The 137,096-nt window shown below is 47.6% G+C and overlaps 5 protein-coding genes across 8 annotated transcripts in view; 3 read left to right on the top strand and 2 right to left on the bottom strand.

Annotated features, from left to right (window-relative positions):
- The window catches only part of LOC116360595 (F-box only protein 7), a 20,046-nt gene extending 7,412 nt beyond the window's left edge, over positions 1-12,634 (top strand). The window contains exons 6-10 of one of the 2 annotated variants that reach the window (XM_031815492.1): positions 4,115-4,198; positions 6,542-6,637; positions 8,456-8,632; positions 9,159-9,202; positions 11,779-12,634. In XM_031815492.1, coding sequence (XP_031671352.1) covers positions 4,115-4,198; positions 6,542-6,637; positions 8,456-8,632; positions 9,159-9,202; positions 11,779-12,096 — 719 coding nt within the window. In that variant the 3' untranslated portion in view covers positions 12,097-12,634. The remainder of the gene's footprint in view (positions 1-4,114; positions 4,199-6,541; positions 6,638-8,455; positions 8,633-9,158; positions 9,203-11,778) is intronic. The other variant, XM_031815493.1, reaches the window with a different exon arrangement.
- A 6,342-nt stretch (positions 12,635-18,976) lies between these two features.
- Positions 18,977-74,493, top strand: LOC109884915 (uncharacterized protein KIAA0930 homolog). 2 transcript variants are annotated; one of them, XM_031815540.1, is made up of 10 exons: positions 18,979-19,561; positions 46,363-46,514; positions 56,835-56,939; positions 58,886-58,963; positions 59,284-59,385; positions 61,300-61,440; positions 62,523-62,711; positions 68,629-68,788; positions 70,796-70,951; positions 72,152-74,493. In XM_031815540.1, the coding sequence occupies exons 1-10, from the start codon at positions 19,417-19,419 to the stop codon at positions 72,190-72,192; spliced, it is 1,269 nt and encodes a 422-aa protein (XP_031671400.1). In that variant the 5' UTR covers positions 18,979-19,416; the 3' UTR covers positions 72,193-74,493. The 2 variants fall into 2 exon arrangements, with proteins under 2 accessions (XP_031671401.1, XP_031671400.1); XM_031815541.1 differs by lacking the exon at positions 62,523-62,711 and having other exon boundaries at positions 18,977-19,561; positions 72,152-72,973.
- On the bottom strand, positions 48,902-53,383 carry LOC109884914 (microfibril-associated glycoprotein 4-like). Its single transcript, XM_031815542.1, has 5 exons — positions 53,275-53,383; positions 52,921-53,115; positions 52,204-52,300; positions 50,380-50,562; positions 48,902-49,299 (listed from the first exon to the last, which is right to left on the bottom strand). Exons 1-5 carry the CDS (start codon positions 53,278-53,280, stop codon positions 49,064-49,066), a joined length of 717 nt encoding a protein of 238 aa, XP_031671402.1. The 5' UTR covers positions 53,281-53,383; the 3' UTR covers positions 48,902-49,063.
- Positions 74,494-81,377: 6,884 nt separating the features above from the next.
- On the top strand, positions 81,378-83,852 carry LOC116360534 (loricrin-like). Its single transcript, XM_031815240.1, has 8 exons — positions 81,378-81,807; positions 81,874-82,326; positions 82,390-82,422; positions 82,563-82,610; positions 82,644-82,769; positions 82,980-82,994; positions 83,481-83,666; positions 83,782-83,852. The coding sequence occupies exons 1-8, from the start codon at positions 81,672-81,674 to the stop codon at positions 83,850-83,852; spliced, it is 1,068 nt and encodes a 355-aa protein (XP_031671100.1). The 5' UTR covers positions 81,378-81,671.
- An 825-nt stretch (positions 83,853-84,677) lies between these two features.
- On the bottom strand, positions 84,678-115,905 carry LOC116360606 (nuclear pore complex protein Nup50-like). Of its 2 annotated transcripts, none has more exons than XM_031815538.1 (8): positions 115,652-115,905; positions 114,684-114,766; positions 101,009-101,113; positions 98,763-98,982; positions 94,071-94,793; positions 90,733-90,814; positions 89,864-89,982; positions 84,678-84,943 (listed from the first exon to the last, which is right to left on the bottom strand). In XM_031815538.1, the coding sequence occupies exons 2-8, from the start codon at positions 114,750-114,752 to the stop codon at positions 84,744-84,746; spliced, it is 1,518 nt and encodes a 505-aa protein (XP_031671398.1). In that variant the 5' UTR covers positions 114,753-114,766; positions 115,652-115,905; the 3' UTR covers positions 84,678-84,743. The 2 variants fall into 2 exon arrangements, with proteins under 2 accessions (XP_031671398.1, XP_031671399.1); XM_031815539.1 differs by having other exon boundaries at positions 101,009-101,092; positions 115,652-115,902.
- Positions 115,906-137,096: the final 21,191 nt, after the last annotated feature.

Genomic DNA, 137,096 nt, shown 5'->3' with positions numbered 1-137,096 from the left:
TCTATAGGGGCCATCTGGAAGGGCTCTATAGGGGCCATCTGGAAGGGCTCTATAGGGGCCATCTGGAAGGGCTCTATAGGGGCCATCTGGAAGGGCTCTATAGTGGCCATCTGGAAGGGCTCTATAGGGGCCATCTGGAAGGGCTCTATAGGGGCCATCTGGAAGGGCTCTATAGGGGCCATCTGGAAGGGCTCTATAGGGGCCATCTGGAAGGGCTCTATAGGGGCCATCTGGAAGGGCTCTATAGGGGCCATCTGGAAGGGCTCTATAGGGGCCATCTGGAAGGGCTCTATAGGGGCCATCTGGAAGGGCTCTATAGGGGCCATCTGGAAGGGCTCTATAGGGGGCCATCTGGAAGGGCTCTATAGGGGCCATCTGGAAGGGCTCTATAGGGGCCATCTGGAAGGGCTCTATAGGGGCCATCTGGAAGGGCTCTATAGGGGCCATCTGGAAGGGCTCTATAGGGGCCATCTGGAAGGGCTCTATAGGGGCCATCTGGAAGGGCTCTATAGGGGCCATCTGGAAGGGCTCTATAGTGGCCATCTGGAAGGGCTCTATAGGGGCCATCTGGAAGGGCTCTATAGGGGCCATCTGGAAGGGCTCTATAGGGGCCATCTGGAAGGGCTCTATAGGGGCCATCTGGAAGGGCTCTATAGTGGCCATCTGGAAGGGCTCTATAGGGGCCATCTGGAAGGGCTCTATAGTGGCCATCTGGAAGGGCTCTATAGTGGCCATCTGGAAGGGCTCTATAGTGGCCATCTGGAAGGGCTCTATAGGGGCCATCTGGAAGGGCTCTATAGGGGCCATCTGGAAGGGCTCTATAGGGGCCATCTGGAAGGACCATAGGGCTCTATAGGGGGCCATCTGGAAGGGCTCTATAGGGGCCATCTGGAAGGGCTCTATAGTGGCCATCTGGAAGGGCTCTATAGTGGCCATCTGGAAGGGCTCTATAGGGGCCATCTGGAAGGGCTCTATAGGGGGCCATCTGGAAGGGCTCTATAGGGGCCATCTGGAAGGGCTCTATAGGGGCCATCTGGAAGGGCTCTATAGGGGGCCATCTGGAAGGGCTCTATAGGGGCCATCTGGAAGGGCTCTATAGTGGCCATCTGGAAGGGCTCTATAGTGGCCATCTGGAAGGGCTCTATAGGGGCCATCTGGAAGGGCTCTATAGGGGCCATCTGGAAGGGCTCTATAGGGGCCATCTGGAAGGGCTCTATAGGGGCCATCTGGAAGGGCTCTATAGGGGCCATCTGGAAGGGCTCTATAGGGGGCCATCTGGAAGGGCTCTATAGGGGCCATCTGGAAGGGCTCTATAGGGGCCATCTGGAAGGGCTCTATAGGGGCCATCTGGAAGGGCTCTATAGGGGCCATCTGGAAGGGCTCTATAGGGGCCATCTGGAAGGGCTCTATAGGGGCCATCTGGAAGGGCTCTATAGGGGGCCATCTGGAAGGGCTCTATAGGGGCCATCTGGAAGGGCTCTATAGGGGCCATCTGGAAGGGCTCTATAGGGGGCCATCTGGAAGGGCTCTATAGGGGGCCATCTGGAAGGGCTCTATAGGGGCCATCTGGAAGGGCTCTATAGTGGCCATCTGGAAGGGCTCTATAGTGGCCATCTGGAAGGACCATAGGGCTCTATAGGGGCCATCTGGAAGGGCTCTATAGGGGCCATCTGGAAGGGCTCTATAGGGGGCCATCTGGAAGGGCTCTATAGGGGCCATCTGGAAGGGCTCTATAGGGGCCATCTGGAAGGGCTCTATAGTGGCCATCTGGAAGGGCTCTATAGGGGGCCATCTGGAAGGGCTCTATAGGGGCCATCTGGAAGGGCTCTATAGGGGCCATCTGGTAGGGCTCTATAGGGGCCATCTGGAAGGACTCTATAGGGGCCATCTGGAAGGGCTCTATAGGGGCCATCTGGAAGGGCTCTATAGGGGCCATCTGGAAGGGCTCTATAGGTGCCATCTGGAAGGGCTCTATAGGGGCCATCTGGAAGGGCTCTATAGGGGCCATCTGGAAGGGCTCTATAGGGGCCATCTGGAAGGGCTCTATAGGGGCCATCTGGAAGGGCTCTATAGGGGCCATCTGGAAGGGCTCTATAGTGGCCATCTGGAAGGGCTCTATAGGGGCCATCTGGAAGGGCTCTATAGTGGCCATCTGGAAGGGCTCTATAGGGGCCATCTGGAAGGGCTCTATAGTGGCCATCTGGAAGGGCTCTATAGGGGGCCATCTGGAAGGGCTCTATAGGGGCCATCTGGAAGGGCTCTATAGGGGCCATCTGGTAGGGCTCTATAGGGGCCATCTGGAAGGACTCTATAGGGGCCATCTGGAAGGGCTCTATAGGGGCCATCTGGAAGGGCTCTATAGGGGCCATCTGGAAGGGCTCTATAGGTGCCATCTGGAAGGGCTCTATAGGGGCCATCTGGAAGGGCTCTATAGGGGCCATCTGGAAGGGCTCTATAGGGGCCATCTGGAAGGGCTCTATAGGGGCCATCTGGAAGGGCTCTATAGGGGCCATCTGGAAGGGCTCTATAGGGGCCATCTGGAAGGGCTCTATAGGGGCCATCTGGAAGGGCTCTATAGGGGCCATCTGGAAGGGCTCTATAGGGGCCATCTGGAAGGGCTCTATAGGGGCCATCTGGAAGGGCTCTATAGTGGCCATCTGGAAGGGCTCTATAGTGGCCATCTGGAAGGGCTCTATAGGGGCCATCTGGAAGGGCTCTATAGGGGCCATCTGGAAGGGCTCTATAGTGGCCATCTGGAAGGGCTCTATAGTGGCCATCTGGAAGGGCTCTATAGGGGGCCATCTGGAAGGGCTCTATAGTGGCCATCTGGAAGGGCTCTATAGTGGCCATCTGGAAGGGCTCTATAGGGGCCATCTGGAAGGGCTCTATAGGGGCCATCTGGAAGGGCTCTATAGGGGGCCATCTGGAAGGGCTCTATAGTGGCCATCTGGAAGGGCTCTATAGTGGCCATCTGGAAGGGCTCTATAGGGGCCATCTGGAAGGGCTCTATAGGGGCCATCTGGAAGGGCTCTATAGGGGCCATCTGGAAGGGCTCTATAGGGGGCCATCTGGAAGGGCTCTATAGGGGCCATCTGGAAGGGCTCTATAGTGGCCATCTGGAAGGGCTCTATAGGGGGCCATCTGGAAGGGCTCTATAGGGGCCATCTGGAAGGGCTCTATAGGGGCCATCTGGAAGGGCTCTATAGTGGCCATCTGGAAGGGCTCTATAGGGGCCATCTGGAAGGGCTCTATAGTGGCCATCTGGAAGGGCTCTATAGGGGGCCATCTGGAAGGGCTCTATAGGGGCCATCTGGAAGGGCTCTATAGGGGCCATCTGGAAGGGCTCTATAGGGGCCATCTGGAAGGGCTCTATAGGGGCCATCTGGAAGGGCTCTATAGGGGGCCATCTGGAAGGGCTCTATAGGGGCCATCTGGAAGGGCTCTATAGTGGCCATCTGGAAGGGCTCTATAGGGGCCATCTGGAAGGGCTCTATAGGGGCCATCTGGAAGGGCTCTATAGGGGCCATCTGGAAGGGCTCTATAGTGGCCATCTGGAAGGGCTCTATAGGGGCCATCTGGAAGGGCTCTATAGTGGCCATCTGGAAGGGCTCTATAGGGGGCCATCTGGAAGGGCTCTATAGGGGCCATCTGGAAGGGCTCTATAGGGGGCCATCTGGAAGGGCTCTATAGGGGCCATCTGGAAGGGCTCTATAGGGGCCATCTGGAAGGGCTCTATAGTGGCCATCTGGAAGGGCTCTATAGGGGCCATCTGGAAGGGCTCTATAGGGGCCATCTGGAAGGGCTCTATAGGGGGCCATCTGGAAGGGCTCTATAGTGGCCATCTGGAAGGGCTCTATAGGGGCCATCTGGAAGGGCTCTATAGGGGCCATCTGGAAGGGCTCTATAGGGGCCATCTGGAAGGGCTCTATAGGGGCCATCTGGAAGGGCTCTATAGGGGCCATCTGGAAGGGCTCTATAGGGGGCCATCTGGAAGGGCTCTATAGGGGCCATCTGGAAGGCAGTCTTTGCCATAGCTATATGTTTGATCCATCTCTGCTTATCATTATTGATTGGTCTCCCCCCTGATTGATCGGTATATTGCTCCCCTCTGCAGCCACCCTGAAGATGAACCAGCAGGTGGACACAGTGAGGAAACTGTCGCTGAAACCCTCCACATATGTGACTGACCAGTGGACAGGTTAGTGTGACTGACCAGTGGACAGGTTAGTGTGACTGACCAGTGGACAGGTTAGTGTGTGTCTGGTGACTGACCAGTGTACAGGTTAGTGTGACTGACCAGTGGACAGGTTAGTGTGTCTGGTGACTGACCAGTGGACAGGTTAGTGTGACTGACCAGTGGACAGGTTAGTGTGACTGACTAGTGGACAGGTTGGTGTGACTGACCAGTGGACAGGTTAGTGTGTGTCTGGTGACTGATGAGTAGACAGGTTAGTGTGTGTCTGGTGACTGACCAGTGGACAGGTTAGTGTGACTGACCAGTGGACAGGTTAGTGTGACTGACCAGTGGACAGGTTGGTGACTGACCAGTGGACAGGTTAGTGTGACTGACCAGTGGACAGGTTAGTGTGACTGACCAGTGGACAGGTTAGTGTGACTGACCAGTGGACAGGTTGGTGACTGACCAGTGGACAGGTTAGTGTGACTGACCAGTGGACAGGTTAGTGTGTCTGGTGACTGACCATTGGACAGGTTAATGTGTCTGGTGACTGACCAGTGGACAGGTTAGTGTGACTGACCAGTGGACAGGTTAGTGTGACTGACCAGTGGACAGGTTAGTGTGACTGACCAGTGGACAGGTTAGTGTGACTGACCAGTGGACAGGTTAGTGTGACTGACCAGTGGACAGGTTAGTGTGACTGACCAGTGGACAGGTTAGTGTGTGTCTGGTGACTGAGCAGTGGACAGGTTAGTGTGACTGACCAGTGGACAGGTTAGTGTGTGTTAATCTACAGTTGGTAGTGTCTGTTCTGTCTGTTCTGTTCCAGGTGATAGTGTCTGTTCTGTCTGTCCTGTTCCAGGTGACAGTGTCTGTTCTGTCTGTCCTGTTCCAGGTGATAGTGTCTGTTCTGTCTGTCCTGTTCCAGGTGATAGTGTCTGTTCTGTCTGTCCTGTTCCAGGTGATAGTGTCTGTTCTGTTCCAGGTGATAGTGTCTGTTCTGTTCCAGGTGATAGTGTCTGTTCTGTTAAAGGTGATAGTGTCTGTCCTGTTCCAGGTGATAGTGTCTGTCCTGTTCCAGGTGATAGTGTCTGTCCTGTTCCAGGTGATAGTGTCTGTCCTGTTCCAGGTGATAGTGTCTGTCCTGTTCCAGGTGATAGTGTCTGTTCTGTTCCAGGTGATAGTGTCTGTTCTGTTCCAGGTGACAGTGTCTGTTCTGTTCCAGGTGATAGTGTCTGTTCTGTTCCAGGTGATAGTGTCTGTTCTGTTCCAGGTGATAGTGTCTGTTCTGTCTGCCCTGTTCCAGGTGACAGTGTCTGTTCTGTCTGTCCTGTTCCAGGTGACAGTGTCTGTTCTGTCTGTCCTGTTCCAGGTGATAGTGTCTGTTCTGTCTGTCCTGTTCCAGGTGATAGTGTCTGTTCTGTCTGTCCTGTTCCAGGTGATAATGTCTGTTCTGTCTGTTCTGTTCCAGGTGATAGTGTCTGTTCTGTTCCAGGTGATAGTGTCTGTTCTGTCTGTCCTGTTCCAGGTGATAGTGTCTGTTCTGTCTGTCCTGTTCCAGGTGATAGTGTCGGTTCTGTTCCAGGTGTGTCTGTTCTGTTCCAGGGGGTAGTGTCTGTTCTGTCTGCCCTGTTCCAGGTGACAGTGTCTGTCCTATTCCAGGTGATAGTGTCTGTCCTGTTCCAGGTGATAGTGTCGGTTCTGTTCCAGGTGATAGTGTCTGTTCTGTCTGCCCTGTTCCAGGTGATAGTGTCTGTTCTGTCTGTCCTGTTCCAGGTGACAGTGTCTGTTCTGTGTGTTGATCCACAGGTGATAGTGTCTGTTCTGTCTGCCCTGTTCCAGGTGATAGTGTCGGTTCTGTTCCAGGTGATAGTGTCTGTTCTGTCTGCCCTGTTCCAGGGGACAGTGTCTGTCCTGTTCCAGGTGATAGTGTCTGTCCTGTTCCAGGTGATAGTGTCGGTTCTGTTCCAGGTGATAGTGTCTGTTCTGTCTGCCCTGTTCCAGGTGATAGTGTCTGTTCTGTCTGTCCTGTTCCAGGTGACAGTGTCTGTTCTGTGTGTTGATCCACAGGTGATAGTGTCTGTTCTGTCTGCCCTGTTCCAGGTGATAGTGTCTGTCCTGTTCCAGGTGATAGTGTCTGTTCTGTCTGTCCTGTTCCAGGTGATAGTGTCTGTTCTGTCTGTCCTGTTCCAGGTGATAGTGTCTGTCCTGTTCCAGGTGATAGTGTCTGTCCTGTTCCAGGTGATAGTGTCTGTTCTGTCCCAGCTGATAGTGTCTGTTCTGTCTGTCCTGTTCCAGGTGATAGTGTCTGTTCTGTCTGTCCTGTTCCAGGTGACAGTGTCTGTTCTGTGTGTTGATCCACAGGTGACAGTGCAGCGGCAGTCTACACAGAGCTGAGGAAGTTGTCCCGGGTCTTCAAAGACCAGCTGGTGTATCCTCTGATAGCTTCAGCCAGAGAAGGTACTGGGATGTAGATATATAGTACTGGGATGTAGATATATAGTACTGGGATGTAGATATATAATACTGTTATTAAATAAATAGTACTGGGATGTAGATATATAGTACTGGGATGTAGAGATATAGTACTGTTATTAAATATATAGTACTAGGATGTAGATATATAATACTGTTATTAAATAAATAGTACTGGGATGTAGATATATAGTACTGGGATGTAGAGATATAGTACTGTTATTAAATATATAGTACTAGGATGTAGATATATAATACTGTTATTAAATATATAGTACTGGGATGTAGATATATATAGTACTGGGATGTAGAGATATAGTACTGTTATTAAATAAATAGTACTGGGATGTAGATATATAGTACTGGGATGTAGAGATATAGTACTGTTATTAAATATATAGTACTAGGATGTAGATATATAATACTGTTATTAAATATATAGTACTAGGATGTAGATATATAATACTGTTATTAAATAAATAGTACTAGGATGTAGATATATAGTACTGTTATTAAATATATAGTACTGGGATGTAGATATATAATACTGTTATTAAATAAATAGTACTGGGATGTAGATATATAGTACTGGGATGTAGAGATATAGTACTAGGATGTAGATATATAGTACTGTTATTAAATATATAGTACTGGGATGTAGATATATAGTACTGGGATGTAGATATATAGTACTGGGATGTAGATATATAGTACTGTTATTAAATATATAGTACTGGGATGTAGATATATAATACTGTTATTAAATAAATAGTACTGGGATGTAGATATATAGTACTGGGATGTAGAGATATAGTACTGGGATGTAGGTATATAGTACTGTTATTAAATATATAGTACTGGGATGTAGATATATAGTACTGGGATGTAGATATATAGTACTGGGATGTAGCTATATAGTACTGTTATTAAATAAATAGTACTGGGATGTAGATATATAGTACTGGGATGTAGAAATATAGTACTGGGATGTAGATATATATATATAGTACTGGCGATGTAGATATATAGTACTGTTATTAAATATATAGTACTGTTATTAAATAAATAGTACTGGGAGGTAGATACAGTGGGGATAACTAGTATTTGATACACTGCTGATTTTGCAGGTTTTCCTACTTACAAAGCATGTAGAGGTCTGTAATTTTTATCATAGGTACACTTCAACTGTGAGAGACGGAATCTAAAACAAAAATCCAGAAAATCACAGTGTATGATTTTTAAGTAATTCATTTGCATTTTATTGCATAACATAAGGATTTCTGTTTTAGATTCCATCTCTCACAGTTGAAGTGTACCTATGATAAAAATTACAGACCTCTACATACTTTGTAAGTAGGAAACACTGCCGGTTTTGCAGGTTATCAAATACTTGTTCTCCCCACTGTATGTAGGACTGTTATTAAGTAATAAATGGTACTGTGAAGTAGATATGTAGTACTGTTATTAAGAAGGAAATATCTGGAACTATGACATTGGTCTCAGATCTCACTGAAATAATTTAAAATCATTGAATAGCAAATGTTAATGACCAATGTGTCAAATCCATTACTCCCTGTCTCCCCCTGTTGTCTGGTGATGGTATAACAGCCATGATCCTGCCAGCAGTGTTGTAACTCTCTGTCTCCCCCTGTTGTCTGGTGGTGGTATAACAGCCATGGCCCTGCCAGCAGTGTTGTAACTCTCTGTCTCCCCCTGTTGTCTGGTGGTGGTATAACAGCCATGGCCCTGCCAGCAGTGTTGTAACTCTCTGTCTCCCCCTGTTGTCTGGTGGTGGTATAACAGCCATGGCCCTGCCAGCAGTGTTTGGCCTGCCAGTCCTTCCTCCAGAGCTGTTACTGAGGGTGCTGAGACTGCTGGATGTCTCCTCTCTCCTGGCCCTCTCCTCGGTCAACAGACACCTCCACCAGACCACCACAGACCCGGCCCTCTGGAGACACCTCTACCGCAGAGACTTCCGAGGTAGGACAAACGCACACACACACAAACACACACACACACACACACGGATATATTTATAAACACACATAAAAGACAGGCGGTTTCTGGTCTGTCTGGAGGGTCTCTGGTCTGTCTGGTCTCTGGTCTGTCTGGAGGGTCTCTGGTCTGTCTGGAGGGTCTCCGGTCTGTCTGGAGGGTCTCCGGTCTGTCTGGAGGGTCTCCGGTCTGTCTGGAAGGTCTCTGGTCTGTCTGGAGGGTCTCTGGTCTGTCTGGAGGGTCTCCGGCCTGTCTGGAGGTCTATCTGGAGGGTCTCTCTCCAGAGTGTCTGTTAAATGACGTGTCGGTGTCTGTATTAAAGATATGTTAGATTCTACATGTCAGAGCAGAACTAGGTCTGTTCTCCTGAGACGTGTCGGTATTAAAGATATGTTAGATTCTACATGTCAGAGCAGAACTAGGTCTGTTCTCCTGAGACGTGTCTGTATTAAATAAATGTTAGTTATTGAGTGCATATTGTGTGATGGAGATTGTTATTTGACTGTTGCAGACGGCCAAGACCACAGCAGAGCCAGAGACACTCAGTGGAGAGAGGTGAGTCAGGTCCCAGTATTCTATATATTGACTGTGTAGACGGACAAGACCACAGCAGAGACACTCAGTGGAGAGAGGTGAGTCAGGTCCCAGTATTCTATATATTGACTGTGTAGACGGACAAGACCACAGCAGAGACACTCAGTGGAGAGAGGTGAGTCAGGTCCCAGTATTCTATATATTGACTGTGTAGACGGCCAAGACCACAGCAGAGACACTCAGTGGAGAGAGGTGAGTCAGGTCCCAGTATTCTATATATTGACTGTGTAGACGGACAAGACCACAGCAGAGACACTCAGTGGAGAGAGGTGAGTCAGGTCCCAGTATTCTATATATTGACTGTGCACTTTGAACACATACAATCTGACGTCCCTGAAACCCCGGCTGACATCAGAGTAACATGCTGTCTCATCAGTATCTGTTCCTGTTTACAACAGATGGATATAGTAGTGCACTATGTAGGGAATAGGGCTCTGGTCTATAGTAGTGCACTATATAGGGAATAGGGCTCTAGTCTATAGTAGTGTACTATATAGGGAATAGGGCTCTGGTCTATAGTAGTGCACTATGTAGGGAATAGGGCTCTGGTCTAAAGTAGTGTACTATATAGGGAATAGGGCTCTGGTCTATAGTAGTGCACTATGTAGGGAATAGGGCTCTGGTCTAAAGCAGTGTACTATATAGGGAATAGGGCTCTGGTCTATAGTAGTGCACTATGTAGGGAATGGGGCTCTGGTCTAAAGTAGTGCACTACATAGGGTTCTGGTCTAAAGTAGTGCACTACATAGGGTTCTGGTCTAAAGTAGTGCACTACATAGGGTTCTGGTCTAAAGTAGTGCACTATGTAGTGTTCTGGTCTAAAGTAGTGCACTACATAGGGTTCTGGTCTAAAGTAGTGTACTATATAGGGTTCTGGTCTAAAGTAGTGTGCTATATAGGGAATAGGGCTCTGGTCTAAAGTAGTGTACTATATAGGAAATAGGGTTCTAGTCTAAAGTAGTGTACTATATAGGGAATAGGGCTCTGGTCTAAAGTAGTGGACTATATAGGAAATAGGGTTCTAGTCTAAAGTAGTGTACTATATAGGGAATAGGGCTCTGGTCTAAAGTAGTGCACTATATAGGGAATAGGGCTCTGGTCTAAAGTAGTGCACTATATAGGGAATAGAGCTCTGGTCTAAAGTAGTGCACTATATAGGGAATATGGTTCTGGTCTAAAGCAGTGTAGTATATAGGGAATAGGGCTCTGGTCTAAAGTAGTGCACTATATAGGGAATAGGGCTCTGGTCTAAAGCAGTGTACTATATTGGGAATAGGGTTCCCTTTGGGACTTAGCCACTGTCTAACTCTCTGGTATCGTTTAGGACTCAGACACTGTCTAACTCTCTGGTATCGTTTAGGACTCAGGCACTGTCTAACTCTCTGGTATCGTTTAGGACTCAGACACTGTCTAACTCTCTGGTATCGTTTAGGACTCAGACACTGTCTAACTCTGGTATCGTTTAGGACTCAGACACTGTCTAACTCTCTGGTATCGTTTAGGACTCAGGCACTGTCTAACTCTCTGGTATCGTTTAGGACTCAGACACTGTCTAACTCTCTGGTATCGTTTAGGACTCAGACACTGTCTAACTCTGGTATCGTTTAGGACTCAGACACTGTCTAACTCTCTGGTATCGTTTAGGACTCAGGCACTGTCTAACTCTCTGGTATCGTTTAGGACTCAGACACTGTCTAACTCTCTGGTATCGTTTAGGACTCAGACACTGTCTAACTCTGGTATCGTTTAGGACTCAGACACTGTCTAACTCTCTGGTATCGTTTAGGACTCAGACACTGTCTAACTCTCTGGTATCGTTTAGGACTCAGACACTGTCTAACTCTCTGGTATCGTTTAGGACTCAGACACTGTCTAACTCTCTGGTATCGTTTAGGACTCAGACACTGTCTAACTCTCTGGTATCGTTTAGGACTCAGACACTGTCTAACTCTCTGGTATCGTTTAGGACTCAGACACTGTCTAACTCTCTGGTATCGTTTAGGACTCAGACACTGTCTAACTCTCTGGTATCGTTTAGGACTCAGACACTGTCTAACTCTCTGGTATCGTTTAGGACTCAGACACTGTCTAACTCTCTGGTATCGTTTAGGACTCAGACACTGTCTAACTCTCTGGTATCGTTTAGGACTCAGACACTGTCTAACTCTGGTATCGTTTAGGACTCAGACACTGTCTAACTCTCTGGTATCGTTTAGGACTCAGACACTGTCTAACTCTGGTATCGTTTAGGACTCAGACATTGTCTAACTCTCTGGTATCGTTTAGGACTCAGACACTGTCTAACTCTGGTATCGTTTAGGACTCAGACACTGTCTAACTCTGGTATCGTTTAGGACTCAGACACTGTCTAACTCTCTGGTATCGTTTAGGACTCAGACACTGTCTAACTCAGGTATCGTTTAGGACTCAGACACTGTCTAACTCTCTGGTATCGTTTAGGACTCAGACACTGTCTAACTCTGGTATCGTTTAGGACTCAGACACTGTCTAACTCTCTGGTATCGTTTTAATTTCAGCTCTACAAGAAGAAGTACAAGTGGAGGAGAGAAGCAGCCAGTTACCGGCACCACATGCCCCGTTACCACCCTGTCCCCCCACCGCTCTACCCCCTCCACCCCCTCCCCAACAACCCCTTCCCCTTCTACCCGCCTGGCATCATCGGTGGGGAGTACGACCAGAGACCTGGCATCCCCGGTGGTATTCTGCCCCGCCCCCGCTACGACCCTATTGGTCCGCTCCCAGGTCACGATCCCACAGCAGGAGGGCTGATTGGACGAAGGGGGCTGAGACCTGCTGGGAACCGGCCGGCTGACATCAGAAGAGGGTTCATATGACCTCCCTGACCAGTGACCTCTAGTGGTGGTGTAGGAGTATGACCACCACACAGAGAAGCTTAAATAAAACAGAGATGTTGAAGACTGACTGATTAGCCTACCTTAAATAAGCCACCTGAGTGCTATAGTCACAGATAAATGGCGTTGTTCGGTCTATAAACACTAACCCTCATCCAGCCTGCTTATTATCCCCTAAACCTCATCCAGGTGTTTTTTTATAAACCCTATCCTTGACCCAGAATCAGCTTTTAATAGCTCATGTTCTCCTGTGTGTGTTTAGTAAGTGATGAGGTCAGATCATACCGATCTGCTATCTTCATTTGATCTCTCTGTTGTTGCAGAAAATGTTGCTGCACAGCAGGAAATGTAAACTTCTAAAAGTTTTCCCGTGAGAAACCGGTCAAATTTAAGATAGTAGATCTGTAAGGGGTGCCTGGGGGGTTGAGGTGGCCGTTTCGATCTTCCACCATTCACTATGAAGACATTTTGTACTTGTTTCCTCGCAGACGAAAAGCTTTAAATAAAATGAGAAAATGGCTATCGACTGTTTTTTTTAGCTGTGGTCATATTTGAGCCCTCAGTCTCTCTCTGAAAACCAGACTGTTCAGGGACGATCCAATAGTCATGTCCACTGAACTAAAATATAAACACAACATGTAAAGTGTCTCTGTTTTATGAGCTGAAATAAAAGATCCCAGAAATGTTTTTTACACACAAAAAAACATATTTCTCAAAAATGTTGTGCACAACTTTGTTTACATCACTGCTGGTGAGCATTTCCCCTTTGCCAAGATAATCCATCCACCTGACAGGTGTGGCATATCAAGAAGCTGATTAAACAGCATGATCTTTACACAGGTGCACCTTGTGCTGTGGGCAATAAAAAGGCCGCTCCAAGGGGCCTCCCGGGTGGCGCAGTGGTTAAGGGCGTTCGCGCCCAGGCTCTGTCGTAACCGGCCGCGACCGGGAGGTCCGTGGGGCGACGCACAATTGGCCTAGCGTCGCCCGGGTTAGGGGAGGGCTTGGTCGGTAGGGGTGTCCTTGTCTCATCGCGCACCAGCGACTCCTGTGGCGGGCCGGGTGCAGTGCGCGCTAACCAAGGTGGCCAGGTGCACAGTGTTTCCTCCGACACATTGGTGCGGCTGGCTTCCGGGTTGGATGCGCGCTGTGTTAAGAAGCAGTGCGGCTTGGTTGGGTTGTGTATCGGAGGACGCATGACTTTCAACCTTCGTCTCTCCCGAGCCCGTACGGGAGTTGTAGCGATGAGACAAGATAGTAGCTACTACAACAATTGGATACCACGAAATTGGGGAGAAAAAGGGGTAAGATTTAAAAAATAAAAAAAGGCCGCTCCAAAATGTGCAGTTTTGTTGCCATGACACAGATGTCTCAAGTTTTGAGGGAGAATGCAATTGACATGCTGACTGCAGGAATGTCCACCAGAGCTGTTGAATGTTAATTTCTCTACCATAAGCCGCCTCAAGTCATTTTTGAGAATTTGTACACAATTCCTGGAAGCTGAAAATGTCCCAGTTCTTCTATAACCTGCATACTCACCAGACATGTCACCCGTTGAGCATGTTTGGGATACTCTAGATCGACGTGTACAACTGCATGTTCCAGTTTCCGCCAATATCCAGTAATTTCACACAGCCATTGAAGAGGAGTGGGACAACATTCCACAGGCTACAATCAACAGCCTGATCAACATTTGTTTAAGCAAGTCAGCCATATCAGCTATGTTCTTTTATAAAAGGCAGTAAATGAAGCTGAATAAACTGTTTCGCTGCTCCGCTGATAGCCAGGTGTAGCAGTGGTAAGATGTTGGGACTCTGCTTTTGGTACTCTGCTGTTGGGACTCTGCTGTGGTACTCTGCTGTTGGGGCTCTGCTGTGGTACTCTGCTGTTGGGACTCTGCTGTTGGGGCTCTGCTGCTGGGACTCTGCTGGGACTCTGCTGTTGGTACTGTGTTGGGACTCTGCTGTTGGGACTCTGCTGTTGGGGCTCTGCTGTTGGGGCTCTGCTGTTGGTACTCTGCTGTTGGTACTCTGTTGGTACTCTGCTGTTGGGGCTCTGCTGTTGGGACTCTGCTGTTGGTACTCTGCTGTTGGTACTCTGTTGGGGCTCTGCTGTTGGTACTCTGTTGGTACTCTGCTGTTGGTACTCTGCTGTTGGGACTCTGCTGTTGGTACTCTGCTGTTGGTACTCTGTTGGGGCTCTGCTGTTGGTACTCTGTTGGTACTCTGCTGTTGGTACTCTGCTGTTGGTACTCTGCTGTTGGGACTCTGCTGTTGGGACTCTGCTGTTGGGACTCTGCTGTTGGGACTCTGCTGTTGGGACTCTGCTGTTGGGACTCTGCTGTTGGGACTCTGCTGTTGGGACTCTGCTGTTGGGGCTCTGCTGCTGGGGCTCTGCTGTTGGGGCTCTGCTGTTGGGGCTCTGCTGTTGGGGCTCTGCTGCTGGGGCTCTGCTGCTGGGGCTCTGCTGTTGGGGCTCTGCTGCTGGGACTCTGCTGGGGCTCTGCTGTTGGGACTCTGCTGTTGGGACTCTGCTGTTGGGACTCTGCTGTTGGGACTCTGCTGTTGGGACTCTGCTGTTGGGACTCTGCTGTTGGGGCTCTGCTGCTGGGGCTCTGCTGTTGGGGCTCTGCTGTTGGGGCTCTGCTGTTGGGGCTCTGCTGTTGGGGCTCTGCTGCTGGGGCTCTGCTGCTGGGGCTCTGCTGTTGGGGCTCTGCTGCTGGGACTCTGCTGGGGCTCTGCTGTTGGGACTCTGCTGTTGGGACTCTGCTGTTGGGACTCTGTTGGGGCTCTGCTGCTGGGGCTCTGCTGTTGGGGCTCTGTTGGGGCTCTGCTGTTGGTACTCTGTTGGTACTCTGCTGTTGGTACTCTGCTGTTGGTACTCTGCTGTTGGTACTCTGTTGGTACTCTGCTGTTGGGACTCTGCTGTTGGGACTCTGCTGTTGGGACTCTGCTGTTGGGACTCTGCTGTTGGGGCTCTGCAGGCCCAGACGGCATCCCTAGCCGCGTCCTCAGAGCATGCGCAGACCAGCTGGCTGGTGTGTTTACGGACATATTCAATCAATCCCTATCCAAGTCTGCTGTTCCCACATGCTTCAAGAGGGCCACCATTGTTCCTGTTCCCAAGAAAGCTAAGGTAACTGAGCTAAACGACTACCGCCCCGTAGCACTCACTTCCGTCATCATGAAGTGCTTTGAGAGACTAGTCAAGGACCATATCACCTCCACCCTACCTGACACCCTAGACCCACTCCAATTTGCTTACCGCCCAAATAGGTCCACAGACGATGCAATCTCAACCACACTGCACACTGCCCTAACCCATCTGGACAAGAGGAATACCTATGTGAGAATGCTGTTCATCGACTACAGCTCGGCATTTAACACCATAGTACCCTCCAAGCTCGTTACCAAGCTCGAGACCCTGGGTCTCGACCCCGCCCTGTGCAACTGGGTACTGGACTTCCTGACGGGCCGCCCCCAGGTGGTGAGGGTAGGCAACAACATCTCCTCCCCGCTGATCCTCAACACTGGGGCCCCACAAGGGTGCGTTCTGAGCCCTCTCATGTACTCCCTGTTCACCCACGACTGCGTGGCCACGCACACCATCCAACTCAATCATCAAGTTTGAGGACGACACTACAGTGGTAGGCTTGATTACCAACAACGACGAGACGGCCTACAGGGAGGAGGTGAGGGCCCTCGGAGTGTGGTGTCAGGAAAATAACCTCACACTCAATGTCAACAAAACTAAGGAGATGATTGTGGACTTCAGGAAACAGCAGAGGGAACACCCCCCTATCCACATCGATGGAACAGTAGTGGAGAGGGTAACAAGTTTTAAGTTCCTCGGCATACACATCACAGACAAACTGAATTGATCCACCCACACAGACAGCATCGTGAAGAAGGCGCAGCAGCGCCTATTCAACCTCAGGAGGCTGAAGAAATCGGCTTGTCACCAAAAGCACTCACAAACTTCTACAGATGCACAATCGAGAGCATCCTGTCGGGCTGTATCACCGCCTGGTACGGCAACTGCTCCGCCCACAACCGTAAGGCTCTCCAGAGGGGAGTGAGGTCTGCACAACGCATCACCGGAGGCAAACTACCTGCCCTCCAGGACACCTACACCACCCGATGTTAGAGGAAGGCCATAAAGATCATCAAGGACAACAACCACCCGAGCCACTGCCTGTTCACCCTGCTATCATCCAGAAGGCGAGGTCAGTACAGGTGCATCAAAGCTGGGACCGAGAGACTGAAAAACAGCTTCTATCTCAAGGCCATCAGATTGTTAAACAGCCACCACTAACATTGAGTGGCTGCTGCCAACACACGGACTCAACTCCAGCCACCTTAATAATGGGAATTGATGGGAAATGATGTAAAATATATCACTAGCCACTTGAAACAATGCTACCTAATATAATGTTTACATACCCTACATTATTCATCTCATATGTATATGTATATACTGTACTCTATATCATCTACTGCATCTTTATGTAATACATGTATCACTAGCCACTTTAACTATGCCACTTTGTTTACATACTCATCTCATATGTATATACTGTACTCGATATCATCTACTGTATCTTGCCTATGCCGCTCTGTACCATCACTCATTCATATATCTTTATGTACATATTCTTTATCCCCCTACACTTGTGTGTGTATAAGACAGTAGTTTTGGAATTGTTAGTTAGATTACTTGTTGGTTATTACTGCATTGTCGGAACTAGAAGCACAAGCATTTCGCTACACTCGCATTAACATCTGCTAACCATGTGTATGTGACAAATAAAATTTGATTTGATTTGCAAGTAGAGATACTGAGGTGCAAAAGAGAGAGGATAAATATTGTTATTGTGGCAGTCTGTATCCTGGTTTATTGAGCAGTCTGTATCCTGGTTTATTGAGCAGTCTGTATCCTGGTTTATTGAGCAGTCTGTATCCTGTTTATTGTGGCAGTCTGTATCCTGGTTTATTGAGCAGTCTGTATCCTGGTTTATTGAGCAGTCTGTATCCTGGTTTATTGAGCAGTCTGTATCCTGTTTATTGAGCAGTCTGGTTTATTGAGCAGTCTGTATTCTGTTTATTGAGCAGTCTGTAGTCTGGTTTATTGAGCAGTCTGTATCCTGGTTTATTGAGCAGTCTGTATCCTGTTTATTGTGGCAGTCTGTAGTCTGGTTTATTGAGCAGTCTGTATCCTGGTTTATTGAGCAGTCTGTATCCTGTTTATTGAGCAGTCTGTATCCTGTTTATTGAGCAGTCTGTATCCTGTTTATTGAGCAGTCTGTATCCTGGTTTATTGAGCAGTCTGTAGTCTGGTTTATTGAGCAGTCTGTATTCTGTTTATTGAGCAGTCTGTATCCTGTTTATTGAGCAGTCTGTATCCTGGTTTATTGAGCAGTCTGTATCCTGTTTATTGAGCAGTCTGTATCCTGGTTTATTGAGCAGTCTGGTTTATTGAGCAGTCTGTATCCTGGTTTATTGAGCAGTCTGTATCCTGTTTATTGAGCAGTCTGTATCCTGTTTATTGAGCAGTCTGTATCCTGGTTTATTGAGCAGTCTGTATCCTGGTTTATTGAGCAGTCTGTATCCTGGTTTATTGAGCAGTCTGTATCCTGGTTTATTGAGCAGTCTGTATCCTGGTTTATTGAGCAGTCTGTATCCTGGTTTATTGAGCAGTCTGTATCCTGGTTTGTTGAGCAGTCTGTAGTCTGGTTTATTGAGCAGTCTGTATCCTGTTTATTGAGCAGTCTGTATCCTGGTTTATTGAGCAGTCTGTATCCTGGTTTATTGAGCAGTCTGTATCCTGGTTTATTGAGCAGTCTGTAGTCTGGTTTATTGAGCAGTCTGTATCCTGTTTATTGAGCAGTCTGTATTCTGTTTATTGAGCAGTCTGTATTCTGTTTATTGAGCAGTCTGTATCCTGGTTTATTGAGCAGTCTGTATCCTGGTTTATTGAGCAGTCTGTATCCGGGTTTATTGTGGCCTAGGATAGAAATGACAATCTTTTTCCTTTGCAACAATGACATCAGAGGGGGCTCACATGATTGGCTGTTCGATGCCAGCGACTCGGAGACACTTTTACAGCCACTGCGAGCCATGGGCCAATGACAAGCTGGAAACGGCAGAGCCTACAGAACATGAGATGAGCTGGGAGCGATGGTCGCTCCGTCTCTCACATAGAGATAGATAGAGGACTCATCTTTATATCGGTGTCATTATAGCGTCTGTGACAACATGGGAAGCTCCATTGAGGCTACAACCCATAGGAATCCTCAACCAATTGACTACTTTCAACTGTCAGAAGCATGGTGAAAACCTTCAATGTCGCTGCCCATGCCTAAAACTGCCTTTTGGACACTAGAGGCCTCTAGCATTCTCTATGGTCTCACATTAATAATTGAGTCAATCTACAACATGATTTTTATCGGCCATTCTTCATCATATCGAGCGATAAACGCGGAACCAGGCTATTTATAGAAGATTGGCATGATTGACATGAACTATTGACATGATTAGGCTGTGTGTGATGATGCCTTGGCGTGTGCAGTAGTAGGCCTAGATATAAATGATGACATTAGAAAACAGACAGATGGGTTTGTAGCCTACTGTACTGGCCGTGCTGTAATTGACAGTGGTTGATTGTCTGGAAAAAAAATACTAATAAACACACTTGTAAATAAGTGCATCTAGAACTTGGAGGAATCCTGAAAACTGAAAAAAAACGTCTCGCACCAATTCCGTCATCTTCGGAGATCACCGGGAGCTCGCACCGAATATCCGCTGCCCCCCCCTCCCCTCCCCTCCCCTCCCCTCAGCTCGAGACCAACGGAAACATCATAGGCCTGTCCCGCTGATCCACACGCGAGAAACGTATCTAGGAGACATACATACATTTGATTTGTTACAACGTGTCTGGTATTTGACTGTTTGCTAGAATGGAAATGTTCATCCAAAATATCAATTTATGAGAAATCGACGTAAATGGTCACTTTTCCTTTAAATGTTCTCTGTTGTTCTGCATAATATCCAGGAAGTGGGAGAGCGTTCTTCCCCAGCTGATCCAGAGAGCCAGACGGAAGTCTCCTACTCAGAGGCTTTAACATTCAGCGGTGACCAGACAAGGGGACAGTGTTATTGGTAAATATCGTCTGGAATTAATCCCGTGGATTATCCGTGGGTGGTTTTAGTGGAGACACGGCCCGGTATCCCCACCGCCTCTGTCTTTCTCCCGGTCGGTCGGGTGGATCTGCCGTGGTAGGACTGTCATGAGCCCGGGCTGGGAATGGCATCCTCTCCCAGTGTTTGTAAGAAGGTCGGGCCGGTGGAGGAGGAGAACGGAGAACCGGATCATTCTCTACAAGAGATGTTGAAGGCGATAGCCGACGAACGGAACCGTCTTACTGTCAGACAAGAAACGAGTGGACTTGGTGAGTAGAGGTTTACAATTTGCACTGTTGAATTGATTATATTGGTGGCCTATCGCGTCTTGCAATATCACCAACAAATAGCTTGTTTGGTTACACGCTTCATGCTCATCCGGTTATGTGACTTTGTGACTGTAATTTGTAAGGGACAAACTCTCAAACCCTTGTTATTATCTGTAGAGTTTAAAGCAGTTAAACCTATATTTCCCGGCGGTTGGTTGCTTGTGAACCAGCATACAAATTCCGACTGTTTTAACGTTTTAGAAACGTCAATCGTCGCTTGCGAAACGGTTGCTGGTATATCAACGCGAGAGAATCTTTCTATTGTAAAGACACTTACCGGAGCAGTTTAGCACAGATCCGGTCGAGGAACTACACTTCTTCCCCAGTGATGCTTACCCACAGGTGTTCTGGGGATGCGACATGTAAAGTGTTGGTCCCTTGTTTTAATGAGCTGAAATAACAGATCCCAGAAATGTTCCAGACAGCACAAAAAGTTATTCAAATGTTGTGCACCACTTTGTTTACATCCCTGTTAGTGAGCATTTCTCCGTTATCAAGATAATCCATCCACCTGACAGGCGTGGCCTATCAAGAAGCTGATTAAACAGCATGATCATTACACAGGTGCACCTTGTGCTGGGGGACAATAAAAAGCCACTCAAATGTGCAGTTTTGTCAAACAACACAATGCCACAGATATCTACATTTTTGAGGGAGAGTGAAATTGGCATGCTGAGGAATATTTCTGTCTGTAATAAAGCCCTTTTGTGGGGGGAAGAACTCATTCTGATTGGCTGGGCCTGGCTCCCCAATGGGTGGGCCTATCCCCTCCCCTGCCTGGTCATGTGAAATCCATAGACTAGGGCCTCATTTATTTATTTCAATGGACTGATTTTCCTTATATGAACTGTAACTCAGTAAAATCGTTCACTGTAGCTACCTCTATCCAGTCTCTGAAACTAGCTACCTCTATCCAGTCTCTGAAACTAGCTACCTCTATCCAGTCTCTGAAACTAGCTACCTCTATCCAGTCTCTGAAACTAGCTACCTCTATCCAGTCTCTGAAACTAGCTACCTCTATCCAGTCTCTGAAACTAGCTACCTCTATCCAGTCTCTGAAACTAGCTACCTCTATCCAGTCTCTGAAACTAGCTACCTCTATCCTGTCTCTGAAACTAGCTACCTCTATCCTGTCTCTGAAACTAGCTACCTCTATCCTGTCTCTGAAACTAGCTACCTCTATCCTGTCTCTGAAACTAGCTACCTCTATCCTGTCTCTGAAACTAGCTACCTCTATCCAGTCTCTGAAACTAGCTACCTCTATCCAGTCTCTGAAACTAGCTACCTCTATCCAGTCTCTGAAACTAGCTACCTCTATCCAGTCTCTGAAACTAGCTACCTCTATCCAGTCTCTGAAACTAGCTACCTCTATCCAGTCTCTGAAACTAGCTACATCATAACACTGTAGCTACCTCTATCAGTCTCTGAAACTAGCTACATCATAACACTGTAGCTACCTCTATCCAGTCTCTGAAACTAGCTACCTCTATCCAGTCTCTGAAACTAGCTACCTCTATCCAGTCTCTGAAACTAGCTACATCAACACTGTAGCTACCTCTATCCAGTCTCTGAAACTAGCTACCTCTATCCAGTCTCTGAAACTAGCTACATCAACACTGTAACTACCTCTATCCAGTCTCTGAAACTAGCTACATCATAACACTGTAGCTACCTCTATCCAGTCTCTGAAACTAGCTACCTCTATCCAGTCTCTGAAACTAGCTACATCATAACACTGTAGCTACCTCTATCCAGTCTCTGAAACTAGCTACATCATAACACTGTAGCTACCTCTATCCAGTCTCTGAAACTAGCTACATCATAACACTGTAGCTACCTCTATCCAGTCTCTGAAACTAGCTACAGCATAACACTGTAGCTACCTCTATCCAGTCTCTGAAACTAGCTACATCATAACACTGTAGCTACCTCTATCCAGTCTCTGAAACTAGCTACATCATAACACTGTAGCTACCTCTATCCAGTCTCTGAAACGAGCTACAGCATAACACTGTAGCTACCTCTATCCAGTCTCTGAAACTAGCTACATCATAACACTGTAGCTACCTCTATCCAGTCTCTGAAACTAGCTACAGCATAACACTGTAGCTACCTCTATCCAGTCTCTGGATAGAGGTAGCACTGTAGCTACCTCTATCCAGTCTCTGAAACTAGCTACCTCTATCCAGTCTCTGAAACTAGCTACAGCATAACACTGTAGCTACCTCTATCCAGTCTCTGAAACTAGCTACAGCATAACACTGTAGCTACCTCTATCCAGTCTCTGAAACTAGCTACAGCATAACACTGTAGCTACCTCTATCCAGTCTCTGAAACTAGCTACAGCATAACACTGTAGCTACCTCTATCCAGTCTCTGAAACTAGCTACCTCATAACACTGTAGCTACCTCTATCCAGTCTCTGAAACTAGCTACATCAACACTGTAGCTACCTCTATCCAGTCTCTGAAACTAGCTACAGCATAACACTGTAGCTACCTCTATCCAGTCTCTGAAACTAGCTACATCATAACACTGTAGCTACCTCTATCCAGTCTCTGAAACGAGCTACAGCATAACACTGTAGCTACCTCTATCAGTCTCTGAAACTAGCTACATCATAACACTGTAGCTACCTCTATCCAGTCTCTGAAACTAGCTACATCATAACACTGTAGCTACCTCTATCCAGTCTCTGAAACTAGCTACATAACACTGTAGCTACCTCTATCCAGTCTCTGAAACTAGCTACATCATAACACTGTAGCTACCTCTATCCTGTCTCTGAAACTAGCTACATCATAACACTGTAGCTACCTCTATCCAGTCTCTGAAACTAGCTACAGCATAACACTGTAGCTACCTCTATCCAGTCTCTGAAACTAGCTACATCATAACACTGTAGCTACCTCTATCCAGTCTCTGAAACTAGCTACAGCATAACACTGTAGCTACGTCTATCCAGTCTCTGAAACTAGCTACAGCATACCACTGTAGCTACCTCTATCAGTCTCTGAAACTAGCTACATCATAACACTGTAGCTACCTCTATCCAGTCTCTGAAACTAGCTACATCAACACTGTAGCTACCTCTATCCAGTCTCTGAAACTAGCTACATCAACACTGTAGCTACCTCTATCCAGTCTCTGAAACTAGCTACATCATAACACTGTAGCTACCTCTATCCAGTCTCTGAAACTAGCTACAGCATAACACTGTAGCTACCTCTATCCAGTCTCTGAAACTAGCTATACAGCATAACACTGTAGCTACCTCTATCCAGTCTCTGAAACTAGCTACATCATCACACTGTAGCTACCTCTATCCTGTCTCTGAAACTAGCTACCTCTATCCAGTCTCTGAAACTAGTTACCTCTATCCAGTCTCTGAAACTAGCTACCTCTATCCAGTCTCTGAAACTAGCTACAGCATAACACTGTAGCTACCTCTATCCAGTCTCTGAAACTAGCTACATCATAACACTGTAGCTACCTCTATCCAGTCTCTGAAACTAGCTACAGCATAACACTGTAGCTACCTCTATCCAGTCTCTGAAACTAGCTACATCATAACACTGTAGCTACCTCTATCCAGTCTCTGAAACTAGCTACAGCATAACACTGTAGCTACCTCTATCCAGTCTCTGAAACTAGCTACAGCATAACACTGTAGCTACCTCTATCCAGTCTCTGAAACTAGCTACATCAACACTGTAGCTACCTCTATCCAGTCTCTGAAATTAGCTACCTCTATCCAGTCTCTGAAACTAGCTACCTCTATCCAGTCTCTGAAACTAGCTACATCAACACTGTAGCTACCTCTATCCAGTCTCTGAAACTAGCTACATCATAACACTGTAGCTACCTCTATCCAGTCTCTGAAACTAGCTACCTCTATCCAGTCTCTGAAACTAGCTACATCATAACACTGTAGCTACCTCTATCCAGTCTCTGAAACTAGCTACATCATAACACTGTAGCTACCTCTATCCAGTCTCTGAAACTAGCTACATCATAACACTGTAGCTACCTCTATCCAGTCTCTGAAACTAGCTACAGCATAACACTGTAGCTACCTCTATCCAGTCTCTGAAACTAGCTACATCATAACACTGTAGCTACCTCTATCCAGTCTCTGAAACTAGCTACATCATAACACTGTAGCTACCTCTATCCAGTCTCTGAAACGAGCTACAGCATAACACTGTAGCTACCTCTATCCAGTCTCTGAAACTAGCTACATCATAACACTGTAGCTACCTCTATCCAGTCTCTGAAACTAGCTACAGCATAACACTGTAGCTACCTCTATCCAGTCTCTGAAACTAGCTACAGCATAACACTGTAGCTACCTCTATCCAGTCTCTGAAACTAGCTACAGCATAACACTGTAGCTACCTCTATCCAGTCTCTGAAACTAGCTACAGCATAACACTGTAGCTACCTCTATCCAGTCTCTGAAACTAGCTACAGCATAACACTGTAGCTACCTCTATCCAGTCTCTGAAACTAGCTACCTCATAACACTGTAGCTACCTCTATCCAGTCTCTGAAACTAGCTACATCAACACTGTAGCTACCTCTATCCAGTCTCTGAAACTAGCTACATCATAACACTGTAGCTACCTCTATCCAGTCTCTGAAACTAGCTACAGCATAACACTGTAGCTACCTCTATCCAGTCTCTGAAACTAGCTACATCATAACACTGTAGCTACCTCTATCCAGTCTCTGAAACTAGCTACAGCATAACACTGTAGCTACCTCTATCCAGTCTCTGAAACTAGCTACAGCATAACACTGTAGCTACCTCTATCCAGTCTCTGAAACTAGCTACAGCATAACACTGTAGCTACCTCTATCCAGTCTCTGAAACTAGCTACAGCATAACACTGTAGCTACCTCTATCCAGTCTCTGAAACTAGCTACAGCATAACACTGTAGCTACCTCTATCCAGTCTCTGAAACTAGCTACAGCATAACACTGTAGCTACCTCTATCCAGTCTCTGAAACTAGCTACAGCATAACACTGTAGCTACCTCTATCCAGTCTCTGAAACTAGCTACAGCATAACACTGTAGCTACCTCTATCCAGTCTCTGAAACTAGCTACAGCATAACACTGTAGCTACCTCTATCCAGTCTCTGAAACTAGCTACAGCATAACACTGTAGCTACCTCTATCCAGTCTCTGAAACTAATGCCGATGCTTCATGGATTTAGACAAGGCGGTCTGTGTATCATAGTGCACTGACCAGTGGACTGATGAGGAATGAGGTGGCCTCAATGGTCCTAAACAGTCGGCTATAGTGTTGTACAACTTGTGATATCCATGTGAATATTATTGCATCCCCAGGCCACCAGACTTGTTCCCAGCCAGGAAAAGGGGGGGGGGGGATTCTATATTTTGATATATTATTGGATCCGCAGGCCACCAGACTTGTCCCCAGCCAGGAGAAGGGGGATGCTATATTTTGATATATTATTGCATCCCCAGGCCACCAGACTTGATATCTGGGTATTCAACTTTAGCATCGGGAAGTTATTTTTGGACCTTTTTTGAAAACCACATGCTATAAACATTTTAAATATTGATGTTTCAGGCGATACCACAGCAACCGTAGGGAACTTGGCTCATGGATAGAAACAACATCAGTAACTGTGTTTTCTTTCTTCTCAATGTTTCTGTACCATCGCTGCCTCCTGAAAGAGTCCATTCTCATTGTAATGTCACCCACAGCTGCACACCTGCCTGAAGGCTCATTCTCATTGTAATGTCACCCACAGCTGCACACCTGCCTGAAGGCTCATTCTCATTGTAATGTCACCCACAGCTGCACACCTGCCTGAAGGCTCATTATCATACAAAAAACCATAGAGATGAGCTCCGGCCAGGTTATTCATGAATAAAAATGAACCCAAATCGTTAATTTTTTTTAAAAGCAGCCAGAAAGCAGCTGGTGTGGAAACAAAACGGGTGTGTTCATTAGTGCACATTGAAGAAAAACAGAAACGTTGCACAATTTCAGGTCGGTCCCTCGACGTTTCAGCACCTCTGTTTCTGTTTGCCTCCTAGTGGTTACACGCCACGCTCGTCAACGGGCCTTTAGTTGGCCATGAGGCACGAGGGGGTGTGGTATATGGGCGCTATACCATGGCTAAGGGGCTGTTCTCAGGAACATCCATGTAGTGCTGGTCAAGATAACACATTCCTGTAGAAAGGAGCCTTTTGTAATGAGCAGCAGGTGTGTTCTACCGGCAGTACTGTGAATACTGAGGTGTGTTCTACCGGCAGTACTGTGAATACTGAGGTGTGTTCTACCGGCAGTACTGTGAATACTGAGGTGTGTTCTACCGGCAGTACTGTGAATACTGAGGTGTGTTCTACCGGCAGTACTGTGAATACTGAGGGTACAGTACTTTTTAATTTAACATTTTTATTTAACTAGTCAGTTAAGAACAAATTCTTATTTACAATGACTGCCTACCGGGGAACAGTGGGTTAACTGGTCTAGGAACGGTGGGTTAACTGGTCTAGGAACGGTGGGTTAACTGGTCTAGGAACGGTGGGTTAACTGGTCTAGGAACGGTGGGTTAACTGGTCTAGGAACGGTGGGTTAACTGGTCTAGGAACGGTGGGTTAACTGGTCTAGGAACGGTGGGTTAACTGGTCTAGGAACGGTGGGTTAACTGGTCTAGGAACGGTGGGTTAACTGGTCTAGGAACGGTGGGTTAACTGGTCTAGGAACGGTGGGTTAACTGGTCTAGGAACGGTGGGTTAACTGGTCTAGGAACGGTGGGTTAACTGGTCTAGGAACGGTGGGTTAACTGGTCTAGGAACGGTGGATTAACTGGTCTAGGAACAGTGGGTTAACTGCCTTGTTCAGGGGGCAGAATGACAGATTTTTACCTTGTCAACTCGGGGATTCGATCGATTCAGCAACCTTTCGGGTTACTGGCCCAACTCTCTAACCACTAGGCGACCTGCCACCCCATAATAACCACTAGGCGACCTGCCACCCCATAATAACCACTAGGTTACCTGCCACCCCATAATAACCACTAGGGGACCTGCCACCCCATAATAACCACTAGGTTACCTGCCTCCCCTTGTATGACCATCTAAATATAGTCTCTCTGGGAGCCCAATGTGGACTGAAGACCGGATTATCTCTCTCTGAGTGTCAAGGTGAACGCAACATCTAGGCTCGTCTACAAAAAGTCCTTGGTTCAACAGCGTAATCTGAGGGATAACCTCCGAACACTAATCTGCATTCTATACTAGAAACGTGGTGATTTGCCAAGCGTTTGTTTGTCTCTCAGTAGTGGTATTGTTCTGTCAGGGACGTGTCCTCTGTATTCCGGTCTCAGTATGACGTCGCCGCAGAGCGCCGGGTCTCGTGTCAATATGATGTCACCACGGAGCGCTGGGTCTCGTGTCAATATGATGTCACCACAGAGCGCTGGGTCTCATGTTAAGATGATGTCACCACAGAGCGCTGGGTCTCATGTTAAGATGATGTCACCGCAGAGCGCTGGGTCTCATGTTAAGATGATGTCACCACAGAGCACTGGGTCTCATGTTAAGATGATGTCACCACAGAGCACTGGGTCTCCTGTTAAGATGATGTCACCACAGAGCGCTGGGTCTCATGTTAAGATGATGTCACCACAGAGCGCTGGGTCTCATGTTAAGATGATGTCACCACAGAGCGCTGGGTCTTGTGTCAATATGATGTCACCACAGAGCGCTGGGTCTCATGTTCAGATGTCACCACAGAGCGCTGGGTCTCATGTTCAGATGTCACCACAGAGCGCTGGGTCTCATGTTAAGATGTCACCACAGAGCGCTGGGTCTCATGTTAAGATGTCACCACAGAGCGCTGGGTCTCATGTTAAGATGTCACCACAGAGCGCTGGGTCTAATGTAAAGATGTCACCACAGAGCGCTGGGTCTCATGTTCAGATGTCACCACAGAGCGCTGGGTCTCATGTTAAGATGTCACCACAGAGCGCTGGGTCTCATGTTAAGATGTCACCACAGAGCGCTGGGTCTCCTCGTGTCAATGTCTTTCTCTCGTTCTCAATCTGTCTTTCTCTGAGGCATTTTACACATCTAATCAATAGCTCTGTTACTGTTATCACTGAAGGATTAGGATGGATGGACATTTTTAAAACATAATGACTAGTTGAACGGCAGTATGAATAGCCGGTGTCCGGGACAATGTAGCACGTCTGGTGAACTGGTCAAGGCTCCGTAGCCGCAGGCAGAACAGCAGAGACTGGATCAGCAGCACGACCAGGTGGACTGGAGACAGGGGACAGCCAGGAGTCATCAGACCAGGTAGTTACGAGGGATGGTCTTAGGGCTCAGGTCCTTCTGAAGGGGAGAGGGAGAGAGATGGGAGAATTAGAGGGAGCATATCTAAGATCACACAGGACACCAGATAAGACAGACTGACGCTCGCCCCCCAGCACATAGACTGTTGCAGCATACAGTGGGGCAAAAAAGTATTTAGTCAGCCACCAATTGTGCAAGTTCTCCCACTTAAAAAGATGAGAGGCCTGTAATTTTCATCATAGGTACACTTCAACGATGACAGACAAAATTAGAAAAGAAATCCAGAAAATCACATTGTAGGATTTTTTAAATTTATTTGCAAATTCTGGTGGAAAATAAGTATTTGGTCACCTACAAACAAGCAAGATTTTTGGCTCTCACAGACCTGTAACTTCTTCTTTAAGAGGCTCTTCTGTCCTCCACTCGTTACCTGTATTAATGGCACCTGTTTGAACTTGTTATCAGTATAAAAGACACCTGTCCACAACCTCAAACAGTCACACTCCAAACTCCACTATGGCCAAGACTAAATACTTTTTTGCCCCACTGTATATACTGGAGACTGAGAAGGGGGAGCGGACGCTGTGGCCCTGCCTGGTGATGGGCACTAGGAGTAGTGCAGAACCCTTTTCTATGTGGGATTTAAAAACATGAACAGCAGCATCCGCTGTGAAAGCTTTCCCTCTGACCATGGCTTTCTGAAGGTTATTAAAGGTTAAAAACAACACTAAAGGTTAGAGACGACCAAGGTGTTGACACCATTTTGTTGTTGATTGGCTTCTACATGTTGTTCTGTGGGGACCTGCTCGGCTGGGATGTGGAGTCTGTACCAGTCAGATGCAGGTTGGTTTGAGGACTCTACTGTCTCTGTCTCTATAGGATCCTGGTTCCCCTGTATCAGAATGCTGTATCAAATCAAATCAAATTTATTTATATAGCCCTTCGTACATCAGCTGATATCTCAAAGTGCTGTACAGAAACCCAGCCTAAAACCCCAAACAGCAAGCAATGCAGGTGTAGAAGCACGGTGGCTAGGAAAAACTCCCTAGAAAGGCTGAAACCTAGGAAGAAACCTAGAGAGGAACCAGGCTATGTGGGGTGGCCAGTCCTCTTCTGGCTGTGCCGGTTGGAGATTATAACAGAACATGGCCAAGATGTTCAAATGTTCATAAATGACCAGCATGGTCGAATAATAATAAGGCAGAACAGTTGAAACTGGAGCAGCAGCACGGCCAGGTGGACTGTGGACAGCAAGGAGTCATCATGTCAGGTAGTCCTGGGGCATGGTCCTAGGGCTCAGGTCCTCCGAGAGAGAGAAAGAAAGAGAGGAGAGAATTAGAGAACGCACACTTAGATTCACACAGGACACCGAATAGGACAGAAGTACTCCAGATATAACAAACTGACCCCAGCCCCCCGACACATAAACTACTGCAGCATAAATACTGGAGGCTGAGACAGGAGGGGTCAGGAGACTGTGGCCCCATCTGAGGACACCCCCAGACAGGGCCAAACAGGAATGATATAACCCCACCCACTTTGCCAAAGCACAGCCCCCACACCAGTAGAGGGATATCTTCAACCACCAACTTACCATCCTGAGACAAGGCTGAGTATAGCCCACAATGATCTCCGCCACGGCACAACCCAAGGGGGGGTGCCAACCCAGACAGGATGACCACATCAGTGAATCAACCCACTCAGGTGACGCACCCCTTCCAGGGACGGCATGAGCGAGCCCCAGTAAGCCAGTGACTCAGCCCCTGTAATAGGGTTAGAGGCAGAGAATCCCAGTGGAAAGAGGGGAACCGGCCAGGCAGAGACAGCAAGGGCGGTTCGTTGCTCCAGCGCCTTTCCGTTCACCTTCCCACTCCTGGGCCAGACTACACTCAATCATATGACCCACTGAAGAGAAGTCTTCAGTAAAGACTTAAAGGTTGAGACCGAGTTTGTATGTCTCTATAGGACCCTGGTCCCCTGTATCAGAATGCTGTATGTCTCTATAGGACTCTGGTCCCCTGTATCAGAATGCTGTATGTCTCTGTCTCTATAGGACCCTGGTCCCCTGTATCAGAATGCTGTATGTCTCTATAGGACCCTGGTCCCCTGTATCAGAATGCTGTATGTCTCTGTCTCTATAGGACCCTGGTCCCCTGTATCAGAATGCTGTATGTCTCTGTCTCTATAGGACCCTGGTCCCCTGTATCAGAATGCTGTATGTCTCTATAGGACCCTGGTCCCCTGTATCAGAATGCTGTATGTCTCTGTCTCTATAGGACCCTGGTCCCCTGTATCAGAATGCTGTATGTCTCTGTCTCTATAGGACCCTGGTCCCCTGTATCAGAATGCTGTATGTCTCTATAGGACCCTGGTCCCCTGTATCAGAATGCTGTATGTCTCTATAGGACCCTGGTCCCCTGTATCAGAATGCTGTATGTCTCTGTCTCTATAGGACCCTGGTCCCCTGTATCAGAATGCTGTATGTCTCTGTCTCTATAGGACCCTGGTCCCCTGTATCAGAATGCTGTATGTCTCTATAGGACCCTGGTCCCCTGTATCAGAATGCTGTATGTCTCTATAGGACCCTGGTCCCCTGTATCAGAATGCTGTATGTCTCTATAGGACCCTGGTCCCCTGTATCAGAATGCTGTATGTCTCTATAGGACCCTGGTCCCCTGTATCAGAATGCTGTATGTCTCTATAGGACCCTGGTCCCCTGTATCAGAATGCTGACTCTAGTTACTGATGGCCCTCTGACTCCCTGCCCCACTACCCAGTCCTCTACTCTAGTTACTGATGGCCCTCTGACTCCCTGCCCCACTACCCAGTCCTCTACTCTAGTTACTGATGGCCCTCTGACTCCCTGCCCCACTACCCAGTCCTCTACTCTAGTTACTGATGGCCCTCTGACTCCCTGCCCCACTACCCAGTCCTCTACTCTAGTTACTGATGGCCCTATGACTCCCTGCCCCACTACCCAGTCCTCTACTCTAGTTACTGATGGCCATGGCCCTATGACTCCCTGCCTCACTACCCAGTCCTCTACTCTAGTTACTGATGGCCCTATGACTCCCTGCCCCACTACCCAGTCCTCTACTCTAGTTACTGATGGCCATGGCCCTATGACTCCCTGCCTCACTACCCAGTCCTCTACTCTAGTTACTGATGGCCCTCTGACTCCCTGTCCCACTACCCAGTCTTCTACTCTAGTTACTGATGCTCTATGAGCATCTTGAGGAGGACTGCAGGTTATAGGACAATGAGGTCCTGTATCATGAATTATCTCCCACATCTGGCTGTGTGTGTTCCTCTGTGACAACAGTATGTGTTTTATGTTGTAGTTCCCTGTTTGACAGACCACATCAGAGCGCTGGTCTTGTAGTATAAAGTCAACTGAAATAGTTGAAATAGAAACAGTCACATTACAGCCTGACATTTTGACTTAGGAAACACAAGAATGGATCTTGGTGATTCTCCTGTTGTCATGAGGTGTTCTAGAGCCGAGCAGTGTTCTAGAGCCGAGCAGTGTTCTAGAGCAGAGCTGATGTAAAGTTCCACTCTCTGGGAGAGGAGCTGTACTCTATATATAGACCAGGACTTTATCAATGTCTGTCTGGGAGAGGAGCTGTACTCTATATATAGACCAACACTTTATCAATGTCTCTCTGGGAGAGGAGCTGTACTCTATATATAGACCAACACTTTATCAATGTCTCTCTGGGAGAGGAGCTGTACTTCATATATAGACCAACACTTTATCAATGTCTCTCTGGGAGAGGAGCTGTACTTCATATATAGACCAACACTTTATCAATGTCTCTCTGGGAGAGGAGCTGTACTCTATATATAGACCAGGACTTTATCAATGTCTCTCTGGGAGAGGAGCTGTACTCTATATATAGACCAGGACTTTATCAATGTCTCTCTGGGAGAGGAGCTGTACTCTATATATAGACCAGGACTTTATCAATGTCTCTCCGGGAGAGGAGCTGTACTCCATATATAGACCAGGACTTTATCAATGTCTCTCTGGGAGAGGAGCTGTACTCCATATATACACCATGTCTGTCTGGGAGAGGAGCTGTACTCCATATATACACCATGTCTGTCTGGGAGAGGAGCTGTACTCTATATATACACCATGTCTCTCTGGGAGAGGAGCTGTACTCCATATATACACCATGTCTCTCTGGGAGAGGAGCTGTACTCCATATATAGACCAACACTTTATCAATGACTCTCTGGTACTGCTGCTGTTCACCTATCAGGCTGATGGTGGTAGTACTGCTGTTCACTAGTAGTAGTCCTACCAGGCTGATGGTAGTAGTGCTGCTGTTCACTAGTAGTAGACCTACCAGGCTGATGGTGGTAGTGCTGCTGTTCACTAGTAGTAGACCTACCAGGCTGGTGGTGGTAGTACTGCTGTTCACTAGTAGTAGTCCTACCAGGCTGATGGTAGTAGTGCTGCTGTTCACTAGTAGTAGACCTACCAGGCTGATGGTGGTAGTGCTGCTGTTCACTAGTAGTAGACCTACCAGTCTGATGGTGGTAGTGCTGCTGTTCACTAGTAGTAGACCTACCAGTCTGATGGTGGTAGTATTGCTGTTCACTAGTAGTAGACCTACCAGGCTGATGGTGGTAGTACTGCTGTTCACTAGTAGTAGACCTACCAGGCTGATGGTGGTAGTATTGCTGTTCACTAGTAGTAGACCTACCAGGCTGATGGTGGTAGTACTGCTGTTCACTAGTAGTAGACCTACCAGGCTGATGGTGCATAACAGGAGAGGGCTGAGCACGCACCCTTGTGGGGTACCTGTGTTGATGGTCAGTGTAGCAGAGGTGTTGTCAACCTTCACCACTTGGGGTCGTCCCGTCAGGATCCAGTTGCACAGGGTTCAGACCCAGGGCCCTGAGCTTAACGGTGAGTCTGTGGATCTGTTAGGGCGGTGTGTAAATTGAGGTGGGTTTAGGGTGTCAAAGTGGAAATGGTGCTTAACTAGCCTCTCATAACAAAATGAGTGCTAGTAATTTAATAGTTACCTTCGCATTCTTGGGCACAGGAACAATGGTGGACATCTTGAAGCAAGTAGGGACAACAGATTTGGTATATGGAGAGATTGAATATGTCCGTGAACACTTCAGCCAGCTGGTCTGCACATGCTCTGAGAATGCAGCTTGGGATGCCGTCTGGGCCGGCAGCCTTGTGAGGGTTAACACACTTAAATGACCATGACCATGACCAGCCATGGAGAAGAACAGTCCTCGAGAGCGTTAGGGGCCCGCGTCAACGGCTCGATGTTGTATTCTTCGACGCGGGTGAAGGTGTTTTAGCTTGTCTTGGAGCGAGATGTCAGTGTCTTCGACGTGATTTGTCTGGAGTCCCTGCCACATACGTCTCGAGTCTGAGCAGTTGAATTGCAACTCCACTTTGTCTCTGTACTGTCATTTTGACTCTTTTTAATTTTCTTACGGAGGTCATAGCTGGTCTGTTTGTACACGTCCCTGTTCCCAGTCACCGTGGTTGAATGCAGTGTTTCCATCTATCCACGGTTTCTGGTTGGGATACCTTCTACTCATCAGAGTGGGAACTACATCCTGTATGTACTTCCTGATGAACCCAGTCAGTGTTTATGTCGATGCTATTCTGAGGCGACCCAAAACCATCTTGATGCGTAGATTCCGATTGGTCAGACCTTACCACGGGTACTTCCTGTTTTAAGTTTCTGCCTAATAGGCGGGGAGGAGCAAAATGGAGGCGTGATTTGATTTGCTGAAGGGAAGGATGGGGAGGGCCTTGCAGCCGTCCCAGAAGAGAGAGTAGCAGTGATCCAGGGTCCGTGATGCGCGTGTAGCAATTTCCTCAGATTTCCTTTATTGAAGTCTCCAGCTACGATAAATGCGGCATCGGGATATGCGGTTTCCAGTTTGCACATAGTCCAATGTAGTTCCTTGAGAGCCGTCATGGTGTCAGCTTTGGGAGGGGGATATACTCAGCAGTGACAATGACTGAAGAAAATGATCTCCGGAGGCAACGCGATCGGCATTTGATAAGGAATTCCAGATCGGGAGAACAAAAGGACTTGTGTTCCTGTACGTTAACACAATCACACCATGACTAGTTAATCATGAAACAAACTTCTCCGCCTTTCTTTTACCCGGAGAGTTCTTGCTTCCTGTCTGCGCGATGGACGGAGGACCCCGCTGGCTGAATGGAATGGGACAATTATATCCGGAGAGAGCCATGATTCCGTAAAACAGAGTATGTTACAGTCCATGACATCTCTCTGGAAGGAGATCCTCGCCCTGAACTCATCTACTTTATGTGTCCAGGGACTGAACGTTAGCGAGTAATATACTCTGAAGTGGTGTATGTGATGTACGCCTCCTGAGTCAGACTCGGGCCCCGCTCCTTCTACCTCTTCTCCAGCGTGGGCGTTTTGGTGCAGCCCCCGAGATGAGTAGAGCTGCAACCAAAGGATCCAACAGTCTGGTGAGACCGATGATCTAATCCAACAGTTATGTCTGGTGACCGACCGACGATCTAATCCAACAGTTATGTCTGGTGAGACCGACGATCTAATCCAACAGTTATGTCTGGTGACCGACCGACGATCTAATCCAACAGTTATGTCTGGTGACCGACCGACGATCTAATCCAACAGTTATGTCTGGTGAGACCGACGATCTAATCCAACAGTTATGTCTGGTGACCGACCGACGATCTAATCCAACAGTTATGTCTGGTGACCGACCGACGATCTAATCCAACAGTTATGTCTGGTGACCGACCGACGATCTAATCCAACAGTTATGTCTGGTGACCGACCGACGATCTAATCCAACAGTTATGTCTGGTGACCGACCGACGATCTAATCCAACAGTTATGTCTGGTGACCGACCGACGATCTAATCCAACAGTTATGTCTGGTGACCGACCGACGATCTAATCCAACAGTTATGTCTGGTGAGACCGACGATCTAATCCAACAGTTATGTCTGGTGACCGACCGACGATCTAATCCAACAGTTATGTCTGGTGACCGACCGACGATCTAATCCAACAGTTATGTCTGGCTGTAGGTATAAATACATGAAACATTCTGAGAAAATAATGTAAGAAACAACAACAATGATAATTTTCCCGATCTAAGCCAACTAGAAAGTGTCTTCCCTAGGTGCAATGCTTATTAGTAACTAGGAAGTGCAGCGTCTGGTTGTTCCTCATTACACACCACAGACCAAGAAATATGATTGATTAAAGTCACCTTGTCCTAGAGAGATTTAAACAGATTTGTCTGTCTGTTGCCACATGGGTTCATGAGTCAAACTGACTGATGATGAGTCTACACACAGCACTGAGACTCTCTCTCTCTCTCCCACAGCCCTCCTTGCATCCAGACTGTCAATTTAAGGGCCTTATTGGCATGGGAAACGTATGTTTACATTGACAAAGCAAGTGAAATGCATAATTAACAGAAGTGAAATGAACAGTAAACATTACACTCACATTTTTTTTAAATGTTTAAATAGGGACATTTCAAATGTCATTATATATACAGTGTTGTGACGATGTGCAAATGGTTAAAGTACAAAAGGGAAAATAAATAAATATGGATTGTATTTACAATGGTTTGTTGTTCACTGGTTGCCCTTTTCTCGTGGCAACAGGTCACACATCTTGCTGCTGTGATGTCACACTGTGCAATTTCACCCAGTAGATATGGGAGTTTATCAAGATCGGGTTTGTTTTCAAATTCTTTGTGGGTCTGTGTAATGTGAGTGAAATATGTGTCTCTAATATGGTCATACATTGGGCAGGAGGTTAGGAAGTGCAGCTCAGTTTCCACCTCATTTTGTGGGCAGTGAGCACATAGCCTGTCTTCTCTTGAGAGACATGTCTGCCTACGGCAGCCTTTCTCAATAGCAAGGCTATGCTCACTGAGTCTGTACATAGTCAAAGCTTTCCTGAAGTTTGGGTCAGTTAATCTCGCTCTAGGGGTTGGCTTTGTTATGGATGGTTTGGGAATCGCTTCCTTTTAGGTGGTTGTGGAATTAAACCACTTTGTTTTAATGTGCGTGTGTTTATTTTATTTATTTATTTCACCTTATTTTAATCAGGTAGGCTAGTTGAGAACACCTTTATTTAATCAGGTAGGCTAGTTGAGAACACCTTTATTTAACCAGGTAGGCTAGTTGAGAACACCTTTATTTAACCAGGTAGGCTAGTTGAGAACAAGTTCTCATTTACAACTTTGACATGGCCAAGATAAAGCATAGCAGTGTGAACAGACAGCAACACAGAGTTACACATGGAGTAAACAATAAACAAGTCAATAACACAGTAGAATTTAACTTTTTTACAGAGTCTATATACATTGTGTGCAAAAGGCATGAGGAGGTAGGATAATAATTACAATTTAGCAGATTAACACTGGAGTGATAAATGATCAGATGGTCATGTACAGGTAGAGATATTGGTGTGCAGAAAAGTAAATAAATATAAACAGTATGGGGATGAGGTAGGTAAAAATGGGTGGGCTATTTACCAATAGACTATGTACAGCTGCAGCGATCGGTTAGCTGCTCAGATAGCAGATGTTTAAAGTTGGTGAGGGAGATGAAAGTCTCCAACTTCAGTGATTTTTGCAATTCGTTCCAGTCACAGGCAGCAGAGAACTGGAACGAAAGGCGGCCAAATGAGGTGTTGGCTTTAGGGATGATCAGTGAGATACACCTGCTGGAGCGTGTGCTACGGTGTTGCCATCGTGACCAGTGAGCTGAGATAACGCAGAGCTTTACCTAGCATAGACTTGTAGATGACCTGGAGCCAGTGGGTCTGGCGACGATTATGTTGCGAGGACCAGCCGACGAGAGCATACAGGTCGCAGTGGTGAGTGATATAAGGTGCTTTAGTAACAAAACGGATGGCACTGTGATAGACTGCATCCAGTTTGCTGAGTAGAGTATTGGAAGCCATTTTGTAGATGACATCGTCGAGGATCGGTAGGATAGTCAGTTTTACTAGGGTAAGTTTGGCGGCGTGAGTGAAGGAGGCTTTGTTGCGAAATAGAAAGCCGATTCTAGATTGGAAGGAGAGTTTACAGTCTAGCCAGACACCTAGGTACTTATAGATGTCCACATATTCTAGGTCGGAACCATCCAGGGTGGTGATGCTAGTCGGGCGTGCGGGTGCAGGCAGCGATCGGTTGAAAAGCATGCATTTGGTTTTACTAGCGTTTAAGAGCAGTTGGAGGCCACGGAAGGAGTGTTGTATTGCATTGAAGCTCGTTTGGAGGTTAGATAGCACCCCCATAGAGACTGCCAGAGGACCGGACAACATGCCCTCCGATGTGACACACTGAACTCTGTCTGCAAAGTAGTTGGAGAACCAGGCAAGGCAGTCATTAGAAAAACAGAGGCTACTGAGTCTGCTGATAAGAATATGGTGATCGAGTCGAAAGACTTGGCCAGGTCGATGAAGATGGCTGCACAGTATTGTCTTTTATCGATGGCGGTTATGATGTCGTTTAGTACCTTTAGTGTGGCTGAGGTGCACCCATGACCAGCTCGGAAACCTTATTGCACAGCGGAGAAGGTACGGTGGGATTCAAGATGGTCGGTGATCTGTTTGTTCACTTGGCTTTCGAAGACCTTAGATAGGCAGGGCAGGATGGATATAGGTCTGTAACAGTTTGGGTCCTTTGAAGAGGGGGGATGACCGCGGCAGCTTTCCAGTCCTTGGGGATCTCAGACGATATGAAAGAAAGTTTGATCATGGTTGGTATTAGGGGTTGCGACAATGGCGGCGGATAGTTTCAGAAATAGAGGGTCCAGATTGTGTGTTGACGAGGGTGGGGGATTAAGCTACGTCTCACCCCACGTTTTGATTTGTTTCTTTGACAATAAGGGTGCGCAGGGTGAATCTGTGGTCCGTCATACTTCCAATAAGGTGTCCACCAACTAGCCTCCCGGTAGCCACTCGCTCTACATCCACCGACTAGCCTTCCGGTAGCCACTCGCTCTACATCCACCGACTATCCTCCCGGTAGCCACTCGCTCTACATCCACCGACTAGCCTCCCGGTAGCCACTCGCTCTACATCCACCGACTAGCCTTCCGGTAGCCACTCGCTCTACATCCACCGACTAGCCTCCCGGTAGCCACTCGCTCTACATCCACCGACTAGCCTCCCGGTAGCCACTCGCTCTACATCCACCGACTAGCCTCCCGGTAGCCACTCGCTCTACATCCACCGACTAGCCTCCCGGTAGCCACTCGCTCTACATCCACCGACTAGCCTTCCGGTAGCCACTCGCTCTACATCCACCGACTAGCCTCCCGGTAGCCACTCGCTCTACATCCACCGACTAGCCTCCCGGTAGCCACTCGCTCTACATCCACCGACTAGCCTCCCGGTAGCCACTCGCTCTACATCCACCGACTAGCCTCCCGGTAGCCACTCGCTCTACATCCACCGACTAGCCTCCCGGTAGCCACTCGCTCTACATCCACCGACTAGCCTCCCGGTAGCCACAGGGCCCTATTCCGTATATAGTGGTACTACTATAGACCAGGCTCCCTAAGGCTACTGTTCTAGGTAGGAGGCTTCTTGTCTGTGTTGCACCACGTTGGAGAAAACAGGCCCTGCTCCATTCGCTTCTCTCTCCCCCTCTCCTCCCTCTCTCTCTCTCCCCCTCTCCTCCCTCTCTCTCCCTCCCCCTCTCCTCCCTTCTCACCTTTCCCACCTCTCTCCCCACTCCTCTCCCACCTCTCTCCCCACTCCTCTCCCACCTCTCTCCCCACTCCTCTCCCACCTCTCTCCCCACTCCTCTCCCTCCCCCTCTCCTCCCTCTCTCTCCTCCCTCCCTCCTCAGTCTCTCTCTCCCCCTTCTCCCTCCTCACCTCTCACCTTCCCCCTCTCTCTCCCCACTCCTCTCTCTCCTCCCTCCCCCTCACCTCTCCCCTTCCCTGTGTAGTGAGGGGAGTGGAGAAGGCTGTGAAGGGAGAAACTGTGAGCTCATGGTTGAGTCCAGAGGACAAATCAGTGGTCAAATCCTGCTGCTGTCAGCATCCCCCCTCTCCCTCCTTGTTTTTCCATGACGGGCCAGATATCGAGGAGGGGAGAACAGAGGACAACACTGCAGGACAAGGACAAACTCATCAGTCGTCTCCAGGATTGTCTCACTATCTGCCAGACGGCAGTGTGTCTGTAGCCAGTCTTGTGTTCCTCTGGTGTGGAAGAGGTATTGATTTGGAATCAGTCCTCCCCTGTCCTCCTCCAGGCTCAGGATGAGACACAGGCTGTGTCCCAACATGGCACCCTATTCTCTCCCACCTCGTGTCTCACTTCTCTCCTTGCTCTAGATAAGAACAGGGTGCCATTTGGCACGGAGCCTGAGCCACACAGTGATGAACAACCCTGTGGTGATTCTCTCCTCCAATCAGCTTCAGGGGGAAAGAGTTGTACAGGTTCTGTTGTGACATCAAGGGATGGCAGGGTAGAGGTTCTGTTGTGACAACAAGGGATGGCAGGGTAGAGGTTCTGTTGTGACAACAAGGGATGGCAGGGTAGAGGTTCTGTTGTGATACAACAAGGGATGGCAGGGTAGAGGTTCTGTTGTGACAACAAGGGATGGCAGGGTAGAGGTTCTGTTGTGATACAACAAGGGATGGCAGGGTAGAGGTTCTGACAACAAGGGATGGCAGGGTAGAGGTTCTGTTGTGACAACAAGGGATGGCAGGATAGAGGTTCTGTTGCGACAACAAGGGATGACAGGGTAGAGGTTCTGTTGCGACAACAAGGGATGGCAGGGTAGAGGTTCTGTTGCGACAACAAGGGATGGCAGGGTAGAGGTTCTGTTGCGACAACAAGGGATGGCAGGGTAGAGGTTCTGTTGTGACAACAAGGGATGGCAGGGTAGAGGTTCTGTTGTGACAACAAGGGATGGCAGGGTAGAGGTTCTGTTGTGACAACAAGGGATGGCAGGGTAGAGGTTCTGTTGTGACAACAAGGGATGGCAGGGTAGAGGTTCTGTTGTGATACAACAAGGGATGGCAGGGTAGAGGTTCTGTTGTGATACAACAAGGGATGGCAGGGTAGAGGTTCTGTTGTGATACAACAAGGGATGGCAGGGTAGAGGTTCTGTTGTGATACAACAAGGGATGGCAGGGTAGAGGTTCTGTTGTGACAACAAGGGATGGCAGGGTAGAGGTTCTGTTGTGACAACAAGGGATGGCAGGGTAGAGGTTCTGTTGTGACAAGGGATGGCAGGGTAGAGGTTCTGTTGTGACAACAAGGGATGGCAGGGTAGAGGTTCTGTTGTGACAACAAGGGATGGCAGGGTAGAGGTTCTGTTGTGACAACAAGGGATGGCAGGGTAGAGGTTCTGTTGTGACAACAAGGGATGGCAGGGTAGAGGTTCTGTTGTGACAACAAGGGATGGCTGGGTAGAGGTTCTGTTGTGACAACAAGGGATGGCAGGGTAGAGGTTCTGTTGTGACAACAAGGGATGGCAGGGTAGAGGTTCTGTTGTGACAACAAGGGATGGCAGGGTAGAGGTTCTGTTGTGACAACAAGGGATGGCAGGGTAGAGGTTCTGTTGTGACAACAAGGGATGGCAGGGTAGAGGTTCTGTTGTGACAACAAGGGATGGCAGGGTAGAGGTTCTGTTGTGACAACAAGGGATGGCAGGGTAGAGGTTCTGTTGTGATACAACAAGGGATGGCAGGGTAGAGGTTCTGTTGTGATACAACAAGGGATGGCAGGGTAGAGGTTATGTTGTGACAACAAGGGATGGCAGGGTAGAGGTTCTGTTGTGACAACAAGGGATGGCAGGGTAGAGGTTCTGTTGTGACAACAAGGGATGGCAGGGTAGAGGTTCTGTTGTGACAACAAGGGATGGCAGGGTAGAGGTTCTGTTGTGACAACAAGGGATGACAGGGTAGAGGTTCTGTTGTGACATCAAGGGATGGCAGGGTATAGGTTCTGTTGTGACAACAAGCGATGGCAGGGTAGAGGTTCTGTTGTGACAACAAGGGATGGCAGGGTAGAGGTTCTGTTGTGACAACAAGGGATGACAGGGTAGAGGTTCTGTTGTGACAACAAGGGATGGCACGGTAGAGGTTCTGTTGTGACAACAAGGGATGACAGGGTCTCTACACACTTTCTCCACGCTCGCTCACTCTCTCCACCCTCGCTCACTCTCTCCACCCTCGCTCACTCTCTCCTCGCTCACTCTCTCCACCCCCACTCTCTCCACCCCCACTCTCTCCACCCCCACTCTCTCCACGCTCACTCTCTCCACGCTCACTCTCTCCACGCTCACTCTCTCCACGCTCACTCTCTCCACGCTCACTCTCTCCACGCTCACTCTCTCCACGCTCACTCTCTCCACGCTCACTCTCTCCACGCTCACTCTCTCCACGCTCACTCTCTCCACGCTCACTCTCTCCACCCTCTCACTCTCTCCACGCTCTCACTCTCTCCACGCTCACTCTCTCCACGCTCTATTACCCAGCGAAGTTCAAGCTCAGTGTTTCACCTCCTGACTCTCCCTCTAATGGGCTCTTGGCTGATTAGCTAGGTGTTGTGGATGGGGGGGGGCCCTTCGCTGATTAGCTAGGTGTTGTGGTTGGGGGGGGGCCCTCGGCTGGTTAGCTAGGTGTTGTGGTTGGGGGGGGGGCCCTCGGCTGGTTAGCTAGGTGTTGTGGTTGGGGGGGGGGGGGGCCCTCGGCTGGTTAGCTAGGTGTTGTGGTTGGGGGGGGGGGGGGCCCTCGGCTGGTTAGCTAGGTGTTGTGGTTGGGGGGGGGGCCCTCGGCTGGTTAGCTAGGTGTTGTGGTTGGGGAGACCCTATTCCAAACCTTAACCATAAACAGTCAATGAATGCCTGAACTTGTCCATAAACTTCACAACTCAATGGTTAAGTGTTCTGAAGTGAGACGTGAGAAATAAATACATGTAAAAACCTTTTAGCCCTTTTTTCTCCCCAATCTGGTGATATCTGGTAGTTAGTCTTGTCCCATCGCTGCAACTCCCCTACGGACTCTGGAGATGCGAAGGTCGAGAGCCGTGCGTCCTCCGATACACGACGATGCCAAGCCGCACTGCTTCCTGACACGCTGCTCGCTTCACCCGGAAACCAGCCGCACCAGTGTGTCGAAGGAAACACCATCCAATGACGAAGTCAGCTTGCAGGTGCCCGGCCCGCCACAAGGAGTCGCTAGAGCGCGATGCGTCAAGGATATCCTGGCCGGTCAAACCCTCCCCTAACCCGGACGACGCTGGGCCAAACCCTCCCCTAACCCGGACGACGCTGGGCCAAACCCTCCCCTAACCCGGACGACGCTGGGCCAAACCCTCCCCTAACCCGGACGACGCTGGGCCAATTGTGCGTCGCCTCATAGGTCTCCTGGTCACGGCCGGCTGTGACACAGCTTGGGATCGAACCCGGGGCTGTAGTGACACCGCAAGCACTGCGCCACTCGGGAGGCAAGACCCGTGAGCTCTTGTTGCTCATGGAAGCAGTCAGGTGGTGGGTGAGTCGTGGTCACTGATGACTGGCCTGTGTGCTGGTGTGTGTGTGTGACTATCCTGATGACTAGCGTGTGTGTGTGTGTGTGACTATTCTCAGTAACCTGTGTACTGGTGTGTGTGTGTGACTATCCTGATGACTAGCCTCAGTAGCCTGAGTACTTGTGTGTGACTATTCTCAGTAACCTGTGTACTGGTGTGTGTGTGACTATCCTGATGACTAGCCTCAGTAGCCTGAGTCTCTGTCAGGGGGAGAAGTTGTTGAGGAGATTTCCTGGAAGCAGTGTCCGCTTGGTTGGAGGTTTCATATAACTGCTGAAGTGTCTGTTTGCTCAGCCTCCCAGGTAGATGTGATATGCTGGCTGCATTCTGTACTCTGGTGGGGAATGTTCAGCAGTGCTGTCAGATTGTGTGTGTTGGGGCTCCCGGGTGGCGCAGCACTCTAAGGCACTGCATCTCAGTACTAGAGGCGTCACTACAGACGCCCTGGTTCCAATCCAGGCTGAATCGCAAGTGGCCGTGATTGGGAGTCCCATAGGGCGGCGCACCATTGGCTCAGTGTTGGCCGGGGGAGGCCGTCCATTGGCTCAGTGTCGTCCGGGTTTGGCCGGGGGAGGCCGTCCATTGGCTCAGTGTCGTCTGGGTTTGGCCGGGGGAGGCCGTCCATTGGCTCAGTGTCGTCCGGGGTAGGCCGTCCATTGGGAGTCCCATAGGGCGGCCCACCATTGGCTCAGTGTCGTCCGGGTTTGGCCCGGGGGAGGCCGTCCATTGGCTCAGTGTCGTCCGGGTTTGGCCGGGGGAGGCCGTCCATTGGCTCAGTGTCGTCCGGGTTTGGCCGGGGGAGGCTGTCCATTGGCTCAGTGTCGTCCGGGTTTGGCCGGGGGAGGCCGTCCATTGGCTCAGTGTCGTCCGGGTTTGGCCGGGGGAGGCCGTCCATTGGCTCAGTGTCGTCCGGGTTTGGCCGGGGGAGGCCCCACCATTGGCTCAGTGTTGGCCGGGGGAGGCCGTCCATTGTAAATGTAATCGTTTGTTCTTAACTGACTTGCCTTGTTAAATAAAGGTAGAATTTAAAAAAAAAAATCAGGATCAGGAAATGTAGTGGTATTTCAGTTCCCTTTCGTTCTGTCTGTAGAAACTAGACTCGTCTGAGAGGAACAAAGGCTTCAGTTTCAGCATTTATGGTGTCAGCATTAAGAGTTCGGGAGATTTTCTTTGAATAAATAGTTATTCAAACCCAATGCGATCTTTTTGACACCATGTTATTTGTCAACAATAATGAATTTCCAAAATTGAAGCAATCAAAGCCAGACAGCGCTTCAGTAGATTGAGTTACACTGAATTGAATCTCACTGTAATGAAATGGCATGGAGGAATGTGTTTCTCTGAATGAGCAGTTTAAACTGAATGGCCATTTTGTGTCAGAAGCTGCTTCCTTCGATTAGAGAAGAACCCTGTCTGTCTCCGAAATGGTAACCCTATTGCCTATATCGTGCCCCAGTGAAATTATATGGAATGGAAACTACTGAGTCTATGGGCTCTGGTCAAAAGTAGTGCACAATATACAGAGCCTTCAGGAACTATTCACACTCCTGGACTTTTTCCACATTTTGTTGTGGAAATGGGATTAAAATGGATTCTGTTGTCATTTTGTTGTGGAAGTGGGATTAAAATGGATTCTGTTGTCATTTTGTTGTGTAAATGGGATTAAAATGGATTCTGTTGTCATTTTGTTGTGTAAATGGGATTAAAATGGATTATGTTGCCATTTTGTTGTCAACGATCTACACAAAATGCGCTGTCAAAGTGCTTAACAAATTCTAACATATTTGTAAAGCACTTGTATATCTTGATTAGATAATTATTCATCCACCTGAGTCGATACGTTAAAATCACCTTTAGCAGTGATTAGAGCTGTGAGTCTTTCTGGGTAAGTCTCTAAGAGCTTTGCAAACCTGGATTGTACAATATTTGCAATTTTTTTTTAATTCTTCAAGCTCTGTCAAGATGGTTGTTGATCATTGCTGGACAGACATGTTCAGATCTTGCTTTAGATTTCCAAGCAGATGTAAGTGAAAACTGTAACTCGGGAACATTCACTGTCTCCTTGGTAAACAACTCCAGTGTAGATGTGCCCTTGTGCTTTAGGTTATTGTCCTGCTGAAAGGGGGAATTCATCTCCCAGTGTCTGGTGGAAAGCAGACTGAACCAGGGTTTCTCTAGGATTTTGCCTGTGTTCAGCCATAACATGAGCCAGCCACCACTATACTAGACCATATGGAGAGTGGTGCTCAGTCATGTCGTTGGATTTGCCCCAAACATAACACTTTGTATTCAGGACATAATGTTAGTTGCTTAGCCAATTTCTTTTTGCAGTTTTACTTTAGTGTCTTGTTGTAAACAGGAAGAGTGTTTTAGAATATTTATTATCCTGTACAGACTTCCTTCTTTCCACTCTGTCATTTAGATTAGTATTGAGGAGTAACTACAATGTTGTTGATCCATCCTCAGGGTTTCACAGACATTAAACTCTGTAACTGTTTTAAAGTCACTATTGGCCTCATGGTGAAATCGCTGAGTGGTTTCCTTCCTCTCTGGCAACTGAGTTAAGGAAGCCTGTATTGTTGTAGTGACTGGGTGTATTAATACACCATCCAAAGTGTAGTAACTTCACCGTGCTCTAACAGATATTCAATGTCAGCTTTTTAACATTTTTACCCATCTACCAATAGGTGCCCTTCTTTGCAACGTAAAACCTCCCTGGTCTTTGTGGTTGAATCTGTGTTTGAAATTCTCTCCTCGACTGAGGGACCTCACAGATAATTGTATGTGTGTGGGTACAGAGACGAGGTCGTCATTTAAAAATCATGCTAAACATTATTATTGCACACACATTGAGTCCATGCAACTTATTATGTGACTTGTTAAGCAACATTTTGACTCCTGAACGTATTTAGGCTCCTTACCATAACAAAGGGGTTGAATACTTATTGACTGAAGATATTTCAGCTTTTCATTATGAATTCATTTGTAAAAAATAAATAACTCTTAAAAACAAAATTCCACTTTGGCATTGTGGAGTATCGTGTGTAGATCAGTGACCAAATAAAATGTCAATGTGATCCATTTAAAATGTCTGTAACACGACGACATGTGGAATAAGTCGAAGGGTGAGAGTACTTCCTGAAGGGTGAGAGTACTTCCTGAAGGGTGAGAGTACTTCCTGAAGGGTGAGAGTACTTCCCGAAGGGTGAGAGTACTTCCCGAAGGGTGAGAGTACTTCCCGAAGGGTGAGAGTACTTCCCGAAGGGTGAGAGTACTTCCCGAAGGGTGAGAGTACTTCCCGAAGGGTGAGAGTACTTCCCGAAGGGTGAGAGTACTTCCCGAAGGGTGAGAGTACTTCCCGAAGGGTGAGAGTACTTCCCGAAGGGTGAGAGTACTTCCCGAAGGGTGAGAGTACTTCCCGAAGGGTGAGAGTACTTCCCGAAGGGTGAGAGTACTTCCCGAAGGGTGAGAGTACTTCCCGAAGGGTGAGAGTACTTCCCGAAGGGTGAGAGTACTTCCCGAAGGGTGAGAGTACTTCCCGAAGGGTGAGAGTACTTCCCGAAGGGTGAGAGTACTTCCTGTATGGATGGAAAGTCGGTCGACCTGTAATGGAAAGCCTGAGGTTAAACATCTCCTCCATTCCATCTCCCTGAGGACCAAAGCCAATAGCCACCTAGACTTATTACAGTAGAGCGTTTCTCTTTGAGTTTACTGTAAACCAGGAGTGGCCCGGGTCCCGTCCTCCTCCTTGCTCTGATAACTGTGATAGGACCGTTCCAGGGGGTTTTAAGGCCTGACCTCTGACCTCTCTGTGTTTATTGATCCAGGGTGTTTTAAGGACGACCGCATCGTGTTCTGGACATGGATGTTCTCCACGTACTTCATGGAGAAGCTGTCGCCGCGGGAACAGGACGACATGTTGTTTTACGTCCGCAGGAAGCTGTCATACGTCAGCCCCGACCAATCAGAGGGCAAGAAGGTGAGTGAGTGTGTGTGTGTTACTGTTGCTCTGGGACACAGTATAGTACAGTATGAGTTGTTTTGCCTCCACCTCAGTGTGTGTGTGTTACTGTTGCTCTGTGACACAGTATAGTACAGTATGAGTTGTTTTGCCTCCACCTCAGTGTGTGTGTGTGTGTGTTACTGTTGCTCTGGGACACAGTATAGTACAGTATGAGTTGTTTTGCCTCCACCTCAGTGTGTGTGTGTTACTGTTGCTCTGTGACACAGTATAGTACAGTATGAGTTGTTTTGCCTCCACCTCAGTGTGTGTGTTACTGTTGCTCTGGGACACAGTATAGTACAGTATGAGTTGTTTTGCCTCCACCTCAGTGTGTGTGTGTGTGTGTGTGTGTGTTACTGTTGCTCTGGGACACAGTATAGTACAGTATGAGTTGTTTTGCCTCCACCTCAGTGTGTGTGTGTTACTGTTGCTCTGTGACACAGTATAGTACAGTATGAGTTGTTTTGCCAAGATCTGAGACCTGTATTAGTGGTGACCACTAACCAGTCTGGATATTCTGAGACCTGTATTAGTGGTGACCACTAACCACTCTGGATATTCTGTATTAGTGGTGACCACTAACCACTCTGGATATTCTGTATTAGTGGTGACCACTAACCAGTCTGGATATTCTGTATTAGTGGTGACCACTAACCAGTCTGGATATTCTGAGACCTGTATTAGCGGTGACCACTAACCAGTCTGGATATTCTGAGACCTGTATTAGCGGTGACCACTAACCAGTCTGGATATTCTGAGACCTGTATTAGTGGTGACCACTAACCACTCTGGATATTCTGTATTAGTGGTGACCACTAACCACTCTGGATATTCTGAGACCTGTATTAGCGGTGACCACTAACCAGTCTGGATATTCTGAGACCTGTATTAGCGGTGACCACTAACCAGTCTGGATATTCTGTATTAGTGGTGACCACTAACCACTCTGGATATTCTGTATTAGTGGTGACCACTAACCAGTCTGGATATTCTGAGACCTGTATTAGTGGTGACCACTAACCAGTCTGGATATTCTGAGACCTGTATTAGTGGTGACCACTAACCACTCTGGATATTCTGAGACTTGTATTAGTGGTGACCACTAACCAGTCTGGATATTCTGAGACCTGTATTAGTGGTGACCACTAACCAGTCTGTGGAATGTTTTTTTCACATGTTGTTTATTGTGACCAATTTCCAGTGTAAACTCTTCACTTCCTTGTCTGGCCTTTTTCATATTGATTATGGATATGAGAATGTGATCAAAACCGTATATACTTAGATGACCTTGTTTTTGCCAAGTAACAGATAAGCATAGCATATATCCATAGACATTTATACCATTAAAGGTAGGAATCAGGAGTTTTTCCTCACCAATGTAACACAGTATGGTCAAAGACTTAAGTAACTTAGTCACCATCTGGTTACCTGTAAGTACAAACCTGTTTTTGGGTTATTATATAATTATTAACTTATTTCCGGATAAGCTACCCACAATGCACCAATGTTCGACTTCATATGGAATATCTACTCTGCTACTGAGTTTGTATTTTAGCTCAAGCTGTCTTAACCGCTAGCCATGCTAGCATGCCATTACATTCCAGACCAAGTGTTGGCAGACAAAGTAGGATGGACAATAGAGCCCTGAGTAGGATGGACAATAGAGCCCTGAGTAGGATGGACAATAGAGCCCTGAGTAGGATGGACAATAGAGCCCTGAGTAGGATGGACAATAGAGCCCTGAGTAGGATGGACAATAGAGCCCTGAGTACCAGACCATTAGGACCTGACGGAGGGACAATAGAGCCCTGAGTACCAGGCCATTAGGACCTGATGGAGGGACAATAGAGCCCTGAGTACCAGGCCATTAGGACCTGATGGAGGGACAATGGAGCCCTGAGTACCAGACCATTAGGACCTGATTGGTGTGTAGTCAGTTGGGTTCTACCAAGGACCAGGCCGTTAGGACCTGATTGATTGGTGCGTAGTCAGTTGGGTTCTACCAAGGACCAGGCCGTTATTGACCTGATTGGTGCGTAGTCAGTTGGGATCTACCAAGGACCAGGCCGTTATTGACCTGATTGGTGCGTAGTCAGTTGGGTTCTACCAAGGACCAGGCCGTTAGGACCTGATTGGTGCGTAGTCAGTTGGGTTCTCCCAAGGACCAGGCCGTTAGTGACCTGATTGGTGTTTAGTCAGTTGGGTGTAACCGCCATGTCCATAGTTAATTAAAGGAGATGGAAGAGTTGATGTCCGATGTGGCGGTAATATGGGCACCACAACAGCCCCAGACACAAATACCAGTATAGGAACGAGTCAACAACATGATTTGGGTTTAACAGAATATGAGCTTTGAAAAGGAGCATTTTTCACGCGACAGTTTTTAGTTTTATAGGACAACTGACAGATCAATGTTACACTGTGCATAGAATGAAAACATGCAAATGTCTTCCAATCTAGCATTTAAAGGGACAATATACAGTTCATATAACCATGTTTTAACTAAAGGACTTTGTGAAGAACCTTCACAGGTTCACAGGCCTAATCTTCATGGATATGGCTTTCACAGAGTAGAAGGTCTTCCATCCCCTCCAGTTGACTCCAATCTGTGAGTTCAATCCCCACGTATAAAGACCGTTTGGGTTTGAGAAGTAACACTCGTTGTACCAATAACCTCCGACCGCGCCGACTGCACAGTTGGTATCCTGGTCTCGGTCGAAGGTGGAGAACTTCATACCGCTGTGATAGGTGAGAGAGTCCCCTTGGTTCATGCAGGAAACACAGGTCAGATGTTATGTAACCTATCAGAGCCCTGGTCAAAATCAGTCTACTATGTCACAGTATGATCTAGGACCAGCCCCCTCCGTCATTTCTATGTAATACTATTCACTATGATCTCTAATAAACTGATCCCAGATCAGCTCTAAGATGGTGTATCTGTACGGTCCCCCTATGTAATACTATTCATTATGATCTCTAATAAACTGATCCCAGATCAGCTCTAAGATGGTGTATCTGTACGGTCCCCCCCCCCCCCCCCCCCCTGTCATTTCTATGTAATACTATACACTATGATCTCTAATAAACTGATCCCAGATCAGCTCTAAGATGGTGTATCTGTACGGTCCCCCTATGTAATACTATTCATTATGATCTCTAATAAACTGATCCCAGATCAGCTCTAAGATGGTGTATCTGTACGGTCCCCCTATGTAATACTATTCATTATGATCTCTAATAAACTGATCCCAGATCAGCTCTAAGATGGTGTATCTGTATGGTCCCCCCCCCCCCCCTGTCCTTTCTAATAAACTGATCCCAGATCAGCTCTAAGATGGTGTATCTGTACGGTCCCCCCCCCCTGTCCTTTCTAATAAACTGATCCCAGATCAGCTCTAAGATGGTGTATCTGTACGGTCCCCCCCCCCCTGTCCTTTCTAATAAACTGATCCCAGATCAGCTCTAAGATGGTGTATCTGTACGGTCCCCCTATGTAATACTATTCATTATGATCTCTAATAAACTGATCCCAGATCAGCTCTAAGATGGTGTATCTGTACGGTCCCCCTATGTAATACTATTCATTATGATCTCTAATAAACTGATCCCAGATCAGCTCTAAGATGGTGTATCTGTACGGTCCCCCTATGTAATACTATTCATTATGATCTCTAATAAACTGATCCCAGATCAGCTCTAAGATGGTGTATCTGTACGGCCCCCCTCAGGGGGGTTGTATTCACTAGGAATCAAACAGAACCGAATTAGGGAACTTAGCTGAACTCTGGACGAATGAATACAGCCCAGATGTTTCTCTAAGGAAGTTTTAAACTGTTCTCACCTGCTCCTCCATCTTTAAAGCCAGTAACCTGGAGTTTGTAGCCATCCAGTTCAGGATCTGTAACTTTGGGAGAGATGGCGAAGGAGGAGTAGAAAGCGTAGGCTTTCTGTCCGTCAAAGTCCTCCATGTCCACCCTCAACTCGTAATTCTTTTTCAGGGTCAGGAGGTAGATCGTGTCCAGACCTGCATCGAACAGATGAGAGGGGAACCTTTTTTAGAACAGAGATATTCAACTGTTACCCCTTACCAGGTTCACAGGCTGCTGGTTTTCTCTTCTACCTGGTAATTAATATCATCCACCTGGTGTCCCAGGTCTAAACCAGTCCCTGATGAAGAGGAACAATGTGAATAAATGTAGTGGGCGCTGGCGTCGGTCAAGAGTTGAGTTTTAACAGGATCTCTATTTCTATCATATCAGATGTCTTCGGTCAGCACGGAGAGTCATGTCTTCGGTCAGCAAGGAAAGTCGTGTCTTCGGTCAGCCAGGAAAGTCGTGTCTTCGGGTCAGCACGGAGAGTCATGTCTTTGGTCAGCACAGAGAGTCATGTCTTCGGTCAGCACAGAGAGTCATGTCTTCGGTCAGCACAGAGAGTCATGTCTTCGGTCAGCACGGAGAGTCATGTCTTCGGTCAGCACGGAGAGTCATGTCTTCGGTCAGCACGGAGAGTCATGTCTTCGGTCAGCACAGAGAGTCATGTCTTCGGTCAGCAAGGAAAGGCGTGTCTTCGGTCAGCACGGAGAGTCATGTCTTCGGTCAGCACAGAGAGTCATGTCTTCGGTCAGCACGGAGAGTCATGTCTTCGGTCAGCACGGAGAGTCATGTCTTCGGTCAGCACAGAGAGTCATGTCTTCGGTCAGCAAGGAAAGGCGTGTCTTCGGTCAGCACAGAGAGTCATGTCTTCGGTCAGCACGGAGAGTCATGTCTTCGGTCAGCACGGAGAGTCATGTCTTCGGTCAGCACGGAGAGTCATGTCTTCGGTCAGCACGGAGAGTCGTGTCTTCGGTCAGCAAGGAAAGTCGTGTCTTCGGTCAGCCAGGAAAGGTTACTTAATTTTTTTTTGTATATACTGTACCAGTCAAAAGTTTGGTATTGTTGGAAAATATATTCCAGTTGAAGCTGGTTGAGAGAATGCCGAGAGTGAACAAAGCTGTCATCAAGGCAAAAGGATGGCTACTTTGAAGAATCTCAAATATAAAATATATTTAGATTTTAACACTTTTTTTTGGTTACTACATGATTCCATATGTGTTATTTCATAGTTTTGGTGTCTTCACTATTACTCTACAATGTAGAAAATAGTACAAATAAAGAAAAACCCTGGAATGAGAAACATGTGTCCAAACTTTTGACTGGAAGTGAATATTTTTTTGTACATGTTATTTTTGAACTGCTTTGGAGTAGTGTGGGAGGTTGCTTTTCTAGACGCACTGGTTTTACACACCGACTAAATCAAATCAAATTTATTTATATAGCCCTTCGTACATCAGCTGATATCTCAAAGTGCTGTACAGAAACCCAGCCTAAAACCCCAAACAGCAAGCAATGCAGGTGTAGAAGCACTAAAGGGGATTGGTCCTGTTGTGATTTGGCCTTGTTGTGATTTGGCCTTGTTGTGATTTGGCCTTGTTGCGATTTGGCCCTGTTGCGATTTGGCCCTGTTGTGATTTGGCCTTGTTGTGATTGATCCTGCCTAACTACTGACCGTCACAACAACCTCACTATTAGAGAAGTCAATTTAACAAACCAATGATTAATTTATATTATCCAGGGTTTTTTCATGGATGATCTGTCCTTGATAAGGCTTTTTGAAAGAAGTCCTTTACCCAGCCAGTACTCTCCTGCTGCGTGTCCAAAGCCGTTCTTGTACTGGTCCCATCCTCTGTAGAAGTTCACTGTTCCATCCATCCTCCTCTGAAACACCTGGAAGGAGGGGAAGGTAGAGGGAGGCCATGTCGTCAAGTACTGACTCAGGAGAATTCAGTTCCAACGGTTGATCAGACCTCTAATCTGGCAGGAAACAGTTGTCTTAAAATACTTCAACAAGATCAGTGTATGTCGATGTAGCATGTTTTTGTTGATGCTGACTAGTATGGTTTGTAAGGTGTTGATGCTGACTAGTATGGTCTGGAGGGGCTGAGGCCGACTCTAGCCTGGTCTGGAGGGGCTGAGGCCGACTCTAGCCTGGTCTGGAGGGGCTGAGGCCGACTCTAGCCTGGTCTGGAGGGGCTGAGGCCGACTCTAGCCTGGTCTGGAGGGGCTGAGGCCGACTCTAGCCTGGTCTGGAGGGGCTGAGGCCGACTCTAGCCTGGTCTGGAGGGGCTGAGGCCGACTCTAGCCTGGTCTGGAGGGGCTGAGGCCGACTCTAGCCTGGTCTGGAGGGGCTGAGGCCGACTCTAGCCTGGTCTGGAGGGGCTGAGGCCGACTCTAGCCTGGTCTGGAGGGGCTGAGGCCGACTCTAGCCTGGTCTGGAGGGGCTGAGGCCGACTCTAGCCTGGTTATGTACTCCGTTTAAATAGTTTCCTACTAGGTGACATACTCACAGTCCATTTCCCTCCGTCGGTGTCCATATCACAGTAGACGTATCGAGGAGAGTTGGGTCCAGCAGGGTACATCCTGTAGACACCACTGGTCTTAGAGCCGTCGTTGTAGATATCAGCGCAGTCCAGAGGCTGGAACATCAGCCCCTTAGAATGAACTGCTACTGACAGCAGCAACACATGGAGAATCCTCAGGGCCTGAAACACAGAGAGCCTATTAAATGTAGATTTATTTTATGTAATTCTATGTTTGAAACATAATAATTTTCTGCTCAATATATGGAAATACATGTCGGTTTACATATAAACAGTCTGTAGTGGTAAAATGTTTGTTGTCAAATGTAGGCTTCAACTTACATGCATTGTTGGGACGGTTAGCTGTCTTTTTCCAGTTGGTTTTCAGCCGGACAAAGAAAATAATGTGATTGTGACTCTTATCCATCCTTTTATGTACTTTTTAGAAGGGGTGGGTTGATCATGATTGGCTGATTTTATTATCAGGGAAGCAAACACGATTTCACAATATGGACATTTCCACTTCTGTAGTTTCCTGGACTCTGTCTTTTTAAACACAGTTTATCTACTATCCATATAGCCTAAGTTTTCTCCATGTTACACCATAACATGCGTGTACTCTAACTTTCTGCTCATATTTTGTTAGACAATTGTTGAATGTTGTTTACACAGTCCATTTCCCTCCCGTCAGGTTCCCTATCGCGGTCTGTTTCCCTCCCGTCAGGTTCCCTATCGCGGTCTGTTTCCCTCCCGTCAGGTTCCCTATCGCGGTCCGTTTCCCTCCCGTCAGGTTCCCTATCGCGGTCCGTTTCCCTCCCGTCAGGTTCCCTATCGCGGTCCGTTTCCCTCCCGTCAGGTTCCCTATCGCGGTCCGTTTCCCTCCCGTCAGGTTCCCTATCGCGGTCTGTTTCCCTCCCGTCAGGTTCCCTATCGCGGTCTGTTTCCCTCCCGTCAGGTTCCCTATCGCGGTCCGTTTCCCTCCCGTCAGGTTCCCTATCGCGGTCCGTTTCCCTCCCGTCAGGTTCCCTATCGCGGTCCGTTTCCCTCCCGTCAGGTTCCCTATCGCGGTCCGTTTCCCTCCCGTCAGGTTCCCTATCGCGGTCCGTTTCCCTCCCGTCAGGTTCCCTATCGCGGTCCGTTTCCCTCCCGTCAGGTTCCCTATCGCGGTCCGTTTCCCTCCCGTCAGGTTCCCTATCGCGGTCCGTTTCCCTCCCGTCAGGTTCCCTATCGCGGTCCGTTTCCCTCCCGTCAGGTTCCCTATCGCGGTCCGTTTCCCTCCCGTCAGGTTCCCTATCGCGGTCCGTTTCCCTCCCGTCAGGTTCCCTATCGCGGTCCGTTTCCCTCCCGTCAGGTTCCCTATCGCGGTCTGTTTCCCTCCTGTCCGTTTTCCTCCGTCAGGTTCCCTATCGCGGTCAGGTTCCCTATCGCGGTCCCTTTCCCTCCGTCAGGTTCCCTATCGCGGTCCCTTTCCCTCCGTCAGGTTCCCTATCGCGGTCCCTTTCCCTCCGTCAGGTTCCCTATCGCGGGTCCGTTTCCCTCCGTCAGGTTCCCAGTCCACCATAGAGAATGATAGAGGCCTCTAGTGGCCAGAAGTCGGTATTAAGGCCTTATACACACACCATAGAGCATGATAGAGGTCTCTAGTGGACAGAAGGTGATATTAACATGGGCAGCACCATAGAGAATGATAGAGGCCTAGTGGACAGAAGGTGATATTAACATGGGCAGCACCACTGAGGGCTTCCACCATTTTAAAAGTAGTCAACTGGGTGGGACTTTCAACTTCATTAGCTGATCCCTCTTGGTGACCCTGTTGGAGTCATGTCAAACCGGGTCATCAGGAGGGGTTCAGCCAATCGTGAAGAAGAAAATTGACTACAAAATGGCGATTGCCTCAATGGAGCTGCCGATGCTGTCAGACGCTATATTGGCTAAGATACAAAGATTAGTTCTCCTATCTACAGTATCTCTATGTTACACAAAGGCACACACAAACACAGGCACACACACACACACACACACACACACACACCACCTTCGCCATAACTATAGCAACCCCTGATAGTGATCTTGGTGCTCCCTGAGTGATATGTCACTCTGTTCCTGGTCACAGCATAACAGTACAGACCTCAATCAGCGGCTACTACAACCTCACAGTATATATCTCAGAGAGTGTGTGTGTGTGTGTGTGTGTGTGTGTGTGTGAGAGAGAGAGATGTGGCTGGAGGTCGTTGAAGGGTGAGCTGTGGCTGGGCTGGAGGTCGTTGAAGGGTGAGCTATGGCTGGGCTGGAGGTCGTTGAAGGTTGAGCTGTGGCTGGAGGTCGTTGAAGGCTGAGATGTGGCTGGGCTGGAGGTCGTTGAAGGTTGAGCTGTGGCTGGAGGTTGTTGAAGGCTGAGATGTGGCTGGGCTGGAGGTCGTTGAAGGGTGAGATGTGGCTGGAGGTCGTTGAAGGGTGAGATGTGACTGGGCTGGAGGTCGTTGAAGGGTGAGATGTGACTGGGCTGGAGGTCGTTGAAGGGTGAGCTGTGGCTGGGCTGGAGGTCGTTGAAGGGTGAGATGTGACTGGGGGTCGTTGAAGGGTGAGATGTGGCTGGAGGTCGTTGAAGGGTGAGATGTGGTTGGGCTGGAGGTCGTTGAAGGGTGAGATGTGGCCGGGGGTCGTTGAAGGGTGAGCTGTGGCTGGGCTGGAGGTCGTTGAAGGGTGAGATGTGACAGGGGGTCGTTGAAGGGTGAGATGTGGTTGGGCTGGAGGCCGTTGAAGGGTGAGATGTGGCCGGGGGTCGTTGAAGGGTGAGATGTGGCCGGGGGTCGTTGAAGGGTGAGATGTGGCTGGGCTGGAGGTCGTTGAAGGGTGAGATGTGGTTGGGCTGGAGGTCGTTGAAGGGTGAGATGTGGTTGGGCTGGAGGTCGTTGAAGGGTGAGATGTGGTTGGGCTGGGCTGGAGGTCGTTGAAGGGTGAGATGTGGTTGGGCTGGAGGTCGTTGAAGGGTGAGATGTGGTTGGGCTGGAGGTCGTTGAAGGGTGAGATGTGGCTGGGCTGGGGGTCGTTGAAGGGTGAGATGTGGCCGGGCTGGAGGTCGTTGAAGGGTGAGATGTGGCCGGGCTGGAGGTCGTTGAAGGGTGAGATGTGGCCGGGCTGGAGGTCGTTGAAGGGTGAGATGTGGCCGGGCTGGAGGTCGTTGAAGGGTGAGATGTGGCCGGGCTGGAGGTCGTTGAAGGGTGAGATGTGGCCGGGCTGGAGGTCGTTGAAGGGTGAGATGTGGCCGGGCTGGAGGTCGTTGAAGGGTGAGATGTGGCCGGGCTGGAGGTCGTTGAAGGGTGAGATGTGGCCGGGCTGGAGGTCGTTGAAGGGTGAGATGTGGTTGGGCTGGAGGTCGTTGAAAGGTGAGATGTGGCTGGAGGTCGTTGAAGGGTGAGATGTGGTTGGGCTGGAGGTCGTTGAAGGGTGAGATGTGGTTGGGCTGGAGGTCGTTGAAAGGTGAGATGTGGCTGGAGGTCGTTGAAGGGTGAGATGTGGCTGGAGGTCGTTGAAGGGTGAGATGTAGCTGAGCTAAGGAGCTGTCCTGGAGTATAGCCAGGGTTGATTTAACCTGCACTCTGTGTGCTGCATCAGGACATTTCTAAACAACCAGACTATATGATCATCACACTGGAAGTCAGCAGCAAAGAGACTACAGTGTTCTATTAGTGATGGGCGGTGTTGTGTTGTGTGTTGCAGGTGGAATAAATCAGTGTAATTGTCACGTCTGTGTATTCCAGGTAGATGTGGAATATGATTCTATAATGTATATCTCTGTATATTCCAGGTAGAGGTGGAATATGATTCTATAATGTATATATCTGTATATTCCAGGTAGAGGTGGAATATGATTCTATAATGTATATCTCTGTATATTCCAGGTAGATGTGGAGGTGTACAGGAGAGACTCTAAGAAGCTTCCAGGTTTAGGAGAACCTGACATCGACTGGGAGGAGAGTGTTTACCTGAACCTGATCTTAATGAAGGTTGGTATGACAACAAGCTCATTCCCAGGCTGTCTCCCGTCCCAGTGCTAACCAGGCCCGACCCTGAACAGGCCCGACCCTGAACAGGCGGTCTCCCATCCCAGTACTAACCAGGCCCGACCCTGAACAGGCGGTCTCCCGTCCCAGTACTAACCAGGCCCGACCCTGAACAGGCTGTCCCAGTACTATCCAAGCCCGACCCTGAACAGGTTGTCCCAGTACTAACCAGGCCCGACCCTGAACAGGCTGTCTCTTGTCCCAGTACTAACCAGGCCCGACCCTGAACAGGTTGTCTCCCGTCCCAGTACTAACCAGGCCCGACCCTGAACAGGCTGTCCCAGTACTAACCAGGCCCGACCCTGAACAGGCTGTCCCAGTACTAACCAGGCCCGACCCTGAACAGGTTGTCTCCCGTCCCAGTACTAACCAGGCCCGACCCTGAACAGGTTGTCTCCCGTCCCAGTACTAACCAGGCCCGACCCTGAACAGGCTGTCTCCCGTCCCAGTACTAACCAGGCCCGACCCTGAACAGGCTTTGCCCGTCACGTGATCGGGTCCTTCTAGCAGCCATCTTGGGTCCTTCTAGCAGCCATCTTGGGTCCTTCTAGCAGCCATCTTGGGTCCTTCTAGCAGCCATCTTGGGTCCTTCTAGCAGCCATCTTGGGTCCTTCTAGCAGCCATCTTGGGTCCTTCTAGCAGCCATCTTGGGTCCTTCTCACAGGCTACAAGTGAAGACAGCCACATCAGGGACGCAGTTGAGCGCTTCCTTATATTGAAGATGTTGGATAGAACTGTCCACATTTTCTTTGAACCTTTTCATCAGCCAACAAGATGAGTAGGTCTAACAACAAAATAACTAGCCTATATCAATTTACTATTCCCCATAGTACAAAAGTTGACCTATTCTGTGTACGAAAAATAAATATTCCAAACATTAGTCTAGGACAGTTATGGAATACAATAGATCCCAAATTACCACTAGCATCAAAAAATGACATTTTCTAAACCAATGAGGCTGATTCAACAGATCAGACCGTTCCGCTGAAAATGTTGATAAACTATTCAGCTTTTTTCTCCATATAAGCGCAGCAATGCACCCGGCAGGAGGCTGTGAGCACGAAATGTTCCAAAATGCAATTAATTAGTGGGAAACAACTGGTATCAAAAGTGTTTTCTTATAAAGGGGCATTTTCTATGGTGAAAAATGATCTTCCCCAAATACTGTAAACTGACACACAGTCTGTGTATTCCAGTTTGGCTGTCTGTGTATTCCAGTTTGGCTTTACACTGGTTCTAAAGAGGATTAATGTGCTTAATTGTTATTTGGCATCTTTAGCTGTGATTCAAACCAAAACATATAGGCCTATGGGCTCTCACGTCATTCACACGGGATAACACGTCCTTGATAGTGATAGCCTAACATTGTCACCCATCACTCTTTGGGTGTGAAAATGTTATTTATTCAATCTTTTCCCCTTTTTCTCCCCAATTTCGATCTTGTCTCATCGTTGCAACTCTCCAAACGGGCTCGGGAGACGAAGGTGGAGTCGTGCGTTCTCTGAAACATGACACGCCAAACCGTGCTCCTTAACACCCGCCAGCCTGACCCGGAAGTCAGCCGCACCAATGTGTTGAACAGGAAACACTGTTCAACTGGCAACTGAAGTCAGCCTGCAGACACCCGGCCCGCCACAAGGAGTCGCTAGAGAGCGATGAGCTTTACTTGGATCATCGCTCTCTAGCGACTCCTTGTGGCAGGCCGGGTGTCTGCAGGCTGACTTGTGCCAGTTGAATGAACCCAGGTCTGTAGTATCGCCTCTAGCACTGCGATGCAGTACCTTAGACCGCTGGGCCACTTGTAATTTTCCAGGAAACTCTAGTTCAGAATATGGTTGAATAAAACCAAGTTCATGACCTCATTTTTTATTTTATTTTTTTCCTATCAGCTGGACTATGTGGTGACGTGCGCTGTCTGCACGCGCTCAGACGCAGGAGACATCCACATTCACAGGAAGAAGTCTCAGGTAAGAGACAGGACTCTTCAGACTACATCCCATTGGATTTACTGATGTAGCTATGGATAGATGGGCCTCTACAGAACCTGACCCAGTAACTCTCTCTCTCTCGGTTTCTCTCTCTTCCTCGCTCTCTCTCCCCCTTTCTCGCTCTCTCTCCCCCCTTCCTCTCTCTCCCCCCTTCCTCTCTCTCCCCCCTTCCTCTCTCTCCCCCCTTCCTCTCTCTCCCCCTTCCTCTCTCTCTCTCTCCCCCTTTCTCTGTATCTCTCCTGGTCCCTCTCTTTCCCTTACTTTCTCTCTTTTCTCTCTCCCTCTCTCTCTCATCACAGCAAGTGTATGCGTCGCCAAGTAAACACGCCATGGACAGTAAAGGGGAGGAGTCTAAGATGAGCTACCCCAACATCTTCTTCATGATTGACAACTTTGAGGAGGTAACCGTGACAACCGCCCACAATCCCCTCCTCCCCAGCCCAATTAGGCACCTGACAGATTGTGATTGACTGCCGGGCCGTCCAGTAGGGCCCTCTGGGAGATGGGCTGTGTATTGAAGTGTGACCTGGGGTGTATTCATTATTCGGTCTCCGTTGCAACCCGGAAACAATTTACTCCAAATGGAAAACGTTTTACAATGAAAACGAGAGTTTCTATTGGACAAATTCAGGTCGGAACCTCCCCCGTTTCATTCCATTTCCTCTGTTTGCTTCCGTTGGTTTGTTAGAGGAAACGGTTTCCGTTGCAAAACGTTTTAGCAACAGACCAGACATTTTTTCACAACGGAATCTAACTAATGAATACACCCCTGACGCTGTCGGTCCATTTCAAAGCCACTACTGCAGTCCCCTGATTCTAGTGTATTAACCTCATGGCAGACGGGGTCAGTTACAAATGGATTGTTTTCCTGGGAAGGAAATCAACGACTTTCTCTCTGTTTTTACAGTGAAAATATAAAACAGCAGCGATTGAACCTTTCCTTTCCTCATCTCCTCACCCTCTGTTTCCTTTCCTCATCTCCTCACCCTCTGTTTCCTTTCCTCATCTCCTCACCCTCTGTTTCCTTTCCTCATCTCCTCACCCTCTGTTTCCTTTCCTCATCTCCTCACTCTCTGTTTCTTTTCAGTTCCTGATATCAGCTTTCTCAGCTAAACGACTTGACTCTGCAAACAGACACTCCGTAACGCTGGTTTTGCTGGAAACAGAAACATGAACTTTGTCTGTCGCGACCTAATATTCACATCGCGGAAAATAATATAGAAAAATATATATTTTTAATGCTATATTGATATTTAATTAACCAATTGTATGACAATAAAATGTTGCCCATGTTCTTGAAGAATGTTAAGTTGGTTTCAGACGACAGCGGCCAAATCCACTAAATAGGGCTGCTGATAACTCTAAAAATACTATGATTTAAATTATTTAAAAATATATATTCAGTTTCAGTCAACAGTTTGGACTAATAGTGAAGACGTCACAACTATGAAATAACATATGTGGAATCATGTAGTAACCAAAAAAGTGTTAAATTATATTTGAGATTCTTCAAAGTAGCCACCCTTTGCCTTGATGACAGCTTCGCATTCTCTCAACCAGCTTTTAAAATTTAATTTTTATTTAACCTTTATTTAACTAGGCAAGTCAGTCAAGAATCAATTCTTATTTACAACGACGGCCTACCCAAACGACGCTGGGCCAATTGTGCACTGCGGGACTCCCAATCACGACCGGATGTGATACAGCCTGGATTCGAACCAGGGACTGTAGTGACGCCTCTTAGACCCCTGCGCCACTCGGGAGCCCTAAGTTTCATGAGGTAGTCACCTGGAAGGCTTTACAATTAACAGGTGTGTTTTGTTAAAAGTGAATTTGTGGAATTTCTTTCCTTAATGCGTTTGAGACAATCAGTTGTGTTGTGACAAGGTAGAGATGGCAAGAACAGCTCAAATAAGCAAAGAGAAACGACAGTCCATCATTACTTTAAGACATGAAGGGCAGTCAATACGGAAAATTTCAATAACTTGGAAAGTTTCTTCAAAATCAAAACAAATTGTATTTATGTTCATGTGCAGTCGCAAAAACCATTCAGAGCTAAGATGAAACTGGCTCTCATGAGGACCTTCACAGGAAAGGAAGACCCAGAGTTACCTCTGCTGCAGAGGATAAGTTCATTAGAGATACCCGCGACCCATTCAGAACCTCCCGAGACCCAATTTGGGTCGCAACCCACTAGTTGAGAATCACTGTTCTAACGTGTGCGTCTCTCTCTCTGTCTCTGTCTGTCTCTCTCTCTCTCTCTCTCTGTCTCTCTCGCTCTGTCTCTCTCGCTCTGTCTCTCGCTGTGTGTGTAGGTGTTCTGTGACATGACGGTAGGCGAGGGGGAGATGGTGTGTGTGGAGTTGGTAGCCAGTGATAAGAGCAACACGTTCCAAGGAGTCGTCTTCCAAGGTTCCATCCGCTACGAAGCTCTGAAGAAGGTTTACGACAACAGGGTAAGTCTCTCTACTCTATAGATATCTATTTGGGATGTCTCTCTACTCTATAGATATCTATCTGGGATTCCTCTCTGAAGAAGGTTTACGACAACAGGGTAAGTCTCTCTACTCTATAGATATCTATTTGGGATGTCTCTCTACTCTATAGATATCTATCTGGGATTCCTCTCTGAAGAAGGTTTACGACAACAGAGTAAGTCTCTCTACTCTATAGATATCTATCTGGGATGTCTCTTTACTCTATAGATATCTATCTGGGATTCCTCTCTCTGGAGAATTTCCATACAGTGTATTTGGAAAGTTTGCGAACCCCTTGACTTTTTCCCAAAAATGTGTTACATCATTATTCTAAAATGTATAAAAGAATATTTAAAAAATGTAAATCATCAATCTAAAATACGACAAGCATTTTTGCAATTGTGTTAATAATAAAAAACTGAAATATCAAATTTCCAAATTTCCATAAGTATTCAGAACTCAGTACTTTGTTGAAGCACCTTTGGTAGTGATTACACCCTCTAGTCTTATTGGGGTCTGACGCTACAAGCTTGGTACACCTGTATTTGGAGAGTTTCTCCCATTCTTCTCTGCAGTTCCTCTCAAGCTCTGTCAGGTTGGATGGGGAGCGTCGCTGCACAGATATTTTCAGGTCTCTCCAGAGATGTTGGATCGGGTTCAAGTCCGGGCTCTGGCCGGGCCACTCAAGGACATTGAGACTTGTCCTGAAGCCACTCCTGCGTTGTCATGTCTGTGTGCTTAGGGTTATTGTCCTGTGGGAAGGTGAACCTTCACCCCAGTCTGAGGTCCTGAGCGCTCTGGAGCAGGTTTTCATCAAGGATCTCTATGTACTTTGCTCCATTCTTCTTTCCCTCGATCCTGACTAGTCTTCCAGTCCCTGCCGCTGAAAAACATCCCCACAGCATGATGCTGCCACCACCATGCTTCACTGTAGGGATGGTGCCAGGTTTCCTCCAGACATGACGTTTGGCCTTCAGGCCACTTTGTAGTTGATGGTGAAATACAAGACAAGATCCAAAACGATCCATATCAAGTCTTCCTGTTGTGTGTTTGTCTTGTAGGTGAGTGTGGCAGCGAAGATGGCCCAGCGCATGTCGTTCGGCTTCTATAAGTACAACAACATGGAGTTTGTCAGGATGAAGGGGCCCCAGGGCAAAGGTCACGCTGAGATGGCGGTCAGCCGGGTCCCGACCGGAGACACGTCCCCCTGCGGCACAGAGGAGGACCTGGACTCACCCCTACACGAGAGGGTAGGTAGAGTAGACAAATAGGCACACACACACATACGAGAGGGTCAGGACACACAAAAAACGTGCATGGACACATTAGGAACACCTTCTCTTTCCATGACCGACTGACCAGGTGAATGCTGTGATCCCTGATTGATGTCACCTGTTAAATCCACTTCAATCAGCGTAGATGAAGGGGAGGAGACAGGTGGTTAAAGAAGGATTTTTAAACCTTGAGACAATTGAGACGTGGATTGTGTCTGTGTGCCATTCAGAGGGTGAATGGGGAAGACAAAATATTGAAGTTCCTTTGAACGGGGTATGGTAGTAGGAGCCAGGCGCACCGGTTTGAGTCAAGAACTTCAACGCTGCTGGGTTTTACACACTCAACAGTTTCCTGTTGTGTATCAAGGATGGTCCACCACCCAAAGGACATCCAGCCAACTTGATACAGCTGTGGGAAGCATTGGTGTCAACATGGGCCAGCTTCCCTGTGGAACGCTTTGGACACCTTGTAGAGTCAACAGGGACCAGCTTCCCTGTGGAACGCTTTGGACACCTTGTAGAGTCCCATGTTCCGACGAATTGAGGCTGTTCTGAGGGCAAAAGGGGGTGTAACTCAATATTAGGAACGTGTTCTTAATGTTTTGTAAAATCAGTGTACACACTCAAACACAGGACGCTAACCGCCCGCCAGACCAGAGGGTCGGGACGCTAACCGCCCGCCAGACCAGAGGGTCGGGACGCTAACCGCCCGCCAGACCAGAGGGTCGGGACGCTAACCGCCCGCCAGACCAGAGGGTCGGGACGCTAACCGCCCGCCAGACCAGAGGGTCGGGACGCTAACCGCCCGCCAGACCAGAGGGTCGGGACGCTAACCGCCCGCCAGACCAGAGGGTCGGGACGCTAACCGCCCGCCAGACCAGAGGGTCGGGACGCTAACCGCCCGCCAGACCAGAGGGTCGGGACGCTAACCGCCCGCCAGACCAGAGGGTCGGGACGCTAACCGCCCGCCAGACCAGAGGGTCGGGACGCTAACCGCCCGCCAGACCAGAGGGTCGGGACGCTAACCGCCCGCCAGACCAGAGGGTCGGGACGCTAACCGCCCGCCAGACCAGAGGGTCGGGACGCTAACCGTCCGCCAGACCAGAGGGTCGGGACGCTAACCGCCAGCTAGACGGTCAGGAAAGCATTATGGTAGAACCACAAACATTCCATGTTCTCAGGTACACAGATATACATGATGGGGAAATGGTTTCATAATCAGAGAAATTACCCACAGAAACATGAAATAGTCAGAGCCCAGGAATGGACATGTAGATAGCTGGAACACACTTCTATTCTGTAACGTGTGTGTTCCCCTCTAACGGAGGTTCTGTTCCCCTTTAACTGAGGTTCTGTATGTCCTGAGGTACTGTTCCCCTTTAACTGAGGTTCTGAGGTACTGTCCCCCTTTAACTGAGGTTCTGTTCCCCTCTAACTGAGGTTCTGTATGTCCTGAGGTACTGTATGTCCTGAGGTTCTGTTTCCCTTTAACTGAGGTTCTGTATGTCCTGAGGTTCTGCTCCCCTTTAACTGAGGTTCTGTATGTCCTGAGGTTCTGTATGTCCTGAAGTTCTGTATGTCCTGAGATACTGTCCCCCTTTACCTGAGGTTCTGTATGTCCTGAGATACTGTCCCCCTTTAACTGAGGTTCTGTATGTCCTGAGATACTGTCCCCCTTTACCTGAGGTTCTGTATGTCCTGAGATACTGTCTCCCTTTAACTGAGGTTCTGTATGTCCTGAGATACTGTCCCCCATTTAACTGAGGTTCTGTATGTCCTGAGGTTCTGTATGTCCTGAGATACTGTCTCCCTTTACCTGAGGTTCTGTATGTCCAGAGGTTCTGTATGTCCTGAGATACTGTCTCCCTTTAACTGAGGTTCTGTATGTCCTGAGATACTGTCCCCCTTTAACTGAGGTTCTGTATGTCCTGAGGTTCTGTCCCCCTTTACCTGAGGTTCTGTATGTCCAGAGGTTCTGTATGTCCAGAGGTTCTGTATGTCCTGAGATACTGTCTCCCTTTAACTGAGGTTCTGTATGTCCTGAGATACTGTCCCCCATTTAACTGAGGTTCTGTATGTCCTGAGGTTCTGTATGTCCTGAGATACTGTCCCCCTTTACCTGAGGTTCTGTATGTCCTGAGGTACTGTCTCCCTTTACCTGAGGTTCTGTATGTCCTGAGGTACTGTCTCCCTTTACCTGAGGTTCTGTATGTCCTGAGGTACTGTCTCCCTTTAACTGAGGTTCTGTATGTCCTGAGGTTCTGTCCCCCATTTAACTGAGGTTCTGTATGTCCTGAGGTTCTGTATGTCCTGAGATACTGTCCCCCTTTACCTGAGGTTCTGTATGTCCTGAGGTTCTGTATGTCCTGAGGTTCTGTATGTCCTGAGATACTGTCCCCCTTTACCTGAGGTTCTGTATGTCCTGAGGTTCTGTATGTCCTGAGATACTGTCTCCCTTTAACTGAGGTTCTGTATGTCCTGAGATACTGTCCCCCTTTAACTGAGGTTCTGTATGTCCTGAGGTTCTGTCCCCCTTTACCTGAGGTTCTGTATGTCCAGAGGTTCTGTATGTCCAGAGGTTCTGTATGTCCAGAGGTTCTGTATGTCCTGAGATACTGTCTCCCTTTAACTGAGGTTCTGTATGTCCTGAGATACTGTCCCCCATTTAACTGAGGTTCTGTATGTCCTGAGGTTCTGTATGTCCTGAGATGCTGTCCCCCTTTACCTGAGGTTCTGTATGTCCTGAGGTACTGTCTCCCTTTAACTGAGGTTCTGTATGTCCTGAGATACTGTCCCCCTTTAACTGAGGTTCTGTATGTCCTGAGGTTCTGTCCCCCTTTACCTGAGGTTCTGTATGTCCAGAGGTTCTGTATGTCCAGAGGTTCTGTATGTCCAGAGGTTCTGTATGTCCTGAGATACTGTCTCCCTTTAACTGAGGTTCTGTATGTCCAGAGGTTCTGTATGTCCTGAGATACTGTCTCCCTTTAACTGAGGTTCTGTATGTCCTGAGATACTGTCCCCCATTTAACTGAGGTTCTGTATGTCCTGAGGTTCTGTATGTCCTGAGATGCTGTCCCCCTTTACCTGAGGTTCTGTATGTCCTGAGGTACTGTCTCCCTTTAACTGAGGTTCTGTATGTCCTGAGATACTGTCCCCCTTTAACTGAGGTTCTGTATGTCCTGAGGTTCTGTCCCCCTTTACCTGAGGTTCTGTATGTCCAGAGGTTCTGTATGTCCAGAGGTTCTGTATGTCCAGAGGTTCTGTATGTCCTGAGATACTGTCTCCCTTTAACTGAGGTTCTGTATGTCCTGAGGTTCTGTATGTCCTGAGATACTGTCCCCCTTTACCTGAGGTTCTGTATGTCCTGAGGTACTGTCTCCCTTTACCTGAGGTTCTGTATGTCCTGAGGTTCTGTCCCCCATTTAACTGAGGTTCTGTATGTCCTGAGGTTCTGTATGTCCTGAGATACTGTCCCCCTTTACCTGAGGTTCTGTATGTCCTGAGGTTCTGTATGTCCTGAGGTTCTGTATGTCCTGAGATACTGTCCCCCTTTACCTGAGGTTCTGTATGTCCTGAGGTTCTGTATGTCCTGAGATACTGTCTCCCTTTACCTGAGGTTCTGTATGTCCTGAGATACTGTCCCCCTTTAACTGAGGTTCTGTATGTCCTGAGGTTCTGTCCCCCTTTACCTGAGGTTCTGTATGTCCAGAGGTTCTGTATGTCCAGAGGTTCTGTATGTCCAGAGGTTCTGTATGTCCTGAGATACTGTCTCCCTTTAACTGAGGTTCTGTATGTCCTGAGGTTCTGTATGTCCTGAGATACTGTCCCCCTTTACCTGAGGTTCTGTATGTCCTGAGGTACTGTCTCCCTTTACCTGAGGTTCTGTATGTCCTGAGGTTCTGTCCCCCATTTAACTGAGGTTCTGTATGTCCTGAGGTTCTGTATGTCCTGAGATACTGTCCCCCTTTACCTGAGGTTCTGTATGTCCTGAGGTTCTGTATGTCCTGAGGTTCTGTATGTCCTGAGATACTGTCCCCCTTTACCTGAGGTTCTGTATGTCCTGAGGTTCTGTATGTCCTGAGATACTGTCTCCCTTTACCTGAGGTTCTGTATGTCCAGAGGTTCTGTATGTCCAGAGGTTCTGTATGTCCTGAGATACTGTCCCCCTTTAACTGAGGTTCTGTATGTCCTGAGGTTCTGTCCCCCTTTACCTGAGGTTCTGTATGTCCAGAGGTTCTGTATGTCCAGAGGTTCTGTATGTCCTGAGATACTGTCTCCCTTTAACTGAGGTTCTGTATGTCCTGAGATACTGTCCCCCATTTAACTGAGGTTCTGTAGGTTCTGTATGTCCTGAGATACTGTCCCCCTTTACCTGAGGTTCTGTATGTCCTGAGGTTCTGTATGTCCTGAGGTTCTGTATGTCCTGAGATAATGTCTCCCTTTACCTGAGGTTCTGTATGTCCTGAGATTCTGTATGTCCTGAGATACTGTCCCCCTTTACCTGAGGTTCTGTATGTCCTGAGGTTCTGTATGTCCTGAGGTTCTGTATGTCCTGAGGTTCTGTCTCCCTTTACCTGAGGTTCTGTATATCCAGAGGTTCTGTATGTCCTGAGGTTCTGTATGTCCTGAGGTTCTGTATGTCCTGAGATACTGTCTCCCTTTAACTGAGGTTCTGTATGTCCTGAGGTACTGTCTCCCTTTAACTGAGGTTCTGTATGTCCTGAGATACTGTCCCCATTTAACTGAGGTTCTGTATGTCCTGAGATTCTGTCCCCCATTTAACTGAGGTTCTGTATGTCCTGAGGTTCTGTATGTCCTGAGATACTGTCCCCCTTTACCTGAGGTTCTGTATGTCCTGAGGTACTGTCTCCCTTTAACTGAGGTTCTGTATGTCCTGAGGTTCTGTATGTCCTGAGATACGGTCCCCCTTTACCTGAGGTTCAGTGTGATGTCCACTAGAGGATATCAGAGACTGGATTTGACTCAGTTGGGGGGTTGTTCTGGAGGATAGAATGGATTGACTTAAGTGTACTGGCATAGTCTTTGATACACAAAACCCAGTCTATTAAAAACCAATGAAACAACATGGCATTATATTATTACTTGAGGTACTGCCATGTTTAATACACTGTAGTATATTATATTACTACTGAGTTACATTATATTACTACTGAGTTACTGCCATGTTTAATACACTGTAGTATATTATATTACTACTGAGTTACTGCAGTATGTTATATTACGGAGTTACTGCAGTATGTTATATTACTACTGAGTTACTGCCATGTTTAATACACTGTAGTATATTATATTACTACTGAGTTACTGCAGTATGTTATATTACTACTGATTTACTGCCATGTTTAATACACTAGTATATTATATTACTACTGAGTTACTGCAGTATGTTATATTACTGAGTTACTGCAGTATGTTATATTACTACTGAGTTACTGCCATGTTTAATACACTGTAGTATATTATATTACTACTGAGTTACTGCAGTATATTATATTACTACTGAGTTACTGCCATGTTTAATACACTGCAGTATATTATATTACTACTGAGTTACTGCAGTATGTTATATTACTGAGTTACTGCAGTATATTATATTACTACTGAGTTACTGCAGTATGTTATATTACTGAGTTACTGCAGTATATTATATTACTACTGAGTTACTGCAGTATGTTATATTACTACTGAGTTACTGCCATGTTTAATTTACTACAGTTTAACTACACAGGCAAAAGAGCAACTGATGGTAGTATTAGATATGTTCTGATTGGCTGTCTGGGTGTTTTCTCTGTAATTCGTTGGTTCTGATTGGCTGGTTGTTTTCTCTGTAGTACGTTGGTTCTGATTGGCTGTCTGTGTTCTGTTTGGTCAGGTGACGTCGTTCAGCACCCCTCCCACCCCGGAGAGGAACCGCCCCTCGTTCTTCTCCCCTTCTCTCCGTCGGAAGGTCCCCAGGAACCGTATCACTGAGATGAAGAAGAGTCACTCAGCCAACGATAGTGAAGAGTTCTTCAGGGAAGAGGATGACGAGGGTAATGATATTTTATACCCAAACACCACGTGTTGTGTAGGATCTGTTGGAGAGTATAGAACCTGGATGTGTTGAATAGACAGTGTAGAACCCGGATGTGTTGAATAGAGAGAGGGTGTAGAACCCGGATGTGTTGGAGAGTGTAGAACCAGGATGTGTTGAATAGACAGTGTAGAACCCGGATGTGTTGAATAGAGAGAGTGTAGAACCAGGATGTGTTGAATAGAGAGAGAGGGTGTAGAACCAGGATGTGTTGAATAGAGAGAGAGAGTGTAGAACCCGGATGTGTTGAATAGAGAGAGAGAGTGTAGAACCCGGATGTGTTGAATAGAGAGAGAGTGTAGAACCCGGATGTGTTGAATAGAGAGAGAGTGTAGAACCCGGATGTGTTGAATAGAGAGAGAGAGAGTGTAGAACCCGGATGTGTTGAATAGAGAGAGAGAGAGTGTAGAACCCGGATGTGTTGAATAGAGAGAGAGAGAGTGTAGAACCCGGATGTGTTGAATAGAGAGAGAGTGTAGAACCCGGATGTGTTGAATAGAGAGAGAGTGTAGAACCCGGATGTGTTGAATAGCAAGAGAGATTGTAGAACCAGGATGTGTTGAATAGAGTGTGTAGAACCCGGATGTGTTGAATAGAGAGAGTGTAGAACCAGGATTTGTTGAATAGAGAGAGAGAGTGTAGAACCAGGATGTGTTGAATAGAGAGAGAGAGTGTAGAACCCGGATGTGTTGAATAGAGTGTGTAGAACCCGGATGTGTTGAATAGAGAGTGTAGAACCAGGATGTGTTGAATAGAGAGAGAGTGTAGAACCCGGATGCGTTGAATAGAGAGAGAGAGTGTAGAACCAGGATGTGTTGAATAGAGAGAGAGAGTGTAGAACCAGGATGTGTTGAATAGAGAGAGAGAGTGTAGAACCAGGATGTGTTGAATAGAGAGAGAGAGTGTAGAACCAGGATGTGTTGAATAGAGAGAGAGAGTGTAGAACCAGGATGTGTTGAATAGAGAGAGAGAGTGTAGAACCAGGATGTGTTGAATAGAGAGAGAGAGAGAGAGTGTAGAACCAGGATGTGTTGAATAGAGAGAGAGAGAGAGTGTAGAACCAGGATGTGTTGAATAGAGAGAGAGAGAGAGTGTAGAACCAGGATGTGTTGAATAGAGAGAGAGAGAGTAGAACCAGGATGTGTTGAATAGAGAGAGAGAGTGTAGAACCAGGATGTGTTGAATAGAGAGAGAGAGAGAGTGTAGAACCAGGATGTGTTGAATAGAGAGAGAGAGAGTGTAGAACCAGGATGTGTTGAATAGAGAGAGAGAGAGTGTAGAACCAGGATGTGTTGAATAGAGAGAGAGAGAGTGTAGAACCAGGATGTGTTGAATAGAGAGAGAGAGAGTGTAGAACCAGGATGTGTTGAATAGAGAGCGAGAGAGTGTAGAACCAGGATGTGTTGAATAGAGAGAGAGAGAGTGTAGAACCAGGATGTGTTGAATAGAGAGAGAGAGTGTAGAACCCGGATGTGTTGAATAGAGAGAGAGAGTGTAGAACCAGGATGTGTTGAATAGAGAGAGAGAGAGTGTAGAACCAGGATGTGTTGAATAGAGAGAGAGAGTGTAGAACCAGGATGTGTTGAATAGAGAGAGAGAGTGTAGAACCAGGATGTGTTGAATAGAGAGAGAGAGAGTGTAGAACCAGGATGTGTTGAATAGAGAGCGAGAGAGTGTAGAACCAGGATGTGTTGAATAGAGAGAGAGAGAGAGAGTGTAGAACCAGGATGTGTTGAATAGAGAGAGAGAGAGAGTGTAGAACCCGGATGTGTTGAATAGAGAGAGAGAGTGTAGAACCAGGATGTGTTGAATAGAGAGAGAGAGTGTAGAACCAGGATGTGTTGAATAGAGAGAGTGTAGAACCAGGATGTGTTGAATAGAGAGCGAGTATAGAACCAGGATGTGTTGAAGAGGGAGAGAGAGATTGTTTATTAACCTATAACCTGGATCATGTGACCCCATGCAGACCTGTGTAACCAGTCCAACCTGCGGTCTCGCTCCCTGTCGGGTACAGGTCGGTCCCTGGTGGGATCTTGGCTCAAACTGAACCGTACGGAGGAGTACTTCCTGCTTTACTCCCACCTGACCTACGTCACCCTGCCGCTGCACCGCATCACCTCAGGTCAAGACCCACACTATCAGTCCCAAATGGGTCACTATTCCCTATCACCTCAGGTCCAGACCCACACTATCAGTCCCTAATGGGTCACTATTCCCTCAGGTCCTGACCCGCACACTATCAGTCCCTAATGGGTCACTATTCCCTATCACCTCAGGTCCTGACCTGCACACTATCAGTCCCTAATGGGTCACTATTCCCTATCACCTCAGGTCCAGACCCACACTATCAGTCCCTAATGGGTCACTATTCCCCATCACCTCAGGTCCAGACCCACACTATCAGTCCCTAATGGTTCACTATTCCCTATCACTTCAGGTCCAGACCCACACTATCAGTCCCTAATGGGTCACTATTCCCTATCACTTCAGGTCCAGACCCACACACCATCAGTCCCTAATGGGTCACTATCACCTCAGGTCCAGACCCACACACTATCAGTCCCTAATGGTGCCCTATCACCTCAGGTCCAGACCCACACACTATCAGTCCCTAATGGTTCCCTATCACCTCATGTCCAGACCCACACACACCATCAGTCCCTGTTCCCCATTAGTCACATGCACAGGGTTGCAGATGTAAACGGAGCAAAGATTTGACTGAGTTACAGTTCATAGAAGGAAATGAATGAGGCCCTAATCTATGGATTTGACATGACTGGGCAATAAAGGGCCATTGGGGGGGACATCTTGGGAAGGGGGACGATGGTGGACATCTTGGGCAGGGGGATGATGGTGGACATCTTGGGCAGGGGGACGATGGTGGACATCTTGGGCAGGGGGACGATGGTGGACATCTTGGGCAGGGGGACGATGGTGGACATCTTGGGCAGGGGGACGATGGTGGACATCTTGGGCAGGGGGACGATGGTGGACATCTTGGGCAGGGGGACGATGGTGGACATCTTGGGCAGGGGGATGATGGTGGACATCTTGGGCAGGTGGGGATAACAACCTGAGCTAGAGAGAGTGAAAATGTTCTGATAACACAACAGCCAGCTGGTCTGGACATGCTCTGAGGATGCGGCTAGCGTCTTCTAATCTAGATTCTTTACACTTTCTAGAGGACATGCTCTGAGGGTGCGGCTAGCGTCTTCTAATCTAGATTCTTTACACTTTCTAGAAGACAGGGAGCCATTATGGACTTTCCCTGTCGTGTAAATTACAGTATTGACTGCTCATTGACTCTGTTGTCTGTCATCAGATATCCTGGAGGTGAGACAGAAGCCCATCCTGATGACATAGCAGATCTCCAGTCCTCCTAACTGCCCCAGAGCCTCCCTACGAAGTGCCTTCCTGCATCAGGCCCTGACTGACGCCACTACAATCCAGTGGTGAGATGGAAAACTACAGCAACATTACCACCATCTAGTGGTGACATGGCGGAATTACAGCAACACTCCCATCTGGTGGCGATATGGAGGAATTACAGCAACACTACCACCATCTGGTGGTGAGATGGAGGAATTACAGCAACACTACCACCATCTGGTGGTGAGATGGAGGAATTACAGCAACACTACCACCATCTGGTGGTGAGATGGAGGAATTACAGCAACACTACCACCATCTGGTGGCGAGACAGAGAACTTTGGAACAATGAAAACCAGCCAATCAAAAAAGTGCCTCTTCCGTCTGTCATGTTCCTGCTCGATGAGGATTCGCCGGTGGGTGTGAGGCGGTCGCCAGGGAAACGGGCATAGCAACCCACCTGTCCTGTCAGGATCACAATGGTCGTGAAGTGCAGTGCCATTGGCTGAACTCTGACCTGGAACTAAAATGATTTAGAATGTCTCTGGACGAATCTAAAATGGAACTCTATTCCCAATTTAGTGCACTAACGTTGGCCTTAGCCCAATGTGGACTCTGATCTAAAGTAGTGCTCTATAAAAGGGAATAGGGTGCCATTTTGGACAACGGCTCCTGTTTTCTTGTAAATATCCTGCTGCTTAACTATTCACTGATAAGCCTTTAGGAAAGGTTACGCTTCTCCTGACGGAAACATAAAGCTTCTGTCTGTTTTGTCGTTGCGTGTTTGTGTTTATATCTGCGAGGCGGGGAAGGTTAAAAGGATTGTGTGTGTGTGTCTACAACGTTGTCTAAGTCCCAGGGCTTTGTGGATGTGCTGCCTTCAGTCTATCAGCACACCACTGGCACATAAAGGATGTTACTCTGAGACCAGAATGGCACCGTATTGACCAGGGAGTAGGTTTCCATCAGGCTCACAGTCTGGAGATCCTTCAACTCTTCAGTTTAACGTGACGAACTTTCAACAGGGAACTGAAATTATCATCTACATAAAAAACAATGACTTGGAAATTCACACACGTGTGAGGAGGATTTTCCTCAGCACTGGAACAAGATGGCTGAATATAGAAACACAGGGCCTGCTGATACTCAGCTTTAGTAGCCGTAGATACTAAACCCTGTTCCTGTCTGGTCTCGTCCCCAGGCTGCTGTTACGTAGAGCCTGGTAACTGTCTGGAACTAAGGGGGTGTGGCTTTACTGAGTGGTATGCTAATCAATTCAAATTCTGGAGCGAATCACACGACTGAGGAGAAGGGGGAGGGAGCGAGCGAGCCTGGGATAGTTGTATTTATGGAAGCCCATTCCTGCCAAAATACAATTAAATGTCGACACTGCCTCAACATTAAGCTTCTAACTAAAACCATTTAGACAGAACATACATCCACTACATGGACAGAAGTATGTGGACACCTGGTCGTCACACATCTCATTTCAAAATCATGGGCATTAGTATGGAGTTGTGTCCCCCCCCCCCCCCCCTTTGCTGCTATAACAGCCTCCACTCTTCTGGGAAGGCTTTCCACTAGATGTTGGAACATTGCTGCAGGGGGACTTGCCACAAGAGCATTAGTGAGGTCGGGCACCGATGTTGAGCGATTAGGCCTGGCTCGCAGTCATCGTTCCAATTCATCCCAAAGGTGTTTGATGGGGTTGAGGACAGGGTTCTGTGCAGGCCAGTCAAGTTCTTCCACACCGATCTCAACACACCACTTTTGTATGGACCTGACTTTGTGCACGGGGGGGGGGGCATTGTCATGGTGAAACAGGAAAGGGCCTCCCCCAAACTGCTTCCATAGTTGGAACTCGGTAGTGAGTGTTGCCACGGGTTTCAGCACCCGGCGGTCCCGTTCTGTGGCCTACCACAGCCGTTGTTGCTCCTAGACGTTTCCACTTCACAATAACAGCACTTACAGTTGACCGGGGCATCTCTAGCAGAGCAGAAATTTGACCAACTGACTTGTTGGAAAGGTGCCACATTGAAGGTCACTGAGCTCTTCAGTACCGCCATTCTACTGCCAGTGTTTGTCTATGGAGATTGCATGGCTGTGTGCTCGATTTTTATACACCTGTCAGCAACGGGTGTGGCTGAAACAGCCAAATCCACTAATTTGAAGGGGTGTCCACATACTTGTGTGTTTCCTCATTTGTAGCATTATGAAGTCTATCTGTCCACGTTGCTGAACTGGCATTTGCCCCAACACTTTATATAGTGTAATAAAATAATTGACACAAAACCATTGAAAAGAGGGACAAAGTACTGGTGTTAAGACTGATTCACCTCATGATTTGATTGGTCAACTGATAAACCACAGCTGGCCTAGAGTAGCCTAATGATAAACCACAGCTGCAGGTAGTCTACTGATAAACCACAGCTGGTCTAGAGTAGTCTACTGGTAAACCACAGCTGGTCTAGAGTAGTCTACTGATAAACCACAGCTGGTCTAGAGTAGCCTACTGATAAACCACAGCTGGTCTAGAGTAGTCTACTGATAAACCACAGCTGGTCTAGAGTAGTCTACTGATAAACCACAGCTGGTCTAGAGTAGTCTACTGGTAAACCACAGCTGGTCTAGAGTAGTCTACTGATAAACCACAGCTGGTCTAGAGTAGCCTACTGATAAACCACAGCTGGTCTAGAGTAGTCTAATGATAAACCACAGCTGCAGGTAGTCTACTGATAAACCACAGCTGGTCTAGAGTAGCCTACTGATAAACCACAGCTGGTCTAGAGTAGTCTACTGATAAACCACAGCTGGTCTAGAGTAGTCTACTGGTAAACCACAGCTGGTCTAGAGTAGTCTACTGATAAACCACAGCTGGTCTAGAGTAGTCAACTGATAAACCACAGCTGGTCTAGAGTAGTCTACTGATAAACCACAGCTGGTCTAGAGTAGCCTACTGATAAACCACAGCTGCAGGTAGTCTACTGATAAACCACAGCTGGCCTAGAGTAGTCTAATGATAAACCACAGCTGCAGGTAGTCTACTGATAAACCACAGCTGGTCTAGAGTAGTCTACTGATAAACCACAGCTGGTCTAGAGTAGTCTACTGGTAAACCACAGCTGGTCTAGAGTAGTCTACTGATAAACCACAGCTGGTCTAGAGTAGCCTACTGATAAACCACAGCTGCAGGTAGTCTACTGATAAACCACAGCTGGTCTAGAGTAGCCTACTGATAAACCACAGCTGGCCTAGAGTAGCCTACTGATAAACCACAGCTGGCCTAGAGTAGTCTAATGATAAACCACAGCTGCAGGTAGTCTACTGATAAACCACAGCTGGTCTAGAGTAGTCTACTGGTAAACCACAGCTGGTCTAGAGTAGTCTACTGATAAACCACAGCTGGTCTAGAGTAGTCTACTGGTAAACCACAGCTGGCCTAGAGTAGTCTACTGGTAAACCACAGCTGGTCTAGAGTAGTCTACTGATAAACCACAGCTGGTCTAAAGTAGTCTACTGATAAACCACAGCTGGTCTAGAGTAGTCTACTGATAAACCACAGCTGGCCTAGAGTAGCCTAATGATAAACCACAGCTGCAGGTAGTCTACTGATAAACCACAGCTGGTCTAGAGTAGTCTACTGATAAACCACAGCTGGTCTAGAGTAGCCTACTGATAAACCACAGCTGGCCTAGAGTAGTCTAATGATAAACCACAGCTGCAGGTAGTCTACTGATAAACCACAGCTGGTCTAGAGTAGTCTACTGGTAAACCACAGCTGGTCTAGAGTAGTCTACTGATAAACCACAGCTGGCCTAGAGTAGCCTACTGATAAACCACAGCTGCAGGTAGTCTACTGATAAACCACAGCTGGTCTAGAGTAGTCTACTGATAAACCACAGCTGCAGGTAGTCTACTGATAAACCACAGCTGGTCTAGAGTAGTCTACTGATAAACCACAGCTGGTCTAGAGTAGTCTACTGATAAACCACAGCTGCAGGTAGTCTACTGATAAACCACAGCTGGTCTAGAGTAGTCTACTGATAAACCACAGCTGCAGGTAGTCTACTGATAAACCACAGCTGGTCTAGAGTAGTCTACTGATAAACCACAGCTGGTCTAGAGTAGTCTACTGATAAACCACAGCTGGTCTAGAGTAGTCTACTGATAAACCACAGCTGCAGGTAGTCTACTGATAAACCACAGCTGCAGGTAGCCTAGACAAGCAGGTAGCCTAGACAAGCAGGTAGCCTAGACAAGCAGGTAGCCTAGACAAGCAGGTAGCCTTGACAAGCAGGTAGCCTTGCACCCAGATCCCCTCTGGTCATGTATTACAGTCTAAAACAGGACTATTTACTGTATGTGTTAATAAGAGAGAATGTGATCACATTGGTTTCCTATTCAAACTGTGGGTGGCTGAGCTACCTAGGCCGTATCAACACAATAGTGTTGACATTGTGACTTAATTCCAGATGATACAACCCTGCATACAGTCAGCTCAGTCCTGGTCACAGTCCTGGTCATTCTACTGTCACAGTCCTGGTCATTCTACTGTCACAGTCCTGGTCATTCTACTGTCACAGTCCTGGCCACAGTCCTGGTCATTCTACTGTCACAGTCCTGGTCATTCTACTGTCACAGTCCTGGTCATTCTACTGTCACAGTCCTGGTCACAGTCCTGGTCATTCTACTGTCACGGTCCTGGTCATTCTACTGTCACGGTCCTGGTCATTCTACTGTCACAGTCCTGGTCATTCTACTGTCACGGTCCTGGTCATTCTACTGTCACAGTCCTGGTCATTCTACTGTCACGGTCCTGGTCATTCTACTGTCACGGTCCTGGTCATTCTACTGTCACGGTCCTGATCATTCTACTGTCACAGTCCTGGTCATTCTACTGTCACAGTCCTGATCATTCTACTGTCACAGTCCTGGTCACAGTCCTGGTCATTCTACTGTCACGGTCCTGGTCATTCTACTGTCACGGTCCTGGTCATTCTACTGTCACGGTCCTGATCATTCTACTGTCACGGTCCTGGTCATTCTACTGTCACAATCCTGGTCATTCTACTGTCACGGTCCTGGTCATTCTACTGTCACGGTCCTGGTCATTCTACTGTCACAGTCCTGGTCATTCTACTGTCACAGTCCTGGTCATTCTACTGTCACAATCCTGGTCATTCTACTGTCACGGTCCTGGTCATTCTACTGTCACGGTCCTGGTCATTCTACTGTCACGGTCCTGGTCATTCTACTGTCACAGTCCTGGTCATTCTACTGTCACGGTCCTGATCATTCTACTGTCACGGTCCTGGTCATTCTACTGTCACGGTCCTGGTCATTCTACTGTCACGGTCCTGGTCATTCTACTGTCACGGTCCTGGTCATTCTACTGTCACAGTCCTGGTCATTCTACTGTCACAGTCCTGGTCACAGTCCTGGTCATTCTACTGTCACAGTCCTGGTCATTCTACTGTCACAGTCCTGGTCACAGTCCTGGTCATTCTACTGTCACAGTCCTGGTCATTCTACTGTCACAGTCCTGGTCATTCTACTGTCACGGTCCTGGTCATTCTACTGTCACAGTCCTGGTCATTCTACTGTCACAGTCCTGGTCATTCTACTGTCACAGTCCTGGTCACAGTCCTGGTCATTCTACTGTCACAGTCCTGGTCATTCTACTGTCACAGTCCTGGTCACAGTCCTGGTCATTCTACTGTCACAGTCCTGGTCATTCTACTGTCACAGTCCTGGTCACAGTCCTGGTCATTCTACTGTCACAGTCCTGGTCATTCTACTGTCACAGTCCTGGTCACAGTCCTGGTCATTCTACTGTCACGGTCCTGGTCATTCTACTGTCACGGTCCTGGTCATTCTAACCCTATGACCTGACTAGAAAATATCTGGCCCCATCATAATCCACATAAAGTCCTTTTTTATTACTGTCATACTACTAGGGCCTGGAGTTTTACCTGGTTTATTACTGTCATATCATACTACTAGGGCCTGGAGTTTTACCTGGTTTATTACTATGTCATATCATACTACTAGGGCCTGGAGTTTTACCTGGTTTATTACTGTCATATCATACTACTAGGGCCTGGAGTTTTACCTGGTTTATTACTGTCATATCATACTACTAGGGCCTGGAGTTTTACCTGGTTTATTACTATGTCATATCATACTACTAGGGCCTGGAGTTTTACCTGGTTTATTACTATGTCATATCATACTACTAGGGCCTGGAGTTTTACCTGGTTTATTACTGTGTCATATCATACTACTAGGGCCTGGAGTTTTACCTGGTTTATTACTGTCATATCATACTACTAGGGCCTGGAGTTTTACCTGGTTTATTACTATGTCATATCATACTACTAGGGCCTGGAGTTTTACCTGGTTTATTACTATGTCATATCATACTACTAGGGCCTGGAGTTTTACCTGGTTTATTACTATGTCATATCATACTACTAGGGCCTGGAGTTTTACCTGGTTTATTACTATGTCATATCATACTACTAGGGCCTGGAGTTTTACCTGGTTTATTACTATGTCATATCATACTACTAGGGCCTGGAGTTTTACCTGGTTTATTACTATGTCATATCATACTACTAGGGCCTGGAGTTTTACCTGGTTTATTACTATGTCATATCATACTACTAGGGCCTGGAGTTTTACCTGGTTTATTACCATGTCATATCATACTACTAGGGTCTGGAGTTTTACCTGGTTTATTACTATGTCATATCATACTACTAGGGCCTGGAGTTTTACCTGGTTTATTACTATGTCATATCATACTACTAGGGCCTGGAGTTTTACCTGGTTTATTACTATGTCATATCATACTACTAGGGCCTGGAGTTTTACCTGGTTTATTACTGTCATATCATACTACTAGGGCCTGGAGTTTTACCTGGTTTATTACTATGTCATATCATACTACTAGGGTCTGGAGTTTTACCTGGTTTATTACCATGTCATATCATACTAGGGTCTGGAGTTTTACCAGGTTTATTACTATGTCATATCATACTACTAGGGCCTGGAGTTTTACCTGTTTCTGTATCAGAACAGACAGTAAAATGTGCATGTTAGGACCTAGTCCAACGCTCTAACCACTAGGCTACCCTGCCCTGTGAGGACCATACTTGTCTCACTTCTCGTCTGTTTGGACATGTTCCTGTACTGATGAATGCAGAGAATACCAGGGGAGTCTTTTCTTCACCTCAGGCCCATTTATAGTCATCAATCACCACAGGCAACACCGTGTTCATATTCCGGACAAATGGCACCCTATTCCCTTCCTAGTGCACTACTTCAGACCAGGTCAGACCCTTCTTCTAAGTATGACGTGTTTAAATCGAGTCTGGTACAGATTTCAGTGTTCGACCGACCACCAGGCGGTCCCGGCCGACCGACCACCAGGCGGTCCCGGCCGACCGACCACCAGTGACAAGAAAAACAAGTGCTACCCGTTGAATTGTTGATGAATTTATTCCCCATTTTAAATCAACGACTACAAAATGTTTCAGACAGGCGATGGCTGCATTGCCTCACCTCAGCGACAGACAAAAAGGACACTTGGAAACAACCAAACCTAGAGATGAAGGAAAGAGCATCCTTTCACACCAACTGATGATGCCTTGTGGAAAACAGACTGTGTGACCTTACAGGCCCTCTCCCTGCATCCAAAATGGTGTGCTTCTTTTGAGCAGCTCTAGAAATATATATCTATAATGCCTCTGAGAGGCTGTGAAGGGAGACATATTCTCAAAGAAAGACAATTACTGAAGCAGACATTCCCTTTCGAGACAGTTGTGGGTGAACCGGCGGCCATTTTGAGTGAGTGTAATTCCACGAGGGAGAGAAGGGAGATGGAGTCCTTTTACTCAGACAGGTACAGTTATGGGTGAACCGGCGGCCTTTTTGAGTGAGTGTAATTCCACGAGGGGGAGAAGGGAGATGGAGTCCTTTTACTCAGACAGGTACACAGTTATGGGTGAACCGGCGGCCATTTTGAGTGAGTGTAATTCCACGAGGGGGAGAAGGGAGATGGAGTCCTTTTACTCAGACAGGTACACAGTTATGGGTGAACCGGCGGCCATTTTGAGTGAGTGTAATTCCACGAGGGGGAGAAGGGAGATGGAGTCCTTTTACTCAGACAGGTACACAGTTATGGGTGAACCGGCGGCCATTTTGAGTGAGTGTAATTCCACGAGGGAGAGAAGGGAGTTGGAGTCCATTTACTCAGACAGGTACACAGTTATGGGTGAACCGGCGGCCATTTTGAGTGAGTGTAATTCCACGAGGGGGAGAAGGGAGATGGAGTCCTTTTACTCAGACAGGTAAAATAATGAATCTCACTTCAGCACAACATATTTCCATTTATCTTTTACAATAAATAAAGTCTTACAAAGAAAAAGATGTGAACAAACATTCAGTAGAAACCCACAGACAGACAACACTAGGTTTACGCAGTGAAAGGTGAGAACTAACTAGATGCTGTTGGGGAGGGTTTATCTAGTTCTCAGATTATCTGATAAAACGGACCCAGTCTTGCATTAACATAAAGGGCCTGCAGGTAAAATGGCTCCCTATTCCCTACATAGTGCACTCCTTTTGACCAGGGCCCTATGGGGGTGGAACCCTATTCCCTACATAGTGCACTACTTTTGACCAGGGCCCTATGGGGGTGGAACCCTATTCCCTACATAGTGCACTACTTTTGACCAGGGCCCTATGGGGGGGAACCCTATTCCCTACATAGGGAATAGGGAGTCATTTGAACCCTCATCAACACATCAATATCCTCGAGGGAGCTGGACAGAGAGCAGGTAGGGAAAAAAACAGTCCCTCGTCATACTAGTCTCCCACACTTTAATTAAAGATCTCCTCTTGTCCCACAACCAGAAGAACCACAGTATCGCCAACCGTTATCCTCGAGGGAGCTGGACAGAGAGCAGGTAGGGAAAAAAACACTCCCTCGTCATACTAGTCTCCCCTACTAATCTTCCCCTGTCGTCTTCCCCCTCTCCTCTTCCCCCTCTCCTCTTCCCCCTCTCCTCTTCCCCCTCTCCTCTTTCCCCTCTCCTCTTTCCCCTCTCCTCTTTCCCCTCTCCTCTTTCCCCTCTCCTCTTTCCCCTCTCCTCTTTCCCCTCTCCTCTTTCCCCTCTCCTCTTTCCCCTCTCCTCTTTCCCCTCTCCTCTTCCCCCTCTCCTCTTCCCCCTCTCCTCTTCCCCCTCTCCTCTTTCAACTCAAAAGCTATAGCAGCAGTATTCAATCTAGACGGAATGTTACTGAACCCCCCAACAACAAGATGAATGAATATGGGTCATTCAACAAGTCTCATGTCTGCTAGGAGCAAGACAGTGGAGCCCATTGGACTTTCACAGTAATAATCACAACCATATTTTACAACTAAAAATGTGTGTTGCTACACCAACGCATGCAAATAAAACAATTCAATGGTCACATGTACGTCTCTGTGTTACAGTGGGTCTAGTCCAGGTGGGTCTAGTCCAGGTGGGTCTAGTCCAGGTGGGTCTAGTCCAGGTGTGTCTCTGTGTTACAGTGTGTCTAGTCCAGGTGTGTCTAGTCCAGGTGTGTCTCTGTGTTACAGTACGTCTAGTCCAGGTGTGTCTCTGTGTTACAGTGTGTCTAGTCCAGGTGGGTCTAGTCCAGGTGTGTCTCTGTGTTACAGTGTGTCTAGTCCAGGTGGGTCTAGTCCAGGTGGGTCTCTGTGTTACAGTGTGTCTAGTCCAGGTGGGTCTCTGTGTTACAGTGTGTCTAGTCCAGGTGGGTCTAGTCCAGGTGGGTCTCTGTGTTACAGTGTGTCTAGTCCAGGTGTGTCTAGTCCAGGTGTGTCTCTGTGTTACAGTGTGTCTAGTCCAGGTGTGTCTCTGTGTTACAGTGGGTCTAGTCCAGGTGGGTCTCTGTGTTACAGTGTGTCTAGTCCAGGTGGGTCTCTGTGTTACAGTGGGTCTAGTCCAGGTGGGTCTCTGTGTTACAGTGTGTCTAGTCCAGGTGGGTCTCTGTGTTACAGTGTGTCTAGTCCAGGTGGGTCTAGTCCAGGTGGGTCTAGTCCAGGTGTGTCTCTGTGTTACAGTGTGTCTAGTCCAGGTGGGTCTAGTCCAGGTGTGTCTCTGTGTTACAGTGTGTCTAGTCCAGGTGGGTCTAGTCCAGGTGTGTCTCTGTGTTACAGTGTGTCTAGTCCAGGTGGGTCTAGTCCAGGTGTGTCTCTGTGTTACAGTGTGTCTAGTCCAGGTGGGTCTAGTCCAGGTGTGTCTGTGTTAGTGTGTCTAGTCCAGGTGTGTCTCTGTGTTACAGTGTGTCTAGTCCAGGTGGGTCTAGTCCAGGTGGGTCTAGTCCAGGTGTGTCTCTGTGTTACAGTGTGTCTAGTCCAGGTGTGTCTCTGTGTTACAGTGTGTCTAGTCCAGGTGGGTCTAGTCCAGGTGTGTCTCTGTGTTACAGTGTGTCTAGTCCAGGTGGGTCTAGTCCAGGTGGGTCTAGTCCAGGTGGGTCTAGTCCAAGTGTGTCTCTGTGTTACAGTGTGTCTAGTCCAGGTGTGTCTCTGTGTTACAGTGTGTCTAGTCCAGGTGTGTCTCTGTGTTACAGTGTGTCTAGTCCAGGTGGGTCTAGTCCAGGTGTGTCTCTGTGTTACAGTGTGTCTAGTCCAGGTGGGTCTAGTCCAGGTGTGTCTCTGTGTTACAGTGTGTCTAGTCCAGGTGGGTCTAGTCCAGGTGTGTCTCTGTGTTACAGTGTGTCTAGTCCAGGTGTGTCTAGTCCAGGTGGGTCTAGTCCAGGTGTGTCTCTGTGTTACAGTGTGTCTAGTCCAGGTGGGTCTAGTCCAGGTGTGTCTGTGTTAGTGTGTCTAGTCCAGGTGGGTCTAGTCCAGGTGTGTCTGTGTTAGTGTGTCTAGTCCAGGTGTGTCTCTGTGTTACAGTGTGTCTAGTCCAGGTGTGTCTAGTCCAAGTGTGTCTCTGTGTTACAGTGTGTCTAGTCCAGGTGGGTCTAGTCCAGGTGTGTCTAGTCCAGGTGTGTCTCTGTGTTACAGTGTGTCTAGTCCAGGTGTGTCTCTGTGTTACAGTGTGTCTAGTCCAGGTGGGTCTAGTCCAGGTGTGTCTCTGTGTTACAGTGTGTCTAGTCCAGGTGGGTCTAGTCCAGGTGTGTCTCTGTGTTACAGTGTGTCTAGTCCAGGTGGGTCTAGTCCAGGTGTGTCTGTGTTAGTGTGTCTAGTCCAGGTGTGTCTCTGTGTTACAGTGTATCTAGTCCAGGTGGGTCTAGTCCAGGTGTGTCTCTGTGTTACAGTGTGTCTAGTCCAGGTGTGTCTAGTCCAGGTGTGTCTAGTCCAGGGGTGTCTCTGTGTTACAGTGTGTCTAGTCCAGGTGTATATAGTCCAGGTGTGTCTAGTCCAGGTGTATATAGTCCAGGTGTGTCTAGTCCAGGTGTGTGTAGTCCAGGTGTGTGTAGCCCAGGTGTGTCTCTGTGTTACAGTGTGTCTAGTCCAGGTGTGTCTCTGTGTTACAGTGTGTCTAGTCCAGGTGTGTGTAGTCCAGGTGTGTCTCTGTGTTACAGTGTGTCTGGTCCAGGTGTGTCTAGTCCAGCTGTGTCTAGTCCAGGTGTGTCTAGTCCAGGTGTGTGTCTAGTCCAGGTGTGTGAAGATAAAACTTGTTGTAGACGACCCCTCTGGCATCACATGACAAAATGGCCTCCTATCCCCTTTCTAGTTCACTAGTTCCAGATGACATAGTTGGTCTAGTAGTGCACTAGATAGGGAATAGGGGCCATTCCAGATTGGAGAGTTGTCAGTGAGACAGGCAAGGATAAAGAGGGTTAAAATAAACATGACCTGGGGTAGAGGGGTACAGGACTGGCCCTGGGGTGGAGGGGTACAGGACTGGCCCTGGGGTAGAGGGGTACAGGACTGGCCCTGGGGTAGAGGGGTACAGGACTGGCCCTGGGGTAGAGGGGTACAGGACTGGCCCTGGGGTAGAGGGGTACAGGACTGGCCCTGGGGTAGAGGGGTACAGGACTGGCCCTGGGGTAGAGGGTACAGGACTGGCCCTGGGGTAGAGGGGTACAGGACTGGCCCTGGGGTAGAGGGGTACAGGACTGGCCCTGGGTGGAGGGGTACAGGACTGGCCCTGGGGTGGAGGGGTACAGGACTGGCCCTGGGGTGGAGGGGTACAGGACTGGCCCTGGGGTGGAGGGGTACAGGACTGGCCCTGGGGTGGAGGGGTACAGGACTGGCCCTGGGGTGGAGGGGTACAGGACTGGCCCTGGGGTGGAGGGGTACAGGACTGGCCCTGGGGTGGAGGGGTACAGGACTGGCCCTGGGGTGGAGGGGTACAGGACTGGCCCTGGGGTGGAGGGGTACAGGACTGGCCCTGGGGTGGAGGGGTACAGGACTGGCCCTGGGGTGGAGGGGTACAGGACTGGCCCTGGGGTGGAGGGGTACAGGACTGGCCCTGGGGTTAGTTGATAGGCAGAAGGGTGGAGTGGGGGCAGCCTGTACCCCCCTCCAGGGGACTCGTCCTCTAAGCTGTCTTCTCCTCCAGTATGTTGTGCAGTTCATCAGCGTCCTCTGCTGTTTTGACCCTGATGAGCATGGCGACAGGGTTGGTAGGGTTGTTGTGGTCCACGACAGGGTTAGGAACACACATCACCATCACGTTGTTCTTTCCCATCCTGGAACAGAGTATGGAGGGCTGGACCATGATGTTCAACAGGATGTTACCTGGAGGAGAGAGAGAGAGAGAGGGGGGTGTTATTGATGAGGGCTGGACCATGATGTTCAACAGGATGTTACCTGGAGGAGAGAGAGAGAGAGGGGGGGGGTGTTATTGATGAGGGCTGGACCATGATGTTCAACAGGATGTTACCTGGAGGAGAGAGAGAGAGAGAGAGGGGGGGGGGGGGGGGTTGTTATTGATGAGGGCTGGACCATGATGTTCAACAGGATGTTACCTGGAGGAGAGAGAGAGAGAGAGGGGGGGTGTTATTGATGAGGGCTGGACCATGATGTTCAACAGGATGTTACCTGGAGGAGAGAGAGAGAGAGGGGGGGGGGGGGGGGGTTGTTATTGATGAGGGCTGGACCATGATGTTCAACAGGATGTTACCTGGAGGAGAGAGAGAGAGAGAGAGGGGGGGGGGGGGGTGTTATTGAAGAGGGCTGGACCATGATGTTCAACAGGATGTTACCTGGAGGAGAGAGAGAGAGAGAGGGGGGGGTGTTATTGATGAGGGCTGGACCATGATGTTCAACAGGATGTTACCTGGAGGAGAGAGAGAGAGAGAGGGGGGGGGGGGGGGGGTTGTTATTGATGAGGGCTGGACCATGATGTTCAACAGGATGTTACCTGGAGGAGAGAGAGAGAGAGAGAGAGGGGGGGGGGGGTTGTTATTGATGAGGGCTGGACCATGATGTTCCACAGGATGTTACCTGGAGGAGAGAGAGAGAGAGAGGGGGGGGTGTTATTGAAGAGGGCTGGACCATGATGTTCAACAGGATGTTACCTGGAGGAGAGAGAGAGAGGGGGGGGGTGTTATTGATGAGGGCTGGACCAGGATGTTCAACAGGATGTTACCTGGAGGAGAGAGAGAGAGGGGGGGGGGTTATTGATGAGGGCTGGACCATGATGTTCAACAGGATGTTACCTGGAGGAGAGAGAGAGAGAGGGGGGGGGGGGGGGGGGGGGGTGTTATTGATGAGGGCTGGACCATGATGTTCAACAGGATGTTACCTGGAGGAGAGAGAGAGAGAGAGAGAGGGGGGGGGGGGGGTGTTATTGATGAGGGCTGGACCATGATGTTCAACAGGATGTTACCTGGAGGAGAGAGAGAGAGAGGGGGGGGGGGGGGTTGTTATTGATGAGGGCTGGACCATGATGTTCAACAGGATGTTACCTGGAGGAGAGAGAGAGAGAGAGAGAGGGGGGGGGTGTTATTGAAGAGGGCTGGACCATGATGTTCAACAGGATGTTACCTGGAGGAGAGAGAGAGAGAGAGGGGGGGGGGGGGTGTTATTGATGAGGGCTGGACCATGATGTTCAACAGGATGTTACCTGGAGGAGAGAGAGAGAGAGAGAGAGGGGGGGGTGTTATTGAAGAGGGCTGGACCATGATGTTCAACAGGATGTTACCTGGAGGAGAGAGAGAGAGAGAGAGGGGGGGGGGGTTGTTATTGATGAGGGCTGGACCATGATGTTCAACAGGATGTTACCTGGAGGAGAGAGAGAGAGGGGGGGGGGTGTTATTGAAGAGGGCTGGACCATGATGTTCAACAGGATGTTACCTGGAGGAGAGAGAGAGAGAGAGAGGGGGGGGGGTGTTATTGATGAGGGCTGGACCATGATGTTCAACAGGATGTTACCTGGAGGAGAGAGAGAGAGAGAGAGAGGGGGGGGTGTTATTGATGAGGGCTGGACCAGGATGTTCAACAGGATGTTACCTGGAGGAGAGAGAGAGAGAGAGAGGGGGGGGGGGGTGTTATTGATGAGGGCTGGACCATGATGTTCAACAGGATGTTACCTGGAGGAGAGAGAGAGAGAGAGGGGGGGGGGGGTTGTTATTGATGAGGGCTGGACCATGATGTTCAACAGGATGTTACCTGGAGGAGAGAGAGAGAGAGGGGGGGGGTTGTTATTGAAGAGGGCTGGACCAGGATGTTCAACAGGATGTTACCTGGAGGAGAGAGAGAGAGGGGGGGGGGGGGGGGGGGGGGGGGGCTTATTAAATTAAAGTTCTATATTAACATACCCAGGTTGGTGTCAGCGGTCTCTAGATAAGGTTTAATAAGGTTTAATAACATACTCAGGTTGGTGTCTTTCACACCACTGAGTACAGTCTAGGTCTCTGGATAAGGTTTAATAACATACCCAGGTTGGTGTCAGCAGTCTCTAGATAAGGTTTAATAAGGTTGAATAACATACCCAGGTTGGAGTCAGTAGTCTCTAGATAAGGTTTAATAACATACCCAGGTTGGTGTCAGCAGTCTCTAGATAAGGTTTAATAAGGTTGAATAACATACCCAGGTTGGAGTCAGTAGTCTCTAGATAAGGTTCAATAAGGTTGAATAACATACCCAGGTTGGTGTCAGTGGTCTCTAAATAAGATTTAATAACATACCCAGGTTGGTGTCAGCAGTCTCTAGATAAGGTTTAATAACATGCCCAGGTTGGTGTCAGCGGTCTCTAGATAAGGTTGAATAACATACCCAGGTTGGTGTCAGCAGTCTCTAGATAAGGTTTAATCAGGTTGAGTAACATACCCAGGTTGGTGTCAGCAGTCTCTAGATAAGGTTTAATCAGGTTTAATAACATACCCAGGTTGGTGTCAGTGGTCTCTAGATAAGGTTTAATAACATACCCAGGTTGGTGTAGCAGTCTCTAGATAAGGTTGAATAACATACCCAGGTTGGTGTCAGCAGTCTCTAGATAAGGTTTAATAAGGTTGAATAACATACCTAGGTTGGAGTCAGTAGTCTCTAGATAAGGTTTAATAACATACCCAGGTTGGTGTCAGCAGTCTCTAGATAAGGTTGAATAACATACCCAGGTTGGTGTCAGCAGTCTCTAGATAAGGTTTAATAAGGTTGAATAACATACCCAGGTTGGAGTCAGTAGTCTCTAGATAAGGTTCAATAAGGTTGAATAACATACCCAGGTTGGTGTCAGTGGTCTCTAAATAAGATTTAATAACATACCCAGGTTGGTGTCAGCAGTCTCTAGATAAGGTTTAATAACATACCCAGGTTGGTGTCAGCGGTCTCTAGATAAGGTTGAATAACATACCCAGGTTGGTGTCAGCAGTCTCTAGATAAGGTTTAATCAGGTTGAGTAACATACCCAGGTTGGTGTCAGCAGTCTCTAGATAAGGTTTAATCAGGTTTAATAACATACCCAGGTTGGTGTCAGTGGTCTCTAGATAAGGTTTAATAACATACCCAGGTTGGTGTCAGCAGTCTCTAGATAAGGTTTAATAAGGTTGAATAACATACCCAGGTTGGTGTCAACAGTCTCTAGATAAGGTTGAATAACATACCCAGGTTGGTGTCAGTGGTCTCTAGATAAGGTTTAATAAGGTTGAATAACATACCCAGGTTGGAGTCAGTAGTCTCTAGATAAGGTTTAATAACATACCCAGGTTGGTGTCAGCAGTCTCTAGATAAGGTTTAATAACATACCCAGGTTGGAGTCAGTAGTCTCTAGATAAGGTTTAATAACATACCCAGGTTGGTGTCAGTGGTCTCTAGATAAGGTTTAATAAGGTTGAATAACATACCCAGGTTGGAGTCAGTAGTCTCTAGATAAGGTTTAATAACATACCCAGGTTGGTGTCAGCAGTCTCTAGATAAGGTTTAATAAGGTTGAATAACATACCCAGGTTGGAGTCAGTAGTCTCTAGATAAGGTTTAATAACATACCCAGGTTGGTGTCAGCAGTCTCTAGATAAGGTTGAATAACATACCCAGGTTGGTGTCAGCAGTCTCTAGATAAGGTTTAATAACATACCCAGGTTGGAGTCAGTAGTCTCTAGATAAGGTATAATCAGGTTGAATAACATACCCAGGTTGGTGTCAGCGGTCTCTAGATAAGATTTAATAACATACCCAGGTTGGTGTCAGCAGTCTCTAGATAAGGTTGAATAACATACCCAGGTTGGTGTCAGCGGTCTCTAGATAAGGTTTAATAAGGTTTAATAACATACCCAGGTTGGTGTCAGTGGTCTCTAGATAAGGTTTAATAAGGTTGAATAACATACCCAGGTTGGAGTCAGTAGTCTCTAGATAAGGTTTAATAACATACCCAGGTTGGTGTCAGCAGTCTCTAGATAAGGTTTAATAACATACCCAGGTTGGAGTCAGTAGTCTCTAGATAAGGTTGAATAACACACCCAGGTTGGTGTCAGCGGTCTCTAGATAAGGTTTAATAAGATTGAATAACATACCCAGGTTGGAGTCAGTAGTCTCTAGATAAGGTTCAATAAGGTTGAATAACATTCCCAGGTTGGTGTCAGCAGTCTCTAGATAAAGTTTAATAAGGTTTAACAACATACTCAGGTTGGTGTCAGTGGTCTCTAGATACGGTTTAATAAGGTTTAATAACATACCCAGGTTGGTGTCAGCGGTTTCTAGATAAGGTTTAATAACATACCCAGGTTGGTGTCAGCGGTCTCTAGATAAGGTTTAATAACATACCCAGGTTGGTGTCAGCGGTCTCTAGATAAGGTTGAATAACATACCCAGGTTGGTGTCAGCAGTCTCTAGATAAGGTTTAATAAGGTTGAATAACATACCCAGGTTGGTGTCAGCAGTCTCTAGATAAGGTTGAATAACATACCCAGGTGGGTGTCAGCAGTCTCTAGATAAGGTTTAATAAGGTTGAATAACATACCCAGGTTGGAGTCAGTGGTCTCTAGATAAGGTTGAATAACATACCCATGTTGGTGTCAGCAGTCTCTGGATAAGGTTTAATCAGGTTGAATAACATACCCAGGTTGGTGTCAGCGGTCTCTGGATAAGGTTTAATCAGGTTGAATAACATACCCAGGTTGGTGTCAGCGGTCTCTGGATAAGGTTTAATCAGGTTGAATAACATACCCAGGTTGGAGTCAGCGGTCTCTAGATAAGGTTTAATCAGGTTGAATAACATACCCAGGTTGGTGTCAGCGCGGACTAGCAGCTGTGTCTTTCCGTCTGAGGTGGTTTTCAGATGCAGCGTTCCAACTCCCTTTTCCTTGAACTCCGTCTCTTTCTTATAGAACAGTTTACACCTGGAACACACGACTAACGTCAAGTTCCTCGTTTGGAAGATTTCGAAGACAGATCCTACAGATGTATAGAGCTATAATACATCCCATAGACAGATCCTACAGATGTATAGAGCCATAATACATCCCATAATACATCCCATAATGCATCCCATAATACATCCCATAATGCATCCCATAATGCATCCCATAATGCATCCCATAATGCATCCCATAATGCATCCCATAATGCATCCCATAATACATCCCATAATGCTTCCCATAATGCATCCCATAATGCATCCCATAATGCATCCCATAATGCATCCCATAATGCATCCCATAATGCATCCCATAATACATCCCATAATGCATCCCATAATGCATCCCATAATGCATCCCATAATGCATCCCATAATGCATCCCATAATGCATCCCATAATACATCCCATTGGGTAATTCGAAGACAGATCCTACAGATGTATAGAGCTATAATACATCCCATAGACAGATCCTACAGATGTATAGAGCCATAATACATCCCATAATACATCCCATAATACATCCCATAATGCATCCCATAATGCATCCCATAATGCATCCCATAATACATCCCATAATGCATCCCATAATGCATCCCATAATGCATCCCATAATGCATCCCATAATACATCCCATAATGCATCCCATAATGCATCCCATTGGGTAATTCGAAGACAGATCCTACAGATGTATAGAGCCATATTTTAAATGTTTCTGTAAAAGGAGACCTACTTTTTGGAGTAGAACGCGTCAGTCTCCTTAATCTCCTGGACTTCCACTTTGGGAGGTTCATCCGACTCCTCCCCGTTTTCATCTACGGGACGACAAGGAAGAGAAGGACGTTATGAAGAGCAACACTGTTTTAGTCTCTGATAACCAAACGGACAGATGAAACAAAAACATACGGCCTAAATCCACTTTACACTCAGAATATTTACACAATACACTATTTATACAATGACCTTACATGTGAGAGATTTAAATAACTGGGATTAAAAACCTGAATGATTTACATGTGAGCTCAGCCTCTTGAATGTGATAAATTTAAAAAAAGATTTAAATCACTGGGTATGTTGTCTCTCACTATCAGCACCATATCACCAGGTAACATTCTGAGTATGTTGTCTCACTAACAGCACCATATCACCAGGTAACATTCTGAGTATGTTGTCTAGCAGCACCATATCACCAGGTAACATTCTGAGTATGTTGTCTCTCACTAACAGCACCATATCACCAGGTAACATTCTGAGTATGTTGTCTCTCACTAACAGCACCATATCACCAGGTAACATTCTGAGTATGTTGTCTCTCACTATCAGCACCATATCACCAGGTAACATTCTGAGTATGTTGTCTCTCACTATCAGCACCATATCACCAGGTAACATTCTGAGTATGTTGTCTCTCACTATCAGCACCATATCACCAGGTAACATTCTGAGTATGTTGTCTCTCACTATCAGCACCATATCACCAGGTAACATTCTGAGTATGTTGTCTCTCACTATCAGCACCATATCACCAGGTAACATTCTGAGTATGTTGTCTCTCACTATCAGCACCATATCACCAGGTAACATTCTGAGTATGTTGTCTCTCACTATCAGCACCATATCACCAGGTAACATTCTGAGTATGTTGTCTCACTAACAGCACCATATCACCAGGTAACATTCTGAGTATGTTGTCTCACTAACAGCACCATATCACCAGGTAACATTCTGAGTATGTTGTCTAGCAGCACCATATCGCCAGGTAACATTCTGAGTATGTTGTCTCTCACTAACAGCACCATATCACCAGGTAACATTCTGAGTATGTTGTCTCTCACTAACAGCACCATATCACCAGGTAACATTCTGAGTATGTTGTCTAGCAGCACCATATCACCAGGTAACATTCTGAGTATGTTGTCTCTCACTAACAGCACCATATCACCAGGTAACATTCTGAGTATGTTGTCTCTCACTAACAGCACCATATCACCAGGTAACATTCTGAGTATGTTGTCTCTCACTAACAGCACCATATCACCAGGTAACATTCTGAGTATGTTGTCTAGCAGCATCATATCACCAGGTAACATTCTGAGTATGTTGTCTCTCACTAACAGCACCATATCACCAGGTAACATTCTGAGTATGTTGTCTCTCACTAACAGCACCATATCACCAGGTAACATTCTGAGTATGTTGTCTCTCACTATCAGCACCATATCACCAGGTAACATTCTGAGTATGTTGTCTCTCACTAACAGCACCATATCACCAGGTAACAATCTGAGTATGTTGTCTAACAGCACCATATCACCAGGTAACATTCTGAGTATGTTGTCTAGCAGCACCATATCACCAGGTAACATTCTGAGTAGGTTGTCTAGCAGCACCATATCACCAGGTAACATTCTCAGTATGTTGTCTATCACTAACAGCACCATATCACCAGGTAACAATCTGAGTATGTTGTCTATCACTAGCAGCACCATGTCACCAGGTAACATTCTGAGTATGTTGTCTAACAGCACCATATCACCAGTTAACATTCTGAGTATGTTGTCTATCACTAACAGCACCATATCACCAGGTAACATTCTGAGTATGTTGTCTAGCAGCACCATATCACCAGGTAACAATCTGAGTATGTTGTCTATCACTAGCAGCACCATGTCACCAGGTAACATTCTGAGTATGTTGTCTAACAGCACCATATCACCAGTTAACATTCTGAGTATGTTGTCTCTCACTAACAGCACCATATCACCAGGTAACATTCTGAGTATGTTGTCTCTCACTAACAGCACCATATCACCAGGTAACATTCTGAGTATGTTGTCTCTCACTAACAGCACCATATCACCAGGTAACATTCTGAGTATGTTGTCTCTCACTAACAGCACCATATCACCAGGTAACATTCTGAGTATGTTGTCTCTCACTAACAGCACCATATCACCAGGTAACATTCTGAGTATGTTGTCTATCACTAACAGCACCATATCACCAGGTAACATCGAGTATGTTGTCTAGCAGCACCATATCACCAGGTAACATTCTGAGTATGTTGTCTCTCACTAACAGCACCATATCACCAGGTAACATTCTGAGTATGTTGTCTCTCACTAACAGCACCATATCACCAGGTAACATTCTGAGTATGTTGTCTCTCACTAACAGCACCATATCACCAGGTAACATTCTGAGTATGTTGTCTCTCACTAACAGCACCATATCACCAGGTAACATTCTGAGTATGTTGTCTCTCACTAACAGCACCATATCACCAGGTAACATTCTGAGTATGTTGTCTATCACTAACAGCACCATATCACCAGGTAACATCGAGTATGTTGTCTAGCAGCACCATATCACCAGGTAACATTCTGAGTATGTTGTCTAGCAGCACCATATCACCAGGTAACATTCTGAGTATGTTGTCTATCACTAACAGCACCATATCACCAGGTAACATTCTGAGTATGTTGTCTATCAGCACCATATCACCAGGTAACATTCTGAGTATGTTGTCTATCAGCACCATATCACCAGGTAACATTCTGAGTATGTTGTCTATCAGCACCATATCACCAGGTAACATTCTGAGTATGTTGTCTATCACTAACAGCACCATATCACCAGGAAACATTCTGAGTATGTTGTCTAGCAGCACCATATCACCAGGTAACATTCTGAGTATGTTGTCTAGCAGCACCATATCACCAGGTAACATTCTGAGTATGTTGTCTATTACTAGCAGCCCCATATTACCAGGTAACATTCTGAGTATGTTGTCTAGCAGCACCACATATAATATCTAGTCACATGATATCACAGCTGTCGGGACAGTATAATATTTACATTACCCTACATAACACCTTCCATATCGTACCTGTTGTCTAACAGCACCATATCACCAGGTACCCTACATACATAACACCTTCCATATCGTACCTGTTGTCTAACAGCACCATATCACCAGGTACCCTACATACATAACACCTTCCATATCGTACCTGTTGTCTAACAGCACCATATCACCAGGTACCCTACATAACACCTTCCATATCGTACCTGTTGTCTGGGTGGGGGCAGCCTCCGCTTTGGCCCCACTGAAGGAGAAGGCAGGAGGAGCAGCGCCTCCAAACAGGGAGGAGGAGGAGACACTAGGAGCTCCTCCGGTGCTCAGAGACCCCAACACTGAGCTGTTCCCCTTCTGGCCCAAGCTAAAGCTGATGCCAGCGGGGATCGGAGCGGCTGAGCTGTCCCCCTTCTGGCCCAAGCTAAAGCTGATGCCAGCGGGGATCGGAGCGGCTGAGCTGTCCCCCGGGGCCGTAGCGCTGCCGTCCTTGTCCTTACTGAAGGAGAACACCGGCACCGTGGCGGTCGGGGCGGCGGCGCTAGAGGAGGGTGGTGGTGGTGTACTGGCTGCCCGCTTCTCCACTGGTTCCTCTGCTCTGCTCCTGCTCTCTGAGCCTCCGTCCGCCACCACAGCAGCTCCAGCCACAGCTCCAGTCCCTCCACTCCCTCCGTACTTCTTATCGATGCTGGCCAGGTGCTTTTCATAGTCCCTGAAGATGGGGTTTAGGTCACAGAGGGGGTTTCCGTTGACGTGCTTGGTGATCCAGTCCCTGACAGAGCAGTTGAGAGCTGTGAGCTGCCTACTGTATTCCTGGTTGTTACCGCTGTTAGAGAAGAGAGAGGAGCTGAGAGACCGACTGGAAACCGCGGGGGAGGAACCATTAGACTGCTGCCCTGTGATGACAGCACTGGAGGGGCCGCTGAATGTTAATGAACCTAGGAGAGGAGGAGGAGGGGGGAGGAAGAGAGGGGATGGAGGGGAGGAGGAGAGGGGATAGAGGAGAGGAGGAGAGGGGAGGAGGAGAGGGGATAGAGGAGAGGAGGAGGGGGGATAGAGGAGAGGAGGAGAGGGGATAGAGGAGAGGAGGAGGGGGATAGAGGAGAGGAGGGGGGGGGGTAGAGGGGAGGAGGGGAGGGGATAGAGGGGAGGAGGAGGGGGGATAGAGGAGAGGAGGAGGGGGGATAGAGGAGAGGAGGAGGGGGGATAGAGGAGAGGAGGAGGGGGATAGAGGGGTGGAGGAGAGGGGATAGAGGGGAGGAGGAGAGGGGAGGAGGAGAGGGGATAGAGGGGAGGAGGAAGGGGGATAGAGGTGAGGAGGAGAAGGGAAAGAGGGGAGGAGGAGAGGGGATAGAGGAGAGGGGATAGAGGGGAGGAGGAGGGGGGATAGAGGAGGGGGGATAGAGGGGAGGAGGAGGGGGGATAGAGGAGGGGGGATAGAGGGGAGGAGGAGGGGGGATAGAGGTGAGGAGGAGAGGGGATAGAGGAGGAGAGGAGAGGGGATAGAGGAGGAGAGGGGATAGAGGAGGAGAGGGGATAGAGGAGAGGAGGAGAGGGGATAGAGGTGAGGAGGAGAGGGGATAGAGGAGGAGAGGAGAGGGGATAGAGGAGGAGAGGGGATAGAGGAGAGGAGGAGAGGGGATAGAGGAGAGGAGGAGGGGGGATAGAGGGGAGGAGGAGGGGGGATAGAGGTGAGGAGGAGAGGGGATAGAGGAGGAGAGGAGAGGGGATAGAGGAGGAGAGGGGATAGAGGAGAGGAGGAGAGGGGATAGAGGAGAGGAGGAGAGGGATAGAGGAGAGGAGGAAGGGGGATAGAGGTGAGGAGGAGAGGGGATAGAGGAGAGGAGGAGAGGGGATAGAGGAGGGGAGGAGAGGGGATAGAGGAGGAGAGGGGATAGAGGAGAGGAGGAGAGGGATAGAGGAGAGGAGGAAGGGGGATAGAGGTGAGGAGGAAGGGGGATAGAGGTGAGGAGGAGAGGGGATAGAGGTGAGGAGGAGAGGGGATAGAGGAGGAGAGGGGATAGAGGAGAGGAGGAGAGGGGATAGAGGAGAGGAGAGGAGGAGAGGGGATAGAGGAGAGGAGGAGAGGGGATAGAGGAGAGGAGGAGAGGGGATAGAGGAGAGGAGGAGGGGGATAGAGGGGAGGAGGGGGATAGAGGAGAGGAGGAGAGGGGATAGAGGAGAGGAGGAGGGGGGATAGAGGAGAGGAGGAGAGGGGATAGAGGAGAGGAGGAGAGGGGATAGAGGAGAGGAGGAGAGGGGATAGAGGAGAGGAGGAGAGGGGATAGAGGAGAGGAGGAGAGGGGATAGAGGAGAGGAGGAGGGGGATAGAGGAGAGGAGGAGGGGGATAGAGGAGAGGAGGAGAGGGGGATAGAGGGGAGGAGGAGAGGGGGATAGAGGGGAGGAGGAGGGGGATAGAGGGAGGAGGAGGGGGGATAGAGGAGAGGAGGAGAGGGGATAGAGGAGAGGAGGAGAGGGATAGAGGAGAGGAGGAAGGGGGATAGAGGTGAGGAGGAGAGGGGATAGAGGAGGAGAGGGGATAGAGGAGAGGAGGAGAGGGGATAGAGGAGAGGAGGAGAGGGGATAGAGGAGAGGAGGAGAGGGGATAGAGGAGAGGAGGAGGGGGATAGAGGGGAGGAGGGGGGATAGAGGAGAGGAGGAGAGGGGATAGAGGAGAGGAGGAGGGGGATAGAGGGGAGGAGGAGGGGGGATAGAGGAGAGGAGGAGAGGGGATAGAGGAGAGGAGGAGAGGGGATAGAGGAGAGGAGGAGAGGGGATAGAGGAGAGGAGGAGGGGGATAGAGGAGAGGAGGAGGGGGATAGAGGAGAGGAGGAGAGGGGGATAGAGGGGAGGAGGAGGGGGATAGAGGAGAGGAGGAGAGGGGATAGAGAAGAGGAAGAGGGGGATAGAGTGAGAGGAGGAGGGGGGATAGAGGAGAGGAGGAGAGGGGATAGAGGAGAGGAAGAGGGGGATAGAGTGAGAGGAGGAGGGGAGATAGAGGAGAGGAGAGGAGGAGAGGGGATAGAGGAGAGGAGGAGAGGGGATAGAGGAGAGGAGGAGGGGGGATAGAGGGGAGGAGGGGGGATAGAGGGGAGGAGGAGGTGAAGAGAGAACGAGAATGTAAACGTTCCAGCAGAGAGAAGCCGTGACACCTCACAGTAGCCTTAAGGCTTCAGCGTGAGTCACCTGGCGCCTAGCAACACAACGACTGTGTTGCCATACCTTCCTCCTTCGCTTGAATAACAAGAAGGGGGAAAAGGCAATAGTACCATTTGTCCATCTTGAGATGCCGTAGTCGGTAAACACTTCCTCAAAATAACTCAAGAAATATATATTTCTCCATCTGACTAGGATGTTTGGTGCAAGTATTTCTCAAGTGAAAAGATTTGCATGAAAAGTAGCCTATCATTGAATGACAAAACAGAATGAAGAATCATGCCCAAGACCAAAACATCACAAAATGGCGTCTTCATAAATGGACAAACTGTTTCAGATGGGAAGTCTGCGGACGCCCGCAGTATGCCCTGTGTTTCAGATGGGAAGCCTGCGGATGCCCGCAGTATGCCCTGTGTTTCAGATGGGAAGCCTACGGATGCCCGCAGTATGCCCTGTGTTTCAGATGGGAAGCCTGCGGACGCCCGCAGTATGCCCTGTGTTTCAGATGGGAAGCCTGCGGACGCCCGCAGTATGCCCTGTGTTTCAGATGGGAAGCCTGCGGACGCCCGCAGTATGCCCTGTGTTTCAGATGGGAAGCCTGCGGACGCCCGCAGTATGCCCTGTGTTTCAGATGGGAAGCACGCGGACGCCCGCAGTATGCCCTGTGTTTCCGATGGGAAGCCTGCGGACGCCCGCAGTATGCCCTGTGTTTCAGATGGGAAGTCTGTGGACGCCCGCAGTATGCCCTGTGTTTCGGATGGGAAGTCTGCGGACGCCCGCAGTATGCCCTGTGTTTCAGATGGGAAGTCTGAGGACGCCCGCAGTATGCCCTGTGTTTCAGATGGGAAGTCTGCGGACGCCCGCAGTATGCCCTGTGTTTCAGATGGGAAGTCTGCGTACGCCCGCAGTATGCCCTGTGTTTCAGATGGGAAGCCTGCGGATGCCCGCAGTATGCCCTGTGTTTGACGGTAGAGAAGAAGAGCTGTGTGGCTGTGACAGCACCACACAGAGCGAGAGACGGAGAACGAGCACGTCCTAGACTGACTGACTACTGGAGCATTTCTGTTCTGTCATTCTGCCCTCAGGCACCACACTGGGAGAGGAGCTGACACACACAGCGAACCCCACTGACTCAGCTCCATTATCCTCATACCAGATCCACAGAGGAAACCCCACTGATTCAGCTCCATTATCCTGTAATACCAGATCCACACAACGAACCCCACTGATTCAGCTCCATTATCCTGTAATACCAGATCCACAGAAGGAACCCCACAGATTCAGCTCCATTATCCTGTAGTACCAGATCCACAGAGGGAACCCCACTGATTCAGCTCCATTATCCTGTAATACCAGATTCACACAACAAACCCGTGATTCAGCTCCATTATCCTGTAATACCAGATCCACACAACGAACCCCACTGATTCAGCTCCATTATCCTGTAATACCAGATCCACACAACGAACCCCACTGATTCAGCTCCATTATCCTGTAATACCAGATCCACACAACGAACCCCACTGATTCAGCTCCATTATCCTGTAATAGCAGATCCACACAACGAACCCCACTGATTCAGCTCCATTATCCTGTAATAGCAGATCCCGCTCAACAATGGAGGATTTTCAACTGGCTTTCACAAGTTATCCTATCGGACATTAATTGATCGGACTTGCACATTAATTGATCGGACTTGCACATTAACTGTACAACGGGTTTCTACCCCCCCAAACAATCCGTCTCTTACCTGGTGTGGTGGTCTTGGTGGCAGTAGGCGAGGTGAACCCGGTGAGGGCTGGAGTGACAGGTTTGACACTGTTCCCATTGGACAGCCCAGACAGGGGTTTAAACCCTACCCCATTCCCGAACCCGGAGAAGGCTGTGATCCCCTCAGCGGCTGGCCCGGTTCCCGATGTAGGGGCCAGGGAGAACCCTTTAAACACTTTGAATGCTCCTCCACTCTGCCCCTGTACGCAGAGAAGACAAGAAGGAAACTGGATTCACTAGGGAACTGGATGCTTCTATCTCCCTCCATTAGGCTAAAACATCACTGGAGGGGTCTCTTTAAAAAGAGTCCTGGCATCCAAGTAAGCAAGTACTGCTTGCCTTGGGTTAATGTAAAGCTGGAAGGAAGGAAGTACTGCTTGCCTTGGGTTAATGTAAAGCTGGAAGGAAGGAAGTACTGCTTGCCTTGGGTTAATGTAAAGCTGGAAGGAAGGAAGTACTGCTTGCCTTGGGTTAATGTAAAGCTGGAAGGAAGGAAGGACTGCTTGCCTTGGGTTAATGTAAAGCTGGAAGGAAGGAAGGACTGCTTGCCTTGGGTTAATGTAAAGCTGGAAGGAAGGAAGGACTGCTTTCCTTGGGTTAATGTAAAGCTGGAAGGAAGGAAGGACTGCTTGCCTTGGGTTAATGTAAAGCTGGAAGGAAGGAAGCACTGCTTGCCTTGGGTTAATGTAAAGCTGGAAGGAAGGAAGTACTGCTTGCCTTGGGTTAATGTAAAGCTGGAAGGAAGGAAGTACTGCTTGCCTTGGGTTAATGTAAAGCTGGAAGGAAGGAAGTACTGCTTGCCTTGGGTTAATGTAAAGCTGGAAGGAAGTACTGCTTGCCTTGGGTTAATGTAAAGCTGGAAGGAAGGAAGGACTGCTTGCCTTGGGTTAATGTAAAGCTGGAAGGAAGGAAGGAAGGAAGGACTGCTTGCCTTGGGTTAATGTAAAGCTGGAAGGAAGGAAGGAAGGACTGCTTGCCTTGGGTTAATGTTAAGCTGGAAGGAAGGAAGGAAGGAGGCACTGCTTGCCTTGGGTTAATGTAAAGCTGGAAGGAAGGAAGGAAGCACTGCTTGCCTTGGGTTAATGTAAAGCTGGAAGGAAGGAAGGAAGGAAGCACTGCTTGCCTTGGGTTAATGTAAAGCTGGGTTGTGTTCAGTAGGCCCTAAACTGAAGAAAACGTGAAACAGGGATGTAGTTGCCACCTGAACTTGTACAATAAGAAACGCTAGTTTTTTCTTCTAATGAACATGACCCAGGTTTCCCCCTGACACACTAAGACAGCATGTGAGCTAGTTCCTGTGGTGTTGGTTAGTTAACGAGTAAAGTATGTGGCCATTAATGCCAGCTTCTAGCCTACATCACCTAGGTCAACAGCTAGTCACACACACACAGACAGCATGCATGCTAGTGCCCTTGGTTAGTCAGTCAGGTAGCCTACGTCACCTAGGTCAACAGCTAGTCACACACACACAGACAGCATGCATGTTAGTGTCCTTGGGCGTTGGTTAGTCAGTCAGGTAGCCTACGTCACCTAGGTCAACAGCTAGTCACACACACACACAGACAGCATGCATGCTAGTGCCCTTGGTTAGTCAGTCAGGTAGCCTACGTCACCTAGGTCAACAGCTAGTCACACACACACACACAGACAGCATGCATGCTAGTGCCCTTGGTTAGTCAGTCAGGTAGCCTACGTCACCTAGGTCAACAGCTAGTCACACACACACACACAGACAGCATGCATGCTAGTGCCCTTGGTTAGTCAGTCAGGTAGCCTACGTCACCTAGGTCAACAGCTAGTCACACACACACACAGACAGCATGCATGCTAGTGCCCTTGGGCGTTGGTTAGTCAGTCAGGCAGCCTACGTCACCTAGGTCAACAGCTAGTCACACACACACACAGACAGCATGCATGCTAGTGCCCTTGGGCGTTGGTTAGTCAGTCAGGCAGCCTACGTCACCTAGGTCAATAGCTAGTCACACACACACACAGACAGCATGCATGCTAGTGCCCTTGGGCGTTGGTTAGTCAGTCAGGCAGCCTACGTCACCCAGGTCAACAGCTAGTCACACACACACAGACAGCATGCATGCTAGTGCCCTTGGGCGTTGGTTAGTCAGTCAGGTAGCCTACGTCACCTAGGTCAACAGCTAGTCACACACACAGACAGACAGCATGCATGCTAGTGCCCTTGGGCGTTGGTTAGTCAGTCAGGCAGCCTACCTCTGAACCAGCAGCACGACGCTTGGCCTTCTTGATGGGCCGGCTCTTCATCACATCATCACTAGCGATGGAAAATGTCCCTGCCTGATGAACACCATCACAACACTATTAGAAATAGGATCAAATATGTACAACACATCCTTACTCTGCTATATAGTCCAGGTAATATGTACAACACATCCTTACTCTGCTATATAGTCCAGGTAATATATACAACACATCCTTACTCTGCTATATAGTCCAGGTAATATGTACAACACATCCTTACTCTGCTATATAGTCCAGGTAATATGTACAACACATCCTTACTCTGCTATATAGTCCAGGTAATATGTACAACACATCCTTACTCTGCTATATAGTCCAGGTAATATGTACAACACATCCTTACTCTGCTATATAGTCCAGGTAATATGTACAACACATCCTTACTCTGCTATATAGTCCAGGTAATATGTAAACACATCCTACTCTGCTATATAGTCCAGTATGTACAACACATCCTTACTCTGCTATATAGTCCAGGTAATATGTACAACACATCCTTACTCTGCTATATAGTCCAGGTAATATGTACAACACATCCTTACTCTGCTATATAGTCCAGGTAATATGTACAACACATCCTTACTCTGCTATATAGTCCAGGTAATATGTACAACACATCCTTACTCTGCTATATAGTCCAGGTAATATGTACAACACATCCTTACTCTGCTATATAGTCCAGGTAATATGTACAACACATCCTTACTCTGCTATATAGTCCAGGTAATATGTACAACACATCCTTACTCTGCTATATAGTCCAGGTAATATGTACAACACATCCTTACTCTGCTATATAGTCCAGGTAATATGTACAACACATCCTTACTCTGCTATATAGTCCAGGTAATATGTACAACACATCCTTACTCTGCTATATAGTCCAGGTAATATGTACAACACATCCTTACTCTGCTATATAGTCCAGGTAATATGTACAACACATCCTTACTCTGCTATATAGTCCAGGTAATATGTACAACACATCCTTACTCTGCTATATAGTCCAGGTAATATGTACAACACATCCTTACTCTGCTATATAGTCCAGGTAATATGTACAACACATCCTTACTCTGCTATATAGTCCAGGTAATATGTACAACACATCCTTACTCTGCTATATAGTCCAGGTAATATGTACAACACATCCTTACTCTGCTATATAGTCCAGGTAATATGTACAACACATCCTTACTCTGCTATATAGTCCAGGTAATATGTACAACACATCCTTACTCTGCTATATAGTCCAGGTAATATGTACAACACATCCTTACTCTGCTATATAGTCCAGGTAATATGTACAACACATCCTTACTCTGCTATATAGTCCAGGTAATATGTACAACACATCCTTACTCTGCTATATAGTCCAGGTAATATGTACAACACATCCTTACTCTGCTATATAGTCCAGGTAATATGTACAACACATCCTTACTCTGCTATATAGTCCAGGTAATATGTACAACACATCCTTACTCTGCTATATAGTCCAGGTAATATGTACAACACATCCTTACTCTGCTATATAGTCCAGGTAATATGTACAACACATCCTTACTCTGCTATATAGTCCAGGTAATATGTACAACACATCCTTACTCTGCTATATAGTCCAGGTAATATGTACAACACATCCTTACTCTGCTATATAGTCCAGGTAATATGTACAACACATCCTTACTCTGCTATATAGTCCAGGTAATATGTACAACACATCCTTACTCTGCTATATAGTCCAGGTAATATGTACAACACATCCTTACTCTGCTATATAGTCCAGGTAATATGTACAACACATCCTTACTCTGCTATATAGTCCAGGTAATATGTACAACACATCCTTACTCTGCTATATAGTCCAGGTAATATGTACAACACATCCTTACTCTGCTATATAGTCCAGGTAATATGTACAACACATCCTTACTCTGCTATATAGTCCAGGTAATATGTACAGAGGCTAGTTGAGAACACCTTTATTTAACCAGGTAGGCTAGTTGAGAACACCTTTATTTAACCAGGTAGGCCAGTTGAGAACACCTTTATTTAACCAGGTAGGCAAGTTGAGAACACCTTTATTTAACCAGGTAGGCCAGTTGAGAACACCTTTATTTAACCAGGTAGGCCAGTTGAGAACACCTTTATTTAACCAGGTAGGCCAGTGGGTCTGGTGACGAATATGTAGCGAGGGCCAGCCGACTAGAGCATACAGGTCGCAGTGGTGGGTGGTATAAGGTGCTTTAGTAACAAAACGGATGGCACTGTGATAGACTGCATCCAGTTTGCTGAGTAGAGTGTTGGAAGCTATTTTGTAGATGACATCGCCGAAGTCGAGGATCGGTAGGATAGTCAGTTTTACTAGGGTAAGCTTGGCGGCGTGAGTGAAGGAGGCTTTGTTGCGAAATAATTGTGACCGTAGTAACTCGGGGCTAACCGCGTGACCGTAGTAACTCGGGACTAACCTCGTGACCGTAGTAACTCGGTGCTAACCTCGTGACCGTAGTAACTCGGGGCTAACCGCGTGACCGTAGTAACTCGGGGCTAACCGCGTAACCGTAGTAACTCGGGGCTAACCGCGTAACCGTAGTAACTCGGGGCTAACCGTGTAACCGTAGTAACTCGGGGCTAACCGCGTAACCGTAGTAACTCGGGGCTAACCGCGTAACCGTAGTAACTCGGGGCTAACCGCGTAACCGTAGTAACTCGGGGCTAACCGCGTAACCGTAGTAACTCGGGGCTAACCGCGTAACCGTAGTAACTCGGGGCTAACCGCGTAACCGTAGTAACTCGGGGCTAACCGCGTAACCGTAGTAACTCGGGGCTAACAGTGTAACTGACGGTTATAGATGAAGACCTTCATGAAAATGAACAGTAAAAAATCTATTAAAAAACGGCTGACTGAAGACGGGGCCGATCATTCGTGCGGATGAGTCAGTTTCTGTAGTAACATGGCCTTAAACATGATCAAACTGTTGCTCCTTGCTGAAACAAGCAACAAATAATTATTCGGTTCCCACAATGCAGCAGCAGCACACATGTAGTTATGAAATAGAATGAATAGAACAGGCTTGGAACCTCTAACCCTGGTAAATAGAATGAATAGAACAGGCTTGGAACCTCTAACCCTGGTAAATAGAATGAATAGAACAGGCTTGGAACCTCTAACCCTGGTAAATAGAATGAATAGAACAGGCTTGGAACCTCTAACCCTGGTAAATAGAATGAATAGAACAGGCTTGGAACCTCTAACCCTGGTAAATAGAATGAATAGAACAGGCTTGGAACCTCTAATCCTGGTAAATAGAATGAATAGAACAGGCTTGGAACCTCTAACCCTGGTAAATAGAATGAATAGAACAGGCTTGGAACCTCTAATCCTGGTAAATAGAATGAATAGAACAGGCTTGGAACCTCTAATCCTGGTAAATAGAATGAATAGAACCTCTAACCCTGGTAATATGACTGGTAAATAGAATGAATAGAACCTCTAACCCTGGTAAATAGAATGAATAGAACCTCTAACCCTGGTAATATGACTGGTAAATAGAATGAATAGAACCTGTAACCCTGGTAATATGACTGGTAAATAGAATGAATAGAACCTGTAACCCTGGTAATATGACTGGTAAATAGAATGAATAGAACCTGTAACCCTGGTAATATGACTGGTAAATAGAATGAATAGAACCTCTAACCCTGGTAAATAGAATGAATAGAACCTCTAACCCTGGTAATATGACTGGTAAATAGAATGAATAGAACCTGTAACCCTGGTAATATGACTGGTAAATAGAATGAATAGAACCTGTAACCCTGGTAATATGACTGGTAAATAGAATGAATAGAACCTGTAACCCTGGTAATATGACTGGTAAATAGAATGAATAGAACCTCTAACCCTGGTAATATGACTGGTAAACTCATGGCTGCCTGGTATTGTGATGCAATCATTTCCATGGTAATGTAGAATGAATAGAACCTGTAACCCTGGTAAATAGAATGAATAGAACCTGTAACCCTGGTAAATAGAATGAATAGAACCTGTAACCCTGGTAAATAGAATGAATAGAACCTCTAACCCTGGTAAATAGAATGAATAGAACCTGTAACCCTGGTAAATAGAATGAATAGAACCTGTAACCCTGGTAAATAGAATTAATAGAACCTGTAACCCTGGTAAATAGAATGAATAGAACCTGTAACCCTGGTAAATAGAATGAATAGAACCTGTAACCCTGGTAAATAGAATGAATAGAACCTGTAACCCTGGTAAATAGAATGAATAGAACCTGTAACCCTGGTAAATAGAATGAATAGAACCTGTAACCCTGGTAAATAGAATGAATAGAACCTGTAACCCTGGTAAATAGAATGAATAGAACCTGTAACCCTGGTAAATAGAATGAATAGAACCTCTAACCCTGGTAAATAGAATTAATAGAACCTGTAACCCTGGTAAATAGAATGAATAGAACCTGTAACCCTGGTAAATAGAATGAATAGAACCTGTAACCCTGGTAAATAGAATGAATAGAACCTGTAACCCTGGTAAATAGAATGAATAGAACCTCTAACCCTGGTAAATAGAATTAATAGAACCTGTAACCCTGGTAAATAGAATGAATAGAACCTGTAACCCTGGTAAATAGAATGAATAGAACCTGTAACCCTGGTAAATAGAATGAATAGAACCTCTAACCCTGGTAAATAGAATGAATAAAACCTGTAACCCTGGTAAATAGAATGAATAGAACCTGTAACCCTGGTAAATAGAATGAATAGAACCTGTAACCCTGGTAATATGACTGGTAAATAGAATGAATAGAACCTCTAACCCTGGTAAATAGAATGAATAGAACCTCTAACCCTGGTAAATAGAATGAATAGAACCTGTAACCCTTGTTTATTCAAATGATGTTCACTGATGTGGCTCAAACAATGGAATGTATTATTTGTAACGTCTGTAGAGTTGAATCAACAAATAACAGCACAGGGTACACTTCCTGCTTTTACTTCCTGCTTTTACTTCCTGCTTTGCTCCAAGGTAAAAAAAACAAGGTTACAACAACGTAATAACTCCCATCAGGAAGCATTTGAAAATAAAACAAATTCATGGGACCAGTTCAGTTGATAACTACTTGCGCCGTTGCTAATTAGCAACGCCGGTCCCATGAATCGCCAAATTATGGGATATTAGAACACCTCTGTCTTATTAACCTTGTAATCTTCAGCCTAGACGTTAGCTAGCTGGCTAGATGGTTGTCTCTTTTCTCACATTAGCTTCAATGCTATTTTATTTCCTTACCAACCTCATGATCTGTTTCAGACAGCTTGCCTTCTGCCGAGGCAGCGTAGCTCCAATACCTGAGCTGATCACATGGTTGATTCAGAGAGGTAGAACCTCAAACATTATTGTGAAGCCGGTCTCTTTATCCTTCAAATATTATAACCTAGCTTTACTCCTGTGGGGACACTCAACATGGCCGCCAGTCCTGCCATTATGCCAACACCCGTTCTAGTCATTCTATTTCTATGGCAGCACATGCGGTCAGGAGCAGAGGAGGGGAGAAAATGTGTTTAAAAAATTTATAAAATAAAACTCATAAAACGAACTCATACGTAGACTGATGTCATTTGGCTGAGTAACCCTCTATACCAATCACTGAAGGCCTATCCAACCAGCTCTCTAGCTCCTGAGTAACCCTCTATACCAATCACTGAAGGCCTATCCAACCAGCTCTCTAGCTCCTGAGTAACCCTCTATACCAATCACTGAAGGCCTATCCAACCAGCTCTCTAGCTCCTGAGTAACCCTCTATACCAATCACTGAAGGCCTATCCAACCAGCTCTCTAGCTCCTGAGTAACCCTCTATACCAATCACTGAAGGCCTATCCAACCAGCTCTCTAGCTCCTGAGTAACCCTCTATACCAATCACTGAAGGCCTATCCAACCAGCTCTCTAGCTCCTGAGTAACCCTCTATACCAATCACTGAAGGCCTATCCAACCAGCTCTCTAGCTCCTGAGTAACCCTCTATACCAATCACTGAAGGCCTATCCAACCAGCTCTCTAGCTCCTGAGTAACCCTCTATACCAATCACTGAAGGCCTATCCAACCAGCTCTCTAGCTCCTGAGTAACCCTCTATACCAATCACTGAAGGCCTATCCAACCAGCTCTCTAGCTCCTGAGTAACCCTCTATACCAATCACTGAAGGCCTATCCAACCAGCTCTCTAGCTCCTGAGTAACCCTCTATACCAATCACTGAAGGCCTATCCAACCAGCTCTCTAGCTCCTGAGTAACCCTCTATACCAATCACTGAAGGCCTATCCAACCAGCTCTCTAGCTCCTGAGTAACCCTCTATACCAATCACTGAAGGCCTATCCAACCAGCTCTCTAGCTCCTGAGTAACCCTCTATACCAATCACTGAAGGCATATCCAACCAGCTCTCTAGCTCCTGAGTAACCCTCTATACCAATCACTGAAGGCCTATCCAACCCCTCTATACCAATCACTGAAGACCTATCCAACCCCCTCTATACCAATCACTGAAGACCTATCCAACCCCTCTATACCAATCACTGAAGACCTATCCAACCAGCTCTCTAGCTCCTGAGTAACCCTCTATACCAATCACTGAAGGCCTATCCAACCAGCTCTCTAGCTCCTGAGTAACCCTCTATACCAATCACTGAAGGCCTATCCAACCCCCTCTATACCAATCACTGAAGGCCTATCCAACCCCCTCTATACCAATCACTGAAGACCTATCCAACCCCCTCTATACCAATCACTGAAGGCCTATCCAACCAGCTCTCTAGCTCCTGAGTAACCCTCTATACCAATCACTGAAGGCCTATCCAACCCCCTCTATACCAATCACTGAAGACCTATCCAACCAGCTCTCTAGCTCCTGAGTAACCCTCTATACCAATCACTGAAGGCCTATTCAACACCCTCTATACCAATCACTGAAGGCCTATCCAACCCCCTCTATACCAATCACTGAAGGCCTATCCAACCCCTCTATACCAATCACTGAAGGCCTATCCAACCCCTCTATACCAATCACTGAAGGCCTATCCAACCCCTCTATACCAATCACTGAAGGCCTATCCAACCCCTCTATACCAATCACTGAAGGCCTATCCAACCCCCTCTATACCAATCACTGAAGGCCTATCCAACCCCTCTATACCAATCACTGAAGGCCTATCCAACCCCTCTATACCAATCACTGAAGGCCTATCCAACCCCTCTATACCAATCACTGAAGGCCTATCCAACCCCCTCTATACCAATCACTGAAGGCCTATCCAACCCCCTCTATACCAATCACTGAAGGCCTATCCAACCCCCTCTATACCAATCACTGAAGGCCTATCCAACCCCCTCTATACCAATCACTGAAGGCCTATCCAACCCCCTCTATACCAATCACTGAAGGCCTATCCAACCCCCTCTATACCAATCACTGAAGGCCTATCCAACCCCCTCTATACCAATCACTGAAGGCCTATCCAACCCCCTCTATACCAATCACTGAAGGCCTATCCAACCCCCTCTATACCAATCACTGAAGGCCTATCCAACCAGCTCTCTAGCTCCTGAGTAACCCTCTATACCAATCACTGAAGGCCTATCCAACCCCCTCTATACCAATCACTGAAGACCTATCCAACCAGCTCTCTAGCTCCTGAGTAACCCTCTATACCAATCACTGAAGGCCTATCCAACCAGCTCTCTAGCTCCTGAGTAACCCTCTATACCAATCACTGAAGGCCTATCCAACCAGCTCTCTAGCTCCTGAGTAACCCTCTATACCAATCACTGAAGGCCTATCCAACCAGCTCTCTAGCTCCTGAGTAACCCTCTATACCAATCACTGAAGGCCTATCCAACCAGCTCTCTAGCTCCTGAGTAACCCTCTATACCAATCACTGAAGGCCTATCCAACCAGCTCTCTAGCTCCTGAGTAACCCTCTATACCAATCACTGAAGGCCTATCCAACCAGCTCTCTAGCTCCTGAGTAACCCTCTATACCAATCACTGAAGGCCTATCCAACCCCCTCTATACCAATCACTGAAGACCTATCCAACCAGCTCTCTAGCTCCTGAGTAACCCTCTATACCAATCACTGAAGGCCTATCCAACCAGCTCTCTAGCTCCTGAGTAACCCTCTATACCAATCACTGAAGACCTATCCAACCAGCTCTCTAGCTCCTGAGTAACCCTCTATACCAATCACTGAAGGCCTATCCAACCAGCTCTCTAGCTCCTGAGTAACCCTCTATACCAATCACTGAAGGCCTATCCAACCAGCTCTCTAGCTCCTGAGTAACCCTCTATACCAATCACTGAAGGCCTATCCAACCAGCTCTCTAGCTCCTGAGTAACCCTCTATACCAATCACTGAAGGCCTATTCAACCAGCTCTCTAGCTCCTGAGTAACCCTCTATACCAATCACTGAAGGCCTATCCAACCAGCTCTCTAGCTCCTGAGTAACCCTCTATACCAATCACTGAAGGCCTATTCAACCAGCTCTCTAGCTCCTGAGTAACCCTCTATACCAATCACTGAAGGCCTATCCAACCAGCTCTCTAGCTCCTGAGTAACCCTCTATACCAATCACTGAAGGCATATCCAACCAGCTCTCTAGCTCCTGAGTAACCCTCTATACCAATCACTGAAGGCCTATCCAACCAGCTCTCTAGCTCCTGAGTAACCCTCTATACCAATCACTGAAGGCCTATTCAACCAGCTCTCTAGCTCCTGAGTAACCCTCTATACCAATCACTGAAGGCCTATCCAACCAGCTCTCTAGCTCCTGAGTAACCCTCTATACCAATCACTGAAGGCCTATCCAACCAGCTCTCTAGCTCCTGAGTAACCCTCTATACCAATCACTGAAGGCCTATCCAACCAGCTCTCTAGCTCCTGAGTAACCCTCTATACCAATCACTGAAGGCCTATCCAACCAGCTCTCTAGCTCCTGAGTAACCCTCTATACCAATCACTGAAGGCCTATCCAACCAGCTCTCTAGCTCCTGAGTAACCCTCTATACCAATCACTGAAGGCCTATCCAACCAGCTCTCTAGCTCCTGAGTAACCCTCTATACCAATCACTGAAGGCCTATCCAACCAGCTCTCTAGCTCCTGAGTAACCCTCTATACCAATCACTGAAGGCCTATCCAACCAGCTCTCTAGCTCCTGAGTAACCCTCTATACCAATCACTGAAGGCCTATCCAACCAGCTCTCTAGCTCCTGAGTAACCCTCTATACCAATCACTGAAGGCCTATCCAACCAGCTCTCTAGCTCCTGAGTAACCCTCTATACCAATCACTGAAGGCCTATCCAACCAGCTCTCTAGCTCCTGAGTAACCCTCTATACCAATCACTGAAGGCCTATCCAACCAGCTCTCTAGCTCCTGAGTAACCCTCTATACCAATCACTGAAGGCCTATCCAACCAGCTCTCTAGCTCCTGAGTAACCCTCTATACCAATCACTGAAGGCCTATCCAACCAGCTCTCTAGCTCCTGAGTAACCCTCTATACCAATCACTGAAGGCCTATCCAACCAGCTCTCTAGCTCCTGAGTAACCCTCTATACCAATCACTGAAGGCCTATCCAACCAGCTCTCTAGCTCCTGAGTAACCCTCTATACCAATCACTGAAGGCCTATCCAACCAGCTCTCTAGCTCCTGAGTAACCCTCTATACCAATCACTGAAGGCCTATCCAACCAGCTCTCTAGCTCCTGAGTAACCCTCTATACCAATCACTGAAGGCCTATCCAACCAGCTCTCTAGCTCCTGAGTAACCCTCTATACCAATCACTGAAGGCCTATCCAACCAGCTCTCTAGCTCCTGAGTAACCCTCTATACCAATCACTGAAGGCCTATCCAACCAGCTCTCTAGCTCCTGAGTAACCCTCTATACCAATCACTGAAGGCCTATCCAACCAGCTCTCTAGCTCCTGAGTAACCCTCTATACCAATCACTGAAGGCCTATCCAACCAGCTCTCTAGCTCCTGAGTAACCCTCTATACCAATCACTGAAGGCCTATCCAACCTGCTCTCTAGCTCCTGAGTAACCCTCTATACCAATCACTGAAGGCCTATCCAACCAGCTCTCTAGCTCCTGAGTAACCCTCTATACCAATCACTGAAGGCCTATTCAACCAGCTCTCTAGCTCCTGAGTAACCCTCTATACCAATCACTGAAGGCCTATCCAACCAGCTCTCTAGCTCCTGAGTAACCCTCTATACCAATCACTGAAGGCATATCCAACCAGCTCTCTAGCTCCTGAGTAACCCTCTATACCAATCACTGAAGGCCTATCCAACCAGCTCTCTAGCTCCTGAGTAACCCTCTATACCAATCACTGAAGGCCTATCCAACCAGCTCTCTAGCTCCTGAGTAACCCTCTATACCAATCACTGAAGGCCTATCCAACCAGCTCTCTAGCTCCTGAGTAACCCTCTATACCAATCACTGAAGGCCTATCCAACCAGCTCTCTAGCTCCTGAGTAACCCTCTATACCAATCACTGAAGGCCTATCCAACCAGCTCTCTAGCTCCTGAGTAACCCTCTATACCAATCACTGAAGGCCTATCCAACCAGCTCTCTAGCTCCTGAGTAACCCTCTATACCAATCACTGAAGGCCTATCCAACCAGCTCTCTAGCTCCTGAGTAACCCTCTATACCAATCACTGAAGGCCTATCCAACCAGCTATCTAGCTCCTGAGTAACCCTCTATACCAATCACTGAAGGCCTATCCAACCAGCTCTCTAGCTCCTGAGTAACCCTCTATACCAATCACTGAAGGCCTATCCAACCAGCTCTCTAGCTCCTGAGTAACCCTCTATACCAATCACTGAAGGCCTATCCAACCAGCTCTCTAGCTCCTGAGTAACCCTCTATACCAATCACTGAAGGCCTATTCAACCAGCTCTCTAGCTCCTGAGTAACCCTCTATACCAATCACTGAAGGCCTATCCAACCAGCTCTCTAGCTCCTGAGTAACCCTCTATACCAATCACTGAAGGCCTATTCAACCAGCTCTCTAGCTCCTGAGTAACCCTCTATACCAATCACTGAAGGCCTATCCAACCAGCTCTCTAGCTCCTGAGTAACCCTCTATACCAATCACTGAAGGCCTATCCAACCAGCTCTCTAGCTCCTGAGTAACCCTCTATACCAATCACTGAAGGCCTATCCAACCAGCTCTCTAGCTCCTGAGTAACCCTCTATACCAATCACTGAAGGCCTATCCAACCAGCTCTCTAGCTCCTGAGTAACCCTCTATACCAATCACTGAAGGCCTATCCAACCAGCTCTCTAGCTCCTGAGTAACCCTCTATACCAACCACTGAAGGCCTATCCAACCAGCTCTCTAGCTCCTGAGTAACCCTCTATACCAATCACTGAAGGCCTATCCAACCAGCTCTCTAGCTCCTGAGTAACCCTCTATACCAATCACTGAAGGCCTATCCAACCAGCTCTCTAGCTCCTGAGTAACCCTCTATACCAATCACTGAAGGCCTATCCAACCAGCTCTCTAGCTCCTGAGTAACCCTCTATACCAATCACTGAAGGCCTATCCAACCAGCTCTCTAGCTCCTGAGTAACCCTCTATACCAATCACTGAAGGCCTATCCAACCAGCTCTCTAGCTCCTGAGTAACCCTCTATACCAATCACTGAAGGCCTATCCAACCAGCTCTCTAGCTCCTGAGTAACCCTCTATACCAATCACTGAAGGCCTATTCAACCAGCTCTCTAGCTCCTGAGTAACCCTCTATACCAATCACTGAAGGCCTATCCAACCAGCTCTCTAGCTCCTGAGTAACCCTCTATACCAATCACTGAAGGCCTATTCAAGCCCCTCTATACCAATCACTGAAGACCTATCCAACCTCCTCTATACCAATCACTGAAGGCCTATCCAACCCCCTCTATACCAATCACTGAAGACCTATCCAACCCCACTATACCAATCCCCGAAGGCCTATCCAACCCCTCTATACCAATCACTGAAGGCCTATCCAACCCCTCTATACCAATCACTGAAGGCCTATCCAACCCCCTCCATACCAATCACTGAAGGCCTATCCAACACCCTCCATACCAATCACTGAAGGCCTATCCAACCCCCTCCATACCAATCACTGAAGGCCTATCCAACCCCCTCCATACCAATCACTGAAGGCCTATCCAACCCCTCTATACCAATCACTGAAGGCCTATCCAACCCCCTCTATACCAATCACTGAAGACCTATCCAACCCCTCTATACCAATCACTGAAGGCCTATCCAACCCCCTCTATACCAATCACTGAAGACCTATCCAACCCCCTCTATACCAATCACTGAAGACCTATCCAACCGCCTCTATACCAATCACTGAAGGCCTATCCAACCCCCTCTATACCAATCACTGAAGGCCTATTCAAGCCCCTCTATACCAATCACTGAAGACCTATCCAACCTCCTCTATACCAATCACTGAAGGCCTATCCAACCCCCTCTATACCAATCACTGAAGACCTATCCAACCCCACTATACCAATCACTGAAGGCCTATCCAACCCCTCTATACCAATCACTGAAGGCCTATCCAACCCCTCTATACCAATCACTGAAGGCCTATCCAACCCCCTCCATACCAATCACTGAAGGCCTATCCAACACCCTCCATACCAATCACTGAAGGCCTATCCAACCCCCTCCATACCAATCACTGAAGGCCTATCCAACCCCCTCCATACCAATCACTGAAGGCCTATCCAACACCCTCTATACCAATCACTGAAGACCTATCCAACCCCTCTATACCAATCACTGAAGGCCTATCCAACCCCTCTATACCAATCACTAAAGGCCTATCCAACCCCCTCCATACCAATCACTGAAGGCCTATCCAACCCCCTCCATACCAATCACTGAAGGCCTATCCAACACCCTCTATACCAATCACTGAAGACCTATCCAACCCCTCTATACCAATCACTGAAGGCCTATCCAACCCCCTCTATACCAATCACTGAAGGCCTATCCAACCCCCTCTATACCAATCACTGAAGGCCTATCCAACCCCTCTATACCAATCACTGAAGGCCTATCCAACCCCCTCTATACCAATCACTGAAGGCCTATCCAACCCCTCTATACCAATCACCGAAGGCCTATCCAACCCCCTCTATACCAATCACTGAAGGCCTATCCAACCCCCTCTATACCAATCACTGAAGGCCTATCCAACTTCCTCTATACCAATCACTGAAGGCCTATCCAACTTCCTCTATACCAATCACTGAAGGCTTATCCAACTTCCTCTATACCAATCACTGAAGGCTTATCCAACTTCCTCTATACCAATCACTGAAGGCCTATCCAACTTCCTCTATACCAATCACTGAAGGCCTATCCAACTTCCTCTATACCAATCACTGAAGGCCTATCCAACACCCTCTATACCAATCACTGAAGGCCTATCCAACACCCTCTATACCAATCACTGAAGGCCTGTAACTGTGTATTATTAGACAGACTATAGTAGTATCAGTGAGGCAGTAGAACCACAGTGCAGCAGCCAACCTCCTCTCCCTCATCCTCCTGATCCCAGTTCCGGTCAGTCAGCTCTTTGTCGGCAATCCTCTTCGCCATGGCAACGCTGCTCTCTGGTAGACAACACAAGAGATGAGTCAACACACAAATGATTCAACGGTGATCATTAATAGCATACTTCAAAATGTCTCGTTATTTTTGTGAGTTTCAGTTGGTTACATGATACAAGTATACTATAAACAAATACACTACAGTAACTAGTTGATTAAGGTGAGTGCCTTTCCCCCTATGTCCTGTTAGACTGAGTTGATGTAGTTAGTTATAGTTAGTTATGTAACACGTTGATACTGATTTAAGTCACAAACTGTTGTACAAAGAGACAGAAAAGTGTAGGACAAAAGAAGAGCCCTATGTGTTGTTGTTTAGTGAATAGTTATGGGCTCGCTAATGATGAAATATCAACATAGGTAACTTTAGCTTGCACCATTAGGATGTCGAAATGCCTGGTAGTAACTAGATGTACTACTAGTTAACTAAGTAACGTTACATATTATCGAGTACGTATTTTCTCTTCTGGCTAAGGATAATTTGGCCAACCATCTGTGGGTGGATTTCCCTTCTCTAATGTTAGCCAACTCTAAATGTTTGTCAATATCAAAGACAATAGTAGTTAGCGGACTATAAAAAGTTCGGCGAAATATCAGTTGCCGGTAACAACACGGGTTACTTATGTATCTAACAAGTTAGCTAGTTCGCTAACCAATTTAGCAACTTGCTATTTTTTGGCATGATATATTTGGTACCTTTTAGTCACACGTGGTGCAGAGTAACAGTAGAGTGTATTTTGCGTGTTTAGCATGGCCCTATAATGTGATTTATTCCATGCTAGCTACAGTAGCACCACCATCAACAATATGAACAGCCATGAAGTCTCCTGCTAGCTGTGTTGATAGGCTAACTACTGCTCCGATGTCATTGAATATATAAAAGAAACATACCTTTTTTCCCCCCTTTAATTAAAATGTTCGATAACAACTGCCCTTTGATAGTAAATCAATTCCAAATGCTACTAAACTTGGAATAATCGCTGGTTGTCCGATCAGCGAAGAAGAAGAGGCAAAGCGAGAGGTTTTACTCCGCCCATCGGAATTGTGATTTATTTTGTTGTATGTGTGTGGTCAATGAGAGTGTAGAATTTGGTCGAATTTAAAAATGTAATTTGCTACATGAGGTTTATTTGGTCGAATAAAAGTTTCAGTAATGTTTAGGCTGTTACGAATGCACTGATAAAAGTGGACGCACTTAACTATTTCGTGAACTTGATTAATAAAAAATTAATAAAACAACGGCTTTTATGTCAATCATATGTGTATCTGCCCTCTCATTGGTTAGAATGGTCCACGTGATCTCCCCCGGTCTATATACCTCAGACGACGTTAACACGCACACAATAATGCGATTATTATAGATAGGTTAATATAATAGTTCGATTAAAAATATTGACATGGTATAAAAGAAGAACTATTCTGTAATAATCCTGTTTACATAGACACATCTGAAAAGGATATCTGATAGCACTTATAAATGCAATCAAAAATAAACGTTCTACCACACAGCCAACAATTTATATTTGGGAAGCATATTTGATTCTGAGTTTGTAATATTTGTTATAATATTTGTTTGTAATTCACATAATAATATGTGAAAAAACGACTTCTAAGAAGCATAGATTCTGTTTTCAAACTCACTCCCGCTAAAGAGGGCTGTTCACTTGGCTGGCGCGAGCACATGCAGAGGTCAAATACACTTCTGGAATGACGATTGTGTTTACACGTCCTAATAATTCGAAAGATCGCTCAGAAAACCAGATGTTTTAATCGGAGTATGATTTTGACCGTACACCGATTATTAAAATAAACAGAGGACGGTGTTTACAAGACTATTGCATAATCATCCTACTGGCACAATCCATTTAATAGCAAAGTATTAGTGTGCGTGGAAACATACTCAGTACGTTTTCATGTACAATAATAATTTGATATTAAACTGACCAAATTCAGCACTTGGTAAATAAAGCCTTCCTCTTATGAACGAGTTAATTGAGTTTTGAAAAACTGAACGTTTGTATCTTATAGTTTTAACATACAAACTGTATATGTCCGAACTCATGTGGTAAGAATGTTTTTTGGGATCAGCAGTTTTGTTGCATTTATCAAGAGTTCCATCAGTAGCTTGATTTCAGATGTGTCCATGTAAACAGGATTATTAGGGAAATCGTTCTTCTTGCAAAGCATGTAAACGTTTCAAATGAACTATTATATTAACCTATCTACAACAATCGCATTATTGTGTGCATGTAACCTTGCTCAGTAATGTCTCTACCTCCCGCCTGCATTCCATCTTTGACAACATGTATTTCCATCGTTAGAGCGGTCACTTGATTATCTTGTCAATATAATAGAAAGTCTTTGGTTTAGTTTAGTAAATGTGTCCAGGCCTTTTCACGCCGCCATTTCACAAAACGGAATCTCCGCGCGCCTCGTCTCCGTTGGCCCAATGCGCAAGTGCGAAATATAGGACCTTTCATGGGAGTTGTAGTCCTGTAGCAGAGTTTGAGAGTCCTTTTAAGAGCTCAGTGTCTGTTTGTCTGGCTGTTTTAAAATATTTCTACTGAAATTCCCTCCAAAATTCCCCAAAACTCACTTCCTCAAGAGAATGGTGATGAGGAGATTATACACACACACATACACACTTAGAGTTGTGCCACACTATATATCCTGTCAGTGAGGCATATGGGGCGTGTACAATATTCATACTGTATGATTCAAAATAGGCACAGAATGTTCTTGTGATACTTATGGCATGAGATGGTTTCTTCCTCATCAGGGCTGTGGCTTCAAATCATTATGGCTCTACCCCATGCTACATTATGGAGACGTCATTTATAGATCGACAGGTAAGGGTGCTCTCGAGCGGCTAGATGTTCTTTACTATTCGGCCATCAGATTTGCCACCAATACTCCTTATAGGACACATCACTGCACTCTATACTCCTCTGTAAACTGGTCATCTCTGTATACCGGTCGCAAGACCCACTGGTTGATGCTTATTGATAAAACCCTCTTAGGCCTCACTCCCCCCTATCTGAGATATCTACTGCAGTCCTCAACCTCCACATAAAACACCTGTTCACTCCCCCCCTATCTGAGATATCTACTGCAGCCCTCATCCTCCACATACAACACCCGTTCTGCCAGTCACATTCTGTTAAAGGTCCCCAAAGCACACATCCCTGGGTCACTCGTCTTTTCAGTTCTCTGCAGCTAGCGACTGGAACGAGCTGCAACAAACACTCAAACTGGACAGTTTTATCTCCATCTCTTCATTCAAAGACTCAATCATGGACCCTCTTACTGACAGTTGTGGCTGCTTTGTGTGATGTATTGTTGTCTCTACCTTCTTGCCCTTTGTGCTGTTGTCTGTGCCCAACAATGTATGTACCCTGTTTGTGCTACTACCATGTTGTGTTGCTACCATGTTGTGTTGCTACCATGATGTGTTGCTGCAATTGTTGTGTTGCTACCATGTTGTGTTGCTACCATGTTGTGTTGCTACCATGTTGTGTTGCTGCAATTGTTGTGTTGCTACCATGTTGTGTTGCTACCATGTTGTGTTGCTACCATGTTGTGTTGCTGCCATGTTGTGTTGCTACCATGTTGTGTTGCTGCTTCCATGTTGTGCTGCTTCCATGTTGTGCTGCTTCCATGTTGTGTTGCTGCCATGTTGTGTTGCTGCTTCCATGTTGTGCTGCTTCCATGTTGTTGTTATGTTGTGTTGCTACCATGCTGTGTTGTCATGTGTTGCTGCCTTGCTATATTGTTGTCTTTAGGTCTCTTTATGTAGTGTTGTCTCTCTTGGCGTGATGTGTTGTTGTCTTTAGGTCTCTTTATGTAGTGTTGTCTCTCTTGGCGTGATGTGTTGTTGTCTTTAGGTCTCTTTATGTAGTGTTGTCTCTCTTGGCGTGATGTGTTGTTGTCTTTAGGTCTCTTTATGTAGTGTTGTCTCTCTTGGCGTGATGTGTTGTTGTCTTTAGGTCTCTTTATGTAGTGTTGTCTCTCTTGGCGTGATGTGTTGTTGTCTTTAGGTCTCTTTATGTAGTGTTGTCTCTCTTGGCGTGATGTGTTGTTGTCTTTAGGTCTCTTTATGTAGTGTTGTCTCTCTTGGCGTGATGTGTTGTTGTCTTTAGGTCTCTTTATGTAGTGTTGTCTCTCTTGGCGTGATGTGTTGTTGTCTTTAGGTCTCTTTATGTAGTGTTGTCTCTCTTGGCGTGATGTGTTGTTGTCTTTAGGTCTCTTTATGTAGTGTTGTCTCTCTTGGCGTGATGTGTTGTTGTCTTTAGGTCTCTTTATGTAGTGTTGTCTCTCTTGGCGTGATGTGTTGTTGTCTTTAGGTCTCTTTATGTAGTGTTGTCTCTCTTGGCGTGATGTGTTGTTGTCTTTAGGTCTCTTTATGTAGTGTTGTCTCTCTTGGCGTGATGTGTTGTTGTCTTTAGGTCTCTTTATGTAGTGTTGTCTCTCTTGGCGTGATGTGTTGTTGTCTTTAGGTCTCTTTATGTAGTGTTGTCTCTCTTGGCGTGATGTGTTGTTGTCTTTAGGTCTCTTTATGTAGTGTTGTCTCTCTTGGCGTGATGTGTTGTTGTCTTTAGGTCTCTTTATGTAGTGTTGTCTCTCTTGGCGTGATGTGTTGTTGTCTTTAGGTCTCTTTATGTAGTGTTGTCTCTCTTGGCGTGATGTGTTGTTGTCTTTAGGTCTCTTTATGTAGTGTTGTCTCTCTTGGCGTGATGTGTTGTTGTCTTTAGGTCTCTTTATGTAGTGTTGTCTCTCTTGGCGTGATGTGTTGTTGTCTTTAGGTCTCTTTATGTAGTGTTGTCTCTCTTGGCGTGATGTGTTGTTGTCTTTAGGTCTCTTTATGTAGTGTTGTCTCTCTTGGCGTGATGTGTTGTTGTCTTTAGGTCTCTTTATGTAGTGTTGTCTCTCTTGGCGTGATGTGTTGTTGTCTTTAGGTCTCTTTATGTAGTGTTGTCTCTCTTGGCGTGATGTGTGTTTGGTCCTATATTTATATTTAATTGATTTGTTATTTTTGATCCCATCCCCCGTCAACGCAGGAGGCCTTTTAGTAGGCCGTCATTGTAAATAAGAATTTGTTCTTTACTGACTTGCCTAGTTAAATTAAGGTCAAATAAAAAATCATACAAAATGAAAATAGCTAGGCTCCAGGGACTGAGGGTTGAATGGCTCCAGGAACTGAGGGTTGAATGGCTCCAGGGACTGAGGGTTGAATGGCTCCAGGGACTGAGGGTTGAATGGCTCCAGGGACTGAGGGTTGAATGGCTCCAGGGACTGAGGGTAGAATGGCTCCAGGGACTGAGGGTAGAATGGCTCCAGGGACTGAGGGTTGAATGGCTCCAGGGACTGAGAGTTGAATGGCTCCAGGAACTGAGGGTTGAATGGCTCCAGGGACTGAGGGTTGAATGGCTCCAGGGACTGAGGGTTGAATGGCTCCAGGGACTGAGGGTTGAATGGCTCCAGGGACTGAGGGTAGAATGGCTCCAGGGACTGAGGGTGGAATGGCTCCAGGGACTGAGGGTAGAATGGCTCCAGGGACTGAGGGTAGAATGGCTCCAGGGACTGAGGGTTGAATGGCTCCAGGGACTGAGGGTTGAATGGCTCCAGGGACTGAGGGTTGAATGGCTCCAGGAACTGAGGGTTGAATGGCTCCAGGGACTGAGGGTTGAATGGCTCCAGGGACTGAGGGTTGAATGGCTCCAGGGACTGAGGGTTGAATGGCTCCAGGGACTGAGGGTAGAATGGCTCCAGGGACTGAGGGTGGAATGGCTCCAGGGACTGAGGGTAGAATGGCTCCAGGGACTGAGGGTTGAATGGCTCCAGGGACTGAGGGTTGAATGGCTCCAGGGACTGAGGGTTGAATGGCTCCAGGAACTGAGGGTTGAATGGCTCCAGGGACTGAGGGTTGAATGGCTCCAGGGACTGAGGGTTGAATGGCTCCAGGGACTGAGGGATGAATGGCTCCAGGGACTGAGGGTTGAATGGCTCCAGGGACTGAGGGTTGAATGGCTCCAGGGACTGAGGGTAGAATGGCTCCAGGGACTGAGGGTAGAATGGCTCCAGGGACTGAGGGTTGAATGGCTCCAGGGACTGAGGGTTGAATGGCTCCAGGGACTGAGGGTTGAATGGCTCCAGGGACTGAGGGTAGAATGGCTCCAGGGACTGAGGGTAGAATGGCTCCAGAGCAGCAGTAGACCAGGCAGCAGTAGACCAGGCTGCAGTAGGCCATGCTGCAGTAGACCAGGCTGCAGTAGACCAGGCTGCAGTAGGCCATGGCTGCAGTAGACCAGGCTGCAGTAGACCAGGCAGCAGTAGACCAGGCTGCAGTAGACCAGGCTGCAATAGACCAGGCTGCAGTAGACCAGTTAGCAGTAGACCAGTTAGCAGTAGACCAGGCTGCAGTAGACTGGGCTGCAGTAGACCAGGCAGCAGTAGACCAGTTAGCAGTAGATCAGGCTGCAGTAAACCAGGCAGCAGTAGACCAGGCTGCAGTAAACCAGGCTGCAGTAGACCAAGCTGCAGTAAACCAGGCTGCAGTAGACCAGGCTGCAGTAGACCCGGCTGCAGTAGACCCGGCTGCAGTAGACCAGGCTGCAGTAGACCAGGCTGCAGTAAACCAGGCTGAAGTAGACCAGGCTGCAGTAAACCAGGCTGCAGTAGACCAGGCTGCAGTAAACCAGGCTGCAGTAGACCAGGCTGCAGTAGACCAGGCTGCAGTAGACCAGGCTGCAGTAGACCAGGCTGCAGTAGTCCATTGCTGCAGTAGGCCATGGCTGCAGTAGGCCTGGCTGCAGACTAGAGAGGCTCCAGGGACTAGGGAGTAGAACCATAGAATGGGGCAGAGTTGTAAAGCAGAGCAGATGGCCAGGCTGAAGTAGACCAGTTAGCAGTAGACCAGTTAGCAGTAGACCAGGCTGCAGTAGACCAGGCTGCAGTAGACCAGGCTGCAGTAGACCAGGTTGCAGTAGACCAGGCTGCAGTAGATCAGGCTGCAGTAGACCAGGCTGCAGTAGGCCAGGCTGCAGTAGATCCGGCTGCAGTAGGCCATTGCTGCAGTAGGCCATTGCTGCAGTAGGCCATTGCTGCAGTAGGCCATGGCTGCAGTAGGCCTGGCTGCAGACTAGAGAGGCTCCAGGGACTAGGGAGTAGAACCATAGAATGGGGCAGAGTTGTAAAGCAGAGCAGATGGCTGGTCTCCAAGCTCCCAGGATTCTCCAGTCCAGTGCCAGGGCCTTGCCAAGGCAGGAACAGGTGCTGGAGAAAAGGAGGAAGTGAGCTGGGGGCTCTAGAGGCCCTTGACCAGGGGAAACTTCAGCCCGGAGCAGCTGGTCTGGCCAGGAGAAAATACAGTAGGCCGGGGAGCCTTGGTTGGTTGGGCTGCTAGAAAGAGAAAGCTGTTCCAACGGGGAGAGAACAGGGACAAAAAGGTAATTGAGGAGAATTCAAGGTAAATATAAAATGTAAGGTGCATGAAGCAGAGAGGACCTATAAAATCATTTTACAGTGGAGTGAAATGCATGCTGGGGGAAGCCAACTACCATGGGTCCATGGAGTGAAATGCATGCTGGGGGAAGCCAACTACCATGGGTCAGTGGAATGAAATGCATGGTGAGAAGCCATCTACCATTGGTCAGTGGAGTGAAATGCATGTTGGGGTAAGCCAACTACCATGGGTCAGTGGAGTGAAATGCATGCTGGGGGAAGCCAACTACCATGGGTCAGTGGAGTGAAATGCATCCTGGGGGAACCATCTACCATGTGTCCGTGGAGTGAAATGCATGCTGGGAAGCCATCTACCATGGGTCAGTGGAGTGAAATGCATGCTGGGGGAAGCCATCTACCATGGGTCAGTGGAGTGAAATGCATGCTGGGGGAAGCCAACTACCATGGGTCAGTGGAGTGAAATGCATGCTGGGGGAGCCAACTACCATGGGTCAGTGGAGTGAAATGCATGCTTGGAAGCCATCTACCATGGGTCCGTGGATTGAAATGCATGCTGGGAAGCCATCTACCATGGGTCCATGGAGTGAAATGCATGCTGGGAAGCCATCTACCATGGGTTGTAGCTTGCTGCATTATGTTTTAATTTGCCGGTTTACTTTTCAACTTGATAATGATATTCATTTGTCGTACCGGTATTCAGAGCACCAGTGAAGTGCATTAGGTTCAGTAATCCATAGGGGGCCTTGGTAGGCTATTCTCCAGCCCAGGGAGGAGGGGCGTAGATGGGGTAACAAAAGGAGGCCCTCTGCCTGCCTGCTGGGTGGAGGAGATCACCAGCCAGGCTGACAAAATGGAGGGGCCCTACTGGGCACTGTGGGGGAACCACTTCTATAGGCAGGTTAAGAGTTATACACACACACAGACACACAGACACACAGACACACACACACACACACACACACACACACACACACACACACACACACACACACACATAGGCATGGTAGGGTAGCTGACAGGATCAATAGATGTCAGATGGAGACTTCAGAGCTGTTAGAATCACAGGCTTGTTGTTTCCCTGGACAGACAGAGACTGGTTAGAATCACAGGCTTGTTGTTCCCTGGACAGAGACTGGTTAGAATCACAGGCTTGTTATTCCCTGGACAGACAGAGACTGGTTAGAATCACAGGCTTGTTATTCCCTGGACAGACAGAGACTGGTTAGAATCACAGGCTTGTTGTTTCCCTGGACAGACAGAGACTGGTTAGAATCACAGGCTTGTTATTCCCTGGACAGACAGAGACTGGTTAGAATCACAGGCTTGTTGTTTCCCTGGACAGACAGAGACTGGTTAGAATCACAGGCTTGTTATTCCCTGGACAGACAGAGACTGGTTAGAATCACAGGCTTGTTGTTTCCCTGGACAGACAGAGACTGGTTAGAATCACAGGCTTGTTATTCCCTGGACAGACAGAGACTGGTTAGAATCACAGGCTTGTTGTTTCCCTGGACAGACAGAGACTGGTTAGAATCACAGGCTTGTTATTCCCTGGACAGACAGAGACTGGTTAGAATCACAGGCTTGTTGTTTCCCTGGACAGACAGAGACTGGTTAGAATCACAGGCTTGTTGTTTCCCTGGACAGACAGAGACTGGTTAGAATCACAGGCTTGTTGTTCCCTGGACAGACAGAGACTGGTTAGAATCACAGGCTTGTTATTCCCTGGACAGACAGAGACTGGTTAGAATCACAGGCTTGTTGTTTCCCTGGACAGACAGAGATGGTTAGAATCACAGGCTTGTTGTTTCCCTGGACAGACAGAGACTGGTTAGAATCACAGGCTTGTTATTCCCTGGACAGACAGAGACTGGTTAGAATCACAGGCTTGTTGTTTCCCTGGACAGACAGAGACTGGTTAGAATCACAGGCTTGTTATTCCCTGGACAGACAGAGACTGGTTAGAATCACAGGCTTGTTATTCCCTGGACAGACAGAGACTGGTTAGAATCACAGGCTTGTTGTTTCCCTGGACAGACAGAGACTGGTTAGAATCACAGGCTTGTTATACCCTGGACAGACAGAGACTGGTTAGAATCACAGGCTTGTTGTTTCCCTGGACAGACAGAGACTGGTTAGAATCACAGGCTTGTTATTCCCTGGACAGACAGAGACTGGCTAGAATCACAGTCTTGTTGTTTCTCTGGACAGACAGAGTTTTGATCACTACGAGAGGATGTCAGACCCCTGTGATTATTGCCGATGAGCTTCTGATTCCAACACGGTGTCACGAATCCCGCCGAAGATGGTTCCTCTTCCTGTTCGGGCGGCGCTCGGCGGCCTACTAGCTGCCACCGATCCCCTTTTCTGTTTCAGTTATTTTTGTCTGATTAGTTTCACCTGTTTTGTTGTTTGGGTTTTGTTTTGGGGCTATTTAAACCCGATAGGGGCCGCCTGCTTTTGTGCGGGCTTGTTCGACTGTTCCATGGTGTGTGGATTTATGTGGATTCCTTTTTCCGGAAGGTTCCGTCCTGTTTGTTGGACTTGGGTATTTATGCGCCCTTGTGTTTGGCGTGACTCTGTTCCTGGAATAAAGACCCACGTTTGAACTCTGCTCTCTGTGCCCGACTCCTCCACCCACAACTCCTAGAAACCGTGACACACGGCCTCAGTACATCAGGACAAGGACAAGACGCGTTCAACCACATGTCTGTTATGTCACAGCTTTCTTCAGGAAGAATTGAAATGGGAGATATTTACAGCTAAATCTGGTACAATATTTAAGATATACTGCTTTTTCTTATTTTTTTTACCATATAATTCCATGTAAAATATTATAATGAATAATAGTGAACTAAAGCATCTCTATGCTTTATTACACACTCGCTGTTTGGCTCATAGAAAACATCCTCATACACAGCCCTTTAGTTGTGTTCTTGATTATATCCACAGGTCTTAATTATAATTCCTGTAGCAGCCATCTCTAATAGCTGGTCTGCTCTCATCGTGACATAGCTACATCCAAAATGGCCACCCTATTCACTATACAGCGCACTACTTTGGACCAGGGCGCATTGGGCTCTGGTTAACATCAGGTGCACTATGTAGCGAATAGCAGGGTTCGGTTTGGGACGCGTGTCATATTTAAATGTCAATCAGGCGCTATGCAGATCACTGAAGCAGTAATTACACCCAATTAGTTAGCAGCGTTATACAGTAATTAGTAGAGTGACAAATTAATTTCATGACTCAACACAAATCACCATTATCAAAAGAAATGAGAACTACAATGCTAACTGTGGAATTAGATATATATTTCTCTACTAGGAAAATAAATGCTAACTGATGAATTAGGGTGCTAACTAGTGACCGGGAAGGGGTACTAACTAGTGAGAGGAAAGGGTGCTAACTAGTGACAGGGAAGGGTACTAACTAGTGGCAGGGAAGGGTGCTAACTAGTGACAGGGAAGGGTACTAACTAGTGAGAGGGAAGGGTACTAACTAGTGAGAGGGAAGGGTACTGACTAGTGACAGAGAAGGGTACTAACTAGTGGCAGGGAAGGGTACTATCTAGTGAGAGGGAAGGGTACTAACTAGTGACAGGGAAGGGTACTGACTAGTGACAGGGAAGGGTACTAACTAGTGGCAGGGAAGGGTACTAACTAGTGACAGGGAAGGGTGCTAACTAGTGACAGGGAAGGGTACTAACTAGTGACAGGGAAGGGTACTAACTAGTGGCAGGGAAGGGTACTAACTAGTGACAGGGAAGGGTGCTAACTAGTGACAGGGAAGGGTACTAACTAGTGACAGGGAAGGGTACTGACTAGTGACAGGGAAGGGTACTAACTAGTGGCAGGGAAGGGTACTAACTAGTGGCAGAGAAGGGTACTAACTAGTGACAGGGAAGGGTACTAACTAGTGACAGGGAAGGGTACTGACTAGTGACAGGGAAGGGTACTAACTAGTGGCAGGGAAGGGTACTAACTAGTGTCAGAGAAGGGTACTAACTAGTGACAGGGAAGGGTACTAACTAGTGACAGGGAAGGGTACTAACTAGTGGCAGGGAAGGGTACTAACTAGTGGCAGGGAAGGGTACTAACTAGTGGCAGAGAAGGGTACTAACTAGTGACAGGGAAGGGTACTGACTAGTGACAGGGAAGGGTACTGACTAGTGACAGGGAAGGGTACTAACTAGTGGCAGGGAAGGGTACTAACTAGTGACAGGGAAGGGTACTGACTAGTGACAGGGAAGGGTACTGACTAGTGACAGGGAAGGGTACTGACTAGTGAGAGAAATGGTACTAATTAGTGTCAGGGAAGGGTACTGACTAGTGGCAGGGAAGGGTACTGACTAGTGGCAGGGAAGGGTACTGACTAGTGACAGGGAAGGGTACTGACTAGTGGCAGGGAAGGGTACTGACTAGTGACAGGGAAGGGTACTGACTAGTGGCAGGGAAGGGTACTAACTAATATCACTGTGTACCCAACCTGATATCACTGTGTACCAAACCTGATATCACTGTGTAGGACTCTGGCTCCCTATTCCCTAGTGCACTACTTTAGACCAGGGCCCTATTCCCTATATAGTTCACTACTTTAGACCAGGGCCCTATTCCCTATATAGTGCACTACTATAGACCAGAGCCCTAAGAGGACTGGCCACCCCTCATAGCCTGGTTCCTCTCTAGGTTTCTTCCTAGGTTTTGGCCTTTCTAGGGAGTTTTTCCTAGCCACCGTGCTTCTACACCTGCATTGCTTGCTGTTTGGGGTTTTAGGCTGGGTTTCTGTACAGCACTTTGAGATATCAGCTGATGTACGAAGGGCTTTATCAATACATTTGATTTGATGACTTGTTATTTAGAGGTCTATAATTATGATCCTAACACAGACTTCTATGAAGAGTGATAATGAACATTCCTGGTTGTCTTTTCAAAACCCTCCTTACATACCAATCACCTGGGTTGAGTCTGAAACGGCTTCCTAGTCCCCTAATTAGTGCACTCCTATTGTCCAGAGTCCTATGGGGATCTGGTGTAAAGTAGTGCACTATATAGGGAATAGGGCTCTGATCTAAAGTAGTGCACTATATAGGGAATAGGGCTCTGGTCTAAAGTAGTGCACTATATAGGGAATAGGGCTCTGGTCTAAAGTAGTGTACTATATAGGGAATAGGGCTCTGATCTAAAGTAGTGTGCTATATAGTGAATAGGGCTCTGGTCTAAAGTAGTGCACTATATAGGGAATAGGGCTCTGGTCTAAAGTAGTGCACTATATAGGGAATAGGGCTCTGGTCTAAAGTAGTGCACTGTATAGGGAATAGGGCTCTGGTCTAAAGTAGTACACACTATAGGGAATAGGGCTCTGGTGTAAAGTAGTGCACTATATAGGGAATAGGGCTCTGGCCTAAAGTAGTGCACTATATAGGGAATAGGGCTCTGGTCTAAAGTAGTGCACTGTATAGGGAATAGGATCTGGTCTAAAGTAGTGCACTATATAGGGAATAGGGCTCTGGTCTATAGTAGTGCACTATATAGGGAATAGGGCTCTGGTCTAAAGTAGTGCACTACATAGGGAACGGGGTTCCATAGGGCCCTGTCTAAACTAGTGCACTACATAGGGAACGGGGGTCATATCAGACGCAGCCTGTTCCTGATGAGCGCCGTGTGTTCCTGAGATTGTGCTTTGTACTTGATGAGACTGAAAATGTTACCCACAGAAACATTGCCTCTATTTAACGAGGGTTTGTTGTTTTCCCTGATAAGAATTTAATTCACTTCCTTTGTGTGCAAGAAGAGAAAAACATTGTCATTCTCTCCAGCTAAGGCCGAAACACAGAGAGCACAGTCACAGATAATGAATAGACAGCGGGAGATTGCCTTCGTAAAGTGTTCTGGGAGTTCAGAATAACAGTGAAAGGATCCGTCCCAAATGGCAACATATTCCCTATATAGTACACTACTATAGACCAGGGCCCTATTCCCTATATAGTACACTACTTTAGACCAGAGCCCTATTCCCTATATATAGTGCACTACTTTTGACCCCGAGCCTTATGGGTCCTATTTATAGCCCCAGGGGTCCTGGTCTAAAGTAGTGCACTATATATAAGGAATAAGGTTTCATTTGGGACGCACCCCAAGATCTCCACATGTGATTTTTCTCACCAGGACTGAACAATACAAGGTTTTACAATGAGAGTGCTGAGATTCAATGAATCACAATTGTTTATTTTTAGAGACGAATGTAATTTTGTGGACAAAGCCAAACCATTTCCATAGTGATACAATTACACTCTGGATGCTAGCCAAATGGCACCGATTCCCACAGTGCACTTCTTCTGACCAATACCAGTAGGGCTCTACAGTCATTCAAACAAGCACAGCACTTACACAAATGACTGATGATTGGCTGAGAGAAATTGATGATACATTTTTTTTGTGGGGGCTGTTTTTGTTAGACTTCCGTGGGGCTTTTTGACATTTATCGATCATAGTCTGCTGCTGGATAAACGTATGTGTTGTGGCTTTACACCCCCTGCTATAATGTGGATGAAGAGTTTCCTGTCTAACAGAACACAGAGGGTGTTCTCTAATGGAAGCCTCTCCAAACATAATCCAGGTAACAGAACACAGAGGGTGTTCTAGAATGGAAGCCTCTCCAACATAATCCAGGTAACAGAACACAGAGGGTGTTCTAGAATGGAAGCCTCTCCAACATAATCCAGGTAACAGAACACAGAGGGTGTTCTAGAATGGAAGCCTCTCCAACATAATCCAGGTAACAGAACACAGAGAGTGTTCTAGAATGGAAGCCTCTCCAACATAATCCAGGTAACAGAACACAGAGGGTGTTCTAGAATGGAAGCCTCTCCAACATAATCCAGGTAACAGAACACAGAGGGTGTTCTAGAATGGAAGCCTCTCCAACATAATCCAGGTAACAGAACACAGAGGGTGTTCTAGAATGGAAGCCTCTCCAACATAATCCAGGTAACAGAACACAGAGGTTGTTCTAGAATGGAAGCCTCTCCAACATAATCCAGGTAGAATCAGGCATTGGAAAAAGGGAAGCTGTTTAGGCTCATTAATTTGTTCAATCTTGACTAATGAATTGCCATTGGCTTTGAGTAAAGCCAGAGTGTCTATGTATGCAGATGACTCAACACTATACAAGTTAACTACTACAGAGACTGAAATGACTGCAACACTCAACACTATACACGTCAGCTACTACAGAGACTGAAATGACTGCAACACTCAACAAAGAGTTGCAGTTAGTTTCAGAGTGGGTGGCAAGGAATAAATTAGCCCTAAATATGTCTAAAACTAAAAGCATTGTATTTGGGACAAATCATTCACTAAAGCTCAAACCTCAACTAAATATACTAATAAATCATGTGGAAATTGAGCAAGTTGAGGTGACTAAACTGCTGGAGTAACCCTGGATTGGAAACTGTCATGGTCAAAACATGTAGCTAAGATGGGGAGAAGTCTGTCCATAATAAAGCTCTGCTCTACCTTCTAGACAACACTATCAACAAGGCAGGTCCTACAGGCCCTAGTTTCTACCTTCTAGACAACACTATCAACAAGGCAGGTCCTACAGGCTCTAGTTTCTACCTTCTTAACAGCACTGTCAACAAGGCAGGTCCTACAGACCCTAGTTTCTACCTTCTAGACAACACTATCAACAAGGCAGGTCCTACAGGCTCTAATTTCTACCTTCTTAACAACACTGTCAACAAGGCAGGTCCTACAGACCCTAGTTTCTACCTTCTTATCAACACTATCAACAAGACCGGTCCTACAGACCCTAGTTTCTACCTTCTTAACAGCACTATCAACAAGGCAGGTCCTACAGGCACTAGTTTCTACCTTCTTAACAACACTATCAACAAGGCAGGTCCTACAGGCCCTAGTTTTGTCACACCTGGACTACTGTTCAGTCCTGTGGTCAGGTGCCACAAAAATGTGCAATTGTCTCAGAACAGGGCAGCACAGCTGGCCCTTAGATGTACACAGAGAGCTAACATTAATAATATGCATGTCAATCTCTCCTGGCTCAAAGTGGAGGAGAGATGGACTTCATCACTACTGCTATTTATGAGAGGTATTGACATGTTGAATTCACCGAGCTGTCTGTTTAAACTACTGGCACACAGCTCAGACATCCATGACCACCCCACAAGACATGCCACCAGAGGTCTCCTCACAGTCCCCAAGTCCAGAACAGACTATGGGAGGTGCACAGTACTACATAGAGCCATGACTACATGGAACTCTATTCCACAGTCCTACATAGAGCCATGACTACATGGAACTCTATTCCACAGTCCTACATAGAGCCATGACTACATGGAACTCTATTCCACAGAACTACATAGAGCCATGACTACATGGAACTCTATTCCACAGTCCTACATAGAGCCATGACTACATGGAACTCTATTCCACAGAACTACATAGAGCCATGACTACATGGAACTCTATTCCACAGTACTACATAGAGCCATGACTACATGGAACTCTATTCCACAGTCCTACATAGAGCCATGACTACATGGAACTCTATTCCACAGAACTACATAGAGCCATGACTACATGGAACTCTATTCCACAGTACTACATAGAGCCATGACTACATGGAACTCTATTCCACAGTACTACATAGAGCCATGACTACATGGAACTCTATTCCACAGTACTACATAGAGCCATGACTACATGGAACTCTATTCCACAGTACTACATAGAGCCATGACTACACGGAACTCTATTCCACAGCACTACATAGAACCATGACTACATGGAACTCTATTCCACAGTACTACATAGAGCCATGACTACATGGAACTCTATTCCACAGTACTACATAGAGCCATGACTACATGGAACTCTATTCCACAGTACTACATAGAGCCATGGCTACATGGAACTCTATTCCACAGTACTACATAGAGCCATGACTACATGGAACTCTATTCCACAGTACTACATAGAGCCATGACTACATGGAACTCTATTCCACAGTACTACATAGAGCCATGGCTACATGGAACTCTATTCCACAGTACTACATAGAGCCATGACTACATGGAACTCTATTCCACAGTACTACATAGAGCCATGGCTACATGGAACTCTATTCCACAGTACTACATAGAGCCATGACTACATGGAACTCTATTCCACAGTACTACATAGAGCCATGGCTACATGGAACTCTATTCCACAGTACTACATAGAGCCATGACTACATGGAACTCTATTCCACAGTACTACATAGAGCCATGGCTACATGGAACTCTATTCCACAGTACTACATAGAGCCATGGCTACATGGAACTCTATTCCACAGTACTACATAGAGCCATGACTACATGACTATACTATTGTAGATATGTGGTAGTGGTGGAGGAGGGGCCTGAGGGCACACAGTGTGTTGTAGATATGTGGTAGTGTTGGAGTAGGGGCCTGAGGGCACACAGTGTGTTGTAGATATGTGGTAGTGGTGGAGGAGGGGCCTGAGGGCACACAGTGTGTTGTAGATATGTGGTAGTGGTGGAGTAGGGGCCTGAGGGCACACCGTGTGTTGTAGATATGTGGTAGTGGTGGAGGAGGGGCCTGAGGGCACACAGTGTGTTGTAGATATGTGGTAGTGGTGGAGGAGGGGCCTGAGGGCACACAGTGTGTTGTAGATATGTGGTAGTAGTGGAGGAGGGGCCTGAGGGCACACAGTGTGTTGTAGATATGTGGTAGTGGTGGAGGAGGGGCCTGAGGGCACACAGTGTGTTGTAGATATGTGGTAGTGGTGGAGTAGGGGCCTGAGGGCACACAGTGTGTTGTAGATATGTGGTAGTGGTGGAGTAGGGGCCTGAGGGCACACAGTGTGTTGTAGATATGTGGTAGTGGTGGAGGAGGGGCCTGAGGGCACACAGTGTGTTGTAGATATGTGGTAGTGGTGGAGGAGGGGCCTGAGGGCACACAGTGTGTTGTAGATATGTGGTAGTGGTGGAGTAGGGGCCTGAGGGGACACAGTGTGTTGTAGATATGTGGTAGTGGTAGAGGAGGGGCCTGAGGGCACACAGTGTGTTGTAGATATGTGGTAGTGGTGGAGTAGGGGCCTGAGGGCACACAGTGTGTTGTAGATATGTGGTAGTGGTGGGGTAGGGGCCTGAGGGGACACAGTGTGTTGTAGATATGTGGTAGTGGTGGAGTAGGGGCCTGAGGGGACACAGTGTGTTGTAGATATGTGGTAGTGGTGGAGGAGGGGCCTGAGGGCACACAGTGTGTTGTAGATATGTGGTAGTGGTGGAGTAGGGGCCTGAGGGCACACAGTGTGTTGTAGATATGTGGTAGTGGTGGAGTAGGGGCCTGAGGGCACACAGTGTGTTGTAGATATGTGGTAGTGGTGGAGGAGGGGCCTGAGGGCACACAGTGTGTTGTAGATATGTGGTAGTGGTGGAGGAGGGGCCTGAGGGCACACAGTGTGTTGTAGATATGTGGTAGTGGTGGAGGAGGGGCCTGAGGGGACACAGTGTGTTGTAGATATGTGGTAGTGGTTGAGGAGGGGCCTGAGGGCACACAGTGTGTTGTAGATATGTGGTAGTGGTGGAGTAGGGGCCTGAGGGCACACAGTGTGTTGTAGATATGTGGTAGTGGTGGAGTAGGGGCCTGAGGGGACACAGTGTGTTGTAGATATGTGGTAGTGGTGGAGTAGGGGCCTGAGGGGACACAGTGTGTTGTAGATATGTGGTAGTGGTGGAGTAGGGGCCTGAGGGCACACAGTGTGTTGTAGATATGTGGTAGTGGTGGAGGAGGGGCCTGAGGGCACACAGTGTGTTGTAGATATGTGGTAGTGTTGGAGGAGGGGCCTGAGGGCACACAGTGTGTTGTAGATATGTGGTAGTGGTGGAGGAGGGGCCTGAGGGCACACAGTGTGTTGTAGATATGTGGTAGTGGTGGAGGAGGGGCCTGAGGGCACACAGTGTGTTGTAGATATGTGGTAGTGGTGGAGTAGGGGCCTGAGGGCACACAGTGTGTTGTAGATATGTGGTAGTGGTGGAGTAGGGGCCTGAGGGGACACAGTGTGTTGTAGATATGTGGTAGTGGTGGAGTAGGGGCCTGAGGGGACACAGTGTGTTGTAGATATGTGGTAGTGGTGGAGGAGGGGCCTGAGGGCACACAGTGTGTTGTAGATATGTGGTAGTGGTGGAGTAGGGGCCTGAGGGCACACAGTGTGTTGTAGATATGTGGTAGTGGTGGAGTAGGGGCCTGAGGGCACACAGTGTGTTGTAGATATGTGGTAGTGGTGGAGGAGGGGCCTGAGGGCACACAGTGTGTTGTAGATATGTGGTAGTGGTGGAGGAGGGGCCTGAGGGCACACAGTGTGTTGTAGATATGTGGTAGTGGTGGAGGAGGGGCCTGAGGGGACACAGTGTGTTGTAGATATGTGGTAGTGGTGGAGGAGAGGCCTGAGGGCACACAGTGTGTTGTAGATATGTGGTAGTGGTGGAGTAGGGGCCTGAGGGCACACAGTGTGTTGTAGAGATGTGGTAGTGGTGGAGTAGGGGCCTGAGGGGACACAGTGTGTTGTAGATATGTGGTAGTGGTGGAGTAGGGGCCTGAGGGGACACAGTGTGTTGTAGATATGTGGTAGTGGTGGAGTAGGGGCCTGAGGGCACACAGTGTGTTGTAGATATGTGGTAGTGGTGGAGGAGGGGCCTGAGGGCACACAGTGTGTTGTAGATATGTGGTAGTGTTGGAGGAGGGGCCTGAGGGCACACAGTGTGTTGTAGATATGTGGTAGTGGTGGAGGAGGGGCCTGAGGGCACACAGTGTGTTGTAGATATGTGGTAGTGGTGGAGGAGGGGCCTGAGGGCACACAGTGTGTTGTAGATATGTGGTAGTGGTGGAGTAGGGGCCTGAGGGCACACAGTGTGTTGTAGATATGTGGTAGTGGTGGAGTAGGGGCCTGAGGGCACACAGTGTGTTGTAGATATGTGGTAGTGGTGGAGTAGGGGCCTGAGGGCACACAGTGTGTTGTAGATATGTGGTCGTGGTGGAGTAGGGGCCTGAGGGCACACAGTGTGTTGTAGATATGTGGTAGTGGTGGAGTAGGGGCCTGAGGGCACACAGTGTGTTGTAGATATGTGGTAGTGGTGGAGTAAGGGCCTGAGGGCACACAGTGTGTTGTAGATATGTGGTAGTGGTAGTGGAGGAGGGGCCTGAGGGCACACAGTGTGTTGTAGATATGTGGTAGTGGTGGAGTAGGGGCCTGAGGGCACACAGTGTGTTGTAGATATGTGGTAGTGGTGGAGTAGGGGCCTGAGGGCACACAGTGTGTTGTAGATATGTGGTAGTGGTGGAGTAAGGACCTGAGGGCACACAGTGTGTTGTAGATATGTGGTAGTGGTGGAGGAGGGGCCTGAGGGCACACAGTGTGTTGTAGATATGTGGTAGTGGTGGAGGAGGGGCCTGAGGGCACACAGTGTGTTGTAGATATGTGGTAGTGGTGGAGTAGGGGCCTGAGGGCACACAGTGTGTTGTAGATATGTGGTAGTGGTGGAGTAAGGGCCTGAGGGCACACAGTGTGTTGTAGATATGTGGTAGTGGTGGAGGAGGGGCCTGAGGGCACACAGTGTGTTGTAGATATGTGGTAGTGGTGGAGGAGGGGCCTGAGGGCACACAGTGTGTTGTAGATATGTGGTAGTGGTGGAGTAGGGGCCTGAGGGGACACAGTGTGTTGTAGATATGTGGTAGTGGTGGAGGAGGGGCCTGAGGGCACACAGTGTGTTGTAGATATGTGGTAGTGGTGGAGTAGGGGCCTGAGGGCACACAGTGTGTTGTAGATATGTGGTAGTGGTGGAGTAGGGGCCTGAGGGGACACCGTGTGTTGTAGATATGTGGTAGTGGTGGAGTAGGGGCCTGAGGGGACACAGTGTGTTGTAGATATGTGGTAGTGGTGGAGTAGGGGCCTGAGGGCACACAGTGTGTTGTAGATATGTGGTAGTGGTGGAGGAGGGGCCTGAGGGCACACAGTGTGTTGTAGATATGTGGTAGTGTTGGAGGAGGGGCCTGAGGGCACACAGTGTGTTGTAGATATGTGGTAGTGGTGGAGGAGGGGCCTGAGGGCACACAGTGTGTTGTAGATATGTGGTAGTGGTGGAGGAGGGGCCTGAGGGCACACAGTGTGTTGTAGATATGTGGTAGTGGTGGAGTAGGGGCCTGAGGGCACACAGTGTGTTGTAGATATGTGGTAGTGGTGGAGTAGGGGCCTGAGGGCACACAGTGTGTTGTAGATATGTGGTCGTGGTGGAGTAGGGGCCTGAGGGCACACAGTGTGTTGTAGATATGTGGTAGTGGTGGAGTAGGGGCCTGAGGGCACACAGTGTGTTGTAGATATGTGGTAGTGGTGGAGTAGGAGCCTGAGGGCACACAGTGTGTTGTAGATATGTGGTAGTGGTGGAGTAAGGGCCTGAGGGCACACAGTGTGTTGTAGATATGTGGTAGTGGTAGTGGAGGAGGGGCCTGAGGGCACACAGTGTGTTGTAGATATGTGGTAGTGGTGGAGTAGGTGCCTGAGGGCACACAGTGTGTTGTAGATATGTGGTAGTGGTGGAGTAGGGGCCTGAGGGCACACAGTGTGTTGTAGATATGTGGTAGTGGTGGAGTAAGGGCCTGAGGGCACACAGTGTGTTGTAGATATGTGGTAGTGGTGGAGGAGGGGCCTGAGGGCACACAGTGTGTTGTAGATATGTGGTAGTGGTGGAGGAGGGGCCTGAGGGCACACAGTGTGTTGTAGATATGTGGTAGTGGTGGAGTAGGGGCCTGAGGGCACACAGTGTGTTGTAGATATGTGGTAGTGGTGGAGTAGGGGCCTGAGATTTAGCTCACGGCTGTGCTTCCCTTTGTAGTCTGTAAGTTTTCAAGCCCAGCCACATCCGACAAGCATCAGAGCCGGTGTAGTACGATTCAATCTTAGTCCTGTATTGATGCTTTGCCTATTTGATGGTTCGTCCGAGGGCATAGGGGGATTTCTTATAAGCTTCCGGGTTACAGTTCGGCACCTTGAAAGCGGCAGCTCTACCCTTTAGCACAGTGCGAATGTTGCCTGTAATCCATGGCTTCTGGTTGGGGTATGTACGTACAGTCACTGTGGGGACGACGTCATCGATGCACCCATTGATGAAGCCAGTGACTAATGTGGAGTAATCGTCTATGCCATTGGAAGAATGGCACAGATTCCAGTGTGTGCTAGCAAAACAGTCTTGTTGTAACGCGATTCGTCCTCCTCTGACGAGGAGTATGAGAGATCGGACCAATGTGCAGCGTGGTAAGTGTTCATCATTTTTTATGAAAAGTCACTGAACACGAAAATACAAAATAACAACGTGAAAGACAGAAACTAAAAAACGAAACAGTTCTGTCTGGTGAAGACACAGAGACAGAAAACAGTTCTGTCTGGTGAAGACACAGAGACAGAAAACAGTTCTGTCTGGTGAAGACACAGAGACAGAAAACAGTTCTGTCTGGTGAAGACACAGAAACAGAAAACAGTTCTGTCTGGTGAAGACACAGAGACAGAAAACAGTTCTGTCTGGTGAAGACACAGAGACAGAAAACAGTTCTGTCTGGTGAAGACACAGAGACAGAAAACAGTTCTGTCTGGTGAAGACACAGAGACAGAAAACAGTTCTGTCTGGTGAAGACACAGAGACAGAAAACAGTTCTGTCTGGTGAAGACACAGAGACAGAAAACAGTTCTGTCTGGTGAAGACACAGAGACAGAAAACAGTTCTGTCTGGTGAAGACACAGAAACAGAAAACAGTTCTGTCTGGTGAAGACACAGAGACAGAAAACAGTTCTGTCTGGT

Source organism: Oncorhynchus kisutch, unplaced genomic scaffold, assembly GCF_002021735.2.
Source record: "Oncorhynchus kisutch isolate 150728-3 unplaced genomic scaffold, Okis_V2 Okis09a-Okis19a_hom, whole genome shotgun sequence".
Lineage (NCBI taxonomy): Eukaryota > Metazoa > Chordata > Actinopteri > Salmoniformes > Salmonidae > Oncorhynchus > Oncorhynchus kisutch.
Note: the sequence above shows the minus strand (reverse complement) of the source record. Positions and strands in the feature narration are given on the sequence as shown.

Excerpts from the sequence above, each read along its gene's own strand:
- LOC116360534 (XM_031815240.1), top strand. The coding sequence starts at position 81,672 with ATGGTCACATGTACGTCTCTGTGTTACAGTGGGTCTAGTCCAGGTGGG. Across the intron at positions 82,327-82,389 it reads TTACAGTGTGTCTAGTCCAG|GTGTGTCTCTGTGTTACAGT; the intron begins GTGGGTCTAGTC and ends GGTCTAGTCCAG. Across the intron at positions 82,611-82,643 it reads TTACAGTGTGTCTAGTCCAG|GTGGGTCTAGTCCAGGTGTG; the intron begins GTGTGTCTCTGT and ends TGTCTAGTCCAG.
- LOC116360606 (XM_031815538.1), bottom strand. The coding sequence starts at position 114,752 with ATGGCGAAGAGGATTGCCGACAAAGAGCTGACTGACCGGAACTGGGAT. Across the intron at positions 101,114-114,683 it reads AGGAGGATGAGGGAGAGGAG|TGTTGTGATGGTGTTCATCA; the intron begins GTTGGCTGCTGC and ends TATTTCTAATAG. Across the intron at positions 98,983-101,008 it reads GTCGTGCTGCTGGTTCAGAG|GGGCAGAGTGGAGGAGCATT; the intron begins GTAGGCTGCCTG and ends CTCTGCGTACAG.
- LOC109884915 (XM_031815540.1), top strand. The coding sequence starts at position 19,417 with ATGGCATCCTCTCCCAGTGTTTGTAAGAAGGTCGGGCCGGTGGAGGAG. Across the intron at positions 46,515-56,834 it reads ACCAATCAGAGGGCAAGAAG|GTAGATGTGGAGGTGTACAG; the intron begins GTGAGTGAGTGT and ends TGTATATTCCAG. Across the intron at positions 62,712-68,628 it reads ACTCACCCCTACACGAGAGG|GTGACGTCGTTCAGCACCCC; the intron begins GTAGGTAGAGTA and ends CTGTTTGGTCAG.
- LOC109884914 (XM_031815542.1), bottom strand. Across the intron at positions 50,563-52,203 it reads AGCAGGAGAGTACTGGCTGG|GTCTGGACACGATCTACCTC; the intron begins GTAAAGGACTTC and ends TGTTCGATGCAG. Across the intron at positions 49,300-50,379 it reads CTTTAAAGATGGAGGAGCAG|GGGACTCTCTCACCTATCAC; the intron begins GTGAGAACAGTT and ends GCATGAACCAAG.